This window comes from Rhamphochromis sp. 'chilingali' (assembly GCF_963969265.1).
Source record: "Rhamphochromis sp. 'chilingali' genome assembly, chromosome: 7".
NCBI classification, from domain to species: Eukaryota; Metazoa; Chordata; class Actinopteri; order Cichliformes; family Cichlidae; genus Rhamphochromis; species Rhamphochromis sp. 'chilingali'.
Window position 1 is genome coordinate 36,980,655 of NC_137934.1, and position 133,421 is coordinate 37,114,075.

The 133,421-nt window shown below is 41.5% G+C and overlaps 4 protein-coding genes across 7 annotated transcripts; 3 read left to right on the plus strand and 1 right to left on the minus strand.

Moving 5' to 3' along the window:
- Positions 1–5,346: 5,346 nt before the first annotated feature.
- ptprz1b (protein tyrosine phosphatase receptor type Z1b) lies at positions 5,347–78,759 on the plus strand. 3 transcript variants are annotated; one of them, XM_080886053.1, is made up of 33 exons: positions 5,347–5,682; positions 28,474–28,542; positions 56,410–56,589; positions 58,169–58,320; positions 58,408–58,503; positions 58,652–58,718; positions 60,027–60,184; positions 61,188–61,338; positions 62,216–62,400; positions 63,381–63,507; positions 63,715–63,767; positions 64,120–64,372; positions 64,517–64,593; positions 64,753–64,936; positions 65,278–65,481; positions 68,583–68,727; positions 68,818–68,906; positions 68,998–69,083; positions 70,068–70,088; positions 71,774–71,870; positions 71,966–72,048; positions 72,124–72,258; positions 72,579–72,710; positions 72,789–72,946; positions 73,042–73,177; positions 73,792–73,938; positions 74,039–74,132; positions 74,640–74,713; positions 74,803–74,931; positions 75,037–75,186; positions 75,271–75,413; positions 75,499–75,634; positions 76,396–78,759. In XM_080886053.1, exons 1-33 carry the CDS (start codon positions 5,619–5,621, stop codon positions 76,537–76,539), a joined length of 4,119 nt encoding a protein of 1,372 aa, XP_080742179.1. In that variant the 5' UTR covers positions 5,347–5,618; the 3' UTR covers positions 76,540–78,759. The 3 variants fall into 3 exon arrangements, with proteins under 3 accessions (XP_080742179.1, XP_080742177.1, XP_080742178.1); XM_080886051.1 differs by having other exon boundaries at positions 64,120–64,593; XM_080886052.1 differs by lacking the exon at positions 70,068–70,088 and having other exon boundaries at positions 64,120–64,593.
- On the plus strand, positions 65,569–68,519 carry LOC308399081 (uncharacterized protein). The gene has a single exon (XM_080886054.1). The coding sequence runs from the start codon at positions 66,126–66,128 to the stop codon at positions 67,668–67,670; it is 1,545 nt and encodes a 514-aa protein (XP_080742180.1). The 5' UTR covers positions 65,569–66,125; the 3' UTR covers positions 67,671–68,519.
- A 1,107-nt stretch (positions 78,760–79,866) lies between the features above and the next one.
- On the minus strand, positions 79,867–87,366 carry LOC308399986 (HMG box-containing protein 1-like; the record flags this gene model as incomplete). Of its 2 annotated transcripts, none has more annotated exons than XM_080887445.1 (13): positions 79,867–81,353; positions 81,431–81,572; positions 81,659–81,842; positions 81,956–82,074; positions 82,288–82,432; positions 82,513–82,669; positions 82,781–82,890; positions 82,978–83,089; positions 83,276–83,402; positions 85,491–85,695; positions 85,784–85,891; positions 86,231–86,332; positions 87,249–87,366. In XM_080887445.1, the coding sequence occupies 13 exons, from the start codon at positions 87,364–87,366 to the stop codon at positions 81,336–81,338; spliced, it is 1,647 nt and encodes a 548-aa protein (XP_080743571.1). In that variant the 3' UTR covers positions 79,867–81,335. The 2 variants fall into 2 exon arrangements, with proteins under 2 accessions (XP_080743571.1, XP_080743572.1); XM_080887446.1 differs by lacking the exon at positions 87,249–87,366 and adding an exon at positions 87,123–87,203.
- A 1,433-nt stretch (positions 87,367–88,799) lies between these two features.
- pik3cg (phosphatidylinositol-4,5-bisphosphate 3-kinase, catalytic subunit gamma) lies at positions 88,800–111,534 on the plus strand. Its single transcript, XM_080886937.1, has 24 exons — positions 88,800–88,964; positions 90,049–90,268; positions 90,354–90,525; positions 90,645–90,907; positions 94,147–94,233; positions 94,326–94,426; positions 94,555–94,724; positions 94,810–94,997; positions 96,969–97,076; positions 97,197–97,281; positions 97,366–97,795; positions 97,904–98,002; positions 98,084–98,219; positions 100,787–100,852; positions 100,985–101,128; positions 101,925–102,006; positions 106,014–106,117; positions 106,269–106,415; positions 106,499–106,589; positions 106,724–106,854; positions 108,766–108,877; positions 109,012–109,169; positions 109,295–109,376; positions 109,595–111,534. Exons 2-24 carry the CDS (start codon positions 90,056–90,058, stop codon positions 109,792–109,794), a joined length of 3,369 nt encoding a protein of 1,122 aa, XP_080743063.1. The 5' UTR covers positions 88,800–88,964; positions 90,049–90,055; the 3' UTR covers positions 109,795–111,534.
- Positions 111,535–133,421: the final 21,887 nt, after the last annotated feature.

The following is a 133,421-nucleotide window of genomic DNA, read 5'->3' on the forward strand; positions in this document are numbered from 1 at the left end:
TAGATCCAACACGGAGGGCTGGGTCTGCAATAAACTAAATGAAGCGCCATTCCTGAAACGTGTGTATGTTTTTGAAAAAGCGCTTCATATTTTATTTATTTATTTGTTACAAATTGTGATAATAAGCAAAAAAAAGACAAAATGTTATGAACCACTGAATAAAGATTAAATGGAGCAGGCACATTGCTGTGATCGTGATCTGTCCATATGAAGTTTTTGTTTCCAGAAGAATCTCTCCTACCCCACAATTAAGAGATGTGACTACACATCAAAAATACATCGGGCTATTATGAAAGTTTTAAAATGTTTAAAAGAGAAATAAAGCAGAGCTCAGAGGTTTGGAAGGTTTGTGCTTTCATGAATATTCATTTCCTCCTCTTTTTTGCTCTTAAATGACCTGGCTGTTTTTGACAGTTGTATCATTTTGTGTGTGTGTGTGTGTGTGTGTGTGTGTGTGTGTGTGTGTGTGTGTGTGTGTGTGTGTGTGTGTGCACACTCCACATACAATGTGGGTCATCTCTGGAATTTGAAGCTTAATTCTATGGGATCAACCACTTGGGTAATGTAGGCTCTCACCACTTTCATTTGACTCTGATAGATCTCAAAGTTATTTTCTCATTCTGTTTGAAAGTCTTGCTTTCATTTTTTTTTAAATGAACTGGTGAGGTGGTTGATCCATTGTGTCATTTCAAAGCTATTAAAAGCACTAAAGCATTTCCTCTTCCTCCTACTGCAATGTTGTCAGCAGCAGAAGCACCATCTGATCTGGCAACAGATTCTTTGCGGAGAGAACCAGAAATGTGAGCAGCGACCGTTAGATTGGAGCAGTGTGATGTATTATCCATTCACAGTTGTCAGGAATAATGCCACAAATAGAATTTAAAAAAAGCTGCACCAGTGGAAGAAGTACTTTTTCTATATTTTTAATGCATGCTTTAAATTGTATGAGCACCTGTTCCTTTGGGGTGACCATCAGTCTGCTGTCACCTGTCAGTCAGTGTCACTTCGGCCTGTATGTCAAGAAGAGGTTTACAGTACTTGTGACAAGACAGTTAGGTTTAAAGTCAGTTCTAAGAGCAGTTTAAAAGGGATTATCAGATATAATGTGCACGCTGTCTGTAAGCTAAACTTTAAAAATTTTATCCTTGCTTGTGATTTTTAAATATTGCAATGAAATACATCTTGCAACAGAAGAAGCCTCTTGGATGAGAGTTGAAACACCTTCAAGAACTTAAAAATGTCCAGTCGCTTTCTTTCAAAGCTCTTTAGACTAGCAGGACTTGGATGACTGAGAAACCTACAGAGACATTTCACTAAAGCTGTTTTCTCTTTGTTCTTTCTGTTTTAAATAGTCCTATTTAGCATTATTATCACTTTAACGCTCAAATCAATCTATTGACGTTAAAGGAGAGTCTTTATACTGTACTTTCTATTTTTTCACTGTATTCTTCTATGATAGATTTTATGATTGGGCAGATGTGATTTTGTCTCTAGGCCATTAATCTGTCCAAATATCCTTAATGAATCTTTCAGCTACCAGTCTGATTCTTGTTCTCCTGCTCTCACTGTGTGCCTCTATCTTTCTGTGACTCATAGAAACTGTCATGTAAACACTTCATTCAAGCAAGGTTAATGAGACTATGATGTTAACATGAATTTGTGTGATATAAATGATCTGCACGTCTGGATTTGTTCAGCTAGTCCATTTATCAACATGTGCTAGGGGCCATCATATCAGAATATTTATGAGTGTTGTGAGATGGCATCTATTCCCCAGAGACAAATAAGAAATGAAGGAGCCGATAATGAGGTCTGAATATTGTAAAAACAGAATTACAGATAAGTAAGTCCTTTTTCTCCCCGCTCACGTGATAAATAGAGTGAGAGATGAGTCATTTGACTTCAAGATTGTTAGTGGAAACTTTAGTATTCCAGGACGGTAAATGTCAGATCACAGTCACACACTTGCTCGCATTCAGTTTCACTCTCAGATGAAAACACTTACACTCAGGTGCTGCTAATATAAATCGATGACCGTGGAAAGAAAAGAAAAAGAAACCCCTTTCTCTCCTGACACTGACTGATAGGTCAGCTTGCCTTTTAATCGCAGAGAACACGGAAGCTTGGCTCACGAATTCTCAACACAATGTACTGTACAGTGTTTGAGCAACCACCTACTGTATAATGTGCAGCCCAATGTTTTCAGCACTTACAGTAAGCATTACATCACTCACTCCACGGCGGAGGCATCTCTTTCTTTCACCCACAAACACAAACGAACACATCGAGCAGTATTTGCCAAACCAGTGGTGTCCAGGATGCTGACCTCCCGTTGCCACCAGTCAACCAGTCAATATCATTGTCAGTCTGGAAATGACATCCACTGTCATGGTAACAGAAGTTTTAGCATTTCCACACTCATTTAAATAACATTTGTTGACACTATATGCACATGTGTAAATGTGAAAGAAGCCACATGAATGCTGCAAAGATTTTTTTATTTCTATGTGTTTTAAAACACTCAGTCAGCTGCCTCTCCATGCAGTCCACTGTCCTGGACAGCAGCTGGCAAGAAGAGTACTGACTCTGCTCGTGTTTGGTGTATCAGTGCATGAAAATTCAGAACAGGGTACAAGGGTTTTTGTCAAACTGGTTTATTTATGTTAAAAACTACTTGAGTAGTCATCCACAGTTAGAAGTATATGAGGCAAAGATGAATGGAGGGCAGCTGCGGCGTGAATCTTTTCTTAAAGTGTCATTAAATCAGTGATTAGAGGCGCCGCTGATAACGTGGCGCAAATCTTCTCTGTGGGTAACCTAAATGAGCTCCTGTCAGGTTATTGACCTTGTTCCAGTCGTGATGTGAATGCACAGTGAGAGTGAGGAAAGAGAGCAAACACGTAATCCATAATCCATAGCTGCCTGTGTGCACTGGAAACAGAATCAGCTTTACTCAGTAACAGGATGTGAGAAAGCTCTGGATGCTTTTGCAGGAGGCCTTCATCAGGCTGCAACTGTCAGAGGAGACCGTGTGTGGGTCTGACATGTTTGTTATCAGATGATTTGATTCATTTACCCCTCTTTTCTTACACTCATGTTACAGGCTTTGACTATAAAAGGTAATGTTTGTGCGGTTTGAATGAGACTCGGTGAGAGAAGATTCCCTCTGAAGCTTAACTTTTCTATTCGTGTGAGTAATTACACAAACTGAGGGTCCAATCAGCATGTTTTCCACAGACAACACTCCCGTTCTTTCACAAACATGCATGCACCTTTACTCTTATGTGCCGGCAGCACGGACGCCAGAGGGGATATTGTAACAAGCATCCGAAAAAATGTTGGTCCAACAAGTGAGATGAGGCTCCGGCCTGAGTTAAGGGGGGGATTAGCTCTCTTAATTTATGCTAATGAATGCACACAGAGCAACAAGAGCTGTGTGTTATTGTGTCTCACAGACACACAAAAACTCCTGAATCCATCAGTCCACAACCAACTACAGCCAAAACTCTCTACCATCACCCTGTTTCCTCTGTGGGACTGCGCTGGCTCGGCTGCTTCCACATTCTTGTTTTTGTTATTTGTTTCTGCTTCAGCTCAGCAGACTGTCGTCATTTCTCTGCTTAGCTGCGCAAATTCAAGTTGGTTTTTTGTTGTTGTTGTTTTTTTAAAGGTCACCACCTGATGTCCGTCTGTGACATTAGAGCTATTTGAAGTAACCTGCTTTTGTTTTTGGTTGATATTTCTGTGACATCACAGCTGTCTAAATTGCCTGTGGGGACGCTTAGCCCATGAAAAGCCATGCTCATTTCCTATCAATGGGTTTCCTATCACAAACACACACCACAACCTTTCGACTATTTTTGTAATAATGAAGGCTGGAGGGAAGTCCCACAAACAGACACGAGAACAAAAAGGATTGAAATAAAAATGAGCCTTTAATGGCTGTGAGAAACATCCAGGAGCAACAAAGTCTAATAACTGAAGAAACCATAAATCCAAAAAGTAAACAGAATGGAGCAAAGGGATGAATCCTAAAGGAATGATGTTCAGCACACAAGGGAGCATGCACAGATAAACCAAACCGAGACAGGAAACCTCACAACATTCAATCACCCAAACAGAAATCTAGACTTAATAATAAATACAGTTCCAAAACACCACAAAATCTGTGGGCCAGGAAAACTTTTGGCACTCGTGGTATGTTGTGTAAATCATATAGGTTTGATCCTGGAGAAAAGAAGGCTGGATGCAGCCCAAATACCCATACTGTGTACCAGTGGCTAAAGCCCAGATGTAGCCCACATCTCCAGGTTTCATTGGGTCACAAAAACTGTGCAAAAGCCGCCATCCCTAATTTCTTTATATTTTGCTTCCAAGGATCCAGACTGTCTTGGAATTTTTTAAAGCAGCCTTGAGTGGCAGTTTTTCAGATTTCTAAAGAACTTTCAAAGATTTTCTTTGGACATTGTCTGCTTTTTCATTCACTGCAGTCTTGTATGTGACCATTTTTAGTATAATTTCTTTCTTGTTTGTTAAACTACTTAACACTTACCTATGAATCAGTAATGCATTGAAAGGGTCGTAACTGAAGGGATGAACAACTTTTGTGTCTGCACAAATTAGACACATAGTAAAGAACCAATTTTCCATTTCTTTCACCAAATCTATGAAAAATAACAAAGATGACAGAGTTTGACAGGGATAAAGTATTATTTTTGCATGAACAAGGTGATTCCTAAAGAGATATTAGCCAAAAACTTGGTTTAACATGGCATGGTGTGCAGTGTGTCATTACAAAATTTCTTGACGTGTGGAGGACATGAACCGTACCTGAAAATTATAAGAAAGTTCGCATAAGAGAGTCGAGGCTGTGTCACCAAATATTGACTTTTGAGCTTGTGAGAATTGTACAAACTCGGTTTTTGTTATATATGCAGTATTTGACTGAATATTTCAGTAAATCACTGCAGCTATTTCCATTTTTAGCCAAATATGAAGAAATGAGGCTCAAGAATTTTGCACAATATTGTGTAAGGGATGAAAAAAATCAATAAAGTGAGCTATGCAGTGAGAAATGAGTGTGTCACTATACAGCACTGTAACATTAGAGAGCACAGGTACAGTTACTGCATATCCTTGTCATTCCCACAGTGCCACATATTACCAAGATCTCATTGGGTAGATAGGAGGAATACTGTATTATGTGTTGTACTGCCGCCCTGGGATATAAGAGCCTGATCACAGTCGCATGCCACACACACACACACACACACACACACATAATGTCCCTACTACCATAAGGAATTTCGCAGGAGCGAAACAGTGATTTCCATTAATGGCAGTGGGCGGCGCGCGCGCACAGCTCGTCTCTTACTGCGATGTACATGCGCGTCCGTAATCGTCCAACCAGCCAGCGAGCCCGCACTCCTCAAATCAGACCCAGCCGAACCAACCCGAGCCGAACTACAACGATCCGAATCGACATCCCCGCCAGCGCAGTCCAAGGCTGGAGAGACGGAATGATGACCTCTTAACGCATCTTTTACGCACTCGACCCGCTGTCCGTCCCTTAAAAGCTCACATTCCGCCTGTTTGCGCTTGATTCGCGTGCTGAGATCATGGACACAGCACTTCTAAGGACCCATATTATCTTCTCTCTGCTTCTCCTTTTCATCCAAATAGGTAAGAAACTGAGGAGGAAAATGATAAGAATCCCAATTTAAGTGATTGTGGTGGCTGACAAGTGATGCCGTGAATGTTTCTGAACGCCGTTTAAAGACCGAGCGGTGGGTCCGTGTTATTCCCCCGGAATATTCGGCACACTTTCAGCCCGTGTTTCCAAATGTGCAATCGGTGGAAAAGACAGAAGGATTACACATGTTGCCGCTGGCTTCTCGGGGTTTCAGGATTGTTGTTTCAGAGGAAGCGTGCGCAGTGCATGCAGCGGTTTCCCTGATCATGCTTTAGACGTGTTGAAGCGTTTTCAAAGACAAGTTGAAGAGTGAATGAAATGTGATGCTCGCTGTGAGCGCGCTCGGTGTTTGATGTTTTATTTGGTGAACGCTCGCGGTCTTCTAAACGCATCTGAGAAGATAAATATTAATCAACATTTTCAGTGACATGACGGGATTCCACTGGGCTTTCTCTGAGTCACAAACATGTAGATACAATCTACATTTTCATTTAAATTGGAAGACGCGGGAATCCATATGAAAGCTTAATGTTTAGCACATTGTGGTTTAAGTACGGTTCTATATAATGTTTGAAAGTACTTTTTGGTTTGGCTGCTGAATTCACGCCTTTAACATTTACTCACCTCAGTTATTATTTTTTGACCTTGTTGGCTCATTTTAACCTCACCTTAATAGCTTGTTGATGCCAAATCACAGATACTCATTCGTGTATTGAAATTGGTACAGATTTGCGTAACAGGTGGGGAAGAAACTGTGAATTCTGTGTATCCTGACTGCAAACACATTACCAACGACTAATAACTGGAATACATAAGCATCCGATCTGTTCAGATTTCATCAAAACCAGATTAGTGGCAGTTCCAAGATCTAGCCCCCTCATGGAGCAAAGCCAAGTTACATGAATTAAAGCGAACAGTGTAGCTTTAGATGGTAACTTTCGTTCACTGTGAAATATATTATAGTAGTAAATTGATGCTGAAATATAACCAATATGGCATATCTAAGTGTTATCATAAAACCTGAGGCAAACAGTAAAATTGAAGTGGCCCCAGGAGGGCTTTTCCTGGCACAGAGTCAGGAATTTTTCAACAAAAGTTCAAAAGTGAAGAATGAAATGAAGACGTTTCTAAATTTGCTGAGGTGCTCTTTGAACTACTTAGAGGGACGCCTGCCAATCTCAACTAGCTTCTGTCTGAAGCTGGTTGAAAAACGTTGATTTTGACCTCATAACAAACAGTCAGTTGTTCAAGGTTGAGTCTTAATGAGGTTATCCAACTGATTTTTATTAAATCGGCTGTTCAAAAGGCAGAATCCCATGACGGTCCAGTTATTAAGCCGAGATCAGACGGTTTCAAACGTTTTCACGTCCCGAAACACAAACCTGTCTGCTCCCATTTGATGAGATTTTCTCTGATGACATCCTTTCTTTTTTTTCCTTCTTTTAATTTGATAAACTCTAAATTTGTACAGAAATAGATGCATCATGATAGATGGTACGAGGGAGGGAAGATACCTGAAATCTTCCTCTACTACATGGTTGATTGGTTGGATGGTTGAATTCAATAATAGCAGTGCAATTGCTATTGCTCTCATGTCAAGAAAAAAAGAAGAAGAAGAGGATCAGAATCTGCATAAATTCCACCGGCCTTTAACTCCTTCCACCACCTGCTGTCACCACAGGGTAAAGGCCATATCTTAATTAAATGGAGATGCTCGGAATAAAGAGATCTGTGCATCTGAGATTTGGTGTGATCGGCTGAGATCATTTTCTACTGAACTTTAGAGGAGTTCCTTTCTAAGAAAAGCCTTTGCACGGTCAAAGTTTGAGATGAAGTTGTTGGCGTCCACTTGTTGTTGATTCTCTTTGCAATTATCTGATGCAGTTTGGTCCATTGCTTTTTGAATGTTTATGTGAAAGCTTATGTTTTCAGATACATAGTGAGAGAAATATTGTCTCCCCTCTCTCGAGGAAGCACAGCGTCTCCCCCCACCATCTGTCTCCCAATATGCCTGGACACCACACAACATCACACACATTTTCTTGCTCAGCCTTGCTGTCACACTCCTCCGTGCAAACACACACACATACAAATAGCAGTGAACACAGTCCTTTTTGCTGCGCCTTATGCTTTTTAACAGCACAGTCTCCATACAGCGTACATCTGACTTCTCAGTGTGTATCACACCTGCTGCCTTTCATGCTCTATCTGCAGTTTAGCAGGAAGGAGAGGATGTGAGCTTGTGTTCCCTTTTGGATACAACATTTTGGCTTTGTACATATGAAGAACCAAGTGTTTGGAAACCCCCATAACATGGAGTTTTAGTATCCTGTGATCCTGCTGGTTAGAGATTTAAACCTAATCTGATTCAGCTCAGCATGGTGGTTGTCTCCTCTGGTGCTCTTACCACTTCACAGCACTCTGGGCTTCGCTCAGCTCACACGTTAAACTCAGCTTTCCAAACACAACACCTTGTAGCTGATGCTTTTTTCCCCAGCTTGGTTCTGCAGTTGGTTGCGCGGTACCACCAATCATTTTGTATTGAGTTTAGCTCTAGTGTTGAGCTTGGAAATAGTAGCAAAGGCACTGTGGCTGTAATAGATTTGGCAGTGCATGACAGATAGTTAGATGGAGTGAGACAGCAACAGGCTGCATGCTATTGATCAGTGTGTGTGTGTGTGTTTGATCTGTGAGTGTAGTGTGTACTAATCTCATCAAAATTCCTCTGATCATCAGATGAATTTCATGAAGCCCCCTGTGCAGAAAATCTGAGCATTACAGCACCATGCACTGTCATCTCTGAAGTGTTCAGCGAATTGTACGGTGTGCTTGTGAGATACCATCTGGCTGGCCAGTGCACTCTGGGAATTTGAACCAAAGGGGTTGCATCCGGTGACATAAGGATAGGATGCCTGATGGTGTAATAGTAATTGGCTACAAAATATTGGCACGTACATCCTGGCACCCCTAGTGAACTGAGCATGCTCCATTTGTAAACACATCAATTATATAAAAGAAGCAGTCGAATCAGTCAAATAGATGGTAATGCACAATAGACGTGTCTCTTCTGTAACAGTTAGATTTAAAATTTTTACTTTTAAATGAGATCTGTTGCCTTTTTTCCTTTTTTTTAATATACATTATAGAATATTTATTGCTATGGTGGTTGATGCTCATATTAGATATGGTCGAAGACTCTAATAAGAGGTTTATAGAGAATATAATACATAAACTGATACATACAGTGCATACGACTGTCCCTGTGTCCCCTCAGTTTGAATGAAGACACCACCTTGTCTCCAAACTGTTGCCAACTGCTCACTGAGCCATAAGGAAACTTGAAAAAGTGAGATCCAAACCAGAAACGGAGAATGTTTTCCTTCAATGTAAAAGCTGTGCCTTATCAGTGCAACCAACACGTTTCAGAAGGTGCAACAACCAATTGCTAACCAGCAGGACAATGCCCATTTTTCGCTGGTGACCGGAGTTTGCCAAGGGGTTGTGATCATTCTCTTGGGCTCTGTGACAAGTCTAAGAATTAAGAATGAATGAAAATTAGTTCTTTAAGCGAACTTTAAAATCAACCATATTGACATTAAATCTGTTACTTTATCAATCTTCGTAGGCAAATTGAACACCACGATAAGCTGTGCAGGTTCGTAGCTTAGCAAAGTCGTACTAAAACATTTGACAGATTTTCCAGCGCCGTGTAGCACATAAATCGTTTCGAGGTCAGTAAACACAACCAGAATTCATACATAAGGCACACGGGATTATAAGCTGCACTGTCGATTTTCAGAAAAATCAAAGGATTGATTTTAAGTGTGCCGTATTTTCCAAAAAACACGGCAATAACGACGGCCCGCTAGCATGTTCTACCAAAAATAGTGCTTTGTTGTGTATCTGACGGACGAAAGCCAAACCAGTTCCACACCACTGAAGTTGCAGCATTTTTACAAACCAATTCTGGTTCATCCGTTTCACTCAACGATCCGCTTTCGCCCTTCTCATTCTCCGTCGCCGCCATGCTTTTTCCACCATGTGCGTATGAAAACAAAGGCACTGCGCATTTACCCATATCACGATATTTCATTTTCTTATCGTTGCCCAACATTATACCGTGAATGGTATGATATGGCCCAGCCTTAAATTAAATCATGACAGACAGTGCACGTTTTCAGCTTTAATTTGAAGGGTTTTACAAAAGTAATGGATTCATTGTTAAGGATTGCAGCCATTCTTGTACACAGAGAGCCATTTGCAGAGGCTCAACAGTAATTGGACAAGCAAACATAATTTTAAATATAAAGATTATTTTTAATATGTGGGCCTAAATTCTATGCAGTGAGTGACTGCCTGAAGTCACATACACATAACATGCTTCCCTTGAGATGCTCTGCTGTGTCTTTACTACAGCTGCCTTCAGTTGCTGTTTTTTTTGTGGGTCTCTCTGCCTTTAGTTTTGTCTTCAGTAACTGAAGCATGCTCCCTTGGGTCAAGATCAGGTGACTGCTGTGGTCATTCAAGAATATCCCATTTCTTTGGCATGAAAAGTTTCTGGGTTGCTTTTGCATTATGTTTTGGGTCAGTATCCATTTTCACTGTGAAACATTGTCTGGTTAGTTTTGGAGATCAGTTTTGACTAAATCTGAACAGAAAGTACACCCTGTACACTTCACAGGCCATCCTTCTGCTCCTATCAGTAGTCATATCATATACACATTAGCCGAGCCATTCCTGCACGTGCCATAATACTGCTTTGGATCATGAGCTGTTCCTTTCCTTCCTTCATACCTTTCTCTTCCAAACATACTGGTTTAAGTTGCAAGTCTTAATTTTATCTCTCCAACGAACCAATTACAATGAGATACTTCCCTTCTGTTCTTGACAATGTGACATTGGAAATAACTCTGTGATCATCCACTTTGTCCTCTGTGGCATTAGGCCTTTTGGTGTTGCCCGTACATGCCTTCTTTTTAAGAATATAGAATACATTAGCCAACTTCTACATTTTTATTTTCTGCTCTCTCTTTGGTAGGTTTATTTTGTTTTTTTCAGCCTAATGATGGCCTCCCTCACTCACATGGACATATCTTTGAACTTCATTGTTCCAGCAAACAGTTACTGAATGCAGGTTCAGCACTTCGAGTCAACTAATACAACTACTACAGTGCTTTTGTAAAACCCTTGAATTAAAGCTGCACCCAAATCAAATCTTGAATGTTTGATTTAAAATTCACTGTGGTGATGAACAAAGAAATAATTACACACATTCAAAAAAAAAAAGAAATTTCACTGTCCAACAACTTACAGACCTAAATGAATAAAAATTTAAACTAATAAATGTATTTATGTTGATAATTTCATTTATTTGCACATACTATACTATAAGCTCTGCCTGATTTTACTTTCAGGTTCACTGCTTGTGCAGTGATGTCAATAGTGGGCAAAACTGAACTGAATTGAGCAGATCGACCTCTTAGATTGCTCTGTTGTCACTGATTACAGAGCCATTGTAGGGTCTTCACCTGACAAAATAATGTTAATATAATGTGGTGCTACATAAATGAAATTGAATCAAACTGAAAATTAAAAATGAACTTGGATATCCAATGTATCTATTTGAGGCAATGTTAAAGGATACCTCATAGAAAAATCAGGTCACTGCCTAATTTAAAAATCCAGAACCCTCTGAGCGTTTTAGTTGGTGTCAGCATCAACATAACATAGAAGTACTACATATTTCTATTTCGGAGCCCTGCTGTTTTGTACATAGGATTGCATTTAAGATAAAGTCTGTTTGTCAGTCTCCATCTACCTTTAACTCCATACTTAAGATGAGATTATGTGCGCACTAATTTACACACATGCACACACACATTCATACACACGTGTGCAGGCTGGTGGAGTCAAGCTTGGTCAACCAACGAAATAAAAATCTTCACTGAGGGAAATAAATCTTGTTAGAAAGATTTTCCAAAGCCTTCTTAACTGTCTGGCATTTGGGATTTAAAAAAAAGTGTATATATATATATATATATATATAAAATCTGATTTCTTTTTTTCTTGACAACACACTGGGGAGAGGATGATATTGCATTAAAAAAAAAGATTCATTCTGAAAGTTGAGGAATCTATTAACATTTCTGTGTTCTGCAGACTTTGTACAGCAAATCGTATTGAAAGCCAAACTTGAATGTTGAGTATACATGCAGAGGTAGGAAGAACTGTCCGTAGCCACTGCTGGGTTGGTGTTGCTAAAAACCACAGCTGTTGCACTGAATAAATGATTGGCTGCTTTCTACTTTGATAATTTTTCTTCCTGCCCTCTGTTTTTCCCCACTCACGCAGCTACTTTTCTGTCTGGCCCCTCCATCTAAAGCATTATACTCGTAAGTGCTCTTATTCTTTAATCCACTCAGACGCATTCTGCTGCGACTGTGACAGCGTTTGGTCATGGCTATTTTAGAGCTGGTCTGTGCCACGAGGACTGACGGATCTCTTTGATACTGAGCGGCCTGAACAGGAAACTCAGCTCAATGAATTGCTTATGTCAGTCAGAGCTTTCTTTTTTTTTTCACAAATTACTTTGGTTGCTGTTGTCAGTTGTGATTTAAAAATGCATAAAGTGTCAAAGATAAAAGGGCATCAAAACCTGCACAAAGAGGTAGTGGGAATGATTGAGGATAAAAAAAAAACAAAAAAAACCAACTTAGTTTCTATATTTTAAAACTAAACTTTAGTCAGTTTTCTCTCGCAGTTTAGTTTCGTTTTTAATCAGTGTTTAATTTTCAGTTGTCTCATTCCGATTCACTGTTTCAGTTGGTTATGTTCCTAATAAGGTCATGGTTTAGGCTTAAATGCATCTGTGGCGGCAAACATATACAGTGGGGCAAAAAAGTATTTAGTCAGCCACCGATTGTGCAAGTTCCCCCACCTAAAATGATGACAGGGGTCAGTAATTTGCACCAGAGGTACACTTCAACTGTGAGAGACAGAATGTGAAAAAAAAAATCCATGAATCCACATGGTAGGATTTGTAAAGAATTTATTCGTAAATCAGGGTGGAAAATAAGTATTTGGTCAATAACAAAAATACAACTCAATACTTTGTAACATAACCTTTGTTGGCAATAACAGAGGTCAAACGTTTACTATAGGTCTTTACCAGGTTTGCACACACAGTAGCTGGTATTTTGGCCCATTCCTCCATGCAGATCTTCTCGAGAGCAGTGATGTTTTGGGGCTGTCGCCGAGCAACATGGACTTTCAACTCCCGCCACAGATTTTCTATGGAGTTGAGGTCTGGAGACTGGCTAGGCCACTCCAGGACTTTCAAATGCTTCTTACGGAGCCACTCCTTTGTTGCCCGGGCGGTGTGTTTTGGATCATTGTCATGTTGGAAGACCCAGCCTCGTTTCATCTTCAAAGTTCTCACTGATGGAAGGAGGTTTTGGCTCAAAATCTCACGATACATGGCCCCATTCATTCTGTCCTTAACACGGATCAGTCGTCCTGTCCCCTTGGCAGAAAAACAGCCCCATAGCATGATGTTTCCACCCCCATGCTTCACAGTAGGTATGGTGTTCTTGGGATGCAACTCAGTATTCTTCTTCGTCCAAACACGACGAGTTGAGTTTATACCAAAAAGTTCTACTTTGGTTTCATCTGACCACATGACATTCTCCCAATCCTCTGCTGTATCACCCATGTGCTCTCTGGCAAACTTCAGACGGGCCTGGACATGCACTGGCTTCAGCAGCGGAACACGTCTGGCACTGCGGGATTTGATTCCCTGCCGTTGTAGTGTGTTACTGATGGTGACCTTTGTTACTTTGGTCCCAGCTCTCTGCAGGTCATTCACCAGGTCCCCCCGTGTGGTTCTGGGATCTTTGCTCACCGTTCTCATGATCATTTTGACCCCACGGGATGAGATCTTGCGTGGAGCCCCAGATCGAGGGAGATTATCAGTGGTCTTGTATGTCTTCCATTTTCTGATGATTGCTCCCACAGTTGATTTTTTCACACCAAGCTGCTTGCCTATTGTAGATTCACTCTTCCCAGTCTGGTGCAGGTCTACAATACTTTTCCTGGTGTCCTTCGAAAGCTCTTTGGTCTTGGCCATGGCGGAGTTTGGAGTCTGACTGTTTGAGGCTGTGGACAGGTGTCTTTTATACAGATGATGAGTTCAAACAGGTGCCATTCATACAGGTAACGAGTGGGGGACAGAAAAGCTTCTTACAGAAGACGTTACAGGTCTGTGAGAGCCAGAGATTTTCCTTGTTTGAGGTGACCAAATACTTATTTTCCACCCTAATTTACGAATAAATTCTTTACAAATCCTACCATGTGAATTCATGGATTTTTTTTTCACATTCTGTCTCTCACAGTTGAAGTGTACCTCTGGTGCAAATTACTGACCTCTGTCATCATTTTAAGTGGGGGAACTTGCACAATCGGTGGCTGACTAAATACTTTTTTGCCCCACTGTAGCTGGGAAGTCACCAACCTTCTGATTTGTAGCTGACCGGCTTCACTAATAAACTCCAGCCCCTTCCAAGAAGTATAACCTGTAGCGACCTTAGTGAAACTTAGTTTGCTGGGGAAGTGACTCTATGCAGAGGTGAAAGTCTTCTTTCACCAGATATCTTCAGTTGTCTGGTGTTATGGCAACTCTGACCTCAGCTAGTAATGCTACATTTCTCCGTGGCTTTGGCAGTGTTTGTAACGTGGTGGAGGATCAACATTTCATTAATGTTTCTATGAATTCTCTGAAAACCATGCAACACAATGCTGATAACATAAGACGAGTTCTGGTTACCAACTAGAAAAGCCTTCAGTGCTCTTCAGTTTTTCAATGATCTCCTCTTTTGCTACAACTGATACTGGCAACATCAGCACTACCTCTTTAGAACCTGGGATTGGATTCATCATGCCTGAAATACAACCATCCAGCTGCCTTGCACTGGCCCAGCAATGTGTGGTTAAATGTTTCTCTGAGAAATAAGATGCCCGGCTTTCTTGTGTGGTATCTAGATGCTAGGTGACTTGGAGAGTAAGAGAAGTTCAAACCCATGTTACTTTGTCACTTCACAGCAACTGGCCGTCACAGACTTGAAATGGTGGTAAATTTGTCTTCACCATTTAGTGCTTTAAGTCTGAAAATGTCCAGGAGCTGATAAGAGGATGAAGATAAGGATCAGAGGAGTTTGCATCTAAAAAGGCCAATGTCTGGATAAGAGGGGACAAAAGGTGAAAAGGAGAGGAAGAGAGTAACTAAGCCAGTGAAACCAGTGCTCAGATATACAATGCCAATGCCAATGCTCTCTCTGTGGTCTCTCCAGTTGAGAAAGTCTGTCTGAAGTTACAGCAGCTGACAATGGCCGTCTGTCTCTGTCTCTGCCCACATACAAAAGCTACTGTTGTTGTTTTTTTTTGGTTTTTTTAAGAGGCTGGCACAAGGACCAAGGCTTCTGGAGAGGGAGTACCTTTCTAGTATGTTTCTGTACTTCTGAACTCACACAATCACACTTTTAGGACAGTTCTTAGTTAGATAATTGAATAAAGTTAAGCTTTATGCTAAAGTGTAATTCAGACTTGACTTTTATTTAAATACCAATTTATATCTTTAGTTATGTGTGCTGCTGATAGACCTATAACTGCAAATACTTTTGTTTGGCATCTTAGACCTATATCAGAGGTTAGACTGACCATGACAGCACAGTATTGTTTTTTTTTTTTATTGACAACAAAAATTTCAGATGTAAAGAAAATGGAATAATGGATAAAATAATATGTGACACTGAAATTAATCAGTATATTAATTGTTTGTTGCACCCCTTTATTCCTCAGTTGCTTTAATTTGAGCTATATGATTTGGAACATACAAGGTCTTAAATAATCAAATCCAATTTGAGCCGACTGTTAATTTGATTTGGCGCCGTAAAAATAAAATTGAATTTAATTGAATAATGCAGAAAGGTGACAACCAGGACAGACCTACAACATCCAGAGCCTTAAGGAAGTCAGGGCACCCCAGGGCCCTGGCACTGAGCAAAAAAGTGGTTGTATTGAAAGTTAAAGGAGATTTAGCTTTTACTTTTTCAAGCACAAAATTCAGAGAGGGGAAGAGTAGAGGTTGAGTGAATTTGAGCAGAGCATTAAGTTTTTTTTTCTCCAGTGGGAACGTTCATTAAGTTGCTGCTGCTGTGACCAATGAGTTTTTTGAAAGTTGATTAACCCCCACCAGCCAGCCACCCCATTAGTCACACATGCTTGCGTGCACATAGAGATTCTTGAATCGAAAGATTTGGGTGAGCTCTTGGAGCAGTCTCCCCTATATTTGTGTGCTTGAACACTTTTTCAACAGCCCTTGAATACCTTTGTATACGTGCATAAATACAAATGTATATGTGTAGGGATTGTTTTTGAAGTCTGTAAGTGTATCCATGTGTTTTTGTGTTGCTATTCCAGCCTATGTGTGTTTGTGTGTGAGCGCTTTCTGCTAAACAGGAGAAGAATTGGGGGCGTGATCCTGCCCTGAAAAATAGAGAGGAGAGGGGATGGTTTTGTATCCATGGAGATAGAGAGAGTCAGAGTAGGAAGCCGACAGGAAGTCAGGGTGTTCAGCACGCCATCAGGGGCTCTTCCGTTGTCATGACGCTGTGAACTGTTGTCATGGGAACTCTGCTGATTGAGGCTGAATGCTTATGGAAAGCATGCTGAATAGACTCTACAATGAGTCTCGACACTTGTTGATAGGGAAGTTTTTCCACAATTACGCTTTAAGGAATCACCAGATGAACAAGACTGTGCGATGTTGTTGGTCTGTGTCGTAACATAACGTAAGATTTAACCAACCTAGAGCAGAAAATTCTCAGAGAAAACAAAACAGCCTTCAAGAAGCCATATGTTTTTTTCCTTGTGTCCTTTTTGTGCATTCAGATTTGTTAGCTTTCCTCGAGTAAACAAATCTTGCAGATCCTAGGAAATCTTCAAGATGATCTTTGTTTAAAACCACAAACAGATGTATCAGTGTGCAACGTGGCCCCACTAAACTACAGACTACTAATCGCATATTCCAAACACACACACACACACACACGCGCATATCCAAAGATGCTGTGTGGTATTTTCTCAGTTTGTGCCAAGCAGATGGAAATGGTACATCTCACTGCTCTAACGGGCAGATTAGTGAGACACACACACATGGACGCACAAAGCTCGCTGATGACTAAGGTGGACATGTACACAACAGTAACCACAACACATAACCAGTGGGAACACGGGAATTGGGTTGAAACATTAAGCACGGACACACACACACACACACACACACACACACACACACACACACACACACACACACACACACACACACACACACACACACAGATAAACAGTTGTGCGTGCCAACTGGCTGCTTTCCTTCAGTCCACTGCGCTCCTTCCTGCATACATATGTGTGTCCTAGATGTCGCCTCACATCACTCATTCGTTACTGGTAATACGTGTGTCATGGCTTATTTAATCTCCTTTGATAATTGTGTGTTCACCTCATTTGACTAAGAAAATGATCTGACACGTACTCACATGTGTATGTGTGCCAGAGAGAGAGAGCATATGCTTTCATGTGCTGCATTTATTCATAGGCTTTGGATAAGAAGGCTCCTGTCTGACCTGCTAGTTTGATTTTTATCTAGGAGAAAAAATTTGAGGTCAGTCCCCTGCAGGGCCTCTGCTACTCACAGTTCATCAGAAATATCCCAGCTGCAGGCTAAAAGTGGAGAGAACATGCTCATTCATCTTCTTAACATCTGGCTTTAACCCAAGGCTGGGATCTTTTTTTCAGAGTTTAACACTATAGCTTTATGAGCTTACCTCATTTAACTTAGAAGATTATACTGAAGCCCAATGAACAAGACAAGAGCTCTCTCAATCCTAATTTAATAGAACAGGAAGATAATAAAGTACTGTATATAAATAAATATACTGTATATCAAAGATGGATCCAGCCAGAGTGGTGATCCCCGCTGATTTGAAAGCTATTTCTCTTAATCTCAAGTTTGCCATTGAGGTCATTAGATTATTTTTTTTTTAACTAGATATGATCATATATGTCTGAGACAGTAGTGCTGGGGGGGTTATTAGCTAATGCTAGCCTGGCTTAGTTAGCAATAGTGATATTTAATTGGATGCACAATAATAAGTTTTAAAAAAAGAATTTTATTTTTGGGAATATCGTATAGTTGACTCCTTACAGTGTTTTTCAGCAGCTACAACTAAACGCCGAAAAGGATTAGAAAGCATCCACCTGTCGATCAAATTGGCTACACTCCTCCTGTGCCCATCTTCAATTCAATTCAATTCACTATATATCGCCAAATCACAACAACGGTCACCTCAAGGCGCTTTATATTGTAAGGTAGACCCTACAATAATACATACAGAGAAAAACCCAACAATCATATGACGCCCTATGAGCAAGCACTTTGGCGACAGTGGGAAGGAAAAACTGCCTTTTAACAGGAAGAAACCTCCGGCAGAACCAGGCTCAGGGAGGGGCGGGGCCATCTGAGCCTACATCTAAAATATTCCAGGAATTGTTTACAAAAAATCTTAACAGAATAACAGAAAAATACAGCAAGAGGACACCTGCTCATTAATTTTTACTGTTGTGGTAATTGCTGCTCTCTGGACACTGCCTACGTATGATATTGTCATTCAATTTATTGTGTGCAGTAAACAAGAATATTGCACAGGCGAAAGAAAATGTTTAACTCAATGCAACTCTGATTACATTACTAACTCCTGCTGCCAGTGTGGGGATTCCCTTATAGTACAGTCCGCACCCTGAAACACACTAAAGCTTTTGTCCCATGGAGACCCAGCAGCCACTTTTGAGTTGTCAGGCGGTGTGTAGATGAAACTGGTTAAAGCTGAGAAGAGTTTTAAATTACAGAACAAGCTTGGTTTTATTAGATTTTCATGGAGCCAAATGGCAGGAAAGGAATATGTGATACCTCATCTGGCTGGACATAGTCGGGTGTCAACGCTCTGTGTGTGTGTGTATGTGTGTCTGCATATGTGTCTTTTAACCCTCCCTTTCCCAGCTGTTCAAGACAGGGCCCCATATTTTCATGGTCACCTCTAAACCAGTCACATGCACACGCATACACACACTTTCTCACAAAGCTTATTTCTTTGCCTCTTTCAGAACAGCTGGAGTGCAAGACAGTCTACATGCTCTGTTACACACACACACAGAGTGCAATGATAGGCTTTTGTGATAAGGTTTTATATTGCGCTTTTAATGTCGTTGACTCTCTGCGGAACAATGTTTGGTTTGTTTAGCACACAGAAACAATATCCTCCATTTTATATGGAGCCTAATCTCTTAAACTCATAACCTGCACTGGTGGACTTTATTCTGAGGTTTCATTCTTTCAGGTGGACATAGATATATGTGAGACATCTTAAACACAGCAACACACAGAAAGACCAGAAAAGGTCCCAGAACTAGGCAAAACTGGGCAAAATCTGCATTTTATCTATAAGTAATTAAATTACTGGGATTTTATTAGATGGACAGTTTAATAAATGATGTTCATTGAACCATTTAATGGATATTTAATTAGACTTGTAAATAACAGGGTGCTTGTGGTACAACCAACATTTAAGCTGTCTCTTGTTTAAATCTTCGTTCTGTTTAACCATCCTGCTAATGGACCTGTGCATAGTTTCCAGTATGACACACAGGAAATCAGACCGAGGCTGATAGAGTACGATAAGGAAACAGACATAGTGAGACGGTGAGAGATGACATGCATACTAATTTAACCAGCTGATGGCTAACACAGCTGAGTGCTATATAAGTTATAAGATGGCCCCTGGTGGTATGTGCCTGTGTGCGTTTGTGTGTGTGTTTGGGCTTGTGTTTCTGACGCTGAGGTCAACAGGTGTCACGTTTTATGTGACGCGGATGTAGTGTGTTCATCAGAGATCCGTCAGGGCAGTTTTTGTCACTGCGTCCTTTCACTTAGCAGTGTTCAGTTTATGGTTGAATGCCTCAATTTGGCTTTGGATGTTGGTTTGACACTCAGGTCAAATTTAAGATGAATGTAAGATTAACAAAAAGAGGCGACTCTCCCCCTTTTTGTATAGTTTGTCTGTATTCAGGGGCCAGTCTAGTTTGTTATCTAGTGGTAAAACTAGATATTTAGATTTTGTTACCACTTCTATGTCCAACCCACAAACTTTCACAGGGTGGAGACGAGCTCTGAATTTTTGCAAATCTACTATTGTGTCCTTCTTCTTAGAGTTGTTCAGTATGATGTAGTTTATTAAATGAGCCAACAGTTACATCTCAGACTCTACAGGCCTCTGTTAACATCCTAAATGTTAAAGTTCTTGACAGAACAATTAGAAAAAGATGAAAAAATTAAAGCGTGTTTGGAAGGGTTGCCAGGAGAAAGCCTCTTCTCTTCAAAAACATAAAAGCGCGGCTTATGGTTTGTAAGGATGTATCTAGAGAAACCACAAGACCTTTGGAATAATGAGGTTTGGACACAAAGGGCCAGAGTTAATATGTTTGGCCATAATGGCTAACACCAAACACAGCATATCTGCAGAAACACTTCATAACAACTGTCAAGCACGGGGGTGGATGTGTGATGATTTGGGCATGTCGTGCAGCTACAGGACCTGGACATCTCACAGTCATTGAGTCAATCATAAACTTTTCTATGAGTTAAATGTGAGGTCATCTGTCAACAGCTAAACCTTGCTTGGGGTCATGCACGAGAACAATAATCTGAAGCAGTAAATTTACAACAGAATGGCTGAAAAATAAAAGAATAAAATGTTGCAATGACCCAATCAAAGTCCAGACTTTGACCTGACTTAACAAAGCTATGCTTAAACTGAAGCGAGAGAGCCCGACAAAGCCACGTGAGAATGATTATTTTGAGTTTTTATTTCCAGGCAGTTCTACAAGCTACTGCATTTTTTTAACAGTCTATTTCTGCATTTTGATTTAGTTTTTGTTAGATAAATAGTGACACAGTGGAATTCATCATGTTTTGTTGTTCACTAAAGCTTTGGATGTTTATTTAAAAAAGTCTTCATTTATCTTACAGCAGACAAATATGATGCCTCGCAGCTTGAAGGTTTGGAGTTTTCTTTCTGTGTGAAGTTTGCATGTTCTCGCTGTGCCAGTACATGCCAGCCTATTTGTGGAGCCTAAATTGGCTGCAGCGGTGGATGTGAGCAATAGCAGGCTGTCTCCTTGTGTTAGTCCTGTTATGGTTTGATGACCTGTCCAGGGTGTACCCCATCTCTTTCACAATGTCAGCTGGGATGAGCTTCAGCCCTCTGTAACCCTAGTTAGATAAGCAATGGTCTGAAAAAAAATCTATTTTAGTGGATGTCTCTTTAGGGTCCCCTTTCCTAAAAGCTCCCTGTCTGCTTACTGTAAGCCTTTGTTGGAATCATTTCAGAAAAACTAACAATCTAAGTATCATAGATTTCTGCTTGAAAATGGTCTCTGTACAAATTAGATCCATTTACATGTATTATTAACATTGTAACATTGTAACATCGTACATACAATTGAATTCACATATGATTTTTACCAGGCTTCAAAGTAAACCCCTTATAAATGAATACATTCACAGGACCTCACAGACACCTTTCCCTCTGTGGGTGAACACATGTGGGCTTCCTGTTGGAGTGCTGAGACTCATTTAAGAGGACAACAGTAATAACATCTACCATTAAAAATCAGTGTGTGTTGGTGTAAACATAGCAGCCTATTCCCTCATCTCAGGAGTCGGGCTAAATCTCCCCCAGGAGTCATGTAATCCAACACGGTGCTATTCATTAGTGTTCAGCTGGGACAGCTTCGCTTTTCCTTAATCTAATAACAGTGAGAAGGTTTCAATGAATCATTCCCGCAGCATCTCCATCCCCCCACCGCAGCCTTCACCAGAAGAAAACCAATGCTATTGCTGTATAAATCTAATAAAAACAACCAAAAAACAAGTGACATATCAGTTTAATTCAGTGAATGAGAAATCCAGTGATCCAAAACTAATGCAGGTTCACAAACTGCAACACTAAAATTCTTTGCCTAAACATCAATTCTTGATTTAATTTGGTAAGTTCACGTCCCTGCTCTGGGCAGAGGGGGATTGGTAACTAAAGAAGGAGAAAAGGTCACGGTCAAATATGTAGACTGAAACAGTAAATTTCAGCACTTCATCACCAAATCACGTCTGGAATGAATCAGTGTTGATGTAATGAAATTCGAGAGGTAGCACTAACCCGTCAGGGTGATGGGAGCAGGAGGTAACAGTTTCATGACCTTTGCCTTTGTGATCTTTGTCCCCTTTTCCATTTAAAAGTTGTTTTTTAAATTTTGTCTACAAGAAAAGTGGCACTGTAAATTAAAAATGCACCTACTACTAATACCTGCTATTTAATTTAAGAAACGTGGTTGTGTGATGCTATTTTATTATTATTTTTTTTTAAGGAAAATAGTTTTTCCCAACCAGCTGATACACATGTGAAAACGAAGGATCTTTTGTGCTTATATGCATGAGTGTTGCTCTGATAACAAATTATCCTCATTGACTGACACGTCAGTGTAGTCAGTGTCGTCAGTGTCGTCAGTGTCAAGTGCCTGTTCCACGCCTTTCAGTCAGGATTTCATTCATCTTAATTACTTTCATTTATCACAGGACATCAGTTACTTCTGGATGCCCTTGATGCAGGTATCAGATAGTAGCCGTGTGATTGTTTGACAGTGAAACATTGTTGGAGCGCTGCATGTCCTTTGACTTTCCTGTCTAAATAAAACACCGTTCATAGAAAGTCTTCTTTCTGCAGCAGTCTCTTAAAATTTTAATATCAGGAAATCTGATAAAGCAGATAAAGTGCAGATGGGTGGAATAATACAGTGATTCAGCTGTGAGCTTTATGCATGGCCAGCCTGTAGCAGTGAAAGCCCATCAGTCTCCACTATGCTCTTAAAGCAGAGAGCACCAGTGTCTTTTTGCTCCTGGCTTTTCACTGTCTCGTCATCTCTTCCCTCAAGTAGTGTCTAAAAACTGACTGACAGCCACAGACCAAATGTGGCTTTGTGGCTCTTGTGGCTAGCTCCTGCTGTAGCTATGAAACCTATCTGTGTGATCCAAAATGTCCACAAACCCCCCAATATATGCCTTATCTGCTAAAAGCTTCAACTTTACAGTTTTTGCACTGGAAAAACCCCCAAAAGTTTCCACATGTGTGCATTTCAGCATAACGTATTCATTACTGATAACAAAAGGTATTTTCGTTAGCAGTGCTGCATGTGTACTTATAACTTGCAGTGAAGACAGTAGTAACCCTGGACAATATGTGCATGTTGTGCAGAGAGTTGGGACTTGTGTGTAAATGGTGTTTTGTAAACTTTACATGAGGGGGGAAAGGAGGGGCAAGAGGTCTAGGCAGGGTGGCACATACCTCTTCAGTGAAGTAAGTAAGTATGAAAATCCTCTATATGTAAAAGGAGTCAATAAAATATCAGCAAAACACTTTAAAACTATTTATTATACCATTATCTCTTCTAAGGAAACTAAGAACATTTTTAGGTAGGTAGGTTTAGACAGTTAGTTTTTTCAAGTATTTAAGGACGTAAAAGTTGGAGTTGCTGAACAGAAAAAAAGTTTATTTTTAAGGATTCTTCACTAAACTGAGAAACACTTTTGAAAAAATCTCTTAGGATTCAACAAGCCACTGTTGTAAAGGAACATCATGAGCTCAGGCAGTATACCTGAAGCTGCTGGTTCCTGTTCATGGAGAGTTTTGTCTCTTTCTCTGCCAGCTCTTTTAAGAGAATGCTTGTCTTGGTTTCCTCCTTCTGGTCTTCCATCTACATTTGTCCTGCTGAGCAGTATTCTCTTAAAGGGCAGCACTCTGGAAAAGCACCTGTGAGAACCTTTTCATTGTCTAATTTTGAGAAATCTTTTCCTGCTTTACCAGCATCATTTCACATGCAGGGCACTGCCAGCATAACGTGCATCCACAAAGTAATCACAGCGCTTCACTTGTTCCACATTTTGTCATTTTTTCAGTCTTATTCCAAAATGAATTTTATATGAAAATTTCACCTCAAAATTCTACATACAATACCCCATAATGTCAAAATAAAAAAAGTTTGCTTGAAATTCTTACAACTATATATAAAAAAAACAAAAAACAAAACAAAAATGTAACGTAAGCATTCACAGTCTTTGCTTTAGACTTTGTTGAAGCACTCTTGGCAGCAATCACTGCCTCGAGACGTTTTGAGTATGGTACCACAAGCTTGGCACACCTATTTTCGGGCAGCTTCTCCCTTTTGTCTTTGCAGAACCTCTAAAGCTCCATCAGTGTCTCTTTTCCTGCAAAATATATGAATTTAGCCAAGATTAAGCCGCTCCACAATACAGCCAGTGTCCAGAAAAGTACAGTGCACTTACATTGTAAGATTGTGATTTTTCATCAAATTACCAAGAAAGTACTCAGCACTCACAGTACTTACGCAAATATAATTTGTGGATCCCTTTATGGAAAATACCTGAACTTTTGCAGTACTTAAACGTACTCATAATCTACCTAAACTACTTAGGCATTATTCAAAATTTGTTACAATCAAGTTATTTTTTTGGTTTCTTTAAAAAACTTGATTTGTTACCCATTATTCCAGTATGCCTACCTTTAAGTATTAGTAGATACTGTAATTTTAAATAAAATACATACAGAAATTTCCTTTAATTACTTGGGAATTACACTCTTAGTCACAGGCTGTATTATGAAGTGAAAAACGTGCTAAGTTTGCTGTGTTCATTCGTGAATTCCTGTCACTTGAGTTAGAGAAGACTTGATACAGTTATTATTAAGTTTCTCCTGAAAGTTACTGTATTTTCTGTCCCATAGTAAACTAAGGTTTTGTCTTTTGATTAAGCAGAAAACCGTTTTTATTGTGAGAAAGGACATGAATTCATAACTGCACAGCGGGTCATGGATGTCTAATCAAGTGTCGTCTCAGTGATCACATGGGAAGGAAATACTGCTGAGATGCATTTATTCTGCATTTTCATTCAATTCTGAATATTTGTTTTCCACGCATTGCCCATGGCAGTTCTCCGGTTCTCCTGTTTTTCTCCAAAGAAATACTTCAAATCCCTTTTCAGATGGAAATTTAATTCTAGAAAAAAAACCCTTGAAAATCCAAGTTTACCAAAGAGCATTACCAAATTAGATTGCGCATAGTGTGACGTTAATGAAGTCATTATTAAAGCTCCAGCTGACTCCATTCATTTCTCCTCAGTGCTTTTCTTCGCTCCTTGTAGACACATAATACACATCTAAAGTTATTGTGACTACATGGACCATAATAATTCACAGATACAGATCTGGTTGTAGTTTTCTTCACTTGACCATACACCTAAATACACATCATTTCTCATTCTTGCAGTACAGGCAATATGCAGGGTAATACACGCATTAACTACATACATTTCCAAATGTAGTGGATTCATCGGTGACTGTGGGACTGGATTCATGTAAAAGCGATGAAGCACAGTAAAGGAAGTGCGGATTCATGTTTTTTTGTTTGTTTTTGTGGATTGAAGCATAAGTCACTGTTCAGATATTTCCAGAACCCTTTTTCCCTCAAAATGTTTTCTGTTTTTAACTCTTCAGCCAGCTAGTTAGCAGTGAGCTGTCTGTAAACTCCAAAAAGAGAGAGAAGAAAGCAACGATTCTTTTATTTTTTCCCCTTAATTCACTTATGGGGTAAAAACGCGGAAGAAGCAACAATGAGTCAGACAAGTGTAAAATACATTACATCCCCCTGTGGCTGATTCTCTGTCAGCATTTGTTGAATATTCATTAGGAAGGAGTTTTAACAGATGATACAGCGTGGCAGCGTTGCATTAAATATATTTGGTGTTTGAACAACACAAGTGCATATGTCACATGTGCAGTAATTTACCCAGTGTTTCTATCCTGCTGCTTTATGCAGTAAACAATGGGATTATTCTTGAGCCGCACGGACAGATTTAACGTTGTGGATATGATGGTTGTTGTCCGTGACCTAAATCTGACTCTGCGCAGGGCTTTCATCTTCCTGGAGGACAGGTTTTCTGTATTTTTGCACACAGTAAAAGATCAAAGAAAGAGAAGATGGTTTCTTATAGTCCTCTTATTTTTTATTTATTCATGTTGTTTTTGACACAAACCTTTCAGATTCTATGTTGCAGTCTGGACTGTCATGGAGCCCCCTGCTGCTCTCTTTGTGGGGTTCAGTGTAGCAACAGGCTTGTTGGACCACACGTAAAGATAGACATCTTTGCAGTTTTGATTAACAGAAATGCGAAGATTTTTTTTTATAATGTTGTTGACATTATTATCCAGCTGAGATTACCCTTGTGCCATGAATAGAAATGATTAGGAAATACACTTGATAGTACTCACTCAGCTCTCCTAAAAACCAACCAACCAAGTTAAGAAAATAAATTCACATGCAGTCGATTCTTTCATTAAATACCTTTCATTACCGAACCCTGTTTGAAGTAGGAAGGAAAACTAAAGCAGAGAAAAAGATTGGTATGCAGAATGTGAAAATAGAAAGCAAGAGTCTGAACTAGATTTAGCACAAGGAAGAGAGCGTTGTGCGTTTTTATGTTGTTACACTGTGATAATAGAAGAGAGGGTGGTTATGGAAGGGCACAAAGCTGTTAGCAAATGTACAGCTAGTGGAATTATTAGCTATGCAAGCAGCACTTCCACAGATACACTGAAGCTGCGACACCATTCATCATCGTGTCCTCATCTGTCCCAGAGTGAAAGTTACTGCCGTGATAGATAGCTCTATGAATGTGTGTTTGTGTGTGCGTGTATGCTAACAGAATTACAGTTACTTCCTGCGCTCTACAAAGTCATCTCTTGTTTAGTGATACTCTTTTATTTCATTTGCATCACATACTTAGTTAAAAAGATGGAAAATGTTATTTAGATTTGCTATCATTCGTTACATTTGCCAAGAAAAGTTGTAATATGTACATTGTTGCAATTTATCACCTGCACCCTTTTCTTTTATCTTTGTTGGACTTGTAAAGCTGTGTTTAACATGGGTGTATACACATAAATGGCAACCAACAGAGTCCAAATGAAGAACGGCTGTTAAGAAAGACAGATTTACTTTTACTGCCAAGACTGTTTCTTTACGGCGACAATTCAATTTTAGCTGGTGCGGAAACTGAACTGTTTAATTTTCAGTTATTACAACTTACAATGTTTCATTCATCATCAAAGCAGGCAAATTTACACGGATTCATTTGCAAAAACACAGGTAACTAAAGTCGGCCTGTACATGCGAATATATATTTCTCACTGTGCCATGATTATTCTGTTTAGATTTTAACAAAAATTATAAAAGAAGTGATTGAATTTTATTATTTTAGTTTAATAATTTCATAAATACTACCAAAGCATGGTGTTATTGTGCAATCGTATCATAATCATAATAAACATCCAAATTATCATAAATTATTGTTGTCAGGTTGCTGATCCCTGTGTCAGAGAATAGTTTAACAGTCAGAGGAGCATGATGAGCTCAAGTGGCAGAAAATGGGAAGAAGGAATTATTTCATTAATTAAACCCATCCAGCAAAGACAGATTGTTACTCAAGGCTACACACAGGTCATTTTGATGAAAAATAGAGATGTTTTGATTCAGTATAGAATTCATTTGTTGGTTTGTTTAATTAAGACATCAAAAGGCTCTGGACTGGACTACCCAGGATATAGAATATGTTTATTGTAAACCACCTAACCTGCATTCATTGCAAACATAAATTAAAAACATGTCTATTTATATTCCTGGTTATGAATTGTAACTTTGAAACTATTGTATTTCATGGGAAGTACAGTGTGAGGTGGGATGTTGTCACTTTGGAAAAAATGGTAAATGATCTGTATAGCGCTTTTCTAGTCCCTAAGGACCCCAAAGTCCTTTACACAACCAGTCATCCACCCATTCACACACTGGTGATGGCAGCTACATTATAGCCACAGCCACCCTGGGGCGCACTGACAGAGGCGAGGCTGCCGGACACTGGCGCTACCGGGCCCTCTGACCACCACCAGTAGGCAACGGGTGAAGTGTCTTGCCCAAGGACACAACAACCGAGACTGTCCAAGCCGGGGCTCGAACCGGCAACCTTCCGATTACAAGGCAAACTCCCAACTCTTGAGCCACGATCGCCCCAGAACTATATATCACATTACGTTCAATACATTGCAAATTTGTAATGATGAAATCTGTCACGTGTGGGCCTTAAAAGGTAGTTTCTGGTGTGAGTGGCATTTCAAACACCTTGACCACGATTTTATTTTGCCCTTCAAAAGTGAAAAATAGTCATTTCATATATTGACATAGCTCTGCGGAAGAGAAAACATTTCTGTCAGTGTCAGAATTCTGGGAAAATAAAATCCAAAACACACCCCAATTTTTTTCAGTGGCCCTATAAATGTATAGGGCCACTGAATAAATCAGTATATAACACCAGTTGGAAAAATGGAATAATTCAAAGTTGTGGCTGTTTCAGTGTTACTTAGAGAATCTTACCTTTGCCGTGTGCTTAAATGAAACTAGTTTTTTTCTAATAGGCAGCTTGGTGAATGAACTGAAGTGAACCCAAGAAAAAGTCATTGATCACGTCATACTTAATAATCTCTCTCTGTCCCTGATAGTTGTGGAAGCTGAACCATTGGCCCAAGGCTTGAGGAGGCTCACCGAAGATGTCGACTGGTCATACTCAGGTCTGTGTGAGCTTTTTGTGGCTTTTCTTATTTCCTTTTCTGACCTTTTTTGGCATTAAGAGGAAATTTCAGATGAGAATCATCAGAAATCTGATCTGCTGTCAGTTACACGGCGCAATAAATGGCAAATCAAATCTCAGGTCTATTTTTAAGGCAGTGTTGTAATATCTTTGAAATATATTTTACATCGCTAATATGAAGAACGATAAAGGAGAAGTGAAAGACAAGCAGGAAAAGAAGGAGAGCGCACTGCAAACTTGCAAACAGTGACAGAAGGTTTCAGCCAGAAATCCCAGAGGATTTCAAAATCACTCAGACGCTTCCTGAAACAGACAGCTACACCAGACTGGTCAATGTCAGTCTGGACCGTCTGAACATCACATCAAGCAAAGGAATTATGTGTTACTATCTCCCACGAGAGAGCCTTGATCTACCTCAGACCATATGGTTGGATGATAAAGGCTAACTCAGCACGAAGCTCCTCCCGAGCTAAGCCGTGGGTCTAACAGAAACGAAGAGTGGACGCAGACAGACAGCGATGGTCCCAGAGGGAGAGATTAGCTGTTCAAGGGGAACCGGGAGGAGCGAACAGGCTTAGCAGGCCATCAGGGGGTTAAATGCAGAGCTATTAGACTTATTAACCTGCACTTCTAAGTAGCATGTTGGTGATAATAAGCACGTCATTTGAAGCTCATACAAGAGAAATGGTTAGTTTTAGGCTTACAGGGATCATAGACAGTATAAATCAATAACTGGCAAATCAGCAACATATTCTGTCTGGTTTATTGATCCGACTCCTGATGAGTACACAGAATATAATGTGCAGCTATGAGTATTTGTTAGAAATGTTTATTGATGGGCATACTGAGCAGACAGAAACATTTTTTCTGTAGAAGACAGATGGCAATGCTGTTCTCCTGCACACCAAATCCACTGTTCGGGTTTCTGTTCTTTGAATCCCTGTGTTTCAGCTCCTTAAAAGGGAAGCTTACCATTGCAGAGATTCGCAGTTAACGTCACCGCAAAGCAAAAGATTAATGTTCCTCTTGGTCTTCATTCCTTTACCTGAATTTCTGCAAATTACCATGACAGTGTCTCCAGCTCTCACACAATTTAGCATGTGAAAGTAATCATTCGCAATCTGCTTTACCGGTGGATGAATTGTCACCGTATTCCCGAAACAGATATCGTTAGCCTGTGAAAATGAAATGTCGCGGCTGTTTGTTCCAAAGTACAATTCATCCACGTCCTTGCTAACTGGGTGAAATATGAAACATGTTAAAAACAATGAAGCAAAAAGGATAAAACGGGATCGAATCGGCCGTCACAGAAGAATTTAATTAATTAATGAACCGATAAATCACTTCTCGTGCATTTTTGAAGGAGGAGTTACATACATGCGCACACACACAAAATTCGCATACAGCTGTGTTATTTTTTGTTTCTGAGACTCGCTGTAGTTCTATTTGTCAAACAGCATGAATGTCAACATATTCATATGTATTTTCATCTCTGTTTTTTTCTTCCTCCCCCTTGTCAAATCTGTACAATCAATTCCTCGACAGACACACACATACGCCCTCTTTGTCAATGTGGAAAAGGGTTTTTTGTGTAAATGGTTAGAAACAATGACAAATGTCTACAATAGACATGGTTCTTTCTTTCATTCTTTCATTCATTCAAATGTCATTATCACAAATAAAGGTAAGTCAGTGGCAGTTCATTTAGATTCATTCTATCTGTGTGTGTGCGCGCAGTCTTGTTTTCCTGACCAGCTCTGTTTCTTGCCTTGTGCTGTGCACTGAGCCATGAGTAAAAGCATTAACATGTGAAAGAAATACACTTCATTGTGAAGCACTGTGCACTGTGTTTTAGTTAGGTCAGGAGTGGGGGTGGGGGGTGCGGGCTCAAAAGGAAATAAAAGAAAGTGTGTGTGTGTGTGTGTGTGTGTGTGGGGGGGGGTGTTAGAGAGTTGGAGAAGGTTTCAAATTAGGTTACATCCAGATCACAATACCCTTTTTGAGATGCTTACCTCAGACGTACTATGGTTTGAGTCCTAATAATGTTTAAAAGTAAAGAACTGAAACACAATTCCTGCTTAGGAATTTGTGGCGGCCTGCCTTTTTAAAGAAGTGATAGTTTATACGTTTTAGTCCAAAGCAAGAGTGGTTGGTCTGTGTTTTGTCGTCTGTACAAGGGATAGTTTTTCAAATCATCGTCATCATCGTTGGCAAAAGCTCGGAAAAGCTTGAGAAAGTAAATAGTGAGAGATACTCAGGAGACTGAAAAGATTCGGCATGAGCCCCCGCATCCTCAGGACCTTCTATCGCTGTGCCATTGAGAGCATCCTCACTGGATGCATCACCACCTGGTATGGCAACAGCACCGCCTACAACTGCAAAGCTCTCCAGCGAGTAGTGCGGTGCTCTGAACGGATAATTGGAGGTGAGCTTCCCTCCCTCCAAGACATCTACAGGAAGCGGTGCCTGAGGAAAGCGGGGAGGATCATCAAGGACTCCAGTCACCCCAGCCATAAACTGTTCAGACTACTTCCATCAGGAAGGAGGTTCTGCAGCATCCGGTCCCGAACCAGCAGACTGAGAGACAGCTTCTTCCACCAGGCCATCAGACTGATGAACACGTCATAGACACCTCAGCTTCACTACTGGAACTTTAACATTATGCACTCCATACTGTACAGTAATGCCACTGTTTTGCACATGTCTCAACTCTGTATATTTTTATATATTTTATTTATTGTTTACTCTATTTAATTTGTAAAATACAGTGGGGCAAAAAAGTATTTAGTCAGCCACCGATTGTGCAAGTTCCCCCACCTAAAATGATGACAGAGGTCAGTAATTTGCACCAGAGGTACACTTCAACTATGAGAGACAGAATGTGAAAAAAAAAATCCATGAATCCACATGGTAGGATATGTAAAGAATTTATTCGTAAATCAGGGTGGAAAATAAGTATTTGGTCAATAACAAAAATACAACTCAATACTTTGTAACATAACCTTTGTTGGCAATAACAGAGGTCAAACGTTTACTATAGGTCTTTACCAGGTTTGCACACACAGTAGCTGGTATTTTGGCCCATTCCTCCATGCAGATCTTCTCGAGAGCAGTGATGTTTTGGGGCTGTCGCCGAGCAACACGGACTTTCAACTCCCGCCACAGATTTTCTATGGGGTTGAGGTCTGGAGACTGGCTAGGCCACTCCAGGACTTTCAAATGCTTCTTACGGAGCCACTCCTTTGTTGCCCGGGCGGTGTGTTTTGGATCATTGTCATGTTGGAAGACCCAGCCTCGTTTCATCTTCAAAGTTCTCACTGATGGAAGGAGGTTTTGGCTCAAAATCTCACGATACATGGCCCCATTCATTCTGTCCTTAACACGGATCAGTCGTCCTGTCCCCTTGGCAGAAAAACAGCCCCATAGCATGATGTTTCCACCCCCATGCTTCACAGTAGGTATGGTGTTCTTGGGATGCAACTCAGTATTCTTCTTCCTCCAAACACGACGAGTTGAGTTTATACCAAAAAGTTCTACTTTGGTTTCATCTGACCACATGACATTCTCCCAATCCTCTGCTGTATCATCCATGTGCTCTCTGGCAAACTTCAGACGGGCCTGGACATGCACTGGCTTCAGCAGCGGAACACGTCTGGCACTGCGGGATTTGATTCCCTGCCGTTGTAGTGTGTTACTGATGGTGACCTTTGTTACTTTGGTCCCAGCTCTCTGCAGGTCATTCACCAGGTCCCCCCGTGTGGTTCTGGGATCTTTGCTCACCGTTCTCATGATCATTTTGACCCCACGGGATGAGATCTTGCGTGGAGCCCCAGATCGAGGGAGATTATCAGTGGTCTTGTATGTCTTCCATTTTCTGATGATTGCTCCCACAGTTGATTTTTTCACACCAAGCTGCTTGCCTATTGTAGATTCACTCTTCCCAGTCTGGTGCAGGTCTACAATACTTTTCCTGGTGTCCTTCGAAAGCTCTTTGGTCTTGGCCATGGCGGAGTTTGGAGTCTGACTGTTTGAGGCTGTGGACAGGTGTCTTTTATACAGATGATGAGTTCAAACAGGTGCCATTCATACAGGTGGGGGACAGAAAAGCTTCTTACAGAAGACGTTACAGGTCTGTGAGAGCCAGAGATTTTCCTTGTTTGAGGTGACCAAATACTTATTTTCCACCCTGATTTACGAATAAATTCTTTACAAATCCTACCATGTGAAGTCAAGAATTTTTTTTTCACATTCTGTCTCTCACAGTTGCAGTGTACCTCTGGTGCAAATTACTGACCTCTGTCATCATTTTAAGTGGGGGAACTTGCACAACCGGTGGCTGACTAAATACTTTTTTGCCCCACTGTATGTGTGTACACACACACACACACACACACACACACACACACACACACACACACACACACACACACACACACGTAGAAAAATATTTAGTATACACATCCAGAAATGCATATACTATTATATATTGTACATATATTTATTAGTTTCAGATGTAGCCATTCTTGTATTTTGCTTGTTTACATTATTGTATTTTGCACAACTCTGTTGCTTGTGAAGCTCGCACACAAGAATTTCACTCACATGTGCTGTACCAATGTACCTGCACATGTGATGTGACAATAAAAGTGATTTGATTTGATTTGATTTGATTTGATTAAATGTATTACATACAGCATGTGGCTGCACCATTCACAGTTTGTTTTTTTGTTTGTTTTTTTTAAGTTGCTGATTCATCTACTTGAGAAATAAATTAGACTGCTCAAAAGAGTTAAAGGAACACTTTAAAAACACATCGAATCTCAATAAGAAAAAAACATGTGGATATGTATACTGATATAGACTCGGTAATGTGTGAGGAATGGAACGATGTCACACTTTTGATGGATTTCATTGGATCAGGTAACTGTGGGGCCATTTAGTGGTATCAGTTCCTTCGTCCTCCAGAAACTGCCTGCACACTCTGGCATACTCATACATGAGGCCATATTTGTGTGCAAAGTGTATCAGTGTTAGTCCTTCCTCCTCTTCCTCCTCATCGCCTTCTCCTCTGTGTTGTCCTCATCATTACTGTGCTTTGCCTTCAGGGTGTCCATTGGATCCTTCTGCCTGGAAGACACCCCTTAGGGCCCCATCTGTTATGTGTATGTGTGGATGTAAGAGTGGCCTGATAACCCAGAGTTTCCCCTGCTTTTGCCTGTTATATTCATATCCTTATAGAGGAAATAGACATACAATAGCACTATTTATTAATGGATATCAAAAATAAGTCAGTGGTTTCTATTTGCTTTAAGTTACTTACCTCAGAACCACATAAAAATGAGCCCTCGTAATAGATGTGATCACTGTTATATAAGACAGTATTTTCACTGAAGCAGTAACAACATGATGCTTTGGCCTTATGACAAAGAGAAAAAGAATTTAATTGAATGGAAATGCTGAATGTTTTTTGTCCTCCCCCCCCCCCCCCCCCCCCAGTATCTGTATCTGAGCTTCTCTGTGTGTCTCTCTGCCTCTTCCCTCTTCTTGATCCAACTAAGTCATAGCCGAAGGCAATGCAGGCTTCAATACTCCCCTCATTGTCTGGGGAAGACACACACAAACGCACACACATGTACATGCATGCATTTGCAGATTTTAAATATGAATACCTCTGTCCTTATGCATTTGTAAAATTCCCCCCTAAAGTTTTCATTTTATCTGATTGGAAGGAGAAGCAGACTATGAATCAACCCATATATTTTCACATTTAGATTCAGATCACACATTTGGTTAAACTGTGCAGTGGTTTCCAAGAAAACATCCTGTATCTACGCTGCAGTTGAACAGAGCACTGCTCTTCATGCAGCAGAATCATTAGGACTAAAAAGAGAGACTGCGTAATAGCTTAATTTTGGCAAATCTCAGAGGAGTTTGTGATTTGCTCTGTGTGTGGGTTTATAGTCTGTGAATATTCAGACAGTGTGGATTTCGGCATGGATGGAGGGGAAATATTGCACTTGTACTATTAGGCGAGTGAGGAAGTGAGGAATGTCTCTGACTCAGAAATCTTAATTTTAACCATAGCACTATTTTGTGGACAGTCACAGTATTGTGATCTCAGTTAGCAGCTGCACAGCTTCTCCTCTGATCCATTGTACACACAGGCTGATTGATATCCATGGATGAGGCAGAAGGAAAAAGAAAGACGAGGTCTGACATTTTTCAATCCGACAAGTTGAAACAAATTAAGCTAACTCATTTTCATCTTAGAAGTTTGCAGTTAACACATGCACATCTAAAGAGGTTACATCCCGAAACAAAAGATGCAAAAGTGACTTGATATCATGTTGAACTGTCTGGTTACACTCATCTAAAACCAGAACCAAAGAGTAAATCATGACTGCAGGTTGATTCAGTTGGGAGAATATTAAATGAGAAAAGCAGTGAATAATTTATGAGAAAATTTAGGACTCTGTACGTGTATTTTATAATGGTAGAGAATGCCTGAGAGCATCCGTGCTTGTTGAATTATCTTCTTTTATATAAACAAAAACCTAACCCAAATCTCTTTAGAAGAATTGGTCGAAAACATTCTACAGAATAAAGAAAATGATCATATTTGATTCTCATATTACGCATGGCCAAAATTTCCAAGTAATGAGGTCACCATTAATTCCTCTTAGCCAAAGGCTCAGGCTTCAGACTGCGCTAAACACTCATTTTATGATGAGAGCACGGAAAATCCACCCACCCGCTGTTACAATCTTTTGTTTATGAGGGGCAGCCAATCCGAAGAAAGTTGCATTGAAGCTAAAGTATTTATTTCAACCAATGAAATAGAGAGGTGCATAATGGGAAGGCAACGTAGTTCAGCTATACAATGTTCTTCATGTAGGAACAGGAAGGAGCACAGTATGAATAAAAATGCAATCACTCATTCATTTCAATGATATCACATAATGTTAATTCAGACAAAGGAGGCACCAACAAAATTTTTGCATTTCCAGTCATATCATGCAAACAGAGTTCTTAGTTGTTCACATTAGAGAAAATAAATCGACTGGTCGCTATAGAGCACTCAAAGTGCTATTTTATTATTATTATTTTTTTACTACAGCCTCATTGTGATAGAAAGGTGTCAGAATCCACCGTGCATCACAGTTGTTGTTGTTTGCTGTTTTGGCAGGAAAAGGGGGAGGTAGTCATTTGGCAGGTAGTCATGCCTGATTGGTCCATGTGTGTACTGTATGTGTATACACGTTCAGTATTTAGTAGGAGAAGCAAGCACAGGTATGTAACAAATAAACAAAGGAAGGAATAAGAGCTCGGCAGATCTTGACAGCATTCGTTATTCTTCTGTTTACTGGATGTGAAATGACAGAAATTTGTTTTATGTGGACTTTATTGTGTCATTCTTTTAGTTTTACAACTTGAAGCTTTACCTTCATAGTTCACACTTGTCCTTTTTTGCAATGCTGTTTCCAGATGCAGTCTATGACAAGCAAACAAGCAAACCAAAAGCTGGATCACACTTTACATCGCTCTGTCTGCAGTAAACAGCAGGCAGTTCTAAACTTTTGTCGACATCACCTGAGGTGCACGTGAGACTCTGCCCGTAATCGTCAAACTCCCTGCCACAAAGCCTGTTTGAAGTCCGATTGCACCGATTTGTGCTGATGTGATAGCGCATGTCCTCTCACAGCTTGTGAGCGACTGCTCTGTGCTCTCCCTCTCGAATGCTCTAGTCAGGCAGCATGATTTCCACTAGTACCTGATGCAAACTATCCCCTGCTGTGTGCAATGTCTCAGCCTGATTCTGCTGCTGTTTCCAGAACAGTGAGTGTTTATCAGCTACAGGATTTCTTGGCCACTAAAGCAGAGAGGGGAATGTTGGACTCTGTGTCTGCTGGATGTGTTAATCGGATGTTTGATGACTTATTCGGCCCCACCTTACCTTATCAGGTAAGGTGGGGATATAGTCACTGTTGTGTCATCTGCATGATCCATTGACCTTAAGCAGTGGTGGGCAAATCATTTCATTTTCAAGGCTGTTCCATTAAGCTTATAAAGAGATAAAATAAATATATTAAGCAGAAAATAGTTTAGTAATTGTTTTCTTCTGCTTATTTCTGCCTTCTTTAAATGGAACACAAATTAAGACAAATCTTGTTTTTAAATCTACGGGCTAGACAGTTTTCATATTTATTTGACTTGTATAGTGACTACAGAGCCCCTCTGATGACATGGTCCAAAAAATAAATAAATTGTGGCCACAAAATACTACTTCGTGGGCACCAAATGGATATAACGTGCCCGCGAAATACTTATTTGTGCCCACGAAATACTATTTTGAGGGCACGAAATAGGCATAACGTGTAATGCTAATTAGTGGGCATGAAACACTTGACCGATAACCGTGATCCTTCCCAGGCCCTTGCAGTTGGTTGACAATAAAATCTATCCTGGCATCCAGGTCGTGCTTTAGTTTGTAAAGTAACTGGGCTCTCAATATCCTGTTTAAATGTCTCTCCGTAAAAATGGTTCTTTGCATTGCCAGGCTTTTCAAAATGCATTTGTAGCTCTTTCCCAGCCTAAAATAAAACTCAATCATACTGTCTCTGTCCATGGTGTATAGGTTTAGCCTACTCTTATGCTTATGTCTCTACGCAGCTGTCCAGGAATTGTATCAATATGATGTGTGCACGTTATCTATTTCGTTGCCACAAATGCGTAATTCGTTGCCACATTCGTTGCCCTCGAAATAGTATTTCGCGGCCACAAATAAGTATTTTGTGGGCACGTTATACTATTTCGAGGGCACAAAGTAGTATTTTGTGGCCACAATTTATTTATTTTTTGGACCATGTCATCAGAGGGGCTCCGTAAGTGCCAGACCTAGCATAGGTCTTTCCTTTGTATCTTACATAATGGGGTGAAGATGTTTTAGCATTGTAGAGCGAAACCTATTCCCCAAGGTGCTTAGTAAGAGTGGAGAAAAGTAACTCTGTGACACACCAGACTCAGTCGTTTTGACTGTCTGATGACAAATCAACACTGAAACTGTTCGGGATTAAAACGGCCACTGCTGTATTTGTGATTTGTGAACACACTTTTTAATCCCATAAAGATAACTGGCACTTCTCACATTTAAATAACTACCACTGAAAAGTGGTAGTTATTTAAATGTGAGAAGTGCCAGTTATCTTCCTTTTGCGTTTGCAATTATTTTGAACGACATTGTCTTTAATTAGTTATTTATCATTTGTTGCTTATTACACTGACACTAGTGACACTGACTGCTAGGGTAAGTGTAGCACTGGTAGCATGAGGAGATACCTGGACCATACAGAGGTTGTACAGGTAGTCCAGCTCTTCCAGAGTGGCACATCAATATATGTCATTGCCAGAAGGTTTGTTGTGTCTCCCAGGAAATAGACCGCTACTCTAGGAAAGCTAGACAGACCCATAGAAGGTCCTCAACCTATCTGCAGGACTGATATCTGCTCATTTTTTTCAAGGAGGAAGAGAATGAGCCCCGTCAGAGCTACAAAATTACCTTCAACAGGCCCCTGGCCACTTCATGAGGGAGGCCTGATGGTCCTCTAGTGTGCTTGCTGCCTGGCACCGTGGAACCCGATTGGCATCTGCCATAGAATATCAGAACTGGCAGGTTCCTCATTGGCACCTTGTGCTTTTCACAGAACATCATTTTTTCATTTTCATTTTTGAGGTGTCTTTGAATTCTGCCCTCTGTAGGTTGGTCATTTATATTTCTAGTAAAAGGTGTGGCATCCTTTCATTCCTAGCACATGACCCAGTTCACATCAGTATAGACATCAGGCATGATTTTGTTTCCTCACTGAGATCTGATTTGTCGCTTTAATTATTCTCAGCCATCTTATTTACCGCTTTTATTTCTGATGAGTGAAAATTTTAGAAACAAGCTTTCAGATCCCGGTTTAAAAGCTCTCATTGTGCCATTTCCACTGTGACATGAAGAAAACATTAAATCCTTGTTATTTAAGTATCTCTCAGGCAGCTAGCAGTGCATTGCACCCTTCCTTCATGCGTTTGTTGTTTCTTTTTCCCTTTACATGCTTGTGTTCACCACCCACTATGTTCTCAACAGCTCTCTTAGTCACCAAATACTTTACGCCGGCTGCTCTTCTGCTCCAGTTGTTGCTCAGCCTGTGTGGCTGCTCTTGGAGCCTTGTGGGAGACATGAGGTAATGATGCAGAGGTGTGCTTCTTTATTCACAAATACACAATATGCACTCCCTATTTTCTCTCCTTTTCACTTGCTCTCACCAGTATGTGGTTGGGTTAATGAGTTCTTTGCTTGGGTTTTCCCCCCCTGCGCACTGGCAGCACTACACAGCCTTGACGGGAGATGTTATGAGGTGACTTCAGCATTTAAAAATGTTCAAACGCCACACTTCACGCTTATGTGTACCCGCATGGCCAGTCTAGTCTTTTTTGCCTAGCAGTCACAGGTCAACAGGTGGGATTCTAAAAGATACAAGCTCGTGTCGGCAGTAGGAATAATTTTAGTGGTCAAAGTGAATCTCGTTTTCTGTAAGAAATACAGATATTTTTATTTGAAAACTTCAGATAAATAGTAAATTCATTCAGAGAGCCAGTCTACCAGTTGGTGTTTAATATTTATGCAAGCGGCGGTTTGAAGACTTTCTCACGTTCACCACTTTATCGAGTCATCGAGATAACGTAAAGTTCATATGGGAACTCTGATTCACTCCCCCCACCCGCTTGCTTTCTTTTTGAATTTTCTGACGGGTCTGTTTGTCAGATATGCTGGCTGCTCATGTGTGTGACAATCTGTCTTTGTAGTCGATCTTGTTGAATGAGTGATGTGCGATTGTGTGTGTGTGTGTGTGTGTGTGTGTGTGTGTGTGTAGTCTATTCTCTGTCATTCAGAAAGGATTCATTTAGTGGCTCAGATCTTGTCAGCTACAGACTCGCTTCTTTGTGTCAGTCAGTCTGTGTGAGTCTGTATGTGCTCGCAAATGAATAAAAATTGCTCTCACACAAAGGTATGATTCTTATTTGTGTGCTCAGCTTTTAATCAGTGATACTGCTAGCTGAGATGCTAATCGAAACACCTGACTCCAGCTGAGACAGAAGAATGGCTCTCTAATTGTAAAATCCACCACTGAATATTGAGGTTTACGAGAACAAGGTTATTTATTTGTAGTGCATAAAAGTGCTTAACTGTTAACCCTACATAACAGTTGCAGTGCGATAGCAGTGATCTGTGCTCGCTGTTATCTGCTCTTTATACAGGGCTCTAGACAAACTTTTTGCCATGGGCGTACCGGTACGCCTAACTTTAAAAAGTTAGGCGTAATTATTTTCTAATAATTTATATAATTTAATGTGTTTTTCTGGATACACTGTGCTTTTTCAGCATTCAAAGATTGATGACACCGTGTCAGAGCACTGGCTATGAATTTCAGAAGGATCAGGCCTTAACTTAACAGAAAAGTTAGCAATAGTTCTTTTCCTATTACAGCTACATCCACTTCTGTCGTGCCTAGGCTGCTCACTAGGGCTGGGTATCATCACTGATTTCTATAATCCATTCGATTCCGGTTTTCAAAGTCCCGATTCGATTCAACTTAGCCTCAGACAGTCAGAAATATTATAATTCTGATCATTTATCAGTACTGATACACATGAGACTTCTTCAGAATTGTGAAAATCACAGCAGATGCCTTTGTGTGAAAGTAACTGAGAATAAAACACAGAAAAACATGAAGGAGATTTTCCCTGGTCTGGCTTTTTATAGCAGATAACCTTAAAAATATTCTACAATGTTCTGCATATAAAGTTTAAATTTCTTCAGTATTGGACAACAGAAAAAATTGGCTTTCTTGTCCGAGGTCATTTAAGTGAAAAAAAGAAAAGAAAAAGTGTAATACAGAATAACCTATGTCATATTGAAGGGTTAATTAACGGGAATAGTAGCCTCTGTCGTTTGTGTGTGGCTTGATTACATTAGCATCCCTGTGATAAGGGCCTGCTCTGTCAAAACAAAAGGCCAAAAACATAAAAAATGCAGCAGGTCATTAACCAGCTTCACAGGTTTTACCTCTTAATCAAAGAGAGAGATGTGTGGAGTGTGGAGCTTCATCACTAATTAGTCTCTCACAGGACAAATAGATACATTTAGCTGGCTAGGATACTGGCAACGGTACTACTGGTAGCGTACACTCACCTTATTTGTCCCCAGTAGGAATCATTTATGATAATTAGGAATTTCCCAGATTCCAGTGTGTCGATTCAGTTCCAAGCTTTAAATGGGACACGCCCCCTAGGATGGTTGATAATGACCTGACCTGAGCTAATGATGATGATTCTGATGACTTCTAGATACAGACATGTATTGTTAGGCTCATTTGTCCTAAAGAAATAGACTTTACATGTGATAAACAATTTGCATACATTCTTGTGTATGAGAGTCTATTTGCCACTTCAAAGAAAGTTTGACTAACGGGGGAGGGGAGAGAGCAGCGACATGTGAAGACGTGTTTTTGCGAGCTCTGCTTAGATTGACCATTTGCGTAATTTTCCCGCTCCCCTTCTAGTACATCCCGGCGCGAACCCGTCTCACAAGTGCCTAATCTTTCGAATCAGTTGTATTTTGTAGTCTAAAGCTGTTCAACATGCCTAAATCGCTCAAGCAGAAGCCGGGGCCTGATGCCTCGGACTTGCCTGGTGCGGATCCGGCCGCGGGGGTGGGGGCCGGGCCGGATCTCGACACAATCATGGCTGCCATAAAGCAAACGGAGCAGAATGTGCTAGCCAAGATCGACTCGTCTGTGATGGCAGCTGCAGGTGAACTACACAAGAAAATAGACGACTTGGCGGGTGATTTAAGGTCAGAGGTCCTGAGTGTGCGCGCAGAGTTTGCGAAGGCTATCGAAGACATGCAGAAAGAAAACGCCACGCTCTCGACCCGCACTGATGATCTTGAGGAGGAAGCTAATGGCCAGGCTAACCGTGTTGTAGCACTGGAAGCTAAAGTTGATGCGCTATCTGCCCAAGTCGTCCGGTTGGCAGACAAGGCCGATGATTTGGAGTCCCGGCAACGTCGTGATAACTGCAGACTAATTGGAGTGGAAGAGGGATTCGGAAATATTCGACCGGAGAAAGCCGTGGCTGAATTGTTGAAGGAAGCGCTCGCCCTCGACTATACGCCGACGCTCGATCGGGCGCATAGGAGCCTGCAGCCGAGGCCAAAGGATGGAGATGCCCCGAGACCGATAATCGTCAAGTTCCACTATTTTCAGGAGAAAGTGGATGTTCTTCGAAAGGCCATGGGGGCAGGTCCCATTACCCGTAATGGGAAGCGTTTCTACATCTACCCAGATTTCTCGGCCACCGTTAGAAAGAAGAGATCGGCCTTTACCGAGGTGAGAAGATTGCTTCGCCGGTGTACGGGGGTGAAATATGGTCTCCTGTATCCAGCTACATTGAAAATCACGACCCCGGCTGGCGAACAGATGTCTTTCGAAGATCCGATCAAGGCAAGGCACTACGTCGAGACCAATCTGCGCCCACGGGAGACGGAGGGAGAGTGACAGTTAATTCACGGACCACAACAAGTATCACACGCTGCGTGCTACCATTGAGGTAGTCTGCACAGGCTGTGCATTGACTGGTGAACGTCGCCACGCTACGGTTGGATGCCCTTTATGATTGGACAAGGTATAGCTATAAGATGTTGAGGATTTCTGTGGATGTCATGTGGCCTGGGGAATATTTTATTTCAGAATATCTTCGGTATCCTCATTGGTCTTAGTTCCAGCCCGACACCATAACCCCAACAGTGCTTTTATTTTGCTTTTTGATGTATTCTGATTAATTAATCCCCTTTTTCTTATCACCAGTGTCATTATTTTTATTGGGTTTTACCCCTTTCTTGTGGGATTATTTTCCAACCGTGAGTGTTCAGAGCCGTACCGGCCTGTAAGTGGATGGGTGCCGACATGCATGCGGCAATAATGATGCTGAGTCAAGGGTCCTATTATACTTTGTTCTGTCTTTGCTGAGTTCATGTAAGAGTTTAAGCTAGTGTAAACGTGTTATATGCCTAGGAGAGAGAGGAGTGTTTTCAGGGCAGTCTCAGGTTTGTGGAAGACCAGCCCAGGGGTCCAGGATGGTGAGAGGTTTATCTATGTTTATCTGTTTGTTTTTGTTAGTTTTGCTTTGGGTTTATCTGTGGTTTATGTTGTGGCTCAAACAGGCACTGAAACACTGAGATATAACCAACGTGCAGGATCAGTCTATTATCGATTGTGGCACTATGACTCTGGATAATGTGAATAATCAACAGAAATCGGTCTCATTCATTAGCTGGAACGTCAAAGGGCTGAATAATTTGGTTAAAAGAAGCAAGGTATTTAGTCATTTGAAATCGCTCAAACCTGACGTGATGTTTCTACAGGAGACACACTTAAATACTAACTCCCAAAAAAGACTAGGTTGTAAGTGGATTGGACAAATATATCATTCACGTTTTAACTACAAAGCCAGGGGAACAGCAATCTTAATTAGGAAGGGGGTTCCATTTGAACACTCTGAAGTGATATCAGATCCTAATGGCAGATATGTTGTTGTAGTGGGCAAGCTGTTTAACACACCACTAATACTGGCTAATATTTATGGACCTAACTGGGACAACGCACAGTTCTTTCTTAATTTTTTTTCGACTCTCCCGGACCTTGTCTCCTATAAACTGATTCTAGGTGGAGACTTTAATTGTGTCCTTTCTCCCCAGCTGGACCGATCAAGCGTAAGGTCGAGCAACACCCTCTCGTCAGCAGCAGTGGCTATTAATTCCCTACTTCGTTCTTACGGCTTATCAGACCCTTGGCGTGCAACAAACCCATCTACGAAGCAATTTTCCTTTTTTTCCCCTGTACATCATAGTTACTCCAGGATTGATTACTTCATTGTCGATAACCAGCTACTTCCCTTAATTTCCAGCACCAAATACCACAGTATAGTGCTGTCAGATCATAGCCCTGTGCAGATGGGTCTGGTTTTTCCAGGTAATGTGGCGCCCCAACGAACGTGGCGGCTAGACCCCCTATTACTTTTATGTGAACGCTTTAAAACGTTTCTCAGCAATCAGATTGACTTCTTTCTAGAAATTAATGACACTCAGGATGTGTCGAGGGGAGTCTTGTGGGAGTCTATGAAAGCCTATATTAGGGGCCAAGTTATTTCTTATGTGGCACACAGAGACAAGGAGCGCTCTAAATAACTTAAAGAACTGGCTGACAAGATTGCGGATATGGATAGGCGTTACGCTCTTTCACCTACGCCAGATCTTTTTAAGGAGAAATTACTGTTGCAAACTGAATTTGACACGCTTATGACATGGAGAGCCGAAAGAAATATTTTTAAATCCAGGCAGGTATATTATGAGCATGGAGATAAAGCGGGGAGGCTCCTTGCACTTCAGCTCAAACAGCGGTCAGCTGAGCGCGTGATTTCGGGAATTGAAATAGGTGCTGATTCGATATCTCACGACCCCCGAGTCATTAATGACCAGTTCAAATATTTCTACTCTACCCTATATCAATCAGAGGTGGGCAGTAATTCATCCGAGATCTACTCGTTTCTTGACTCGCTGGATCTTCCCAAGCTCTCTCCGGACGCTCAGTCGCCTTTGGAACAGCCGTTGTCGATTGAAGAGATAACGAACGCTATTAAATTATCTCAGACTGGAAGGTCGCCAGGTCCGGACGGTTTCCCCATGGAGTTTTACAAGGAATTCTCTTCGAAGCTCACACCTATTTTAGAATCAGTTTATGCTGAATCTTTTGCTACTGGCAATCTGCCGCAGACGCTTACCCAGGCCACGATCTCAGTCTTACTAAAGAAAGATAAAGATCCTGTACAGTGTAGCTCATACAGGCCAATAAGTCTTTTGTGCTGTGACTATAAGATTTTAACCAAAACTCTTGCACTACGGTTGGACCCTATTATTTCCACCATTATTAATGAGGACCAAACGGGCTTCATTCCCGGACGGCAGTCATTTTTTAATGTGAGACGACTGTTTAATGTGGTATTCTCCCCCCATTCGACAATACAACCGGAAGTTATTCTGAGCCTTGACGCTGAAAAGGCGTTTGATAGAATCGAATGGTCCTACCTTTTCACAGTTCTGGAGAAATTCGGCATGGGACCTACTTTTTGTAGATGGATTAAAGTCCTATATTCAACGCCTATGGCTGCAGTCAGGACAAATGGTCTGATTTCGGAATATTTTTCGCTCTACAGGGGGACGAGGCAGGGCTGTTGCCTGTCACCCTTCCTGTTTGACATTGCGATCGAACCGCTGGCAATTGCTATCAGATCTGATGAGAGGATTAAAGGTATATCCAGGGGTGAGGTAACTCATAAAACTCTGCTTTATGCTGATGATCTCCTTTTGCAGATATCAGACCCAATTGGGAGTATGCCCCACCTTTTCCGCTGGCTGCGGGAGTTCAGCAACATATCGGGGTATAAGGTTAATTTATCAAAATCTTTACTGTTTCCATTGAACAATCTGGCAAAACAGACCACTTATGACGATTTGCCTTTTAAAATTGAAAATGACAAATTCACATATTTGGGACTGGAAATAGCTGGCTCGATTAAGACTATTTTCCAGTATAACTACAGGTCTATTCTGGACAGTACTAAATCTGATCTGGGTAGGTGGTCAAAACTTCCACTTTCGCTGGCAGGACGGATAAATGTGGTGAAGATGACTGTAATGCCCAGGTTTCTTTATCTATTCCAAATGATCCCCATCTTTCTCCCCAAATCCTATTTTGCCCAGCTGGATCGCTTTGTCTCTTTGTTCATATGGAACAAAAAACCTGCACGCATAAGGAGAGCGAGCCTGGAGAGAGCTAAAGCTGATGGTGGTTTGGGCTTACCTAATTTCTTATTCTATTATTGGGCTGCTAACATTGTCAAGCTGACATATTGGATAACCATGTTTGCGGATGGGGAGGGTCCAGTCTGGGCTGATATGGAACTGAGAGCTACACTCCCAATCTCTCCGATTTCGATCTTAACTGCCCCTCTCCCACTGAATGTCAAAGCATCTGGGCTGAACTCCAATTTGGTGGTTCAAAATTCAATTAAGATCTGGGGTCAATTCAGGAAACATTTTAACTTGACAAATACTTGTAGCTTTTCTCCGATAATGTTCAACCATCTTTTTACACCATCTCAAATAGATCATTCATTTGCAGTCTGGCACAGAAACGGTCTGGTTTTCTTTCAAGATCTCTTCACTGAGGATGGCTTTGTCTCATTTAAACATTTGTGTGAAGACCATAACTTACCAAAGTCTCACTACTTCAGATACCTTCAGGCTCGGAGTTTTGCTTCTAAATTTCTCCCAGGGTACCCGTCTCTGCCCTCTAAGGACCTACTGTATCTAGTTCTTAATGTGAGTCAGCCCACTAAAAGAGCAATATCGAAGATTTATGCATTGATTCTTGAAAGCTGCCCTCATACATGGGACAAACCTAAGGCGGCGTGGGAAGGGGAGGTTGGAGAACTCATCTCAGAAGACATCTGGAAGAAAGCCATACAGCGTATACATACGTCTTCTCTCTGTATTAGACATGGCCTGATTCAATTTAAGGTCGTCCACAGGCTCCACTATTCTAATGACAGACTGTCTAAACTGTACCCTGATGTTGCACCGAATTGTCCTAGATGTGATTACTCTCCTGTTTCTTTGGGGCACATGTTTTGGTCATGTCCCTCCCTGTATGGTTTCTGGACATCAATTTTTCAATCACTGTCAGCTATATCGGGTGAAACACTGCGGCCTGACTCTTTGATAGCTATCTTCGGTGTACCTCGGGAAGAGCTGAGACTCTCTCCCCTCCACAAAAACGCAATAGCCTTTGCCTCGTTGCATGCCCGCCGTCTGATACTGCTGAGCTGGAAGGCGTCGAACCCTCCTTCCTACGTCCATTGGATTAGAGAGGTGATGTTGGGATTAGCTCTGGAAAAAATTAGGTATACCGTGCGCGGCTTGGAGAGTAAATATGACAAAACCTGGTCACGGTTCATAACTCATGTCAAGAGTCTGTCTTTTGCCTGATTTATTGTTCTTTACTTGTTGGTAATTTATGCTCTTGCTCTCTTCTCGGACTGCTGTCCATAGTCTCCTCAATGCCCGTACTTTGACTGTTGGGATTTCTTTAATCCCTTTTTCTTCTTTGTTTCTTCTCTCATGTGCCGGGGTCCGGCTGTTGGTGCTATAATGACTGTCACAGATTGGTTTGAGTGTTTCTCCCCCCTTTTTTTTTTTTTTTTTTTTTTTGTGTTGTGTGTATTGTGCTTCCTGGTTGTGGGGATGCCACCTGGATGGGGGTGGGGGGTAGGGTTCGCAACTTTTGTAAGAAATTCTGGACTGTTTTGTTGGAAAACTATAAATAAAGTTGTAAAAAAAAAAAAAAAAAAAAAAAGAAAGTTTGACTAACAACAGCTAACAGCAGCAAAAACAGAAGTTCTTACCTTAACCTCCTACGACCTGGCGTCCACATATGTGGACATCACATTTTGGGTTATTTAGACCAAAATACTCAATTTTGCTCTACAAGGGCCTGATATCCACTTACGAGGACATAATACTGCTACTGTTCTATCAAAATTTTAAATGAATATCCTCATATGTGGCTCTTATTTTTCTTAGAAACAAAAATTAGATAAAAACAAAATCTGGTAATTCTTTGTTTTTACATTCATCAGGTCCCAATCAGCTCAAATATCCATCCATCCATCCATCTTCATCCGCTTTGTCCGGGGCCGGGTCGCGGGGGCAGCAGCCTAAGCAAAGAGGCCCAGACCTCCCTCTCCCCAGCCACCTCCTCCAGCTTATCCGGGGGAATACCAAGGCGTTCCCAGGCCAGCCGAGAGATATAATCTCTCCAGCGTGTCCTGGGTCTGCCCCGGGGCCTCCTCCCGGTGGGACATGCCTGGAACACCTCACCCAGGAGGCGCCCAGGGGGCATCCTTGTCAGATGCCCGAACCACCTCAGCTGGCTCCTTTCGATGTGGAGCAGCAGCTGCTCTACTCTGAGCCCCTCCCGGATGGCCGAACTTCTCACCCTATCTCTAAGGGAGAGGCCAGCCACCCTTCGGAGGAAGCTCATTTCTGCCGCTTGTATCCGCGATCTCGTTCTTTCGGTCACTACCCACAGCTCGTGGCCATAGGTGAGGGTAGGGACGTAGATCGACCGGTAAATTGAGAGCTTCGCTTTTACACTCAGCTCCCTCTTCACCACGACGGACCGGTGCAGCGTCCGCATTACTGCAGCTGCAGCCCCAATCCGTCTGTCGATCTCCGGCTCCCTTCTCCCATCACTCGCGAACAAGACCCCGAGATACTTGAACTCCTCCACTTGGGGCAGGAACTCATCCCCGACCCGGAGTGGGCACTCCACCCTTTTCCGGCTGAGAACCATGGCCTCAGATTTGGAGGTGCTGATCCTCATTCCCGCTGCTTCACACTCGGCTGCGAACCGTTCCAGTGCGAGCTGGAGGCCCTCACCCGATGAAGCCAACAGAACCACATCATCTGCAAAAATCAGAGATGAGATTCTGAGGCCACCAAAGCGAAAGCCCTCCGCTACTTGGCTGTGCCTAGAAATCCTGTCCATAAAAATTATGAACAGAACCGGAGACAAAGGGCAGCCCTGGCGGAGCCCATCACCCACCGGGAACGAGTCCAACTTATTGCCGGCGATGCGAACCAAGCTCTTGCAACGGTTGTATAGGGATCGAATGGCCCGTAGCAATGGGCCAGACACCCCATATTTCCGCAACACCTCCCACAGGACACCCCGAGGGACACGGTCGAATGCCTTCTCCAAGTCCACAAAACACATGTAGACTGGTTGGGCAAACTCCCATGCACCCTCAAGTATCCTGGAGAGGATAAAGAGCTGGTCCAGTGTTCCGCGACCAGGACGAAAACCGCATTGTTCCTCCTGTATCCGAGGTTCGACTAATGGACGAACTCTCCTTTCCAGCACCCTGGCATAGACTTTCCCAGGGAGGCTGAGGAGTGTGAGCCCCCTGTAGTTGGAACACACCCTCCGGTCCCCTTTCTTAAAGATGGGGACCACCACCCCGGTCTGCCAGTCCACAGGTACTGCCCCTGATCTCCACGCAACATTGCAGAGGCGTGTCAACCAGGACAGCCCTACAACGTCCAGAGCCTTCAGGAACTCGGGGCGGACCTCATCAACACCAGGGGCTCTGCCACCAAGGAGTTGTTTAACTGCCTTAGTGACCTCGCCCCCGGAAATTGGCGGGTCATTCCCCTCATCCCCAGACTCTGCTTCCTCCTCGGAAGACGTGTCAGTGGGATTAAGGAGGTCCTCGAAGTATTCCTTCCACCGCCTGACAATTTTCTCAGTCGACGTCAGCAGCGCTCCGCCAGCACTATACACAGTGCAGGTAGAGCACCGCTTTCCCCTCCTGAGACGTCTGACGGTTTGCCAGAATCTCTTCGAGGCAGTCTGAAAGTCTTTTTAAATGGCCTCTCCGAACTCCTCCCACACCCGAGTTTTTGCTTCAGCCACTGCCCGAGCCGCATTCCGCTTGGCCTGTCGATACCTGTCGGCTGCCTCCGGAGTCCCACAGGCTAACCAAGCCCGATAGGACTCCTTCTTCAGCCTGGTGGCTCCCTTCACCTCTGGTGTCCACCATTTGGTTCCGGGATTACCACCATGGCAGGCACCAACCACCTTGCGGCCGCAGCTCAATGCAGCAGCTTTGGCAATGGAGACGCTGAACATGGTCCATTCGGACTCAATGTCCCCAGTCTCCCTCGGAATGCTGTTGAAGCTCTGCCGGAGGTGTGCGTTGAAGATCTCGCGGACTGGGGCCTCTGCTAGACGTTCCCAGCACACCCTCACTACGCGTTTAGGTGCACCAGGTCTGTCCAGCGTCCTCCCCCGCCACCTGATCCAACTCACCACCAGGTGGTGATCAGTTGACAGCTCAGCCCCTCTCTTTACCCGAGTGTCCAGAACATATGGTCGCAGGTCTGCTGATACGATTACAAAATCGATCATCGACCTACGGCCTAGAGCGTCCTGGTGCCACGTGCACTTATGGACACTCTTATGTTCGAACAGGGTGTTCGTTATGGCCAAACTGTGATTAGCACAGAAGTCCAATAACAGAGCACCGCTCGGGTTCAGATCAGGGAGGCCGTTCCTCCCAATCACGCCCCTCCAGGTCTCGCTGTTGTTACCCACGTGAGCATTGAAGTCTCCCAGCAGGACAACAGAGTCTCCAGGTGGAGCACCCTCCAGCACCCCCCCCCCCCCCCCCCCCCCGGGACTCTAAGAAGGCTGGGTACTCTGAACTGCCACTCGGCGCATAAGCGCAGATGACAGTCAGGACCCGTTCCCCGACCCTAAGGCGCAGGGAACAAACCCTCTCGTCCACCGGGAAAAACCCCAACGTACCGGCAGCAAGCCGAGGGGATATTAGGATACCCACCCCAGCCCGCCGCCTCTCACCAGGGGCAACTCCAGACTGAGACAGAGTCCAGCCCCTCTCCAGGAGACTGGTTCCAGAGCCCAAGCCATGTGTAGAGGTGAGCCCGACTATATCTAGCCGGTACCTCTCAACCTCACGCACTAACTCAGGCTCCTTCCCCACCAGAGAGGTGACATTCCATGTCCCTATTGCCAGTCTTGGCAGCCGGGGGTCAGTCCGCCAGGGCCTCCGCTCCTGGCCGCCACCCGGCACACAATGCACCCGACCCCACCCCCTGCGGGTGGTGGGCCTGCGGGAGGATGGGCCCATGTCTCCTCTTCGGGCTGGACTAAGGCCCGGCCACCAGACGCTCGCCCTCGGGCACCCTCCCCGGGCCTGGCTCCAGGGCGGGGCCCCGGTAACCCTGTCCCGGGCAGGGTAAACTGTTCCCTCGGTGTCCTTTTCATAAGGGTCTTAGCTCAAATATCAAAGAGAAATTAAAAATGCATGCTGTGGAAGAGTTCGGGCCTTAGGAGGTTAAAAACAGTTCAGGACATCCTCAACATCGGACCTCAGTATTGTTGTCATCTGACATAAGTGAACATCACTTAACACATTGGGTTACTTTCAAGTTTTAATCTTCTCTAGCATCTAAACAGCAACAGACTTCCTACACTCACTACAGACAAACAACAACCATAGTTGTTTTTCCTACAGTGGCTAACGTAGCTAGGATTTTGCATTGAATTGGGAGGGTTACGGAAAACTCAGATGACTACAACGTAGTAATATTAATGTAAGTTAATCAAGGAGGGAAGTTTCATTGCCAAAATTATGCTGATTTCCAGCTTCATGTTATAGTTTTACATTAGTCTCAGTCCAAAATAATCTTTATTTGGCCTCGGTTTAGTCATTTTATCTACTCCCTGCCCCCATACTAATCTAATCCGACTTTCTTCTCATTGGTTGCCTCTTACAAACAGAAGATTTTAACAGCAGGGTGGATGGGGGTCATAGAGAAAAAACACATATGCTGACCTCATTGTTAGAAACTTTGGGCATGTTTGATATGAGGTAATAAACAGTAAACTGACAGTACAATAGATCGATTTCACAGCTTTACAGCTTTTGTTAAAATTGCTCATTCATCTCTGTCATTTTCTAGAGAGAATGATTAAAAAAAACCCTGCCAAAAAAGATAAACAACCCAGCGGGTAATGAAAGCAATAAGAACGTGTTTAAGTACATAAAATGTTACATCCAGGGCCTTTGAGAAATAGTGGGCTCTCAGTGCATGAAATGAGGTTAAGCTGTTTAACTGGTGTTTTATCTATGTCAGCCAGACGATAATGCAGATTCGAAATAGGCAGTGCGAGTTAAACTAAACCAGAGGCCGTTTTTCGGTATTTAATATTTGATACATATCCAGTTATCTTTGCCGCCAGTGATGCAAACAGGAGCAGACACTCACTAAAAAAGTCAAGCCCTACATTATTCAGAGTAATAATCCCGCATGTTTTCCGAACACTTCGCTCACTCGGCAGTGCAGAACCTTTGACAGACAGTGAAATCAGCTCTCTGTGTGTTTATGCTGTCCATGGGAGCTTAATTGGTGTAAGCGTGGGCGAGGGGAGACAGACACACACACACTACACAAACATGCCATACGTCTATGTGCACACTGCTGTCCTCATTTTGTCTCATTCTGTGCTTCTCTGTTCCTCCCACTTGTCTTGCATATCATCCTCTCTCTGCTCCTCTTTCTGTTCTTACTTTAGCTTCCTTGCCCTCTGCTGCTGTATCTCCTTTTCTTCTTTCTGCCATCTATCCACTCTCCTCCTCTCCTGTGTTTTCTCTCCTCCCCTGAGTGAGAGGTGAGCTCAAATGACTGGGGATAAAAAGGAGCAGCAGCATCAGGTGTAAATGGTTTCTGTCTTGACCACTTTAACAGCTGACTGCTCTTTTGGCTGAAAAATAACTTTTATTTATGATTTCTTTCCTTTCTATCTGTCTTTTGTGGTGCTTTAGTTCAGAGATGACTAAATGACAATTCTAATAATTAATTACAAATTGCTTATTTCGAAGCAAATGAATCAGTTTTAGCAGCTTAAAACCTGTTGTTCTCTTTATGAACAACAACGACAAACTAAAAAGGAAAATGTACCACACAATGCAAAACAACAGTTATACAGTATTATAATTTTTGTGTTTTGTCATGGGTCATGAGTTTTCAACCAGCTGTGCATCCATCAGGTTGGTTTTTAAAGATGCTAGAATTTGGGACATGTTTTGTACCTGGAGCATGTTCACTACTGTGTGTGTGTGTGTGTGTGTGTGTGTGTGTGTGTGTGTGTGTGTGTGTGTGTGTGTGTGTGTGTGTGTGTTGCCATTTACTATTAGCTGAAAATAGTGTGAGGTGATGGAAACATTGCTTTAGTAGAAGAAGCAATAAAATGGTTGGATGTAAAACACTTCACTACAAATAAAACTGTATTATTGGCAAATTCCAGACAAAGCAGCAAAAATAAATATTCCTCCTCAGCGTTACATGGATTAGCATTATTGTGAGCTCATTTTAAACACTTTACATTCTGCTTACAATCAGCTCAGAAACACAGGCCTACATTTTGATTTACCGAAGTATATTAAATATATTTATTTAAAAACAGGTGAATTAAAGGCTTGAGCCTTTGACTTTCAATATCTACAGTAGGATTTGTATTAGAAAAACAGCTGGTTAAACTTGATGCTAATCTGAAAGCGTTTGTGGAATCTGTTTGACACAGGAGGAGTTACCTTCTCCTTCATTGAAGCTTTCTTTACTAACATGGTAAACAAGTTACATATGTTACACATGTTGGCTGTGATGGTCAACAGGAGAAACTCCATTCAACTCAAGTGCAGTGAAAGCAATGTAAGCTTGTCTACTATGCTAGTCTCCCATCCATCACCTGTGATGGAAATAGATGTGTGAGAAGACTTCTGACACAATACTGAGATGAAAGGAGAAAGACCCTGACAGAACACTACTGTTTTATACATATTTCAGACCTGGTTATGTGTGTATGCCGGCGATATGAATGAGGCCCCAGAGGTTTAAAATATGGGTAACTAAAGTTTTTTTTTTTTTATATAAGATCAAGGATCTGTCCATGTCAAACAAACTGTTGGCTTTCAGTTGTGTTTAGTCATATTTATTCCTGTTTAAAAAATCCATCAGTGAATAAATACTTAGGTCAAATATTTTTGCTCTACAACACCTCGGTAAGAAATAATAAAAACACTGTATTACTGAGCACAGGAAACTTATTAGAGCTTCAATTTAAATTGAATATAAGGACTTGTGCCACTCTGCTTTGACCTTTTAACTAGAGCACTCCACTTTGATTGCCTGCAGTCAGTGAAGTAAAGTAGGATTTGAGGTTTTGGTGACAGATACTGTGTGTTCAAATCTTAGCCAATGTAAATGCTTAAAATATGCTTAAATCACAGTTGCACTTTAAAGAGTCTTTAAGGGACAGTCCAATATTTCTTTTGGAAAGAATGATACCACTGTTTTATCTTAGCTTCACCAGCAAACACTGAAAAATCATCCCATTTACTGCTTGTTTAAACTTGGCAAACAGCTATACATTTATATTGTGCTTGTTATTCAAGCACTTTACAATTTGATTGTCATACACCCATTAGCACACACACCAAGACTGTGAACCAGGTTATAAGGTGACACCACTGGCAGCCACTAAGTGCGCTCCCTTTAGCTGATTTTAATACACTGGTAGAATGGCTGGAGAATGCGATAATTCCTCAGTGGAGCTGGAGGTAGCTCTGAGGTTTTCAGTCTCCACAGTCTCTTGGTGTAGCATTATACTCGGATACTGAAGGTCATATGTCAATCTATACTTGATGCAGAGATAGATGCTGTTGTGTGTTGGGTTTCTGAGTGGTCAGTGCACAAACAAATTGGGTCACAAATCTCAGCTTGTAAAAAATGGGTTGTTGATTGGTGACTGAATCCCCTTCAGTGGTTTGAAAAATTCAATTTTGTATTATATTGGAAAACAGCAGAGTGAATGTCGCTTCAGCTGTGTCCCCGGGCGACAGCATTAGAGGAAAAAGTAACACAACTGCTTATCGTACATGTGGCATCTTTGGATAGAAAAAAAGCACCTGCCTTCACCCTCCGTATTCAGCTGTTGAAAGAGGGCACAGCGAAACAAGGATCACAGCGATCGATTTCGATCAACGCTCTCTCCGTCACACACATGCTCACACACGCAAGCAGGAATGTAAAGCCAATAGCTGTTTGGTCATGTGTGACAAGTTACAGTTAAACCATCTGCTCTGACCTCGTTAGACTTATTGTCTTTACTGTATACTATACTATACTAAGTATACACATGCTAATGATTATATTTTAGAAAAGAAGCGTCTAGTTATGCAATTTCATTATGCAGAAATGTTAATTCTCACAATAGGTCTTTGCTCAATTGTTATTGGTAAAGATGCATATTTGATGCATTCATCTTTTTTTTTTTTAAATGGATCAGATTGAAAAGAATGAAGTAAAGTCCCAGTTGTTATTGTAAAACCTATGTAAAATATGATATTTACAGTACTATCTTTTATGGTATTTATCAGCGTTGCAGAAAGCTCAGTAAGTTTAGTCAGCATAATAAATGCATTTAACGAGCGTTTCCCTAGATATGCCTGGAGGAACTGAGTAAATGTCATGGATTTGGATGCACAATAAATTAAAACATTTATTTATGCAGAAACATGTACTTGTGTGTGCCTGAATGCATGACTAGTAATATATAAGTTGCACATAACAAGTAATGTTTTAACCACTTGCACATATATCTTGTTAATAAATACAAAGGTGCAGTTCAGACATGAACAAAATTAAATAAATGTTGAATATGAAGCAAATGTAGCCAAAGCAGAAAACAGTCATTATACAGGTGGATTTAAATGCGGAGTATGTGTCATGCAGTAGATAAATTCAGAAAATCATCATATACGTACATTCTGACAGGGTCTCATAAATAATAATTCACAGCACAAAGACATTTGAGCTGGTGAAAATTAGCATAAAACTCCTTCCCTCAAAAAAGAGGAATGCTGCTTTTGGTTTACCTCATTGGGATTATTCATGTTGCATTTTTCACTACAAATGTGTTTTTGTTTAGTTTTTATTTTTAATCTTTATATGTGAAAAATACAGTCTTGTTTAAAAAAAGACATCTCTTCAACCACAGCACATCAATATTAAAATATAGAGTAATTAAAATGCTAGCATAAAGTTTGACTGATGCCAATTGGTTACTGTTGAGTTTGACCGTCTGCTCTGAACTGACTAAAAATTGAAACTGACACAATACATTCTAATTGAATGGACCACTAAACTGTACTGTACACATTACATTACTGTGCAATATACTGAACTGTACATTAAAGGGAAGATTTCTTTTTAGCACAAAGCAGAAGTGGTTTCTTTCTTCTGGGTCCACACATTCAGTGATTAAACTTGTAAGTGGCCTTGTGCCTACTCACAGAACAGGAGTTACATTTAGTAACAACTGTTATTAACTACTGTTTTTGTACAGTTGTTATTCTAGCACTCATTTAAATTGTAATGATCAGCCAAAAATGAAAAATAATACCTTTAACAGTGGTATGAGACCGTTCTCATTCTCAACGCATAACATTACCAACGATTTGTCACGTCTCGAGGCATCCCATAGAAACGTGAAAGGTAACCTGTCGCATCCCTATGAGGAGCACCGGATTGTGGATGGAATCCAACAGAATGACACTTCTGGCGGTAACACATGTTCCAGCTGTTTATTCCAGCCCTAACCCAACCATAACCTTATCCCTAACCTTAACCACAATCTTAATCGTATTAGATAGTGTTTTCCAAAGCGATTATTGATGAGAAAATAAATATACATCTGTAGATTCATTCCAAATGGTTCTCGTGTTTCCGAACACGTAACATACAGACAGGTTGGATGGCCGAAAGTGTAACATATCGACATTTGTCACATGGCGTCGTATGTTACGTTATGGGATAAGAACGTGTTGGTGATATCAGATGATTTGTTTTTTGTCTTTTTTTAGTATTACTTTTTACCTTTATGATATATGAGACCTTGTTGAGTATTTTTACCTTTTAGTTTTGTGACACCACAATGTACAGGTGTAATCCTTGCCTTTCGTGTGAATATTGTCTGGTGGTAACAGTTGTACTTTAATAGCTTTTATGAGCACTAATCCACTTTCTCCATACTGTATACAGGTACCCTAAACCAGCGCAAGTGGGGTAAGAAGTATCCATCCTGTAACAGTCCCAGACAGTCTCCTGTGGACATCGACGAGACATTTACCCAGGTTAGGCTGCAGTACCAGAATCTACAGCTAGAGGGCTGGAACAGCTTGACAGCAGAGTCTACCACCATTCACAACAACGGGAAGACTGGTATGTTGATAGCCCTCTACTGTCCCTTGTGTGCTTTTGTTTGTGTTTGACCCTAATACGTATAATTTCCAGCATCTATCTTTTTACCTTAACCAGTGCTGTTTCTTAATTTTCTTTAAAAAAATATTCTGTCCTGTCCAACGACAAGCCAGTTCATCTCTACTGAACTATTTCACCAGCTTATTAAAGTATTAAAGTAGCGAGCACATGAGGTAGAGATACAATATATGGTCAGTTCAATTTACGGCAATGATTTTGACATACTCGTGGAGCTCGAAATTACAACATCTTAATCTCTGGCTGTGGAAATAAGCTTAACTTTCTAAATACCACAAAAAAAATGATTCACAGTTCTGAGGTTAATGAAGGAGAGCGCAGCTAGGATTTAAAGGAGAACAAGTCAAAGGAAGATGAAGAGAAAGAGACTAAGTAATTGAGAGCGATGCAACTAGAGGGACAGCAGCAGAGGGAGACCGTGTGGAGAAAGAAAGATCGATGCCAAGAGGCAGAGATGAAACTGAGCAAAAGAAAAGAGGCGACAAAAGAGCAAAGGGAAAACGTATAGAGAGGGAAGGCATGAAATGAGGACGATGTGAAGAGACAGGCAGGAGAGGCATCATGTGGAGTGATGTCTGGTCTGATAAACAAATGAAAGCTGGCTGAGCTATCATCACCCTCTTTCCAATACTGCCTGGGCTGTGGGAGTGTGTGCTTCTGTGTGCGCTCTGTATATGTTAATGGTTCCAAAATTAATCCTTTCTTGCTCTGTCTGAGAGGAAATTGCATATTAAACAGATATTCCATTGCTGGCAGGATTTTCATGAGAGAAATGTATAGCCTACAGAGTCTCATTAAAATGTTTTATTATGTTGTGAGATATTTTTCAGCAAAGTAGAAAGTGATATACCAATTGATCTGGTGATCACCAGTATTCAGCTGATGGGCCATGACAGGAACCTAACCAATCAGCCTCAGATGTATCAGATTTTGATCTCATAAGCCCGTGCTTGTGATTGTTCTGCTTGGTAGCAGTATGCTGTGTGAGCACCTAAACCAGTATAACACTGGCATATTGATTCTTCTCTGAGACCGTAATGCTAATGCTAACACTGTAACTAAGTAGGTTCGAGCCCAGCCTTGTGGTGCTTATGACAAAAAAATTGTTATTGTTTTTTTAAATTGTTGCTGCTCTAGCGCAGCTGAAACTGATTAACAATTCCCTCTCCCACTTAACTAACCAGATCAATATGCTAGAGGTTTAACTGGCTTGATGCTAAACTCGGATTAAAAAGTGTTTCTTTAATTAATTAATTTTTTTAGAAGATAATTTTGAAGGGGTGATTGTGCCAAATTTGATCACATGAAGTTTTTAATTTTTATGAGGTGAGAAGTATGTTTCAGAATTAAAAGTTACTACTGTCTAATCTGTTGCTTAGGCTGTCAAACATTAAAGACATACTTTGAAGTTAGGAGAGACTGAATACATATAAGTAATGAGTCCTGCCTAAACAAGATTGATGATCGGCCTTTTTGGCTTCTGTGAAACTCTTTTAAACTTGTGTTCTATTGTGCATTTTAGTGGCAATCGATGTGGATGGGGAGTTCTTTGTGAGTGGCGGAGGGCTGAGGTCCAGGTTTCGTGTTGGCAGAATCACCTTCCACTGGGGTCGCTGCAATGCAACATCAGATGGGTCTGAACACAGTCTGAATGGAATGAAATACCCTCTGGAGGTAAAGGACAGTGGTGCACAGCATCAGTTTGGCTTTTTTAACCAATAACCTTACACCGTGATAACTTTTGTGTCTCTTATGGATCAGATGCAGATCTATTGTTACAATTCAGAGGAGTTCCAAAGTCTGGATGAAGCTATAGAGAAAGAAGGAAGGGTGGCTGCCTTAGCTGTGCTATTTGAGGTAGGCTGATCTGATAACTGACCTGATCACCTGATAACTAAAGTGTCATTATTAGGGTCCAATCGGTTTCTCCTCAGATACTGTAAATGTAATATTGTCATTGTTTGTCTATGTGATCCTCAATAATAGCTTGTGCTTTTGTCTGCAGATTAGCTTGGATGATAATGAGAACTTAATTCCTGTTGTGGAAGCCATTAACACTGTCAGCAGGTTTGGTAGGTTGAAGCTACAGGACAGTGCATTGCAGCTTGTGAACAATGAACATTAAATATCAAGCTATCAAATCGAGAGATAAACAAAAGCGTATGTTTTAGCAAATATAACCCAAAACACGTAATCAGGGAAAGCAGGCCTAATTTCAATTTTTCACTTAAAGGTACAGTAAATATTTTCTTTTGAGCTCAGATAGAATGTTGTACTCAATATACATCAAATAGTGTGAAATTACTTCTTACAGCAAGTTTTGTGTTCTCAAAAAGAATTAATCCATTAAAAGTACATAGGAAGCAGCGCTGCTAGACATCACTGTTCTGCCTTATCATGTTTTATATGTGTGACTAGAGACTGTCCACATATGTAGTATGTCTTATAAATTAAATTTAAAGATCACAAAACTCTTGTGACCATTTAACATATTTTCAAATCAATTAAATTTTATTTATACAGCGCCAAATTACAACAACAGTCGTCTCAAGGCGCTTTATATTGTAAGGTAGACCCTACAATATTTTCATCATCTTTTTCTCATCATGTCTTTCTTTATCTGCCTACTCCACCACTGCTGTTTTTCCCCTCTTATTTCTTAATTTCTACCTCAATCTTCTTTCTCCTCACCAGAAGCATCACCTCCTAGGCTGAAGTCAGGGCTCTAATACATGAAAACATGCATAGAAATGCTCATTTACTCCCAGTATTATTGCTATTAATTATGAGACTGCTTAGACTCCATTCCGTCTCCAGACCAACTCAAAACAAGCCAGATAAGCAGTAACAACAACTAGTTATTAGCTAAAGTTATGCATTAGGCTCGAGCATAATAAAAATCACACTTCCCCTCTGATAAACATTAACCCCAGGTAAATTACATTCTCAAACTGTATAAGAGTTTATTTGTTAAGTGTCCAAATCTAACAATGTTGGATCCGCTTTAAAGAAAGTTTCACTGATAACAGCAACTGACCCAGGCTAACAGCAGCTAACAGCAGCAAAAACAACAGTGCTTACCAACAGAAAAGTTCAGAATATCAACAACTCACCTTAGTGCAGCTGTTATTAAACAGAAGTGAGCTTCATTGACTCATCGACTCGTATGGGACTTCTTTTGCAAACCTTCACAGCCTCAGAATGACTGCAGTCATACATACAGCTGAGGTAAACAGTGCACGACAACCAGAATGAATCTGAGAAAAATTATGAAGGAGTGCTATAAATGACCAGAGAACAACATTTAGGGATATTTTTAAAATGTTAAAGATGTTCTTGCAGCTTGTAGAAAAGATTTGCTATTTGTTGTTTTTTGCAAGGTAAGAGTGGGTCAGTGGAGGCATTCACCTTGAGGTCCTTGCTGCCAAATAACACAGACAAATACTACATCTACAACGGCTCACTGACTTCCCCCCCATGCACTGAAATGGTGGAATGGATTGTCTTTAAGCATGTTGTGCCCATATCGGAAACACAGGTAAGTACACTGAATCACACACACGCTTACCCCCAAAACTGGCCAAATGTAACACTGAATTATTTATTCAAAAGAAAAAAAAAAATACTACATAGAATAAAACCATTCAAATATACATTACAGCATTATTTATATAATCATGAAAATGCTGATGCTTCTACGTGTTTAAATTTTGGGACCTTTGGTATTTAATTAAGTCAGAAGTAAAGACTCCTACAAACAGCTACAAGCAAGAAATTCAGCTACTGTTATTTATTTTATCACCTGATCAGGTTTGAGATTCGCATACAGAGACAGGTCTGTGTCAGCCTGTCATTTATATATATATCTCATTATCTTGTATTGGCGTCCCCTCCAGCACTTGGTGCCCTATGCACAGCACATGATGTGCATGAACAAAACAGCAGAACTGCCTGCAGTTGTGTCTGGTTGTTGTGTGAGGTTGGCATCAGGTCAATTGTCTTTGACATCTCTGCACAAAATAAAACAAAATGCTGCATTGAAGCGATGCAGTGTGACACATTAAGTCAAACTGCACAGAGCAGGGTTTTGTAGCAGGGTAATCCGGTAAACATGGCATCACGGGCTGACGCAGCAGCATTACTACATTTTGATTCTGGACTGACGACGCTTAAGGACCCCTGACTTGACGAATTGATCCGTGTAATAATCATCACTTTTGCAGCAGAGTAATGGAGAGGGAATGAGGCCTTGCGAATGGTTGCGTGTGTATTGTACATGAATATTTGTGTGTGTTTTGTGAGTGCATGCATGATTGAAACAGTGTGGCAAGGCATGACACAGGCATATTCATGCTAACCAAAAATAGAGCAGCGCTGCCTCTCTGCCTCAGCCTGGCACCAACACAAGCCACTTTAACACACACAGAGAAACACTCAGAAGCATCACTTTTGGTTTATTTCAGCAGCCTGATAGAGATTAGCAGGAAGATGTGCAACATTTTCTCTTTGTTTACCTCTGTGTGTTTTCTGTCTGCCACCAGCTTGAGGTGTTTTGTGAAGTGATGACTATGGAGCAGGCTGGTTATGTGATGCTGACGGATTACCTGCAGAACAACTTCAGAGAGCAGCAGCAGCAGTTTATGGGTCAGGTGTTTGCCTCTTACACTGGAGTCGAGGAGGTGCTCACACCCAGTATGTCATCACAGTCTAAAGGAAAAGTTTGCCATCCATTTATCCATCATATGTGTTTTTACTGACCTTTTTACAAGTTTTTTTTATGATTATTTACTGTGCACACTAATAGTCGCATTTACCAGCGTCTCCAAAAGTAAGACATTGAGATACAATGCTATTCACCCCCATCCCAATACAGCATGCTATAATTTTAAATTGTGAAAAAAAACATCCTTATTAGGTTTTAAAGAGTTTGACTCAGAGTCTCTGAAGCTTTTCACCAATCTAATTTATACCAAATTTTGCGTGCGTGGAGGAGAAAATTGGATCACCGCTCAGGGATCAGTATAAGTATTGCATTATTAATCTTATGTTTTTTCACTCCACTAAAAATATTGCCCATCTTCTGCATCCACTATGGTTGTAATGTGGTCCTTCAAGGCTAGCCTGATTATGATCATCAAAAGATACAATTCACCGCACTCTCCATTTTCATAAAGGGGACCTTGAAATAAAGTGGGTCTTTTGGGTTGCCAAGCAGCTCGACTTTGTAATTCAGTGGCCCTGCTTCTCTCAGTGCAGGCAATTTATTTTGCAGCTCTTTTTGAAATTGAAATAACGTTTTCAGAAATTCAGAAAGGCTTTTTTTTGTCCCTGTAACAAATTCATCCACCCATGCACACACGCATACACTCAGCCTCCCAGTTTCAGCAGCTGATTAATATCAAGTTGCCTCAGAAACTCAGAACTCAATGTGGGGAACGTTTATGTGTGCTCATACTTGATGTTTACTTGCAGTTGCTGCTATCATCTCTTTATTTCTCATTCTTTTTTTAAAAAAGTTTCTTGCATGCTATTCATGTTAGTAACCTGTCTTTCTGTGCACTGCCTCCAGCTTGCAGCTCTGAGCCACAGAATGTTCAGGCTGATGCTCAGAACGACACCACCATCATGGTGACCTGGGAGCGTCCCCGTGCAGTGTATGACACAACCATCGACTGGTACACTGTCACATACCAGAAGCTGCAGGGCCAAGACCAGCGCAAGCAGGAGTACAGGACCGACGGAGACCAGGATGTGGTATGCAAGATCTTTTTATATCTCTCCACAAAATGCTGAAAAACAGCGCCTGGATGTGTAATTTCATGTTGTTTTGTACTATTATCTACTGTCCACACAGCAATATTAAACTGATAAATAGGTAACCGATAGAAATTACAGTAATTTCCTGTACTTTTGGTGAAAATCAAGCATTCCTACCATCTGCTCTTCCTCTCCATGTATCTCTCACATAGTTCAGCTGCTGCTGTTGGTGGTGACAGTCAGTTTTTGCCTGTCAGTGAGTCACTGAACATCCCTTATTGTGACTAACAATATCCATGTATTTGTATTTCAGAGTACAAGATTTTCAGATTTCGGAGATTTTCATTTCCAGTCTTTATTTTATTATTTTTTTTATTGTCGACTTGTAGTTTCATATTTGTTTTAGTGTGATAGTGGTGGTGAATTTAACTTCCTTATACTTAAAGACATCCAGGAGTCATGTGTCATCCATGTGGGTAATTCTGAGAGAGAGTACATGAAAAAAGATGAGTGACTGTGTGTAGAAAGAAGCAAGTGAACAGGCAGATAAATGCAAATAGATACTTAGTAACTGTTAAGAGGGTTAAGTATATCTTTAAGATACTAAAAGTGTCATTGTGACTGCAGATTCATTGTAAAAAGACATTCGGTTCGACTCAAGAGGATTCGCATTGAATTCACTTAGAGCAGGGGTGGGGGAACTCCAGGCCTCAAGGGCCGGTGTCAGGTATTAGATGTGTCCTTGATCCAATACAGCTGATTTAAATGGCTAAATTACCTCCTCAAAGGCTGTGTCCAAATTCAGGGGTAGCATGCTTCGAAGGACCCAACCTATCCACTCCACGTAGGGTAGGGTCCTTCGAAGCATGCTACCCCTGAATTTGGACACAGCCAACATGTCTTGAAGTTCTCCAGAGGCCTGGTAATGAGGGTCCATTTGAAAGGATCTAACATAAGTCTAACATGTAAATTTGCAGGGTGCCATCATCTCCAACCTGCTGGCCAACAGCAGCTATGTGGTCCAGGTGGTGGCTGTTTGCACCAATGGACTCAGAGGACGATGGAGCGACCAGATAATCGTGGACATGCCATTGGAAGACCCAGGTACAAAGACACACAAGCATGCTCCTGGTGAGAGCACATTTTTACATGCTAACTCTTTCTTTCTTTCTTTCTTTCTTTCTTTCTTTCTTTCTTTCTTTCTTTCTTTCTTTCTTTCTTCCTTCCCTCCTTCCTTCCTTCCTTCCTTCCTTCCTTCCTTCCTTCCTTCCTTCCTTCCTTTCTTCCTTCCTTCCTTCCTTCTTGTTTTAGAAAGCGATTCTGACCCTGAAGCTGTCACAAAGGATTTGGAAGGAAACAGGGAGGTAAGCTTGTCTGAGCTATCTGTGTTTTCACTTGACCACATAATTGAGCTGAATTTTGTGCAATTATTTTGCAGTGCTGACTTTTGACCTGTCGGCAATAAAATCAGTGCATCTAATTATTATGCAGATTAATGTAATTATGTTTGTAGAGGCTGTGAGAGCTTTATAAAAGGTTGTGAGGGACTTTTTGAGGGACATGTTGAGTTGGGATTACCAGAAAAAACAGTAATCCTACTGTAATTTTTCACTCTTTTCAGGAGGAAGAGGTGAAATTGTGAAACATTTTTTTGTTTCTAATTTCCTATAAACACAGTATACACATGACATACCTGTTTTTTATTCCTCTTTTAAGCTTTCGTCCATAGTCAGATGGGAGAAGCCAGTGAAGCAGAATCCGATGCATTTAGCTTCAGAGGACAACAGCCCAGTGGAGGCGATTCCACTGGAGCAGACCAGAGTTTACCAGAACCAACCTTCATATCATGAGAACCAGCCCACAGACCGAACCCAAGCCAGCCAGAACATTCCAGTCCAAGAAGGCACCACTCCAACCCCGAAGACACCCACCGAGGCCCCAGTTTCTCAGAATGTCAGAAAGAAACAGGGTAAAAAATCACATGATGTGGATCAGAACTGGATTGAAGGTGACCAGATGATGAACCAGCCTTTCACTAATGCAGGCTTTGAGGGCAATAGCGCAATATGGGTTACCACTGAGCTAACTGAACAACCAGGCTTCCTATTTCCAGTTGTTCGGACAACCTCTCTGCCAGCAATTCGCCGGCAAATCACAGAAGAGGCATCGCTGTCAGTGCTGCCACATGAGGTAGTTGCTCATACCGCAATTTACTTTGATTTTTTCACTTTAAAACTTTTAATTTGAACAAACATAAAGACTCACTGTTACTTGCAGCAACATTTTTTTTCATTCAACCTAATTCAGTTCTTCATCTGTTCTTTTATCCACTGTATCTTTTGCTCGCAGACAAGAGATCAAGGCCCACCACAGCAAGCCAGTGGAAATAGCCTCCCTTCTGCTTCACCAGAGCTCTACACAACTCCTATGGAGGATATCCACATCACAGATGTCTTCTATGAAGACACAGTCAACAACTCTCCACAGGAAATCATCACCTCCCCTCCAACGACGCCTGCCTCTGCAGTGCCAGGTCAGATCAGAGAATAAGTGCTTTTCTTGTTTCTTTCTGTTTGTTTCTGCTATTGCAGCTTGTCACGCAGAGCGAGGAGGGAGTTTAATCTAACAGGTACAAACAGAAGATTAAGTCCGCTGGGCACTTGCCAAGTGGTGTAAATCTTTTACTGTTTAGTTTCAGTTTGAAACTGTTTGTCTACATTTAAAATGAACTAAACCTGAAATTATAATCACTGTAGAACATTTAGACCTTCTGGAACATCGTTTCGGCACAACGTGTCTTATGAGACATATTGAGAATGAGACAGGTTCAGTTTACACCATCTTTTCTTATTTATCATTTTGTCCGTTATATAGTGGACGAAGCCTTCCCGCCGCCCTCTGAAGATGACGATGCCCCTGTAAATGAGCCCCTGCCAAAAACGCTACCCTCCTCATCTCTCTGGATCACAGAAAAGACGGCGACCCCCAGCAACACACTTGCCGATTCAGTTTACAAGTCCTTCACTACCTCCTCTCTCCTCAGAGTGCTGATGCATACGACTCAGCCCATGTTCAATGGTGAGATGTAACAACTTCTCTAGGAATCAATCAAACACACCATTAGACAAAATAAAACACCAAAACTGATCTCCAGGTCTTAATAAAAGCAGTTGTGAATTGTCATATTGATGAATTTTAATGCATAGGAACATGATTAAGTTCTTCTGTGGTGGAAAGCTGGATTTAAGTGTGGTGGTTGTTTGCTTTTCTCCTCTAATGGCCTGTGGCTGTGTAGCTAATCACTGCTGCGCTCTCTGATCAGTTGTTTAGTGACATGATGTGGATAATGTGGTGGTGGTAATTATGATGGCCAGGAAAATTATGTTGGCTTTGATGATTAGAGTGATGATCAGCAGCTTCCTTTCTTGCTTTGGTTTTTGGTCCGGAAATTAAATATGTTTGACTCTTGCAAATCTTTCAGCACATACCTCAAGAAGGTCAAGTTTTTTCCTTGCTCAATGTAATCTACTTGAATCCACTCGAGCTTGGTGATTATCGTCTGCTTTGGGACTCCTTCTCTGTGTCTGAATTCTTTCTGCGCCTCAACAGCGCACTCTGGTGGTTGTTCTTTTCCTCTGTCCTGTTTAAAGAATGAAGGCTTTGCTTCATCTCCAGGGTGCCTCATCTGCTAGTACCCTTTATGGAGAATTTTCGCACACTCAATGAAGAACAGTTCTTTCCTTTGCTTCCATCTTTGCTGGCTTGAGAAACACAAAATGAAAGGAGATATTTCTGTAAGCTTTCTGTCTTGGATTTTTTTTTTTTTGACTTTGCAATATTTTGCAGCAAATACAGCCACGTCGACGGTTGAAGACTCGACCATTGATGCCTCGTCTGGCTTCAAAAACACTCAAAAGGGAATTATCATCAACCCTGCACTTGCAACAGTCTCTGAATGGGCATTTTCTGCTGAAGGAGATTTATCCAGTGTAATCCCTCCATTACAGACACCCTTCAGCAAAGACCCTGCCATCTTCCATCTTTTTCCTGCCCTCCATGAAAACAGGAAAAGTGGTGTTATCGTTCATCATAATGACAAGTCCTCTGAAGAGCCCACTTTTGTTCCTTTGCAGACTGATGTAGAAAACCCTCAATTCTCTACCACGTCTTCACATGATCAATTATTTGCCACTTATTCCCTTCCTAATTCTGGTTGGAGTACCATAAACCCATCAAAAACAAACACTGCTGATGGAGAAAAAAACAAGTCTCCTCATTCTCAAAGTGATAGCAAGATAGGAGAAATGGAAGCCAGGGCGGATAAACAAATTGATAACTACAATGTCAGTGCAATAACATTTTTCTTTAATTCCAAAAGTCTGGATTTGTCAGAAAGTTCAGCAGAAGACAGTGGATCAGGCTCTGGCCTTGGCAGCAATGGCTTCAATGAGGAAATCAATGAAGCTGCTGCAGTAAAAACTGAATTTTCAGTGTTTGACATTTCAACTATTAGCTTCGAGGACAAAAGTAGATCAGCAGTAACTAAGATGGTCACTGATAATGACAGATCAGTGATCAATGAAAGAGATGTAACAAAAAGCAAAAACTATGAGAATGAAAAAGAGTCAAAGAATGAGATACGGGAGAATGAAAGCGAGCTAAACAGAAAGGAAGGAGAAAATATAAGAGAAAGGGGAGTAAGAAATGAGAGTTTAAGAAATATTGAGGAGATGCTGAAAGAAAAAAAGATAGTGGTAAGTGTATTAGGAACGACAATATATGGTGATAGCGGAAGTGGAGCTGAGGATGTCAGTGGCTCTGGGGAGCATGATGGGCTTGACTTTAGAGAAAATCTAAAGGTACTTAATAACAGTAAAAAGGGTTTTAGAACTGTAGGTGACAATAATGCCAAAGGTCTTAAAGGCAATTTTTCAAAAAGTGAAAAAGCAGAGTCCATACTATTTGACCACAGTGAAGAACAAGGCCATGGTGACAGAATTTATAAACACAATCAAAACAAAAGCCTTATAGGTCCATTTTTAGGGGTTGAATCTACTTTTGAGAATAAAGAATACTTAAAAGGAGGTACTAAAGAGGACAAAGAAGGCATAGCTGAAGACAGTGTGCACGAGTTCTCCAGTGTAGATGGGTTATTGTTTGATGGTGCAAGTAACCCTGAGTTGGGACCTCTTGTTCCTCTGGTCAGACTGACGGACACCGACAAGGCAACGGAGGAGCAACTGGAAGGTAAATACTGTAGTATTTGACACAGCCCTGGCTGTTTGTTATGGAATGTGACATGCATACAAGTCCAATTTCAGCTAACTAGGTTTGAGGTCTCCAAAAGTTGATTCATCTGGACGTAGCGTTTTCAGTGGGAGAAACGTTTCGTCACTCATCCAAGTAACTTCTTCAGTCTCAGCTGACTGCAGGTTTCCCCAACCTTATAAACAGTATATTTGCATAATGACTGAAACCAGCCCACTGAAGGAACGATGGGCTGGGAGGTCAGCCCATTGTTTGAGGTTTGAGGTGGTGGACTTCTCTTAATTTAACCTTGATCAGAGTCAATAATCAAGTAGAATACAGAAGCAATATTACTGGTGGAGACACGGACAGTTAAATCTGGATCAACTGACTATGCGTTATGTGGTAAGATTGCAGACAGCACATTACAATGTTTGACAACTGGTTCTGGCTTGGTCTGAATCTTTAGCAGGTGAAGATCCAGAGCTTTTTCTCAGGAGTTCGAGGAGAAAATTGCACTTCTCTGTGGCAAGACAGGAAATCTGATTGATAGTATATTCAGCTCTCTTAATACATCCATGGTAGGAAACAGTTTGAAAACATGCTAGATATGTCATCTTAGAAGATGATAACAGACTTCTGATGGTAGGAAAAGCACTGGTGATTTGAGACAAGCTTTGTTAACAGCTCCTCTTAAATGGAATATAGTCAATCCCACCTTTATAAGTATGATTACTTATGTCCAAAAGTGGGCATTAGATCCACACTTAATTCCAGACCAGTTGTTTTTCACAGGAACCTTTGGGGAACAGTTTGAAATTCTTATGTAAAGTTTTTTTGTGCTCTTAACTGTTGCTCTGTGTTGTAAATAATAGCAATTTAAATTCATAGTTCATTCTTGACTTTCAAACTTGTCTTCTACTCTCTTACAGAGCGAAGCAACAGCAGCCACGAGTCTCGGGTCGGACTTGTTGAGGGTGTGGACAGAGAGAAGAGGACAGTCATTCCTCTGGCTGTCGTATCCACTCTCACCATCCTTTGTCTGCTGGTACTAGTGGGAATACTCATCTACTGGAGGTACGTGCCAACTTAAACATACTGTGCCTGTCTGTATAGTTTGCACCCTTGCACTTTACTTCAGATTTTATGTCTGTGTGTATGTCACAGAAACTGTTTCCAGGCAGCTAATTTCTACCCAGATGACACATCGCCTAAAGTTGTATCTGCTCCATCTACACCCCTGCTGTTGGCCACAGGTGACATGCTCAAAGGATCCCCTAGTAGTCTTATTGTAACTGTTAGGCTGAGGTGACCAGGATGTAGTTAATATTCAGTCTTGTGTTCCAGATGGTCACGAGCCGCTGACAGTGAAGCAGTTTGTGAAGCATGTCATGGAGCTCCAGACCACCAACACTTTCTCCAAGGAATTTGAGGTCGGTGACATTTCCAGTCACAGTGTTTGAGTTCAGAAGAAGATATTTTTGTTTTTAAAAAAAACCTAGTGAGTTACAGTATGTTTGCGCTTTTAGGAGACTTACAAAAATTTTCTTGTTTTTGGATTTGTACAAAAACGTAACCAGCATATAAATAGATCACCTAGCTCTGGTCCCTGTGTATAAGTATTTCATTTGTCATAGCCCCTTAATGCTCTTCCATATCTCTATTAACATCACGTTCTTTAGGCAGATCATTTAGCATGGCGTTGATGTGTAACGCCCATGTGCAACATCAACATGCAGGAAGGTTTTGGTACTAACCATGACCGTGCAGCTTTCTTCTCACACCAGACTCTAAATTTAAACCTGTTGACCTGAAAACTGGACTTTACAACTGAAAGACAGGTTGTCAATGCTAGGCCAGCTACTTGCAAACTACCTGTTGACTTTCAGGCTTTTAAAATCTCCATTTTAGCTTGTTTAGAATGTGAAGAAAGAGATATTAGTCTTATGTGGAGTATTGACATATCTGAATGTTGGTTAATGGTTTGAGAGAAACACATGGATTAATTTCAACAGGTACATTTGCATGGCATTAGTCACCCCTGTTTCCTAGCATGAACCTCCTAAGAAACACACACAGATAGGATTAGATAAAGTTTACTTCTCCCTTATTACTGCCAGGGGGACTTACATTTGCTTACTTTCTCTATATCATTACATTAAAACTAGCCTGATTTATAATTATACTTGTAAAATAACAAAACATGGTTTACATAGTAGCAGGTTTAAAGTCCACAGCTCAGATGGGAGCTGTGGACTTTAAACACACCTCTCTGTGTGTATCTGAACCCCTATATCCTGTACCTGCACTGACTCCCTGTCTGTCTGTCTGTCTGTCCATCATCTTGGTCCCCTATCCCACTCTCCTCTCATCTCCACCATCGCCGTGCTTTCTGCATCCTCACCACCCTCCATTAGATTGTCAAAGAGTCCTATGAGGTAAGACACCAACCATCCCTCTCCTGTTGCAGAGCTGTTGTTGTTTTCTTGGCCTGATTTTTACAAGTGTAACTGCAACTGTAAAAAATCTAAAATTTACATTTTAAAATTTAGCGTTCCATATTGATGTTTTAATTGGGAAGAAAATGTATTTTTCTTTTACTGCACTCGCCATGTTTTACACACAATAATATGGTCGCCTGTGCGAGTTAAACACACTTCTAATAAAAGCAATGGAAGTCAGTAAAAATGGCAGAAATACAGAGAAATATAAGAGTAACTTTGATTACCCATCCGCCAGTTCTAGCAACCTGTGTCCTTTGACTGTATGGGTACAATGCACAGAGAAAGAAACAGGCAAATAAAATATATTCACCAAAAACTGAAGGATAGACTTGTTCGAAGGACTACTAGCACACTTAACCAGACAGTAATCCATGTTGTTTGTTAGATGGCTGCATTCAATCACTCCAAAGGCACAAACACAGAAAGGAATGCTACGTCCATGTCTCAAGCTAGCTAAGGTGTGGCCTAGCAGTTGGCTAATGGCTATAGCCACCTATGTTTAAACCTTGAAAAAGTTTAACAAGGTGAACTGCAAATTAATTCTGGTACAATTCATACAAGAGTTTCATACAATTCAATACAGGTGACCGGGCGTTTGTGGTTGTAGCGCCGAAAATGTGGAATGATTTACCTCTCCACATTAGAGAGGCCCCGACCGTCAATCTTTACAAATCCCATCTTCAACACGTTTTTACTCACTTTTAACACCGCATGAGAGTTACCTGTTTATCTACTTACTCATCGGTTACCAGGTATTTTTTATTTGTTATTGATGTTATGTGTTACTGTGTAATATTTTTTTATCATTGTAAATTACTTTGGCCAACATTTTGTTTTTTTTTATTAAATGTGCTATATAAATAAAAATAAAGTAAAAGTACAATTCATAAAGTCATAAAAGGTGTAGCAGCTATAGAGACCAAAATTATTTTGTCTGCCAAGATGTAAACATGCTTAATTTTAAGTGGCCACTCCAGGAAGCTCTTCGAGGTTGCTGCTTGTTGGGACTGGCTGTTAATAGTCGCCTTTCTCTCCCAGAGCTTGCAATATGAGGCTTAAATATGGGGTCATCATCACAGAATGAAAACATTTGTATTATGGCGACTTGTCCAATCCCATGGGGTGATTTTATTTCTTGTTCTCTTAAATCTATACACAGCTCCTCCTCTCATTTGATTACATTTTATTTGTATGGCAGCAAGTCACGACAAGAGGTGCTCAAGGTGCTTTGTATTATAAGACCCTACAGCAACCCCAACAATCAGAAGACCCTGTATGCGCAAGCACTTGGAAGCAGTGAGAAGGAAAAACTCCCTTTTAATAAGAAGAAATCTCCAGCAACACCAGGCTCAGGGAGGGGCGGCCATCTGCTATTGGGTGCGATGGGAGGGAGACGGGACAAAAGGCACACTGTAGAGAGACAGAAATTGATTTGATATGATTCAGTTGTGCTTATTTCTTGTTATTTCCTATAGTAGCTTCTCTATATACCTGACCTTCACATTGTAATGTGGCAAATGAAGAGAACGCAAACCTCCCTGCTTGTAAGAAAAACAGCCTCATTGTGTTCATCTGAGTAATTACTGTCATTCTTATTAGTATTGGATTGTGTGTTTCAGGAGGTGCAGGCATGCACAGTGGACATGGGCATTACTACAGACAGCTCTAACCACCCTGACAACAAAAACAAGAACCGATACATCAACATACTGGCCTGTATGTCATCCTTCACTGTTCACTGCATCGCTGTTCAACTTTTAACTGTGTAAGCCAGCAGGAATGTTGCTAATGACTCTTTTTACTTGTCTCAGACGACCACAGTAGAGTTAAGCTCTCTAACAGTTTGGACAGAGATGGGACATGCGGGGACTACATCAACGCTAACTTTGTTGATGTAAGTAAAGGTCCTTTTACGTGTACACACCTTACATCCAGGCTGCCGCAAACCAACTGATGTTTCCTTTTGCAGGGTTATGAGCGGACGAGGGCATACATTGCAGCTCAGGGGCCTCTAAAATCAGGCAGGGAGGACTTTTGGAGGATGATCTGGCAGCAGAATATTGGAGTTATTGTCATGATCACCAATCTGAAGGAGAAGGGACGGGTAGGAGCTCAAACACAAGCCTCACCGCAGACATAAGTGCAGTTTTATCTGATATCATTCACACTGACCCCAGGCAGCTGATTTCTTTTTAGTTTGTGTCTTCCATCTCTTGTCATGAGCAGACACCAGCTGATTCACTTCAGGTATTTCATTTAGTTTCACTGCAGTCTGACAGCTGAAAAACTGCAGAATGGACACTAGTGCAATCTGGCTTTGTTATACACTTGAGGACTTTCCTTTTGACATGTTTTCCTTGCGGTTTCAGATGTATTAGGCCTAAAATTAAACTACATCCACAGAATTTTTCTCCCTTTCTACAGACAAAATGTGATCAGTACTGGCCAGAGGAGAACCAGGAAGAGTATGGGTCTTATCAGGTGACACTGAAAAACACCAAGACACTTGCTTACTACACACTCCGGACGTTCACTGTCAGGGATACTGCAAATAAGGTAAGCCCTTCTCTCTATGCAGCGATAGTCCAAAGTGGCTTTGTGGTTAGGTTTCTCATACCCACTTCGATCCTCTAGGTATCTCAAAGGAGAGTTGAACACACAGTCCTCCATTATCATTACACCCAGTGGCCGGACATGGGCGTCCCAGAATACACTCTGCCCGTCCTCTCCTTCATCAGAGCGTCCTCCAGGGCCCGCACGCAGGAGATGGGACCTGTGTTGGTACATTGCAGGTAGAGTGTGTGTGGAATGATTTATTGCTCTTTAAGACTTACCACAATTTGATGGTGTGTGTACTGCTAACATGTGATGCATGTGTCTGTCACAGCGCCGGTGTGGGAAGGACAGGAACCTACATTGTGATAGACAGCATGCTGCAGCAGATCCAGGATCAAGGGACAGTGAACGTTCTTGGCTTCCTGAAACATGTCCGCACACAGAGGAATTTCCTTGTTCAGACAGAGGTAAGAGGGTGATACAGCTGTGGGAATTCACCTTTCCTTTTGTGGGGGCAATCCCAGAAATGTAATATCAATTTAAACATTTGCAAAGAAGGAAATAGTGGCTAGATTAAGGGTAATTTTAGCCGGTGTAATGAGGTCTGTACGGACTTACTCAACAACCACGTCACTGTGCAGATGGAGGCATTTGTCGATCTGTGTGTAAGCTCACTGCATGCTCCTTTTTCTTTTGGAGGATGAAGACGGAACGAGAAAAATATAGCCCCACACATTATTATTATTATTATATTAATACGCCGTATTCTCTTACAGCACATTTTTTGACAAACTGGGACTTGATTTCTGCTGCTGAGCTTTTTCAGTATAATTTTTGTACTTTTCGCGCCTCGAAGCCTCAAAGTCATTACTAGTTCCATTTTATTCAAGCACAGGCAAACTAGGCCACTTATATAAAGACAGTCTAGATGACTAAACAGCAGCAAGGGCCAGAGGAAACACATTCATATCAGATTTCTTTCTTGTAAAAATGTAACTCGTGGCATTTAAAAGTGTTTCACTAGTGTTCACAAAGACATACCTTACTAAAACCAGGAAGTCATTTTTTTGCTGTCTTCTAGGAGCAGTACATATTCATCCACGATGCCCTGGTTGAAGCTATTTTGAGCCGGGACACCTTGGTGACCTCTGACCTCCTTCACAATTACGTCTCTGACCTGCTGACCCCTGGTGCCACAGGCAGGACACGTATGGATAAACAATTCAAGGTACAGCATGCTTCCTTTTTCGCCCACCAACTTGTAATGAATCATTTGTGATGTTCCTGCCATGTGAATGTAACCAAATGTTTTTATTTTTGTGTTTCAGTTAATTAGTCAGCGTCAGGCGAAGCACGCAGACTACAGCACTGCCCTGAAAGATGGCAACGCTGAGAGGAACAGAGCCAGAGCTCTAATGCCTGGTAAGCAGATCTGGATTACTCACTGGGCAAAACCGGCAACTCCCAGCAATATGTTGCAGATAATTTCTGGAAATTTCAGTCCATACATAGCACACAATAAACCAGAAAGAAAGGCAGAGTTCAGAGTTCAAATATGACATGATATTTCGATGCAAATTATAACGTGATGTTTAGAATCCCCATAGTTAATCACTGTATGCCTGTATTGTCAGTGCAAACAGTGGCATTAAGAAAGAGTTTTGAATAGCTCTATACAAAGTTATGACTTTGACCTTTAGATCAATGCGTTGACCTAGAAGAAGAGGTCAGAGGTTAAATGTGATATTTCGGTTCAAGATTATGACGACAAGTTACCTGATGCCTCATCATTTCTTCCACAGCTTGCTCAATAATCCCTTATGGTTACTTTAATTAACTATAATGATGAACTTAAATGCAGGATTATTGTTTTTTGTCTTATTTTGGGGGCATTTTCTCTCTAACCTGGTTCTTCATGTCTCTGTGAAGTGGAGAGATCAAGAGTCACTCTGACTGCTTCAGAATCAAACTCCACAGGCTACATCAATGCATCCTACGTGATGGTAAGACCACTGGAAATTGCAAATGTTTTCCAGTCTCGAAAACCTCGAAATCAGCTGGTGGATAAATATTGCTGCTCGTATTTTCACAGGGACATCACTACACTAAGGAGTTCATAGTGAGCCAGACTCCTCTGAGCAGCACGGTGGCAGATTTCTGGAGAATGATCTGGGAACACAATGCACAGATTGTAGTCTGTCTGCCAGACTCAAACAGCCAGGTATAAAACACACACATACTCCATGTAGAACTTATAGATACCTATACATATAGATATATCTATATAAAACTACACACACATAAACATGTTTCCTGTTTATCTCAGAGAGACGAAGAGTGTCGTGCGTACTGGCCCAGTAAAGACCAGCCCCTGAGCATTGATGGCTTCACTGTGTCATACTCCAGGGAGGAGCACATGTGTCTGTCTAATGATGAGAGACTTTTAGTGCAGGACTTCACAGTCCAGTCTCCACAGGTAACACGCGATAAAAGAGAATATTTTACATCAATCAAAATGTTTTAATACAGTCTGAGACTTTAAAACTGTTTTTGCATCTAGAACAATTATGTGCTGGAAGTGCGTCAGTACAGCACCACCTGCTGGCCCAACCCAGACAGTCCGATCCGAAACAGCTTTGATCTCATTAACAGAGTCAGAGAACAGAGCACGCACACACAGGGACCGGTGATCGTACATGATCCGTGAGTATGAGTCAGACTCCTTTTAAGGACATAAAACTGTTTAAATCCGTCTAATGTTCTTAATGGTTTTTTTGTGGATGTGTAGTTTGGGAGGTGCTACGTCAGGACTGTTTTGTGCCCTCACGACCCTGTCCAATCAGCTAGAGGAGGAGGGATCAGTAGATGTCTACCAAGTGGCACGGATGACCAACCTCATGAGGCCTGGGGTATTTAATGATATAGTAAGTACTGGAATGTTTCCTTTTAATTCTCATCTACCAGCATAATTTAGAAAAAATAAATAAAATCAAATACATTGCACCAAATCACAACAACAGTCCTGTCAAGGTGCTTTATATTGTGAGGTAAAGACTCTACCGTAATACAGAGAAAACTCCAACAATCAGAGAACCTCTTATGAGTAAGCACTTTGGCAAAAGCAGGAAGGAAAAACACACTTTTAACAGGAAGAAACTTGCGGTCACCGGACCAGGCCGTAACTATATGCATTATCAAAAAGGAACGTTTTAAGCCTAATAAAAAAGTAGGGAGGGTGTTCGTCTGGCCAAACTGGAAGCTGGTTCACAGAAACAGGGGCCTGAAAGCTGAAGACTCTGCCTCCCATTCTACTTTTAAATACCCAAGTAAGCCCACAGTCTGAGAGCTAAGTGCTCTATTAGGGTGATGTGATGCTATGGGGTCTTTAAAATAAGAGAGGACCTAATTATTCAAGAGTTTGTATATGATGGGAAGGAATTCAAATTTGATTCTGGAGTTAACAGGAAGTGTGCTCTCTCTTTCTCGTCCCTGTCAGTACTCTTACTGCAGCATTTTGGATCAACTGAAGGTTTCGGGGGGGGGGGGGGGGGGGGGGGGTTGTTTTGTTTATTTAGGACAATCTGATAATAATGAATCACAACTGTCCAGCCTAGAAGTAATAAATGGATGAGACAGGTAACAAGTGCAAGCTTTTACCAGTGTTCTGCCTCTTTACTCCCTACAGGAGCAGTACCAGTATCTGTACAGAGCGGTGTTGAGCCTGGTGAGCAGTCAGGAGGACCAGAGAGCTCTGCAGAATCCAGAGACCAACGGATCTGTACCGCTGGGCCAGACCAACATCGCAGAAAGCCTGGAGTCGCTCATGTAGACATCCACACAAAAATGCGCATGAAAGAGAAAATAAATCACACGAGCGCACATTTGAGATTACGAGGAGAAAAGAGTAGGTCTGCTGATCATGCTAATACTTTCATTTACCACAAATTCAAAAATCATTATTTATAAGATCATTTTTCAAAACAGAACAATCTAATGAAATGACATTTAATCTAAAAGACCTCTGGTCTAAAGTCTTTTCCCTTTCAATCACTTATTATGAAGAAAATTCTTACTCTGCCCGACAAGCGATGATGAAACACCTGAAAGTGTCCCTTTTGTTATGTTAGCATGCACAGCAGACAAGGCTACCAGATGAGAGAAAAAGGTACCCTTCTGCTTCTAAGGGACCCTTTATAAGTGAACAACAAACAAAACCCTGCATCATTTATAACAATACATTATTATTTTATTTTTAATCATCATTTAAAGCATGTTGGAATTAGGGGTGGCACGGTGGTTAGCACTGTTGCATCACAGTAAGAAGGTCCTGAGTTCAAATCCATCAGGCCGGGGTCTTTCTGTGTGGAGTTTGCATGGCCTCTCCGGGTACTTTGGCTTCCTCCCACAGTCCAAAGACATGCAGTTAGTGGGGTAAGGCTAATTGGAAACTCTAAATTGCCCATAGGTGTGAATGGTTGTCTGTGTTAGCCCTGCGACACACTGGTGACCTGTCAGGGTGTGCCCTGCCTCTCGCCCTAAGACAGCTGGGACAGGCTCCAACTCCCCTGCGACCCTGAAAGGATAAGTGGAAGAGAATGGATGGATAGTTGGAATTAGGTGATAGTGGTAAGAAAGTCTCCATGTCTGTACCTGACACTGGTCAGCATGAAGTTTTTTTGTTTATTTCTAATGACAGATCCCTTATAATTAAATTCAATCTGTCTATTAATGTTTCTTTTATCTATTGTTTCTTTCATTTTATTAGTATATTCTTTTATTACTGTCATAGGTTACACCTTCCTTCTAAGAGAAAATAAATCAATAATAGAGAAATGCACAGGCAAAATGGAATTGTAGAAATGCCGATAAATATAGATAAAGTGCAAATTCTTACTTTATTGTTAAAAAGGGAAACAATGCAAGACAACCCTTCGTTTCCCTGCAAAATATCAAATGCACTGCACATTAACCAGCACATTGTGGGGCTTAAACTACCACGTATCCTTAATTAGAATCATGTTCTTACTAGCCAAACCTCTCCGAGGCCTCACTGGTGAGAACTGAAGCAACTGCTCGTTTTTTTTTTTTAACGTTTACGTCACCTTGCAACTGGCTCCATGGTCCGTGGTACCCAGTGCCTTTTGTACGTCACGTTATTGTACTTTTAAAAACCTGTTTGTGTGACTAATATGCCAAAATCCTGGTGAGGTATTTTTATCTATTTTCTTAAAGGTGATTCCCTGTGTTGGTGATCTCGTTAAAAAAATGCCATCAGTTTCAGCTGTTTTGTTTAAAAAAGGAAAAAAGAAACAAAAAAGATCAAATCTGGGATTTAAAGTGATGTGCGGCTCAAAATCCATTTGAAAATAAATCTTAAGAGATGACATTTCTTATTTTCTTATAGATGTAGGCAGAGATAAGATTTTTTTTTCTTTTTTTGCCATCACGTTGTAAAAATTTACTGCTGTGAAACGAGACAAGGGAGGAATTAATAGAAACTGCCCATATTCTTGATATTTTGGGAGGCTTAACGTTCTGTTAATACTCAGCGGCACAGGCTGGCAATGAAATTCTTGGTAGCGCTTGCTGTGACTGTTTCCATTTTTCTAAAAGGGTCCAAGTATTTTCTATTGCATCAGACACATTTAGCCAACCTGTGAATCTCTTTCTGGTGTAAATCACAGAGACCGCAGCTGAACACGCTCAGAGCAGTCCTAACTGGAATAAAAAGTCTTTATGTGTAAAGATCCCAGAATACTTTAAAGGCCAAATTACTGTATGTTTATACTGTACCTCTACATATTTTCTATTTTACTACAAAAAGTGATTTTCTAGTCCTTTCCACACACACACGCACACACATACATATATATAACTGTGTGGATTCTATTTGATAATTTTAGCCTGGAAAAATTGATCATGTTTATAGTTTTAATGAAATGGCATCTCTTTTTATCTCTATAATTACAGTAGCAGCTTAATGTCTACACCTTTATCTCCAGCTATGAACTGGTGCTGTATGTATAATGCAACAAGATTAAAGATTTGTTCAAACCTTTATTGTAGACATCTTCTCGTCTTTTCAAATTATCATTATTGGACTCAAAGAGAAGTAAAGACATGGAGCATTACATGTTTATCACACTTTTATTTTGACTATAATACACTGTATTGCATTGTCTCCCCTGATGGACCTGTACATGACATGATGGCAAAGACAAAAAGTCAAATAATCCAAAGCACAACCACGAAAAGTTACCAAAGATAAGTCAAAACCAAAAATATAGATTTCTATATGATCATATTAATGTTTATCTTTACACATTATACTGTAGCAGTCACAAAAAAATAGTAGATAAAGTGTATATAGTGCATTAAGAATAAACCTCGTTGTGCAGTGGGAGTTAAGAGTGCCCACCCTTCCTGCACTCTGCCTGGATAGCAAATCTACACAAACCCACTCTCTCATAATAATTGTGTGACATCTCTAAATCCTCACACAGCTGAGTTCCCATACACCTGTTGAATTCCAAACATTTCTAGCAGTGGGTGTGTTTACATGCACACGGGGAATATCTCCTGTTTTTTTATTAAGGTATGACGATTCAGCCCCGGGTCGCGCTTTTCAGGCAGAAGGTTTTCCGAACTGAGACGCGTTTCACTTTCAGTTATTTAGTAAGAGGAACAGTACTGTTAGTTTTTTTTTAATGCTTATGACTGTATACCAGAATTCTTCTTAGTGCCTTTGGCAAGCATTCCCTACTATCAGTGAGGCCTCAGGGCTGCTTTATTTCCTTTCCCATTTTCATCTTTGAGATTCTAAATTTTACAGTGTAAACAATTTTACATTTACAATGTAAATGTAAAATGTCCTTCCTTCTTTACTCTTTACAATGTGCATGTAAACACATTCACAAAGTTGTTTATTTTTGCCAAAAACAAAACATCCTGAATAAAATACACCACAAAACCTCATCATCGTACATTTCCCTGTTTCTGATCACATCGACTGCTCATGATGATTTCTTGGCATTTAGCTTCACCGAATGTTCACAGTAGCGGTTAATCAATGGGCACGTCATAATGTATGTATATATATATATATATATATATATATATATATATATATATATATATATATATATATATATTGTATTACTAATTTATTTTTATTATTTTATTTATTTATTTTACACGAAGTCAAGCCACCAGTAGTCACAGGTAAAGTTAAACTTTAAGCAGTGGGATTATTTACTGTCCAAGTAATTGTCATTTAATTCAAAGTACAATTAGAGTGTGGTTCTACTTCCTTAAATACATTTCTTATTTCAAAATAAAAGCTTTGGGCAAGTGAGGGATTCAAGGAGTTCAGGGAAGCTTTAACCCTGTAGAGTTTTAAGCCTCGTCTTCATGTAAAGCAACTTGTTTCTGGTTGTTGGTGGACCAGCGCACAGATGACCCTCTTTAGATGACCTAGAGTTACTGCACCACCACATTTCAATGGTTTTCTTTACCTCCATTGTTGGCCACTAGAATTGTTAACCTCAAAGATGAAAGAGCTTTAACTTGGGTTGACATTTAATGGTTATTTTTCCCTTCATCACTTCAACTTGATGAATTCAAATGATATTATGCAGTCTCTTGGTTTGTCACGCGATCACAAGGGTGACGTGATGCACAGTCCTCCAAATGACACGGCAGGTTTAGGTCACTAACGCCAAATGTAAACACATTTGTTTACATAACAACTCCACGAGGAACCCTTACTGAGAAAAACTGAAGCACTACTGGAGACTCACTAAAATACAGCAAATTATTATTATTGCTGCTAAAAAAGGCCACATTTAATTTGTGGGGAGGTGAATAAAACCCAGGCCCCTGTTTAAGAGTTTGTGGTGTTTCATTATTAAATGCTACGTGATAAATGAAAGCAAAGTTAACATATGTAGTCTTGTGCAATAACACTGAGTCCAAATACAAGTAATACAGACAATAAAATAAATTGTATATTTCTTATTGTACAATATAGAATTTTGGAAAAATAGCTACATTCTCTACTTTGGCTAAAAGCACCACAACTTCCACCTGTTTCAAGCATAGTGTGAGAAACTGAAGATCATCAGAATCTCTTCTTTTTTTGTGGATATTATCACATTGATGTAAGAATCACGTGTAGAGACGAACTTTGCTCATTGGAGCTAAAATCCGTTCATCTCTTTGGAAAAATATCCGGTCCCCGGCAGGAGACACTACGGGTGTCCCGCAGCATTTCAAAAAAAAGGCGATGTTTGACACCTCTGCTAATTCCTATTAAGAAATAATGATTTATAGCACTTCAAGATTTTATAAGTAGCACCTTTGAAAGGCAAGAAAAAGGAAAGTGATGTTTGTTGAGAGCAGCCCAAGGTGTTCACCAGGGGCAGCTGTTTGTTTGTTTTTGTTTTTTTGCATTACTATAACAGGATTCAGGGATTTAGGAGATCAAGACAAAACAAATATAGAACTAAAGCGTAATATTCGGTTATGCATAGCTCTTTTTTTTAATGTGCGTATGTGAGTGCGTGTGTGTGTGTGTGTGTGTACACAACAGGCTCTGTCAGTTGTCCTCTTTTCTTTTCTGTAGCCTTAATTTCCTTGACAGCCCTGCAAGACAAAGAGGCAGGATGAAGCAGAAATACAAAACAGTGGGTGAAGCTGTGCAGGCGCATGTGTGTACTCACAGAGTTGGTTCGTTTCCGTTTCCAGCAGTCTGGGTTGAGTCTTTTCTGCTCGTCTGCGAGTGCTTTGGCCTGCAGGGTGAACACGCGACGCTCCTCACTTCGCATTTTCTTCCACCGCTCACCGAGGAGGACGCTGATGGCTCTGATGGCAGACGCACACATTTACTAACACACACACCTGATTACTCCTACACAACACCCACGCTAACAACCATGGCATGCACCCACCTGTTGTCTTTGCCCGGGTACATTTGCGTGTATTCCACTCTGAACTTCTTGGCAAACAGCATGAATGCATTCATTGGCCGCTTGCACTTAGTGGGTGTGGCGCTGCTGCCTCCTTGTGTACTGAGCAGCTGGTTTTTGGGGGGCTTTTGCTTAGTGGCGTGGGAATGACTGGGACTGTGCACATCTGTGGGTTCAAAACAGGGTTCACATGAATTTTTTTTTCAGGGATTTTTGCATCTTGCAAACTGAACGGTATCAGTGAGTAAGTAATAATTCAGGAGATTTGAAGTGCAGGACCTTGAAGCACGTCTCTGTCTGGAGAAACAGCTCCCCCACTGGACTGGGAAGCACGCCGCCTTCTCGCCATACTGCTCAATACGTAAACCGCCGAGGAGTCCAGAGGAGTGAAATCATAACTAAGTATGAGACAAACAGAGGTTGATTTGAAACTAAGTGGTGTTTATTTTAGGCTTAGCTGGTTCAAACAAGACTATTTTCCCTCTTTTTTTCACCCCAAACCACAGCCTCTATATGGGCATTTGATTACTGTTTTAAGACCTTTCCCTTAGTACTGAGTCATTTTCGCATAACACTGTATTTAAGCATGACACTGCAAACATCTGCTTTACCTTTTAAATGTGTCAAAGACTGGAGAATCCTCTGTGTGCTTGGCGTCTCTGTGTCCTGGAGGCAGGCAAACATCTCCCACTTCCATTTCATAACATGGTATCCCATAATGCACCACAGTCAAGCTGGGGTAAAAGGATGACCAGCCTGACGACAGAAAGGAGGATGAAATGTCTGCAGAGTCATTGATGCTGTTTAGTCTCTTTAAACCTTGACCACACTTGTACCTTTGTTTTTGACATAGAAGGGGTGATCCAGTTGGCAGCGGGCAGTCAGGGGGATATATCCAAATGTGCCGGGGTCAAAGGTCAGTTGTAGAACAGCCTGACCAGACAACACAATCTCTGCATGCTCCACCAGCTGCAGACCCTCAGAGCCATAACTCTGCAGAAGAACAAGTGGTATTTTTACCTCACTGTGTGATGTCTTTTGGTGGATCCCTGCTTGTTTTTTTTATGCATTTTCTCCCAGCAGTCTGCTGCTTGCTTAACGTACCTTCAGAAATCTAGACTGCTCCTCATCAGCAGAGTCTTCCTCAGCAGACTCCAAGTCCTCAGCTTCTCGCCACTCTATATTTGAGCTGCTGTGGAAATGCAGACGAGTTCCTGGTGACAGAGAGGAGCAGTGAGCTACTGTGAAATGAAAGAACACAATCAGTCCATCTTGACTGAGTGTGTAAGTGTTGTACATACCCTTGAAAAAACAGTGCCAGGCAGTGGGTGGGCAGGAAAAACTCCAGCCCATGTCTTCATCATCAGACAGAGAAGATCTGGTGGACACTGCAGAGCCACATTCACTGCTTGTCTGTGGAAAGATACAGAAGCATCATCAGGATCAATGCATGCTGTAAGAAGCCAGAAAAGCTCTGGAGGTTTCACCAAAAAAACCACTACTGTATTAAACGTATACAATTATAAAAGCAGTGGTGTAAGTGAGTTTTCATAATTGACTGTGGGTGGTATTGAAGCACAGGAAATAAGAAGGCTCTACCCTGCAGCGCTGACGCTCCCTGCCGTGACCTCTGAGGGACGACAGGGGGCTGCTGGGGAGAGGAGGAGGAGGCCGAGCGTAGGAATGTAGATCACTGCTGCTGCTCGGGATGCAGACTGAAGAAGAACTGCAAAAAGAGAGGTGTGACTGTAAATGCTCAGAATGTCCACTTACGTGTTGCTAAAAGAGGGCTCAAGGACACAAAGAATTGTGTAATAAAGATGATGTTCTGAAGCTCGCTGTTGTCACTCAGATGTGGTGCTAAAGTTTTTCTACTTGTCAACACGAGCTGTAATTTTTGGTATGTTTAATGTCAGCAACTCGTGTGCACAAGTAGAAATATTAGGCATAGACTATATAACATCCCCTCTTTGAAGCTGAAGTGTCTTAGAAAGACTGCCTCGTTTTGGGAAAAGTCATGTGACCAAACAAGAAACTATAGAAAAAAACCAAGATAAGTGTTTGATGAGGTTATAACAATGAAAAAAGTAAGTCCAATTATATTTTAAATGTTTCACTAATACATGTGCAGTACCAGATTTCCCCAGGAGATGGCGCTAGTTTTGTTTCCATGTTCTCTGGTTAAAAACAATAAACCATTCTCTGTTGCTTCACTTGCTGCTTCAGTACTTTTCACGTGTGGAAAAGAGATTTTTGAAATGTGATTTGTTTAAATTTGGAGGAGAAAACAACCAAAAGAGAATAAAGCCTGTTTCTGACACACTTTTTCGTTGTAATGAAGTATATACATCTATGTTTAAGGTACAGTCTGTAAACTGTTGAAGTTATTTCATAGAAAAAAAATGTTGTATTCATAAATATACACTGATTAATGTGTAATCATATCTTAAAAAAACCGATGTCTTCTCATAAACTTAATACATCGTTAGCTTCATAGCATAATTGCCTAAGTCATTTGACTAAGTCAATGACTTAGGCAATTATGCTATGAAGCTAACGACATTACAAATACAAAGGAGAACACAGCACTTGTTGCCCTGCCATACAGTGGTGGAGAAAGACATCGTGCTTCTGCCTTACTGTTTTATGTATGCTAGAGAACGGCCACATATGTTGCATGCCTTATAAGTTACTTTTAATTTAAAGATCACAAGTTTCTCTTTCAAACTATATATATGATATTTTAACAATTGTACATTATTCTCTTTCCTCCCTTATTTCCACCTCATCAGAAGAAGCGGCTTGAGGTGGTCATGTCAAGGCTCTAACATTTTAATAAACATTTTTGTGTGTGTTAGATATGTGACCTTCTTGTTTCCATACAACTAACAATGAGCCGGCAAGACAACAACCACAGCTGGTTATGTGGTAACATTATTCCATGTAATGTTAGGCTCAAGTGACCTGACATCTTTCCCTCTGATAAACTTTTTTAAAATTACATTCCCACATTATTTGAGGCTCTGTACAGCTATTATCGGACAGAATTGAGCTTCTCAGACTCACTGACTCGCATCAGACTCTTTCCTCAAGGTTTTACAGCCTCCTGCAGAGTACACAGATGTGGACACTAGCTGAGGTAAACAGCAGACTGACCTACACTCACTACTGATGAACGGCAGCCAGAGTTGATTGCCACACAGGGGCCACTGTAGTTAGGATAACAAAACTCATCTGACTGCAATGTGCAATATACTGACATCTAGTGGTCATATTTTACATACTTTACCTTTAAAGGGGATAATATATTGTTACAGTGGTGGGTTGTCATATTAATATAGCTCCGGCGTTTCAAATAGTTATGTCAGCAAATGTGCAAGTAATGTCTGTGAGTGAAAAGCTCACACTTGAGACAACTCTACACTTGGTTTCAGACATTTTTTCTACTATTGGCCCTGTATGATGTGAGGGAGACCAGAAATGTCTAATATTGTCATCTACAGAGGGACTTATATTTATGTGTTAAATATACACTATAGGTGCATCATAACCATGAACCCTTCTGAAACACTATCCCATAACTTACACCATAACCTGGAAAGAACATAGACTCTACGTAGATTCAGCACAGATGTATCACAGGTAACCCTCTAATGTGTTTGAAAGTTGAGAAATATTGATCTCGGGTCACTAAATGTCACGGTGCTGTGAGTCACTTCACTTTGTTTACAAGACAAATTAAGACTATACACACTTCCAGTTATTTGTACCTTCAGTAAAGTATTCAAGCTTTGTTTAAGAGGCATGCATCTACCTGCTGTCAGGAGGCTCCTGTAGCAGTGGACTCTGAGGTCCAGTGGCAATGTGTGCTAGCTGTGTCAGCCAGCGTGTGTCCGGAGGCTCTGGTCTGTGTGTCTGTGTGTTTCGTTCCTGGTGTGACACACCCAACTCCACCTGGTACACAGGTGGTGATGTTGATTCCGTCTCCTCTCGAACCTCCTGTAGATCTGGGAGGTCATCTAGGAGAAGTAAACAGACATTAGAAACAGTTAAATTCCTTTTGATAAGAGCTGAAGCCTGCAAGCTGCTTCCTCGTGTCTTATATACCATATTCCATGTAACTGTCACTGGTGGGGAATCCGGGCAAGGAGGGGAAGTGTTCGTCACAGCGCAGCGAATCATGCGATTGGTCTCCATCTGCATCCATCATCATTTCTGAAGGTTACAGCAGAGTCACCACATGCTTTAACGGTTTGACGGGGCTTTAAATAATTTAGTTTAGTCCAACTTCATTATACATATACAGCACCAAATCACAATAACAATCCCCTCAAGCTATTTTATATCACAAGGTAAAGATCCTATAATAATATAAAAAACCAAGCACTTGGTGACAGTGGGAAAGACAAACTGCCTTTTAACAGGAAGAAACCTCCAGCAGAACCAGGGTAAGAGACATTTAGATCTTGACCTTCTTTTTTTTTGGTGAGGCTTTCTGACGGCTTCATCATAGCACAGAAGCATGTTTAACAAACTGCTGTAATCAGTGGTTACCTGTGTCCTCAGCCTGAGGCTCGGGCTCCGGCACTTGGTGACATTTAGAGTGACCTGACAGCACAGTTGGAGTCACCACCTCCCACACCATGATGTCAGGCACTAAAACATACAGAGTGATTTACATGAGTCTCAGATACATGACCCAGAATTAAGGCTAATCTATACACTTGAATCAGCATTAGCCATGTTCCCAATCCCCATGGGTCAGCCGCAGGCACGCACACACACAGAAACATAATCCCTAACTGAGCTGTAATGTATAGGCTATAAATGGTTGCGGTGGCATAGGGGACAGTAGCCTGGCTGCTATTCCCCTCTCATAAACAGGTTTACTATAGACACATTAGACCCGTTCCACTTCACTACCAGAGGGACTAAAGACGAGAACTACCGCAGACCCCGAAGAGAACTTTTATCTATTTTATAATTTCATAATCATGTGACGTCTTGTTTATAAACTTCGTTCCTGGACGCATGCGCACAAAAAGCCCATTCATTCAATACGGAGAAAGGGAGCGATAATAAGAGTTGAAGAAAGTCGTCAAAACGAATAAAAAGCAAAGAAATGAAATCACCCAAAGCTAACGCAACAGCGTTACGTCACGGACTGCCCGTTTTGAAACGCGTCACTCGAGCATTTTGTATCGAAACTAGCTGTCGATAAAATTGTGTTTGTACTTCGACAAGAAAGTGGCCAAAAACATCTCGGGTTTTATTAAAACGCACCGAATACATTCTCAAAACATGTTCGGGGTGAAAATGCCATTAAATGGATGAAAATGGACGAGCTACACGGTTGCGCAAAAGACATTACAACAAAACAACAAACGTCAACAAAGAAGCTTTACGGGGCGAGCGGCGCAAATGTATTTTACGACAAAAAACGCACGGTGTCAGCTTCACGCTGTTGCTCCGACGCCTAGTTCAATGAGAAACAAATCAAGTTGTGGAGTCGCTTTTTCATTTCAACGCTTTTAAACCTATAAACTATTTCAATGAACTTTCCTTAACTCACCAAAACAGTCTCCCTGTACGGAAAAGTGGGTAGGTATAAACACAGTTTCACAAGCTGTGCTATTGGTCACAATCGACGTCAATCCGCAACTTCTCTTGCGCTCATTGGTCAATTCCATTCCAGCTGGTTTTGTACATTGTGATCCCCGCAAAAAAAAAAAGTTTGTTAAAAATGTATCGTGTGTGTCTACTTTTCATTTTTATTTATTTTCTTTTCTTTTATTACATGTGAAGCTAAATAGAAAGTCATTTCCATTAGCGCAATTTTACAATAGCACTCTAAAATGAAACAGGAGTCGTATGCTTGACTCAAGCGTCTTTTTGTAAAATAACTACGAACATCGGCGGTCAAACAGCCTTCAGCTCAGTTCTCAGATCCAGCGCAACAAAAACACTGGGGGGGCGCCATGTTGCCTGGTTAGGGTTTCTGTCCCACACACCCGTTTTTTTATTTGTTTGTTTTTTCACCAAAGTTTGCAACTTCTGTGTGAAGCGATTAAATAGGTCTTTACTGTAATTATAGATGTCTATGTAAAGCCGAACATATGGATTTCAGAATTTGCTGTGTGATATTCTCCGTTTTGGCGACTGTTTTTACAAATCAAATATGGGCAACCAATGTTATCATTATGTGAAATGAGCGAATACACATCAGCGTACTAGTTTGAGCAAGACCCAGAAACATTAAACTCATCAAACCAGTTGAGCTTTAGGAGCATAACTTTGAGAGCACTACATGCAGAACTCAGCAAAAACAGTGAGGCGACCACGTCGTTAGTAAAACACGTGGAAAGTACATGTTTAAACAAATGTATTTATTTTTTAAAAAAAGTATTGCGTGACTGCAGCTGGCACTAGGTATTTGATATGCAATTTTGTCAGTCACTACCCTCTAGTGGTTATGGTTACGGAGACTTATAGCAAGCCCGATAGATTAAGTTAGATCTAGTTACATATGCACATTTCCAGCAACTATTTCACAATAAATTAATAAAACACCAACATAAATGGAGCAACAACGACAGTGGGTAGCTCAACATATTTTATTCGTAAAATTCGGATCTTGTTATTTTTGCCCTTATTCCTTCACAAATGTATTACTTAAACCTCTCACGAGCGCATGTATTGGTAGTAATGTAGTTTCCTACTGTAGCCGCCAGAGGGCAGTGAACAACGGCAGTTCTACGGCATCGGATCAGGCATGATGCTGATGCCAGAAAGCACTAACTTAATTAGGGAACTATGCAAGTATGTATAATAATAAAAATAATAAATATACATAATAATATTGCTTTTATAGCTCTTACATGCTCCCTCTAAACATCCCTTCACTTTAGTTTGCCCTTAATATTTAAATGCTTTACCCTTTTTTGCTTTTACGTATTTTGCAGAAAGCGTGTTCAGCTTGGTGGGGCCATGTCACTGACTGTAAATATTATACATAATAACTTTCTGCACTGGTCTATGAGAGCATGGTGTCGCGTAATGGTATTTTATTTTGGAGAGAAGCCGGAAGTGTCGGTGTGACTCTGACTGGGCAAAAGTTGGCCAGAGAGTTTGACAAAGTTTCTGAGTAGAAGCGGCGCGTTTCCTTAACCACAAACTGTGCACATTAGCTTGAAAGTATCATTTACTCTATTCCGTGGTCTCTTCTTTCCGCATAAATGCCGAAACTTTTGTCCAAAGCTCCGGATTTCGTTGCCATCTTCGTTCATTGGTGAGTTTTTATAAATTTTATTTTACAGAATTACCGCCTCTCCTTTCGATTATTGCGGCAGCTGTACCGTTACACCCACAGGCTAACCCTGCTCGGCTGTGGTCATGTTAAATACAGGCTGAACTATCCCCACCAGTAGATGCCCCACGGTCACTTTTCAAGTGTTTTTAAATGTTTATGACACAGTCGTCAAAACAGCAGACTGTCACTAAAGCCACTTGTAATCACATCCATGTTGTTTTGAGTTTTGCTTCCTGCTTTTCAAAGCTTCCTCTGCTGATGTGACAGAAGCAGAAGGGAAACCCCGGCCATTTAATCCTGAACACGTCAGCCAGTGAAGATGATTTGAAAGAAAAGATGAAAAAGTATTTAGTTATTAGTGAGGTATATGAGTAATACCGTCTTGGTAAATCTTTACTTTCCCAAAAGCAGTGCCAGTACATGCAGTCGCCCTCAGTGTGTTTATTTTCTGTGTCTGATTCTGAAGTGTAGTTAGAGGTAACATTTAGATTGCAAAGTGTATTATTCTTGTATAGGTCTAATTATAGAGAGCTGTGTGTGTGTGTGTGTGTGTGTGTGTGTGAGAGAGAGAGAGAGGGGGGGGGGGGGGGTGTCAGTAAAACATTGAAGGTCTGTGGGCTGATTGCTGCATCTGCCTCTGCACTGACTGACTGAATTTTTCTGATACCAACTTTTAGGAAGTATGCCAATCTAAAACTGGATCTTAAAAAAAGAGAAGTAAACTGAATTTATGATGTGAATAAATGGAAAATAAGTTTAAAAAAAGAAATCTGAAGTCTTTCTTAATCTGGGTAAATTTGCTGACACAACATTTTGCTGACACGAGGAGGCGTTGCTGGACGATGCTTGATACCGGGATGGCTCTGAGTCGTCTATCTTCGAAGATGCTTTGGTATTTTATATTTTCACCAGCCAATCATGGCCTGTCTCAGTTTCCAGCATCAGCAGGAAACACAGCATGTTTCCAATTTCAGAGTTTATTGAAGGGAAGGGCTCGTCACAAATTAATGACACCAGCGCGTTGGATTTTTTTTCCTATTTCCATATACTCATCCTCCTCAAGCTAGGCGATGGACAGGCAGCAGATCCAGGTGAGCGACGAAGAGTGTCAAGTACCACGAGAAGAGAGCCGAAGGAGGAGGAGAAAGAAAGCCATAACCTCGTCCTGCTCCACCTCCATGGATCAGATCTCTGTCGAGTTTGTGCTGCCCACAGCTGCGCGGGGTGGAAGTGGCCCCGACACTCTGCAGCTGGACGTGGCTGGGAACTGGACTGTCGAACAGGTCCGGCTCGTTCACTCCTTTTCTTCTCAGACCCGCGTACCGTCTGCTGTAGATGTTAAAAATCCTCACTGCGCCTCGTTTGCAGGTGAAAGCCCAGGTATGGATGAAGGCAGTGACTTCGAACCTGTGCCCTGAGTTCTACCAGCGCTTCTCTCCTGACCATTGCATCCTGTTGTACCAGAAGAAGGGCAACGTTTGCGAGATCTATGACAAGCACCAGGTCTTCCAGACGCTAGACTGCATTCGCTACTGGAGAGGTACCACGACCCACTTCTACCTGCAATCAGAGTCTGAGCTGGTCTTTAGCTGTGATGTAAAAATCATGTTTTGTTAAATCATGTTAAATTGTTTTTTGTTTGTTTGTTTGTTTCAAAAGCTCTGAAGAAGGATGTGGGGCGGATTCAGCTAGTGCCCCGCCCACAGCCCTCACAGGAGTCTGTGGAGTACCAGCGCTACCTGAACTACCTGATTGGCTACGACGTAACCGACGTCAGCAACGTCCACGACGACGAGCTGGAGTTCACACGCAGGAAGCTGCTGACCCCACGACGCATAGAGCTGTCGGAACGCGACCCAAAGCTCTACTCCATGGACCCCTGGGTGACACGCAAGCCTCTGCCCGAGCACCTGCTCTCCAAGGTGTGTGTATGTGTGTGTGTGTGTTTATAATAGTATAACACAGTTAGCACTGTTAGCTTTAATTACTGCAGTTCAAAATGACTTATATGTATATGCAAGGTTTGACCCAGAACTCCAAGCCCTGCAGACTTAAATGAAAACCTCTGTAAAATGATGTAGATGTTTTCCTATAATTATAAAGTAGAAAAGAAAAACGGGCTAGGTTATTTAAAAAAAATGGACCAACCTTTGCTACAGCTTCTGCTTCAGTCATAATAATTCATTTTGAAACCTAAAAAAAGTATTAGCTCCACACTTCATCTGCCTGTTCTCTCTTCTTCTTGAGTTATAAAGTCTGTGCTTGCGCTGATGACTGATACAGCTTTAGTCACACATAAAAGTGTGACTTGGAGTAGTAAGTTCACTAAAGAGCCACTTTCTTCACCAGCTTGAGCTTACAGGATAGACGGGGATGTCTGTTGCTACAGAAACCACCTCCTCTAGCCTTGTATACACCTATTTGCCTCCTAGTTGTATGATTGTAATGACAGGTGATTGGATCCTGGAGCGTATTACTACCAGTGTGAAACCCCAGGCTCTTCATTCAAAGTTCTTTCAAAAAAACTGACTGTGGAGTGATTTGCTTGGAGAACAGGGCAGAGAATGAGAGCAGCGAGTTTTGCCTTTGAATGAGATGAGGAAAATAGTGCATCAAGAAAACTGCAGATCAACAGGCTGAACTTGAACTTTCAACTGTTTGATGAATTTCTCAGTTTAGTCTTAATTAGAAATTATGTTCCACTAAATGACTGACCCTCCAAAAGTTGATTCTGTTCATCTGGATGTAGCGTTTTCAGTGGGAGAAACGTTTCGTCACTTATCCAAGTGACTTCTTCAGTTCCAGTTTTATAGACAGTACATTTGCATAATGACAGAAACTAGCACCACTGAAGGAACAATGGGCTGGGAGGTCAGTTCCTTCATCATGATTATGCAAATTCTCATGACCATTGATCAAAGACCACTGATCAATGGCCATGAGTACCATTCACAGAGAGTTGGGGAATGGCTGCAATCACAGCATTGTAAGATGGCGAAAGAGGAGGGTCCTAAGGGTACTTAGGCCCCCTCCTCGATTCAGAGATGGTCTTTTTCTCTTTTCACCTAAATGGCCTCCTTGACTCCAAACCAGCATTCCTTCCTGTCCAGGATGTGTACATCCTTATCATTGAAAGAGTGTCCACTGGCCTGTAGGTGTCCATAGACTGCAGAGTCCTGGCCTGACGAGGTAGCTCTTCTGTGTTGTGCTGTTCGCTTTGCCAGAGGTTGTTTGGTTTCCCCGATGTATGCCCCAATGAGATGCGGTGTTTAGAAAAAATGCGTCTCAACTGTTCCAATACTCCTGACACGTACGGGATAACTACAGGTTTTCGCTTAGTCTACCGTTGTCCTTCTCTCCTGGATCAGCTGGAGCTTTCTTTTGGCGCCTTCCCAGCTTTGACAAAAGTCCAGCTGGGATAACCACATGTACTCGGGGCCTTCCTGATGTGATGTTTTTCTTCTTCTCTGGCCACTGTGTCTGTGGGGATGGTGTTGGCTCTGTGTTGTAGCGTCCTGATGACACCCAGTTTGTGCTCCAGTGGATGATGAGAGTCAAACCTTAAATACTGATCCGTATTGTAGGTTTACGGTACACGTCAGCTTTTAGATGTCCCCCATTACTGATGGAAATCTCACAGAAGGCTAACCTGACACTTTTCATATCCTCCCTGGTGAATTTGATGTGTCGGTCCACAGAGTTAATGTGATCCATGAATTGTGGTACGTCCTGAGATTTGATTTGCACCCAGGTGTCATCCACATACCTGAACCAATGACTTGGTGGTGTTCCAGAGTAGGATAGCAAAGCCCTCTTTTCCACTTCTTCCATGTACAAATTTTCCAGGATGGGTGAAACTGGGGAACCCATGGCACACCCATGTTTCTGCCTGTAGAACTGACCCTTGTATGTCAAATAGGTGAAATGAAGGCACAGTTCCAAAAGCAAACACACTTGGTCGATGCTGAGAGTGGTCCTGTTGCTGAGGTTGGGATCATCCTGTAATCGCTTACGAACTACCTCCAACGCTTCCATGACTGGAGTGCAAGTGAAGAGAGATGTAACGTCGTACGAGACCATGGTTTCAACTGCCTCCATCGTAACATCTCTCACCTTCTCAACAAAATCCAAGGTGTTCTGGTCGTGGTGTTCAGAGCTGCTTACCAGCGGGTTGAGGATCGAAGCCAGAAACTTAAAGATGTTATTGGTGACCGAGTTGATCATACAGACAATCGGTCTTAAAGGTGCACCCTGTTTATGTATCTTTGGTAAACCATACAGACTTGGTGTAGACTCCCCTGGGTACAGCCTGTGGTATGAGGTCTGGTCAATAGCATTGTCTCGTTCTAACTGCTTCTGACAGTCTATCACCCTCTTCCTGTAGCCACTGCCTGGGTCTTGTTTCAGGGGCTCATAAGTATTTTCATCATTTAGTAGTGACAAAATTTTCTCACGATAGTCTTTCTGGTTTAGCAAAACTGTGCACCTACTCCTGTCTGCCAGAAGGATGATAATGTTGTTGTCATTGTTGTTGTGAGTGCCTTCCTCTCCTCCATGGTGATGTTGGATGCTGGGAGCTTTGCATTGCTGCGACAGGCCGAAACCTTTGTCCGTAGTTGCTCTGCTTCCACTTCTGCAATATTGTTGTTTCTGTGGCTGTGATCAGTTCCACTAGCGGGATTTGTCTTGGCGTGACAGCAAAATTCAACCCTTTAGCAAGGATGTTTTTCTCTGTTTCGGTGAGCTGTCTGCCAGACAAATTCTTCACCCACTTGTCCTCGGTGTCGCATCCTTCTGTCTTCTGGCCGTTTTTGCATAATCATGATGAAGGAACTGACCTCCCAGCCCATTGTTCCTTCAGTGGGCTGGTTTCTGTCATTATGCAAATGTACTGTTTATAAGATTGGGGAAACCTGCAGTCAGCTCAGACTGAGGAAGTCACTTGGATGAGTGACAAAACGGTTCTCCCGCTGAAAACGCTACGTCCAGATGAATAGAATCAACTTTTGGAGATTTACTTACCTGGATGATTGAGAATGCATCAAAACGTAAATGACTGACCATTTGTCAACAAGCTGTTGGTCAAATGTTAGAGTAAATGTCTTAGTGTGTGTTTATTTAGACTTTCAAGTTGTTTTTTGTGTTCTGCTCCTCCTCTCAGATCAATAATGGCCACATTCTGGTGGTAATCCACATAGGGACAGCCAGCCAGACCATCAAAGTCTCCATTGATGACACACCAACACTGGTAGATGTGCAGTGATGAATTCCACTTATATCTTTACTGTTTCCTCTGCCTATTTCCTGTACAGTTTCCTGAAAGTTTGCCATCTTGTTTAGGTGTTGGCGAGCTTTTTTGCCAAGACATCAAATAAAAGAGCTTTGCTGGGCATCCCCGACAATGTGTGTGAGACTGACTTTGTGCTGCGGGTGTGTGGCAGGTAACCGTGCCATCGAGTTGGGCTTGAAAGCCGCTGATGGCTTAAACTGAGAACCAAGTTGAGAGAAACAGAGCAGCATTACTATTTTATTCGTTACATTAGAGAGTAAGCATGCCGCTGTCCCACAGGGAGGAGTACCTGTACGGAGAAAAGCCTCTGGAGAACTTTAACTGGATCCGTCAGTGCCTGAAGAATGGCGAGGAAATCCACCTGGTTCTGGAGATGCCTCCTGATCCCGATCTGGATCTGGTCCAGAAGGAAGACTGGGCCCAAGTTGATGACTGCACTGGAGTTGCAGGTAAACAGTTAAACTAAGCTGTTCAGTCATTTTCTTTCCACATGGCCAACCTTGTAACCCTAGTCTTTTGATTTTTCCCTCTCAGGCACCCATGAGCAGCTGACCATTGATGAGAAGGACCATGAACGGGTGTTCACCATCTCCATGTGGGACTGTAACAGGAAGTTCAGAGTGAAGGTGCTGGGTATTGACATCCCATCTCTCCCCAAAGTCCCGGAGTTTATTGTCTACATCGAGGCCAGCATCTTTCACGGGCAGCAGCTTTTAGCTCAGGTAATTGAGACAAAACTACACTTTTTCAAACGACAATTTAAGCCCAGCCATAAAACCAAGTTGATCCCTCTGCAGTCTCTAGATTAAATTACACTTTGTTTACCCTTTATTTTATCTTTAAATTGCATTAAACTTAAACTTAGACCACTGGCTTCCTACTGGTCTTCATCAAAGCTGAACCAAGTCATATTAACTTAACCTTTTGATCATTTTGTTGTGGCTTTGGAAGCATTTTTAGTGCATTTATCTGACAAATACTATTATGGCCTGTATTTGTATAGCGCTTTATTATGAGGTTAACTTCCTTAACTGACTGTGATCCAGTTTTGGTCCATGCAGATTCTCAAGCATCCAGGTCATGTCTTGACTTACCCAAACTGGCAGCGGGAGATAGCCTCCGCTTCTGCTGAAGGTTTCTTCCTGTTGAAAGGGAGTTTTTCCTTCCCAATGTCGCCAAGTGCGTCCTCATAGGGTCTCTAACTTACAATATTAGGCACCTTCAGGTGACTGTTGTGTTTATGTGTATGCTTCTTCCAATAATTAGCATATAAACAGAGGTTAAAATGAGACTAGCCAGGTAGGGTATACCTAAGATTGGGTGCTTCAGTGCACTCTCACTACTGGTAGCATGAGCATTGCTAACGTTCACTTCCTCTGTCCTGTCTTTCATCTGTCACACTTTAATGTTTTTTTCTCACCCAGAGAAAAAAAATACAGCAACTGCATATTTAGCTAGCAGATAGTTTGTGTTACAAACTACATAAAACAGTTTTGTGTTGAATTTGAAAATACAACGGCTGCACTGAGGTACCACTGAGCTCCCCGGGTGCTGAATTGCTGCCCACTGCTTCACTGAGTGAATGAGTTAAATATAACTATACAAGCCTTTCAGTCCGTGGAAATGGAAAACTCACTTAACTGTGGACAGTGACATTGGTGTTCCAGCACTTTTCCATTCCATGGCAAGCTTGAGCCTTGGTTGTTTCTGAGCATTCAAACCAGTTTTCTACCCTCTGAGGGTGACTGTTTGGGTCTTCTTCTAGACCTTGGTAAAACGGTAAGACATCCAACTAACATGTACTTACATTAACAGTTGTTTAAACTGCTGATCCTGGAATCTGCAGTTTAAACATAATGGCCCATTATGCTTCCTGAACAGCTTTGGCAGAGCTCTGACCTCAGCCTCTTCAAAATTAAATGGTAAATGGCCTGTATTTATATAGCGCTTTACTAGTCCCTAAGGACCCCAAAGCGCTTTACATATCCAGTCATCCACCCATTCACGGCAAGCTACATTGTAGCCACAGCCACCCTGGGGCGCACTGACAGAGGCGAGGCTGCCGGACACTGGCGCCACCGGGCCCTCTGACCACCACCAGTAGGCAACGGGTGAAGTGTCTTGCCCAAGGACACAACGACCGAGACTGTCCAAGCCGGGGCTCGAACCGGCAACCTTCCAATTACAAGGCGAACTCCCAACTCTTGAGCTACGATCGCCCGTGGATTATGCTTAAATGCTGGGTCTGTGCCAGGAAACCAACCAATTTAAATGAACTACCAATTCTGCCAAGAAGAATAGGCAAATATACAGCGAGATTTATTGTTGGCTACTAATAGCACCTGGTTCAGGTGCAACTTGCTAAGGGACATTTAACCCAATATTAGTGGCAGCAGCATGTATATTTTAGACCCTTTATGTATACTTAAATAGTGGATTAAAAAATATCTAAAGGAATTTCAAATTTGTGCACTCACTTCTTGTTTTTGAACTAAAGATGTATGCCACCTTAGAAAAAGAACAGTTCAAAGAAAGCATTGGAAGCTCCAAATTACCCTCACATTCATGCCCATGATGACTTCTGCCCACAAATGTATAAGCAGCATGAAAATATATGAAATAGATGGGTTTGAAAAAGGCTGGAGGGTGATAAAAGCAGTGTTTTATTTATTTATTTTTTTTACATTTTTAAGGAGAGAACCACCTCTAAAACCTTCAGTGAAGAAGTGCTGTGGAACTGCTGGCTGGAGTTTAACATTAAGATCAAGGATCTGCCTAAGGGGGCATGCCTTAACCTCCAGGTAATCTAAGAAATTTCTTTCTGGTGCTGTTATCATTCTCTGTTTGTTGGTAGAATAAATAATCATTAAGCTGTAACTATTGTACTTTTGTTACATAATGGTTCTACGTTTCCCACCCAGGTGATCTGTGGGAAGCAACCCCAGATCCCAAATTCCAAAGGAAGCTCTTATCAAGAGAGTACAGCGGGAAGCAGCTGTCTTGATGGTAAAGTCCTCTCCCTTTCTGTTCTTTCGCATGTTGAAAATCTACAGAGCAATGCTTTATTCTGTGTGTTCACCCGGCTTTCAGGAAAGACCAAGAGTCGTCTCCTGTACTACGTGAACCTGCTCCTGATCGATCACCGCTCCTTGCTCCGCCAGGGGGAGTTTATCCTCCACATGTGGAAAATGCCAGAAAAGAGCGAGGAAAGCAGCAGTAGCATCAACGCGGACAAGCTCACCTCAGCCACGAACCCAGACAAGGCCTCTTCCATGGCCATTGCCATTTTGCTGGACAAATACTGCTACCCTGTGGTACTACCCAAGAGCCGGGATGTGGGCCGGGACTGGGCTGTTGGGGGTGAGGACGCAGAGGGAGGGGAGCGGGGTCAGAGAGAGATGCCAAACCACTTGAAAAAGCAGTTTGAGGCCATTGTAGGTACCGATCCCCTACATCCCCTCAGCCCTGAGGACAAAGAGCTGCTGTGGCACTTTAGACACGAATGTATGCGTGACCCCAGGTACTGATTTATTTCTTTATTTGTCCTTTTAAATTAAAACGACAATAAAGTAATGTTTTGCCCCAAAGTACTGAAAATATAATTTTATAACAAATGCCTTGCCCTTAGAGCCTACCCAAAGCTGCTGGGCTCAGTCAGATGGGGGAAACAGGAAGATGTTTTGGCGACGCATCGACTGCTGGAGCGCAGCAGCGCATGGGACACCAGGTACAAGAGCGTTTCAAACTGCCACTGTACTGTGTTTAGGATCAATGTCGTATCACCTTTCACCATAACATTGCTTTGCAGTGGTCTGGATGTTGGCCTGGCCATGCAGCTGCTTGACTGCCACTACTCAGATGCACAGGTTCGCTCAATGGCTGTCAGGAAGCTGGAGACGCTGGAGGATGATGATGTGCTCCGATATCTTCTCCAGCTTGTACAGGTACACCCTGTCTTTTTTCCTTTTATTTTAATATAAATAATATTTGGTTAATCTGAGTAAGAACCACTTCAGTCACAGAATTAGCCATCAGCTCTTTTCTAGGACCTTCCTACCTTTCTATACATGTGCATTCAGAGCTAAAGATGGAGGGAGGGTGTAAGGTCTCAGCACAGAGGAATCTGTGCCATGAAGCATCAGGGCACTCCTGAAGCCAAAAATGGGTCCAGTTTGACACTAGTGAGGTGTACCTAATAAAGTGGCGCCCTATGTGAGAGTCTCCAATTGTAATCGAAGAAGGCTGTAAAAGTATCTGCTGAGTCATCGACTGACGTGGGCCAGCATTAAAATCAGCTGTTATCTGCCGCTAACATTTGCATACCTAACATGTACTCGCTGTACTTGCACAGAACTTTTCTTTCCTCCATCTACAACCAGGAAACAGATGGTACATTTTGTATCCTGCTGTATTCTTTTGGCAGCTGAAACCACATTTGCTTACAAAACAATCAATCTAATGCATTTTTTAAAATGTTGCTGAATGCTAAAGTTGATCTTTTACAGTTTCTGTGTTGATGTGTCGATAATGTGAGACTGTTTGCACTTTAGAGTTGGACATTCGTTTCCTGTGTCAGATTCAGGCTCTGGTATCTATGTGACGCTGGTTAGCATAGCCTAGCGCAGACATGCTACACTTTAATCCTACGCTGGCAGTTTGTTTGGTGAACAAAAACACACACTGCCTGCTTTACATTGCTGCTGCCAAGTTTTGTGTTGTTGTGAGTTTATGATGCGGTGCTGATGAGCACACACTCTGCTGCTGTTACAGTTGTTTATTGTTGATTTCAAATGTGTAACCACTAACATTTGACTGGTCGGATAAATATTAGCTCGAGAGGACCAAGCCTCTTTTGCATTTACACTCTCACTCTGTCTGATTCACTGTTTCATGCTGTGAGTTTAGTTGACTCTGCAGTCAGCTTTGCATGAGCGATACTGTATCAGTCGTCAGCCGTGGCCAACAAAAGAGCCTTTTAGGAGAAAGACATCTTCCTAAATGCAGTTATGACATCTCACTGATCTGTGGAATATATTATACCATCAAAATTCTCCAGAACATGCATGTGTCAAAGTCTTTGTAGGGTGAACGTGAAAGAATACACATTACATACACTGTTTCCATGATGCTTCACAATATGCTAAAAAAAAAGGGATTCAGTCCTTTTTAAACCACTCGCTGCCTCTTTTTCTAAACATTTAAATAGCAGTTATGTTGGAGCACAGTTACTTCTGTGTTTTCATTGCACTTGCTTTACTGCCAGTCCATGCTGCTTCCCAACACACTGTAGCCTCTGTTAAAAGGCAGTTCTTCTGGTATAAATGTGTGCACACAGCCTGCTAACTTCACCTGGCAGATGATCAAATCAAATCAAAATTTATTTATATAGCACATATTAAAACAACAGTGTTGACCATAGTGCTTCACAGTCAGTAAAAGCATGAGACAATTAAAACAAACAATAAAACAGGGCAACAAAAAATAGGTAACAACACAACAGCCAACTAGTTAGAATCAAAAGCCAAAGTAAAAAGATAAGTTTTAAGACGTCTAGGTGCCACGGTTACAAAGGCCCGGTCACCTCTCGACTTCATTCGAGACCTAGGTTGTGCTAGGAGCCTGTGATTGGATGATCTAAGTGCTCTGTTGGGATTGTATAAGTGGAGTAGTTCAGAAAGATAGCTGGGCGCTAAATTATTCAGAATTTTAAAAGTGAATAAAAGAATTTTAAAATCTATGCGATATTTAACAGGGAGCCAATGTAATTTGGCTAAAATTATGCGTTCATATATTCTCGTACCTGTTAAAAGACGCGCCGGTAACTGAAGCCGGTAAAGAGAAGAGTGTTGGAGGCCCGAGTAGAGGGAGTTACAGTAGTCCAATCTGGATGTGATAAATGCGTGGATAAGCTTTTCAAGGTCCTTTAAAGGAAGGAACGGCTTTGCTTTGGATATCTGACGCAACTGGCAAAAGCTGTTTTTTACCACAGTGGAGACGTGTTTCTCAAGTTTAAAAGAGCCATCCAGGAACACTCCAAGGTTTCTTACAGCGAGCGAGAGATGCTAGCGAGAGGGCCAAGGGCATCAGCTAACTGGTCTAGCGGAGTGTGACTACCAAAGACTACCAAAGATTTCGGTCTTATTCTCGTTCAATGTAAGAAAATTATGTGATAACCAAATTTTAACTTCATGCAAACAGTTGAACAGAGGTTGCAAAGAAGCGGACACGTTGGATTTCAAAGGTGAATAAATCTGGATATCGTCAGCATAACAGTGAAAGGAGATGTTGTATTTTCTAAAAATTAATCCCAACGGCAACATGTACAAAGAGAAGAGAGCGTGATGTTGTTAGAAAGCCCACCACCACGTGCTTTGGAGTAGGAAGAATGTTTCATTTTCCTTTTTGTGCATTGCACAACACCAGAGGTCACACAGGCTTGTTGTAGACACACATTGTGCTATCATCAGAAATCATGTTAGCTGCTTTGTTTATGTGTTTGTGTGTCCTGCAGGCAGTCAAGTTTGAGCCCTACCATGACAGCGCTCTAGTCAGGTTCCTGCTGAAGAGAGCTCTGAGGGTAAGCAGACATGTGTCTGCCTGTGTTATGTCATTTCAGCTCTGTGTGTGTGTGTGTGTGTGTTTTACTAGCACAATAACTGCAGTCAAAAAAATGTCAAGTTAAACAACACCTTTTGTTTTTCTTTTGCAGAGTAAGCGTATCGGTCATTTTCTCTTCTGGTTCCTGCGGAGTGAAATCGCTCAGTCCAAGCACTACCAGCAGAGGTACGCTGTCCTCCTGGAGGCCTACCTCAGAGGCTGTGGTGAAAATATGCTGCAGGACTTCCGGAAGCAGGTGACACGCCCTATTTATAGATGTTTCCACAATTGTATAGTACTGTGAAAATGTGATACGCATGGTCTGAAGGGCAGGCTGTGAAGACGCCATTCTTAAAGAAGGGAAAATTAGGGGCAACCATCAATAACTTTGACAGCAAATTTAAATGTAGTTTTAGTCATAATTAGAGTAGACTTAACACGGTTTTCAAAGCTTTTTAATTTTCCTTGATGTCACATGTGAAATGTTTCCATATGTCTGCTCATCTCTTCCTCCCAAGCGTTGAGATTTTGTGACGTTTTCATGAGACACAGTGTGAACCAGCTGTACTGATCCTGGGGGCACATCAAATGAGCATGTCTAACCTCACTGCACGTGGTGATTACTTCTGATTGGATCACTTCCAAACTTGTCCCGCCTTTCTAGACAACTTAATAGTTCTGATTGGAATTTTCCGTTCAGAATTATTTCATCTCGTTTTTATTCGCTGGTTTCTGTCCTCGTGCATTCACTTTTATTTAGATATCATTTTTCTTTTCATCAGAGGAAAAGAAGTCATTGATGAAAATTGTGACAAAAAATTGTTGGTCAGCAAAATCAACACTGGTGGCAGCATGTCTTACGGAGTCCAAATTTGGGATAATCTTTACAGAGAATGGAACAAAAAGCAGCTGACCAAAGAAGAGCTTTGCCGAAGACTTCTTAATGAAATGACGAGAAAGCTGCCTAGAAAGGTTCAGGCTGTGTTGAAGAAGAAGGTGTTTGGGGGGTTGGGTTTGAACACATCTTTGACAGAAAGTCCTGATGCTTGCAGGTGGATATGACAGAGGCTCTGCAGAAAGTCACCCGTGAGATCAAGACCATGTCTGCAGACAAGTATGATGTTACGCCACAAGGTGAGGAGCAGAAACAGAAGCACTGATATGAGCCTATATCGTGTAGCATGAACGTGCATTATTTGCTTATTTTTTTTAAAGTAATTTAGTGGTACTCCTTTGTGGATGCCCCTGTCACCTCACAGTAAGAGAGCTGGTAGTTCAAACCTGCCGGCCTTTCTGTGTGGAGTTTGCACGTGCTCAGAGCACTCTGGTTTCCCCCTACAGTCCAAAGACATGCCTGTTAGGTTAACTGGCGACAGTAAACTGCGTTTAGGCGTGAAGAGATCGGGCACTAAGAGAAATCAGTCTGTAATCCTACAAAAAAAATCTGTGAAAAGAAAATGTTTTATTGTTCTTCTGCTTCTTTTATCTGGAAATGTGCAACCTAATCCCGGTCCAGACTGCAAATGCTTAAGTACTCCTTGTGATTTCAAAACTCGAACAGGTCTTGGTATCACTCATTTAAATGTCAGAAGTCTTCTTCCCAAACTTGAGTTTGTGAAATTTTGGATGAAAGAGTTAGATACTGATATTCTTATATTATCAGAAACCTGGCTTACTAAATCAATTACTGACAAAGACATTGCAATAACGGGCTATAATATTTTCCGTTGCGACCGCCCCAGAAAGGGTGGCGGTGTTGCAATTTATGTAAAAAGCAAATTCCATGTTACTGTCGATTCATCGGTATCTGTTTGTAAGCAGTTTGAACTTCTTGCCCTCAAACTCCAACTTTTCAAGGGCTATTTTATTACCATTGTGGGCTGTTATAGACCCCCCTCAGCTAGTAGTGAGGCTTTAGTTTCACTTAGTAAAAAATCTACTTTAAATTTTAATGAAATTGTGCTGGCCGGAGATTTCAACTGGGACTGGTTGTCCTCTGCCTCAGACAGTTTTAAATCCATGTGTGATTCATATAATCTCACACAACTAATTTACAGCACAACTCGTCCAAATCTTAAATGCCCAGAAAAGTCATCACTTATTGATTTATTTTTAACTAATATGCCGTATAAATATTCTCACACTGGGGTTTTCGCAAATGATATCAGTGACCACTGTGTGGTAGCTGTAGTCAGGCAATCGAAGCTCCCAAAATCAAGGCCACAGATAGCTTTTAAACGAGATTTTAAGCATTTCTGTGAGCAAGCTTTCTTTCATGATTTATGGGACTATAACTGGAGTAGAATTTACCTGATAACTGATCTTGAGCTGGCATGGAATTATTTTTATGATACTTTTATCAAAATTATAAATAAACATGCCCCTATCCGCAAATTTAGAGTAAAATGCAGAAACAACCCTTGGTTTTCTCTTCAGCTCTCTAGTCTACTCAAAAAAAGGGATGCTGCCTGGGCTAAGGCCAGAAAAACTAAATCTGAAGCGGATTGGCTGATTTTTAGACAGCTCAGAAACCGTTCAACTTCCTTAATTAAAAAGGCCAAATCAGAATTCTATCTTTCAAAAACTACTAAACATTTGAACGATCCTAAAAAATTCTGGAAAATAATAAAATCTTCTTATGGGGACATAACTACAAACGAGATGCCAACTTTTGTTGTAAAAGACTCCTGCACTTTAACAGAGAAATGCGACATTCTAAACTGCTTTAATGAGCATATTGTTTCTTCAGGATCTCTATTTGAATCTTTATATCCAGATTTAAAACAGCTTAATCAACAAGAGGCTCTCTCTGCAACCGCTCAAACTGAATCTGTGGTCCAACCCTTCAGTTTTTCTCCACTAAATGTTTTTAAGGTCCATAGGGCTTTAAATCTGTTGGATCTAAATAAATCTGCAGGACCAGATCAACTTGATCCCTATTTTCTTAAGTTGGCTGCAGATTTTATAGCAGAACCGATAACTTACATTTTTAATCTTAGCCTCTCGAACAGTGAGATCCCTGTAATATGGAAATCTGCCTATGTTCTCCCTTTGCTGAAAGGAGGTGATCCTTCAGATGTTAATAATTACAGGCCCATATCTAAATTGTGTGTTCTAGCAAAAGTTCTAGAAAAGTTCATTAGTGAACAACTGAAAGACTTTTTGGACAAAAATTCAGTTCTTTCCCAACATCAGTCAGGATTCAGAAAACAACACAGCACAATAACTGCTGCTATTAAAGTGGTTAATGACATTGTTGATTCAATGGACTGCAAAAAATACTGTGCTGCTCTTTTTCTTGACTTGTCAAAGGCTTTTGATACAGTTGACCATGCTATTTTATTAAATAGTCTAAACAATATTGGTCTATCTGTAAATGCTGTAAGTTGGTTTTCAAATTACTTGTCAGCAAGAAAACAGTGTGTCCGTGCTGCTGGGTCTTCTTCCTCTTTTCTCCCAGTATCCAAAGGAGTTCCACAGGGTTCCATATTAGGACCATTGCTATTTTCTCTTTACATAAACAACCTTTGTGATAATTTGTCAAACGCAGCATTTCATCTTTATGCAGATGATACAATCATTTATTGTTCATCCCCTTCAGTAGCACAAACTCTGCAATTTCTGCAGTCTGCCTTTGATGTCGTTCAGTCCCATTTAACTCAACTTAAGTTGGTGTTAAATCCAGAGAAATCCAAGTTCATGTTATTCTCAAATGGCAAAGAGTTGTTAGCTACGTCTCCTAAGATTAAAACAATTCAAGGATCTGAAATTGAAATGGTCACATCTTACAAGTATCTAGGGATCATTATAGATCAGAATTTGTCATTTAAGACTCACATTCAAAGGCTTGTGTCGAAGTTAAAATTAAAACTAGGTTACTTTTTAGAAACCAATCCTGTTTCTCCCTCCAAGTGAGAAAACATTTGATTCGTGCAACCTTTTTACCTTTATTGGATTATGGTGACCTGCTTTTTATGAATGCACCTGCCCACTACCTAAAGAGGTTGGATACTGTGGACCATTGTGCTTTACGTTTTATTACTGGCTATGGAAATCGTGTACATCATTGTTCTTTGTATGCTGCTGCTAAATGTCCATCTTTGCATATTCGCAGACTCTCCCATTGGTTGATTTTTATCTATAAATCTCTCCTTGGGCTGGTTCCATCTTATTTATGTGTTTATATGTGTAAAAACCACAACCAATACAACCTTCGTTCGAACAAAATCATACAATTGATTGTCCCAAAAATCAGAACAGAATTGGGGAAAAGGGCTTTTAAATACGCTGCCCCTGCTTCCTGGAATAATCTGCAGAAGGAACTGAAGTTATCAGAATTGGTTACCTTGGGAGAGTTTAAGTCTGTCTTAAAGGAACGAGAGAACAGCTCTTTTACTCAGTGTGATTATTTTTAATGTACTCTTAATTTGATCTGTTATTGTATATTTTACACATGTTTGTATGGGATATTGTATTTGTTTTAAATGTTAGATACCTATGTGGTATGTGACTTTTGTTGCTATGATGCCAGGTCTCTCTTGGAAATGAGATTTTTAATCTCAATGAGATTTTTTACCTGGATAAATAAAGGATTAATAATAATAAAAAATGGTTGTCTCTCTGTGTTAGCCCAGGGTGTAAGCTCAGTTTTTGTCTTATGACAGCTGGAATAGGCTCCAGTGCCCTTGCAAACCCCAAAGTGGATATGTGGAAGAAGATGGATAGATGGTTTCAGTTTTAAATACAAACCCTCCAAGGCTTTGGTCCTGCTTATACAGTGAACCTGCTGACTTTTTCTTCCACACTGGTTTTATTTATTCTGTTATCAACAGAATATCACACTTTTGAGGTTTGCACCCCAAACCTTTGCTTTAAATGTCTACGGTTACCTTTCTTTGCTAAACATTCTTCACTAGTTTATTCTGGGTTGTACTTTCTGTGGTTAACACCAGCATTTGTATCTAAGCATGTGTAAAGCATGTCTGTTGTATGAATACATGGTTGCATGTATGTACTGTATGGTCAGATGTGTATTTATTTTTTATTTTTTGATGTGTCGATATTACTCTGACTATTCTAAACCTTCTAATTTGCACTAAGACTTGAAAAGACGTGTAAAGAAAGAAGTGTGTGTTTTTCAGTGGTGTTTCAGTTGCGTCAGAAGTTGGAGAATCTGCAGTCCTCTGGTCTGCCAGAGAGCTTCAGAGTTCCTTATGATCCAGGACTAAGAGCTGGAGCCCTGCTGGTGAGGAGCAAACACATCAACACGACCCTGCAATAAACACTGAAATTAGAACAACTTTCAGCTCTCATGAGTGCTTATTTCTGGGCAGAGACGTCAGAATTGTATCTATAAATGACTGAATTTTTGATGAAAACAATTTATCTTTATGTAGATTGAGCAGTGCAAAGTGATGGCGTCTAAGAAGAAGCCGCTGTGGCTGCAGTTCAAACGGGCCGACTCCACCACTCTCTCCAAAGACCCCATAGGCATCATCTTCAAAGACGGTGATGATCTCAGACAGGATATGCTCATCCTGCAGGTGTGTAGCAGCTCAGCCTTAGACAGGACTGAGAGAGTTATGAGAAGAAAAGTTCTGTAGCACTCCGTCTGTCTTCTTTGCAGATTCTGCTGATCATGGAGTCAATCTGGGAGACTGAATCGCTGGATCTCTGTCTTTTACCGTACGGCTGCATCTCCACTGGAAATAAGATAGGTCGGTTATTCCCTGCAGAGATACAGAAAACATATTAGATCCTGTGTCCCTCATTTATAACAACCAAGGCTGATCATGTGAGCCTGACAAATCCAAAATAGCGTGTCATCGCTGTCTTTATTGCATCACTGTAGGCATGATTGAGATTGTTAAGGACGCCACCACCATCGCCAACATCCAGCAGAGTGTTGTGGGAAGCACCGGCGCATTTAAAGATGAAATCCTCTACCAGTGGCTCCGGGACAAGTGTGTCAGTGAGGACAAGGTACGTACTGTATCACTGACAGCTTATGATGGTTTTACGCTTGAGCGGGGGTAGCACGAAGACAGTCTGCGGGCAGTCGTGGACAGCCTGACTACCTACAGAGAGTGTTTGTTGTCAGATGGGGTCAGTGTCAAAAATATGCAGTACAACCGGTCTGCGGGCTGCACTTGTTTGTCCTGTGGTCAATCAGCTGCGGTGAAGAGCGAAGTCCTAACACGCAAAGAGCTGAAGGTAAACCAAGTGCTAAACAATGAAGTTTCCACTGCTGTCACTGTGTTTTTCATGCTGTATTTTCCATCTTTGATGATTTTTCATGCTGCTCGCGTTCCTGGTCATCACTGCTCAGTGATGTGCAGCTGGGATTTTTTTTTTTTAAGCAATTTATTGCTTAAAAAATCACACGGATGATGTAGAAGTCTCAAATAAAACAAATGGCATTACAAAGCTGTCATCTAGTTTTTTTTAAATCCATTGGTGGACTTTTTTATGCCCTACTTCCATTTTCGCAAAGCAATCCAGCTGACCGGATTGAAGTCTTTGTCAGGCTGATTCTGGTCCCTGTCCCCCATATTTGATACCTCCGCTCCAATTCATCATTATACTTGATTACATGTCGCTGATCAGCAAAGCTTTAGTTACAAGCCTTGCACGCAATGCATGCATTAAGTAACTGTGTTGATAAGACCAGTTTTGCAGACTTTATTAGATCAGAGGAAATGAGGAAGAGAGAGGAAGGAAGCAACCGTCAGAGTTTTTCCTGTCGCTATGGCACCCACGTGCGCTACTTTTAGCACAGACACCTGCACTCCCACAGTCTGCGCTTTTTCCTCTGCGTGGTTTTTTTAAACCGAGTTATGTTTCCAGTAACTACAAGGTCAAAGTTTCTTAAAGGGGACCTGTTACTCCTTTTGTCACTTTTGGCATTAACTCTGTTACAATAATTGATTCTCATATTAAATATGGCCAGAGTTTCAAATAAAGGGGTCAATATAACGTAAGTACAAGTCTTCCCAAATCGAATCTTCCCTAATCTAGCTCAGTTAGCATTGACTTCTTCTGCTTCTTGGGTGCTTTTGTTTATCAGCAGTGACTCACACACATACCATCAATTTAACCTGCCACCGTATAATTATGGCTGTTCTCTTTCCAAAACAGTATTGTTGTGTGTGTGAGTGAGTGTGCTCACTTGGCTTTTAATAGTGCAGCGTCTGTTGGGCGAGAGTGTAACTGAGGTTATTTGTTAAAGCTACAATTTACAGATGTGTCCAAAATGCATCACATGCAGGCAGTCAGAAAGCTACACTTCTGAAGCAAGGACTGATGCGAAGATACACTCACTGTGTGTGTGTGTGTGTGTGTGTGTGTGTGTGTGTGTGTGTGTGTGTGTGTGTGTGTGTGTGTGTGTGTGTGTGTGTGTGTGTGTGTGTGTTTGTGCCTCTGCATGTTCCCAGTGGGCAGATTCTGTGTTGGAGCTTTCATAACAACTGCTCATGCAAACTAGAGACTGTGTGACGCAAGTCATTTGTTCAAGAAAACTGAAGATGAAAATTAATAAATTTGACACAGAATTTAGAAAACATAGTATGTAATAGTCTATCTTTGATACACTTTTAGGCTGTAAGAGTGATGGTGTTTCATTTTTTCCACACCCCTTTCAAAGACCTCTTTGAGATTTAAGACTTGGTTTAAAGGGTTAAGATAAAGTTAGGCTTAGGTCAGTGTAAGGGCTTTAGCCATTGCATTAGTCGTGATGATTAAACTTGGGTCTTCATGAGGAGCTGAATGTCCTTGTGCATGTTTTTAACAGCTACACTATTAGTGTGAAGCTCACTTATCAAAGCTGGATGGGTTACAGCCCGGATGTTGTCGTATACAAGTACATGATTAAAAACTCTGTTGTCTGTGTTGTAGTTCCAGCAGGCTGTGGAGAGGTTCCTGTACTCCTGTGGTGGATACTGTGTGGCTACATACGTCCTGGGTATTGGGGATCGCCATAACGACAACATCATGATCACTGAATCTGGTAATCTTACATCTGCGTTTTCACGTCACTGTCAGACAAAATACAGATTAAATAATTACAAAAATGGGATATTTTTAGAAAGAAATTAAACTCAAGTGGCACCACACTAACAGACCTCCTTTGTGTTTCTGCAGGGAATCTCTTCCACATCGACTTTGGTCACATCCTGGGGAATTACAAGAGTTTCATGGGAATCAGTAAGGAGTGGGTTCCCTTTGTGCTCACACCAGACTTCCTGTATGTTATGGGAACTTCGGGAAAGAAAAGTAGCCCCCACTTCCAGAAGTTCCAGGTGCTTTTTTTCATGTCAATACAATATAGATGCAGGAACACACACGTCCCATTCTTAAATTCATGCAGATTCATGCAAACACCAGTTAGTCACATTTGTCTATATGAACATCCTCTGTGTTTCAGGACGTGTGCGTGAAGGCTTACCTCGCCCTTCGGCATCACACCAACCTGCTCATCATTCTTTTCTCCATGATGCTTATGACTGGTACAATCTCCTCCTGATACCACAACACCCAGTTATTAAAACAATAATAATAGTGTCATTTTCACAGGTTGGTCCAGTTGTACCCAATTTGAGTATGACTGGCTCACCGGTGACAAGTAGTTTTAAACAGATTTTCAATCTTTTTAGATATTGATACCAAAGTGAAGTGAAACTAAGACATGCTCATGCTTTGACACTTATTTTTGGTTCATTAACAGGGATGCCTCAGCTGACTAGTAAGGAGGACATCGAGTACATCCGCGAGGCCCTGACTGTTGGCCGCAGTGAAGATGAGGCACAGCGCCACCTGCTGGACCAGATAGAGATCTGCAGGGAGAAAGGCTGGATGGTTCAGATTAACTGGTTTGTTCATCTGGTCCTGGGAATCAAGCAGGGTGTGGAGAAACGGTCCACTTAGGACTTACTAAGATGTATTCCATGAAAAAAAAAAAAAAAGTCAATGACTGAAGAGTCATTGACTTTAAAATCTGAAGACAATCTAGAAGGATTTAAAATGTTTGCACACAATGTATTTTTGAAAGTGGTGTTTTAGGCATCTAGAGACTGGTCGGTGACCATTAGACAGCCACTGGTCACGAGGGAAAACCGTGTTCTCAACAAGTTTTTGAGAGTGGTTTAAAGAGATATACGGTTCTGCAACAAAAACCTCTTTCTGGTTGCTTTTTCAAGGAAGATGTTAACTTGTCTGCAAACACTTGAAAACTGCTCACCCAGCTGTAGTGAAACTGTTAAAAGTGCAACACAAACCAGAAACGGAACACATTTGCCCTCAAAGTAAAAGTTGGGCCTTTTGAAATGTGTTGGTTCCAGTGGTAAGGCAGAACTTTTACTTTGAAGGTGAACCTTCTCTGTTTCCTGTTTGTGGTGCGCTTTTTCAAGTCAAGGCTGCTTGCAAACAAATTGCTGTCTTCCATGCAAGCTATGGGAGACTGTGGCAATCTAATAGTGACCAAAACAATCACAAGGACGATTTGTGGTGCAGCGCTGATGTCACCTGGCAACCTTCCCCAACTTCCAGGAACCACTTGCCAAGTGGTTGCCAAATACACAGTTTTGCCTAGCAACTAGAGGTTGCCAGGGGAGATGGCCTGATCAGTCTCTAGGCCTGTGTGAATGAGCTGAGACCATCTGAAATGAGATATTTCGCTAAATAATGGGATGTCACTGTCTATAAAACGTCACTAACTTAAATTTTATCTGCTGAGCCATTCCTGCAAAGCTTTGCGCTAAAGGTTATATGCTATGATTCAGACCAAGGGGAGAGATAAACCAAATACAGGTATGACTGTTTTCACTGCACAATGGACCATGTCAAACATCAAATGTGTCATTTTTAGATGCAAAATAGGAGTGACCTAAGACTTAAAAGCACTGAATCTGTCTGCTTTAGTGACACCACTTAATGCAGTAGTTAAAAAGAAAGCTTTTAAAACAGAAGCAAACAGTAAAAAACGGATCTTTGCAATGTTTACGTTCATCCTTAAAAAATGTTTTAAATGTGGTCAGAGTATTTTAGTAGTGTTTCAGTGTCCAGGTAATTAAATGTTTAATATATATATTTGACTAGTATGCAAGAGTTTATTGAAATGGTTAGATTCTCCTTTTCAGAGATTGCAAATAATATAACACATCCAACTTTGTGCTTGATGAGAGGCTTATTATTTATACGTGAAAGTGGTTTTTATTTGCGCTGCCCATTAAGGAAAAACTGTTTGATGTCTTTAAAACTGGAATTTCCAACTTCTAATTATGTAATGACTTAAAAACATGTTTCAGTCTGTTTTATGGCTGTTTGCTGTCTTAAAGTTTAAAATAACAGCCATGTACAGAGATAAGTTGCAGCTTACTGTATGAATATGTACTTTTGTCTTTCCACAGTTTTTCTGAAATAAACAGGAAGTGGGATTGTGTTGTCTTTCCATATCAGTAGTATCCATGTATCTATGTTGGAGATAAAAGCTAAAAGAAAGTTAAATGCAGTAGTTTGACAATCAGTGTTTTTTTAAAGTTTGCATTAAAACATTATTGGAAAGATGGAAAACTTTCTTCTTCTTCTTTTTTTTTTGTAGCAGAAAGAACGTTTTATAATCAAGCCTTTTTGTGCGTGTAATTGCCTGTAGACGTTGATTCCGGACAATAAAAGGACTGAAACGTGTTTGTGCTGTTCAATGTAAGTCATGTCCTTTCACAGTAATACTCACTACAGCCAAGAAGTGTGCTAAAGAGCATCTCTGAATGCACAACATGTCATGTCAAACCTTGATGGAGATGGATTACAGCAGCAGGGGAACCTACCAGGTGCTACTCCTATCAGCTAAGAACAGGAAACAGAGTCTAGAGTTTGTACAGTTTCACCAAAATTGGAGAAAAGAAGACAGGGAAATGTTGCCTGGTCTGAGTTTCAATTGGTGCCTCAACATTTGGATGAAAGGGTGAGAATTTGGCAATATACATCAGTGCATGGATCTGTGTTGCCTTGTGTCAACGATTCAGGCTGGTAGTGGTAATAGAGTAATGGTGTAGGGGATATATTTTTAGCAAACTTTGGGCCCCTTAATACCGACTAAGGTACACTCGGGCAGGCTTTTAAACAATGCTATCTATTGATGGCTGCTTTGAGTAGGATAACACACCATGTCAAAACTCTCAAACTGGTTTCTGGATTATGTCAAGACGTTTACTGAATTCAAATAGCTTCCATCATGCCCATGGATAAAAATCTCTGTGAAGTATTTCCAGCACCTTGTTGAATCCATGCCATGAAGAATTGCAGCAGTTCTGGCGGTCCAACTTAGTATGAGCAAGATGTGCCTAATAAAGTGTCTGGTGAGTGTACTTCAATGATGGAAGTCCACTTTTACCACAAGATGGCGCAAGACCACAAGCTTGTCTCTATATTTACACGTCCCAAAGCTTGACAAAATAGAAACCAGTCTCATCCTTTCCTCTGCTCCTCTTTTTTCCCTGTATTTTTCCCTGTTCAGCTCCCCTTTTCCTTCCTGATAGTTATCCCATGTATTCTGTTCCTCCTCACCTTATCTCCTTTGTCTTCCCCAACAAAATTTCAGCAGAGTCGTGGGAGTAAGCGCACTGCACGAAGAACACATCTCTTTCAGTCTTTATGGCAGTACGCTTATGCCTTGTGATGTACAGTGTTGAGGTTCTAAATGGATTAGACAGATGAGCCTCCTCCTTTTGACTTTTTTCTATGTAATGTAATTTGTAAGGTTTTTAGTGTGCCTACGAACTGTATCGAAGCAAGACAATAATGGTGCTCACTGAATAGAGTGTTTTTTTTCTTATGCATTCTTGCAGATAGACATAAATCGTCAATGCTTTTATGTGCAACGTCTCCTCCATCCTTCTCTTTTGGACAACAAAAATATATTTTACACAGTGCTGTGCATAAGTATTGAGCCAGCCCTCATTTCTTTGTAGAAGAAGTGGTGGGCCTGCAAACTATTTACAGCAGATGGACAATATATGAAAGTCATCTCCTTAAGAAACAGGAAAACAAAATCCAGCAAAGACCTGATACAGGACCTAAGAGATGCATCTGACCCTTCAATTGATCTATTTACTGTTTATTGAAGCCTCATCAGAAATTGTGGCTGTCAGTAAACAGTTCTTAAGCAGAGGAAAAAGGGAAGAAAAGTCTGAGGTATGTCAAATTATACTTATATTGATTCTGTTCATCTGGACGTAGTGTTTTCAGTGGGAGAAACGTTTTGTCACTCATCCAAGTGACTTCTTCAGCTGACTGCAGGTTTCCCCAACCTTATAAACAGTACATTTGCATAATGACAGAAACTAGCACCACTGAAGGAACAATGGGCTGTGAGGTCAGTTTTTTGGTCATTAATATGCTAATTGTCATGACCAATGATCAACAACCAATGTTGACCAAAGACATATCCAAGAACTGGACTGAAAATCTGTGACAACAGGTCTTACGAAGTGATGAATTTGAAAGTTGTGCTCCAAATCGTTGTCTATAAGTATGGAGGAGGTCAAGGAGGGAGGTATAACAGTGAGTGTCCAGAGCCATCTGTAAAGCATGGTGGAGGGTCTGTCATGGTTTGGGGTTGCATTGCAGCCAATCTTGATGAAAATCTTGATGGACCCAGAAAAGTACCATCAGAGTTTGGTCCACCATGCATTACCACTGGGAAAGTATCTGACTGGCAATGGGTTCATTTATCAGCATGACAGTGATCCCAAACTGCAAATGCAGTAACAGCATACTTGTACAAAAATTCACACAGTGAAACACTGTCATGGATTTCCTCCCTCAAGCTTGGACCTCAAGATTATTGAAGCAGTATGCGATCATCTTGACAGAGAACAGATCAAAATGCACCTAACATCCAAAGAAGAGCATTGAACAACCTTCAAGAAGCTTTGAGAAGTATTCTGGGCGATCGTGGCTGAAGAGTTGGGAGTTCACCTTGTAATCAGATGGTTGCCGGTTCGAGCCCCAACTTGGACAGTCTCGGTCGTTGTGTCCTTGGGCAAGACACTTCACCCGTTGCCTACTGGTGGTGGTCAGAGGGCCCGGTGGTGCCAGTGTCTGGCAGCCTTGCCTCTGTCAGTGCGCCCCAGGGCAGCTGTGGCTACAATGTAGCTGCCATCACCAGTGTGTGAATGGGTGGATGACTGAATGTGTAACGCGCTTTTGGGTCCTTTTACTACTACTAGGGAGTAGTAAAAGCGCTATACAAATACAGGCCATTTACCATTTATTCCTGAAGGCTGCTTTTTTTTTTTTTTTACCTTATATACTGTTTCCATTCATGTTTGCACATTTCAAGAAACCTTCAGAGTGTGCCAGTATAATCCTACTTAAATGTTCAGATTGCCGGTACATTTAAATAATTAACATTCAGTCTTGAGCTGTAGTATTTAAGAGCTGTAGCCCAGTTGGTCCTGATTTTCTATCAAAATTGCAAGAGAAAAACATCTTTTTATTTAACTGGATGGCTGTTATGTAACAAATGACTTAAAAAGTCCAAATTCGACTGTGTATGCAGCTCACCTGTTTGTCTGTTGGCTAAACAGAATTCTGAATAATTCTGAATAAATAATAATTCTGGGAACCCTCACTTTGATTCTCTTGCTGTAGGTAAACCTACAAAGTTGCAGGTATTTAACAAACTCACAGGACTGCTGCAAACAGCTGGAACTTAAGCTTTCCTATGTTTTGTGAAACATTGATTACATTTGTTTTTAGTAACTCTGATTAAAAACATATAACCCATCTGTGGTCTGCTGGCTTGTGTCCAAAGATGGTCCTCATAGTTGAAGCACTGATGACAGGACTCACAAACACTGTAGTGTTTCACCAGAAATGGTAACAAAACCTAAATGTGTGTATTTTTTTCTATGATAAAGAAATCAGTGCAGCAAATTTTAGTTTCATAGTAAATATGTAGGGGAAAAAAACAGAAAACCATTTAATTTGATGAGAGAGTCATAAAGTTACCAAAGAACCAGATCCAAGTCAGCAAAAATTCTCTATATTATGTTAAATATAGAGGGATAATATAGATGGATATATAAACCCCTCGTAACAACAGCGAATGCACTTTTGAGAGTATAGTGGTGCAAAAACGATAGGTACAGATCCACAGAGAGGTGAAAGAAGCAGTATGGTTAGATGAGTCATCCTTTGTCATATTCTCAACAAGTGAGGAAATGCATGTTTGGCATCCACCAGGATAACAGCATAGGCCTGAGTGCTTGATCTGAACAGTGAAACAATGCAGTGACTCTGCTGCTTAAGCTTGAATCCATTGAATCCATCCACTGCAAATCAGCGTGCTTTAAATATACAGTATCGTGCTTTCTAACAAACCGAGAGCGAGTCAAATTTACTGATGAGCACACTATTATGGTGATCACATCACAGAGGCTTTGCCTCACATAAATGCTGCGAGTTGTAGAACAGTCAGAAGTATTTCAACAGGGCATATTTCTGCTTCTGAAACAGCAACTAAATGATTTTCAGTAGCTTTTTTTCCAGGGTAAATGTGCACTGTAGCTTTTACAAAATAACTCCCTCGGCTGTGACAGGGCTGTGAGGTTGGTGTGGGAGGGAACTGGAAGAAACTGGAGTGAACTGGAGCATCTAGAATCGATTCCCTCTCTTTCTTTATTATCTCTTGTTCCTCTCCAGGAAGACATGAACCAGATCAGACAACGGGGGAAATCACTCCATTGTCTGTATGCGTGTGTGCGTGCACATGCTTGCGTGCCATCACGTACTGTGTGCATGAATGTGTGTGATCCTGTATAATCTTTGTGAGGAACAGTGGGAGTTTAGGAGCATCGGGTGAGGGTATGACCTGGTTATATTAGGGTTAGGACCTGGTTTGAGGTTAATTAGAAATAATTAGTGTGTGTAGGGCTGTGTAGAACCAAAGGTTAAAGACTGCAAAGGCACTAAAATAATTGTGTGTGTGTGACTTGTGCATGCACATGTGCACATATCTGTGTATGCACAACTATGTTAATGTAAATGCTGTTAAACCGTATGTGCATGTATATGCCTATGATGTGTGGGTGTGATTCACTCTGTTTGTGGTGGGTGTTTTGAAGTGGCTTGAAGGGCATAAATATAGATTTGATGCTTTCTCTCTGAATTCGCAGTGTGAGTGTGAAGAGTACATGTTAGCTGTCGAAGATGTCTCCATTCATGCGCTTACTTTTGATCTTTTTTGCCACTGTAGTGTACATTTTTGAAAAATTAGATGTGAAATGAAATTTCATGATAGGTAAACAAAATAATTACCAAACCATTTGTAATATTACTGCATTTTACACATGTATTTCTTGGGGATACTGGCAGAAGAATCTTCCAGACCAACCGAATCAAGAAATCGCTTAAATAGGGGCAAGGTTTAAATAGCAGTTTGCTGATCTGGACCATTCTGGTGTGTGCTAACACAATACCACAATCTTACCAGGAGAGGAGATCCCAGGAAATTCCCCTTAAGAGAAACTGCAAAAAATTCAAGAGCTACATTTCAGACTCTTCAGGCCTCAGCATGTTAAAGATCATGACAATCAAAGAAAGACTAGGAAAGCCTCTTTTCTCTGGAAAAAGAGAAGTTGTATCTTAACAAACCACAAGAACTCTGGAGCAATGTCATTTGAACAGATTGGAGATTGGTTGGCCATAATGCACAGTGCCACGTTTGGCAAAACCAAAATACAGCCTAACAGCACAAATACTTGATTAAAAATGTCAAGCGTGGTGGTGAAGAGGTCATGATTTGGGCTTGATTTGTGGCCACAGGAGCTGGGTACTTTACAGTCACTGAGTCGACAGTTAACTTCTTTGGATAACAAAGAATTCTTGAGTCAAATGTGAGGCTGATAAACCTTGGACAATGATCCCAAGCACAGCAGAAAATCTGCAACAGAAATGCCGAAAAAGAAAAGAAATAGCTCAAAGTTCAGACCTCAACCTGACTGAAATATTATAGATATTATAACAAAATGACAACTGAACTAAAGCAATGTTGTAAAGAACAGTAGGCCAAAATATTATATATTACATATATTAGCTTCACACCCTGTACCTGTATACTTTACATTGCTTCGCCAAATGGTCAACCACATAACCACAGTCTGTAGTCTGAACATGACCTTTTACCGGTTTCCACGATTACAACACCTAGCCGTTAAAATTACAGCCTTTAATATTTAACGCCCTGAACATATCTGTACCCTCTGTAACTGGAGAATGAACGTGGAGTTGTGTCTGAGTACACACACGTGTGTGTCAGTGTGCCACATCAGATACTTTTACTGACAGAATACGAGGGTGCATGAAAGTGTGTGTTAGTGCGTGCATGCATGTGTGTGTGCAACCTGATGCTGCTTCTCGCACTCTATCTGTATTTAGCATCAGTTACCATCGGGTAGAACAATTAGTCACTGAGGAGAGAGGCCAAGCAGGAGGAAGTTTAATGTGTAACACACAAACCTGTAGCTAATTAGATCATTTATTTAATTAATTACTTTCCAAGAGAAGAAATAGAGAAGCAGTAAGGTCGAAATATATGCTTTTACTGATATGCAAATCCCATTTTAACCGTGGTGATTAAAACAGATACTTTGGTCCCATTTATTTAGCTGAATCACAGCTAAATAGTTTGACAGGAATAAAAATTATTTTTGCACTAACAAGGTGGTTCTGCACATCACAGTGTGCAGTATGTTCTTTTTTCTGAGAAAACTGGATAACTGGAGGACAAAAAAAGAAGTGACAGCCCCCCGCCCCCCAAAAAAACCTCCACAGCAGTGAGTATAAGACCTGACGCACAACATGAGAGATGCAGAGAAGACCTGAGAAAAAGCTGAAAGTCAAAGACATAGGTGTAGCTAGTCATTTTGATTTTAATCGAATGAAGAAATTGTAAAAATGGCCATAAAATCCAAATTGGAAAAAGTAGCTACTAAACAGGACCCACTCAAAATCAGGCCAGCAAAGAAAAACACAGCTAATGTTAACATAACATAACTGACGTCCCCTAGCGACACACAAGAGTATATATTGATATAGGAGACACATAAAAAGGGGAAAACTAACACAAACAACAACCAAAAAGCCCTAACGTAGCATAACAATTTTTTTTACAAACCAACATTTATCATATTTATCATATTTATATAATCACATTTGCCATGACCCTCTCAACCAGCCAACCAGTCCTCTTGAGCTTAGGGAAACACAAGTAGCATTTGAGCCAATGGTGTTGAATTTGATGGAACTGTGAATGCAGATCAAATTTTAGATCTGTAAATCACACTGCACACTGTGCACACACCGGAAATTGAGTAGAAGCATACCTGGAGAGAGAAAACACAACATGCAATGCTATCAGTCATGGATTGGCCTCCCCAGAACCTTAACATACCAAGGAACAAATATCCAAAGAAGAGCTTTGAATGTCCTTCAAGAAGGACATGGAGAGCCATATCTGAAGGCTTCTACTTTCACTGGTTTTTTTTCGCCCTTCCTGACACAACTCCAGAAATAGTTGTGCCTTCTCCCAGGATCAAACTAGAGAACTACTGTTTGTTAGGTGAATTTATAAACCACTACACTATGGAGCCAGTCAAAGAAATGACTAAAAAACTGGCCTAAGAGAGATGTGTAAATGTGGCCATTGCAAATATTTAAACATACTGACTTTCAACCTCATTAAAACTGTACAAAAATTTTAAAAAGATCAAAATCAGGCCACTTCTATAAAATTGTTGCGACTCATAAACAAGTACCACAAGTGATAACACCTGACTCATCTCCATGTCACGATTAAAATGACAAAAGGGAATTAAATGTCGCAAAGGACTCTTTTACACTTCAACCTAGTGCACATATAAAGGTATAGGGCTGTTTTTCACAATCTTGCTTGAACATATATTCTTTATTCTTGCTCTATAATTAGCTAGTAATATCTGGACTTGTTATTGCCCTGTTGAAGGTGCACCTAAAGTCCGTATGTGCTGCTCCTAATGCGAACTGTCACTATCGCGCTCTCTGCTCCTTGTATAATTTTAATTTGTCCCAGGATGCCTCTCTCAGGTCTTAAGTCCTTTAAGACACCACAGGTTTGCAGCTAAATCTAAACAGAAGGCACAGTAATTACTGCACATTTGATGCCCCAATAATCTCCGCTCAAGTATGCGGGGCTATAAACACCCAATCAGCCAGCTGGTCTCTTACCCATGAGCCTGGTGTACAGTGCATTAAGCAAGTGTACACAATAAGCTGAGCTACAGAGTTTCTGTCGCCCTGCCAGCCAGTTGGAGAGGAGCATTATCCCATCAGAGCTAAGCTTCATCAGAGCTTAGGATTGTACTACTGAGTCAGAGTGTTGCTGTTCTTCCTCTTACCTGCTGCTCTCTGCAAAACAGCATGGTTAACTGACTGGCTGACTGGGAACTTATGGGAAACGAGTCTCTGCTTCAGTAACAGAGTTGGTGAAATGGCCTTCCGCAGATCTCCCTCCTCTACCTGTGCAGGTGAGTGCTGCAGACACAGATAGAAAGGCCTTGTCTCTTTCCTTTGTGTGGCCTGTGTGGCCTGTCCCTCCTGTATCTTCACCTAACAAAAGACAGGACCACTGTAGAGTAACCCACCTTTTGTACCTTCCCTGTTCCCCCAGTGTGTGTGTTTGTGTGATTGTGTCAGCAGGCCACGTGGGGCAGCCATCAACAGGCAGCTCTTTACAGCAGGCAGGGTATATGGTTGCATGTGAGTTTAATACAGATATGCAGTCAGGCCCCTCTTGAGCCTCTTGCTGTTCTCAGCTTGTCTCAGAGAGGAAATCCTTTGTCATATTTGAACAGAATTAATCAGTTTTGAGAGATGACTGTTTCTCAGACATGTGCTCTCTCGAGGTAAGCCTCAGGCAGAGCAGTAATCCCAATTTATTTACATGGCTGACTGCTGCTGTGATTCACTGTTAGTCAGGCGAGGAGCCTCCTGGGCCTAAGGTGAAATTTTATTTTTGGGTTTAAACAGCAGGATACTGGCAAGGCAACATTCTCAGAAACTCAGAAAGACATAGGTTAAAAGAAACCGTCCTTTTATGCCCCACCACCCCCACCTGGAGGCTTTCTCTCCCAAAGTCAATAAGAGAATAATGACTGATAATTTATAACTGTCTTTGATCTACTGCCCATGCTACCTTCTTTTTCATTTAATAGTGTGTACAGTATATGTGCATAAAAATACAGACACATGAATGAATCTGAAAGACACAAGCAGAAATCTGTAGTTTTTCTTGGGGGAAAGACATGGTGTGACATAAGGTATTGCCGTTGGTAACTGCAATACCTTATGGTAACTGTGAAGCATGGTGGCTTTGGCCTGCTTTGTTACCTCAAAGCCTGGATGCCTCTAATTGCTGGGAGAAAGCCATTTACCCATATTGTCCATAACAGAGAAAGTCCTTTAGCCAACATTTTGCAAGACTTGTACTGAATAATTTGTTTAATTATTAAGTTATTCAGGTAACATATTGGTACATTAAAAAACTAGTTCTATATGATATTAGACACAAAATACCTTTTACTTCACAGAAAAGTGCCTTCTCGTGGATTAAACATTACCATTATGTAGGCTGGACCATGACTGGTCTTCAAACCATTAACTAAGACTGATATACAAAACCCATCAAGAAATGTGAAATTCATTTTTCATCAAAGGGGACTTTGATATGTGACAAAAATTCTTGTGCAATTCAGCCCAGCTCAGTGCTCAGCTAATGGTGGAAGTCTCCAGCGCTGTAACACAATCATTTTTCCCTCTAATTAGTAGTTAATAACATAAAACCAAATAAGACACTGTTCAGGCAGAGGTGTCCGTGCAATCAGGCAACTAGAGCTGAGGCAGCATGTACTAAAAGCATCAGCATTAAGTCTATGTGCCGTGCTGCTGCCCATTAGCTGTTCTCTGAAAGGTGCCCTTTGTCTCTGCCATTAGAAATCAGTGTGAAAATAGAGAGAGAGTTTATCTTACACAATCATTCTGAGAAACAGACGCTGGATGAAACTGCAAGAGCTTCTGGTATAAAGCAACAAGGAAAGTGAGGAAGCTTTTTTATGTCAGGCACCTCAAAAGAGATACAGCGTCCCAATTTAGAATAATATGTCTCATGGGACACTCCTTGCAGTGCAATCTCTGAACACAAAATACAGAATAAACGTTTTGTATTCACATATTTTCCAATAAATTTTCAGAGTACAGAGATTAAGCTATCACTTTTTCAGATTTGGACCCCCGCATGCTCCCTCTAAGACCCCCTGCTGCTCCCGAGAAACCATTTCATGAACAGTTTGTCATTTGCAAAAAATATATTTAATTACCTGCTGTGTTCTTTTAAGTTGGACTGCCTGTTGGTGTGTATGGCATCAGGGCCATAGGGGACACCTCGGGTAGCAGGGATAACCACAAAGGTGGTTTGGAGTGTATTGAATGGTATTTATTAGAGCCCGAATGAATGATTTTGGCATCTTTTATGGTTTTGGGGGGATACAATATTAGCTTATTAGCAGATATTTGTTGTATAAATGCACAGATACTGTTTGTCCACACACTGAGTTATACTGAGCAGAGAAAATGATGGGGTCATTATGTCACAAGCTAGTTCGCAACTTAATGTAAAGACCGCACTTGACTCATCACCTGCGCGGCTGTGATGCTACTCTGCGATGTGCCGCAGAGAGTGCTGCAAGCAAGGAGTTGGAGCTGCTCTCCTGCTCAAACTGTGTGATGACCATTGTTTGATGACACTTTCGGAATAACCCCTGGCATGTTTTTCTGCATTATGTTGTGTAATGTTGAACAAGCTGATATCTGTGTTAGGCCAATATCAGATGATAATATTGTCAGGCTGTCCTGTGAAGATATGTTTATGTTCTGTGGACTGAATCTGTCAGTACAGTAGTTTTGCAGCTGTGTAAAACTGTTGCAGGTGTTTATTAAAGGTCATGTATGAAGATGGGCGTGGTCTGGCTCAGGACTACTACTATATCGCTGGTACACATTCTTTTTAATTACCTCTGCCAAAGAGGTCATGTTTTTTTAAGCATTTGCATATCATACTGTCTGTAAACATGGCAGCTCACAAAGATTTAAATGAATTCTGATGGCTTACATCCAACAAGATCTCCGAGGTCAACCCAATGATTTATTGGTTGAAAATTGACAAAAAAAAAAAAAGAGATTTTTACAAGTATTGTGTGTATTGTCAACACATAGAAAATACCATTTAAAGATTTCAAATAACATATTTCACCTCTGACCTCTCCTTCAATGTCAATAGATTGATCCGAAGGTCAAAGTGATAAGAATGCTTCATGGAGCTGTTTATTAAAACTATGTTTCCACCTGCTATTATTTATACTGACAACATACACTCAACAAAAATATAAACGCAACACTTTTGTTTTTGCTCCCATTCCCCATGGGATGGACGTAGAGACCTAAAATTCATTCCAGATACACAATATAACCATCCCTCCCAAACAGTGGTCACAAATCAGTCCAAATGTGTGGTAGTGGGCACATCTGCTATATTGAGATAATCCATCCCACCTCACAGGTGTGCCACATCAGGATGCTGATCTGACATCATGAGTAGTGCACAGGTGTACCTCAGACTGCCCACAACAAAAGGCCACCCTGGAATGTGCAGTTTTGTCTCACAGCAAAATGCCACAGATGCCACAAGCAATGAGGGAGCGTGCAATTGGCATGCTGACAGCAGGAATGTCAACCAGATCTGTCGCCCGTGCATTGAATGTTCATTTCTCAACCATAAGCCGTCTCCACAGGCGTTTCAGAGAATATGGCAGCACATCCAACCGGCCTCACAACCGCAGACCTCGTGTAACCACACCAGCCCAGGACCTCCACATCCAGCAGGTTCACCTCCAAGATCGTCTGAGACCAGCCACCCAGACAGCTGCTGGAACAATTGGTTTGCACAACCAAACAATTTCTGCACAAACTGTCAGAAACCGTCTCAGGGACGCTCAACTGCATGCCCGTCGTCCTCATCGGGGTCTTGACCTGACTCCAGCTCGTCGCCGTAACAGACTTGTGTGGGCAAATGCTCACATTCGATGGCGTCTGGCACGTTGGAGAGGTGTGCGCTTCACGGATGAATCATGGTTCACATTGTTCAGGGCAAATGGCAGCTGAGAATGTCCCAGTTCTTGCATGCCCAGCATACTCACCGGACATGTCACCCATTGAGCATGTTCGGGATGTGCTTGACCGGCGTATACGACAGCGTGTACCAGTTCCCATGAATATCCAACTACCTCGCACAGCCATTGAAGTGGAGTGGACCAACATTCCACAGGCCACAATTGACAATCTGATAGACTCCATGCGACGATGTGTTGCACTGCATGAGGCAAATGGTGGTCACACCAGATACTGACCGGTTCTGGGTCCCCAGACCCCCAATAGAACAAAAAACTGTAAACTTCCAGGGTGGCCTTTTGTTGTGGGCAGTCTGAGGTACACCTGTGGACTACTCATGGTGTCAGATCAGCATCCTGATGTGGCACACCTGTGAGGTGGGATGGATTATCTCAATATAGCAGATGTGCCCACTACCACACATTTGGACTGATTTGTGACCACTGTTTGGGAGGGATGGTTATATTGTGTATCTGGAATGAATTTTAGGTCTCTACGTCCATCCCATGGGGAATGGGAGCAAAAACAAAAGTGTTGCGTTTATATTTTTGTTCAGTGTATATGCATATAGGGAATGATATAGGGTGATTCTAAATGTCACTAAATGTCACTACTTTGGACCTCTGACCTCGTCTTCAAAGTCAAATAAGGTTAAAAATTCAGAAATTTTCCATTTATCTTTAAAACGATGCTGAAAATTCTACTGTCTTTGTTCGTATTGTATTGTATGTAGGAAATGATGCAGTTATGTGGGGGTTTTGACTATCACATTATAGTTTGCATCCAAATATCATCTCACATTTAACCTCAGATCTCACTTTTACATTTCACATCTGCCTTTCTTTTAATTGTTAAGAGAAATTATTAAGAGAAAGAGAATGAACTGCCTTGTTACAGTATTTAGAAATATACTGTAGTATGATATTATATAATAACCTAAAAATATTCTTTACAAATAAACACCTATTATCCGTGACCTACTCCTACATAATGTTTGTGTAATCAAAGAAAACAGATGTTATACTACCCTTAACTCATTTTTGCTGCACTACAACTTTTTTGGTCATCTGTGTTTGAAGCTTGTGAGCTTTGTGTCTCTTCTTGTGCCCTTATGTTTCTTCCTGCTATTCCCTGAGTAAGAGTATTCTTTTAAACACTTTCATTTAATCTAATTTTGACTGTACATATTTGTTCTGAGCGTTTTTACTTTTTTGGGGCGTGTGGTGTTCATCAAAGTAAAGGTAAAATTTGAAGATGGGTGTAGTTGGAGAACTTGCTAAGATGATCTCAAGTTCATGTTTTATTTGACAATTTAGACACACTAAGTAGGGCTTTACATAAATATATAGTTTATGGGGATATTCTCAATAATTTCCCCCTCCTACCAGATTTAAATTGGCGACCTTCCAGTGACAGGCCTGCCTCTTGCACCTCCAGGCTACTGTGATGCTATATACAGTGGGGCAAAAAAGTATTTAGTCAGCCACCGATTGTGCAAGTTCCCCCACTTAAAATGATGACAGAGGTCAGTAATTTGCACCAGAGGTACACTTCAACTGTGAGAGACAGAATGTGAAAAAAAAATCCATAAATCCACATGGTAGGATTTGTAAAGAATTTATTCGTAAATCAGGGTGGAAAATAAGTATTTGGTCACCTCAAACAAGGAAGATCTCTGGCTCTCACAGACCTGTAACGTCTTCTGTAAGAAGCTTTTCTGTCCCCCACTCGTTACCTGTATGAATGGCACCTGTGTGAACTCATCATCTGTATAAAAGACACCTGTCCACAGCCTCAAACAGTCAGACTCCAAACGCCGCCATGGCCAAGACCAAAGAGCTTTCGAAGGACACCAGGAAAAGTATTGTAGACCTGCACCAGACAGGGAAGAGTGAATCTACAATAGGCAAGCAGCTTGGTGTGAAAAAATCAACTGTGGGAGCAATCATCAGAAAATGGAAGACATACAAGACCACTGATAATCTCCCTCGATCTGGGGCTCCACGCAAGATCTCATCCCGTGGGGTCAAAATGATCATGAGAACGGTGAGCAAAGATCCCAGAACCACACGGGGGGACCTGGTGAATGACCTGCAGAGAGCTGGGACCAAAGTAACAAAGGTCACCATCAGTAACACACTACAACGGCAGGGAATCAAATCCCGCAGTGCCAGACGTGTTCCGCTGCTGAAGCCAGTGCATGTCCAGGCCCGTCTGAAGTTTGCCAGAGAGCACATGGATGATACAGCAGAGGATTGGGAGAATGTCATGTGGTCAGATGAAACCAAAGTAGAACTTTTTGGTATAAACTCAACTCGTCGTGTTTGGAGGAAGAAGAATACTGAGTTGCATCCCAAGAACACCATACCTACTGTGAAGCATGGGGGTGGAAACATCATGCTATGGGGCTGTTTTTCTGCCAAGGGGACAGGACGACTGATCCGTGTTAAGGACAGAATGAATGGGGCCATGTATCGTGAGATTCTGAGCCAAAACCTCCTTCCATCAGTGAGAACTTTGAAGATGAAACGAGGCTGGGTCTTCCAACATGACAATGATCCAAAACACACCGCCCGGGCAACAAAGGAGTGGCTCCGTAAGAAGCATTTGAAAGTCCTGGAGTGGCCTAGCCAGTCTCCAGACCTCAACCCCATAGAAAATCTGTGGCGGGAGTTGAAAGTCCATGTTGCTCGGCGACAGCCCCAAAACATCACTGCTCTCGAGAAGATCTGCATGGAGGAATGGGCCAAAATACCAGCTACTGTGTGTGCAAACCTGGTAAAGACCTATAGTAAACGTTTGACCTCTGTTATTGCCAACAAAGGTTATGTTACAAAGTATTGAGTTGTATTTTTGTTATTGACCAAATACTTATTTTCCACCCTGATTTACGAATAAATTCTTTACAAATCCTACCATGTGGATTCATGGATTTTTTTTTCACATTCTGTCTCTCACAGTTGAAGTGTACCTCTGGTGCAAATTACTGACCTCTGTCATCATTTTAGGTGGGGGAACTTGCACAATCGGTGGCTGACTAAATACTTTTTTGCCCCACTGTATATATATATATATATATATATATATATAAAAAAAAAACACCCAGCACGCCCCTGCGGGCGGTTTATCCTTCAAGCTCGGGTCCTCTACCAGAGGCCTGGGAGCTTGAGGGTCCTGCGCAGTATCTTAGCTGTTCCCAGGACTGCGCTCTTCTGGACAGAGATCTCCGATGTTGTTCCTGGGATCTGCTGGAGCCACTCGCCTAGCTTGGGAGTCACCGCACCTAGTGCTCCGATTACCACGGGGACCACTGTTACCTTCACCCTCCACATCCTCTCGAGCTCTTCTCTGAGCCCTTGGTATTTCTCCAGCTTCTCGTGTTCCTTCTTCCTGATATTGCTGTCATTCGGAACCGCTACATCGATCACTACAGCCGTCTTCTTCTGTTTGTCTACCACCACTATGTCCGGTTGGTTAGCCACCACCATTTTGTCCGTCTGTATCTGGAAGTCCCACAGGATCTTAGCTCGGTCATTCTCCACCACCCTTGGGGGCATCTCCCATTTTGACCTCGGGACTTCCAGGTTATACTCGGCACAGATGTTCCTGTACACTATGCCGGCCACTTGGTTATGGCGTTCCATGTATGCCTTGCCTGCTAGCATCTTGCACCCTGCTGTTATGTGCTGGATTGTCTCTGGGGCATCTTTACACAGCCTGCACCTGGGGTCTTGCCTGGTGTGATAGACCCCAGCCTCTATGGATCTTGTGCTCAGAGCTTGTTCTTGTGCTGCCATGATTAGTGCCTCTGTGCTGTCTTTCAGTCCAGCTTTGTCCAGCCACTGGTAGGATTTCTGGATATCAGCCACCTCCTCTATCTGCCGGTGGTACATACCGTGCAGGGGTCTGTCCTTCCATGATGGTTCCTTGTCTCCCTCCTCTTTCTTGGGTTTCTGCTGCCTGAGGTATTCACTGAGCACTCGGTCAGTTGGGGCCATCTTCCTAATGTATTCTTGGATGTTCGTTGTCTCATCCTGGACTGTGGTGCTGACACTCACCAGTCCCCGGCCCCCTTCCTTCCGCTTAGCGTACAGCCTCAGGGTGCTGGATTTGGGGTGAAACCCTCCATGCATGGTAAGGAGCTTTCTTGTCTTTATGTTAGTGGCTTCTATCTCCTCCTTTGGCCAGCCTATTACCCCAGCAGGGTACCTGATCACGGGCAGGGCGTATGTGTTGATGGCCCGGATCTTGTTCTTACCATTCAGCTGACTCCTCAGGACTTGCCTGACCCTCTGCAGGTACTTGGTGGTTGCAGCTTTTCTAGTGGCCTCTTCATGGTTCCCATTCGCCTGTGGGATCCCCAAGTACTTGTAACTGTCCTCTATGTCTGCAATGTTGCCTTCTGGTAGTTCAATCCCCTCAGTTCTGACTACCTTCCCTCTCTTTGTTACCATCCGACTACACTTCTCCAGTCCGAACGACATTCCAATGTCATTGCTGTATAGCCTGGTAGTGTGGATCAGTGAATCGATGTCTCGTTCACTCTTGGCATACAGCTTGATGTCATCCATGTACAGGAGGTGGCTGACAACTGCTCCGTTCTGTAGTCGGTATCCGTAGCCAGTCTTGTTAATGATCTCACTGAGGGGGTTCAGGCCTATGCAGAACAGCAGTGGGGACAGAGCATCTCCTTGGTAGATCCCGCACTTGATGGTGACTTGTGCTATGGGCTTGGAGTTGGCCTCTAGTGTTGTACGCCACATCCCCATTGAGTTCCTGATGAAGGCTCTTAGGGTCCCATTGATCTTGTACAATTCTAGGCATTCCAGTATCCAGCTGTGGGGCATTGAGTCATAGGCCTTCTTGTAATCAATCCAGGCAGTGCACAGGTTGGTCAGTCTGGTCTTGCAGTCTCGGCTGATTGTTCTGTCTACCAGTAGCTGGTGTTTTGCGCCTCTGGTATTCTTGCCAATTCCTTTCTGTGTCCCGCTCATGTATTGACCCATGTGCCTGTTCATCTTAGCCGATATGATGCCTGACAGGAGCTTCCATGTAGTACTGAGGCAGGTTATTGGTCGGTAGTTGGAGGGGACCGGTCCCTTCTTGGGGTCCTTGGGGATCAGGACCGTCCGGCCTTCAGTTAGCCATTCCGGGTGTCTCTCGTTAACTAGCAGCTGGTTCATTTGTGCTGCCAGACGCTCGTGGAGTGCAGTCAGCTTCTTCAGCCAGTAGGCGTGAACCATGTCGGGCCCTGGTGCTGTCCAACTCTTCATACTGGAGACCCTTTCTTGGATATCTGCCACTGTGATGGTTACTGGACCCTGTTCAGGGAGGTCGCTGTGGTCAGCCCTCAGATCCTCTAGCCACTGAGCATTGCCGTTATGGGTTGCATCCTTCTCCCATATGCTCTTCCAGTATTGCTCCGTCTCCAGCCTTGGTGGTGCTGTTCTCTTATTGTTCCCTTGCCACTGAGAGTACACCTTTGCTGGTTCTGTGGAGAACAGCTGGTTTATTCTCCTGCCTTCTATCTCTCTGGTGTACCTCCTCAAGCGGCTGGCCAAGGCTGTGAGTCTTTGCTTGGCAGTTTCCAAGGCCTCAGGTATGGCCAGCTTGCTGTATTTCTTAGGCACCTTATTTGTCGCACCTTTCTGCAACTCCGTTAGTTGGCTAACCTCCCTCCGTGCTACTTTGATCTTGCCCTCTAGCCTCCTTCTCCATGGAGGGTACTGCCCCTTGTCGCTGTTCAACTTGTAGCCAAGCATCTCACTGATCACTGTTATATATATATATATATATATATATATATAAAATTGTGTGCTTGAAATCCTAAAAACATTTTACCCCTCTTGACCTCACGGATAGATCTCATTGTCATACCATATTTTTTAGCATGGTGCAACTATTTGGATGACCAAGAGAAAGAGCTGTCCGTGGTACTGAAATGAGAGCACAGCACGTGGCCTGGTGCGTTACTATGGCTACAGCTGTCTGTATCCCTAAAATAACCATACACACACACAGAGAGTAACCTTATTACAAAAAAATGGCAATCTGTTCAGTTCCTGATAGCACAGTGGTCACACTGATAAAAGCGGACAAATATCGTTTTTGTCACTAATGCTCTCAAACTCCCTCCGAGGTACCATTTGGAAAATCAGCACTCAGTGCTATGCAACAAGTAACCTGCTGTTTTTTTCTTCCTTCGTGCCCTTAATGCAGGATAAAAATGAAGTCTACACGTTTACAGTATTTTTTTTGTTTCTTGTATTTTTTTTTCTTTGTGTTACAATGTGTCCTTTGTGCTCTGAGGCAAATTGAGAAGTTGGCACTTTGTAGGCTTGTCTTTTGTAAAGTGCTTTGAGACAAACTTTGTGATTGACTGACACATGCATCAATTTGCACAGTGGGAAACAAAGCTCCACCAGGCCACTTTGCATATTTGCAGCTCCAAATACAGAGAAAACTGGCTGAAAATGTTGAACGCAAGACTGCCAAACCTGTGTGACACACTGACCTGGGGATAAAATAGTGTATATACCCATTTTCAAAAGGACAGATGGCAGCATGTTTATTGGTGGGTCACCTTACTTTTTGAAGCTGAGTATATATTATGTTGCATTATGGAGAAGAAATGCAGTAAACAAAAGCTTAAGATAGTGAAGAATGGTGGAACAAAACAGTTCTGGGATATAAATGACCTTACTGAGAGTTAGAGATGATACCTTCCATTCTCTTCTGCTTACCCAATTCAGTGTCACTGGAGTGCTGGAGCCTATCCCGACTGTCACAGGGTGAGAAGACAGGGTACAACCTGGACAGGATGCTAGAATTTCACAGGAGAAAATACTAGAATTATTTATGTATTTAATATACACCAAGCAAATGTTTCGAATGTTTTAAACTTTTTAAACAGATACAGTGCATCCAGAAAGTATTCACATCCTTTGCTCAGCACCTTGTTGAAGCACCTCTGATAGTAACTACAGACTCTTTTTCATTAGGATGCTACAAGCTTGGCACACCTATTTTTGGGAATTCTCTCCCATTCTTTTTTTGCAGAACCTTTCAAGCTCATCAGGTAGGATAGGAAGTGTCGGTGCCATTTCTCAAGAGAGGTTCAAGTCTCAGCTCTGGCTTGACTGGTCAAGGACATTCACAGAATGATTTTAAAGCCACTCCTTTATCTTGGCTGTCCAGAGTGCTCAGGAGCAGGTTTTCATCAAGGATGTCTTTGTACATCGCTGCATCCATCTTTCCCCAACCGTAACCAGCCTCCCAGCTGCCTCCCAGCTGCTGAAAAACATCCCCACAGCATTAAACTGCCACCACCATGCTTCACTCTAGGGATAGTATCGGCTAGGTGATGAGTGGTGCTGGTTTCCTCCTGACATGAAGCTTGGTATTCCTTTTTTTTTTTTATCAGATCGGAGAATTCTGTTTCCCATGGTCTAAGAGTCCTTCAGGGGGCTTTGTCAAACTCCAGGCATACTGTCATGTACCTTTTTCAAAGGCGTGGCTTTCTTCTGGCCACTCTACCATACGGGCCTGATTGGTGGAGTGCTGCAGAAATGATTGTCCTTTTGAGAGATCCTCCTTTCTCCACAGAGTAAAACTAGAACTCTGGATCGCTCACTTCTTCCCTTTATGGATGTTGGAGCCGACTGTGCTCATTGGGACCTTAAATACAGGAGAATTTTTCTATACCCTTGCCCTGATCTGTGCCTCGATACAATCCTGTCTAGAGGTCTACAGGCAGTTTCTTGGATTTTTGGTTTGTGCTTTGACATGAACTGTACATGACTGAATCTTGTATAGACAGGTGTGTCCCTTTCCAAGCCATGTCCAATCAACTTAACACAAGTGGACTCAAGTTGTAGAAACATCAGAGAGATGATCAGTGGAAACAGGATGCACCTATGCTCAGTTTGGAGTGTACCTGTTATATTGTTATATTTGCTTTTTTAATACATTTTCAAGAATTTCTCTTTGTCATTATGGGGGATTTTGTGTAGAATTTTGAGGTGAAAAATGAATGAAATCTATACAAGAATAAGGCTGTAACATGACAAAATGTTGAAGAAAAGAAGTGCTGTGAATACTGTATCTGTATGTAAATGTACAAAATATGTAGACCAAGGAAAAGCTTTCAGGCACTGGAACCTTTCTAGTTTCTGTTTGTAGTACACCTGTCGTCCCAGTTTTATTGACTGGGCTTGTATGAGCAGTCTTTGGTTACATGCAGGTAAACAGTCCAGGTGGAGAGTAAAAGAGCGATTTCATTTCAAACACATCTGCTGTCATGTGATGGTAGACACTAACTTTAAAAACTGTACAAACGATTAGTTTTGAACTGGATAGCCATTATCTGCTATCCACAGATCCTGGCTAAGTGAACAGACCAGCAGGTGTGTTCCACAATAGTCTGCAGCTTAGCATTAAAACATAAGTCAGACAGAAACAATTGGACAATGGTCGCACAGCCTGACTGGTGACCTGTCCAGGTTGTACCCTGCCTCTCACCCTAAGACAGCTAGAATTGGTCTAGTTTGCTTCAAATGTAACTAAATTTGTTGTTAAGTTCTTAGGAAGTTTGCAGGTTAACATGTTTAATCTTAATTGTGGTCAGTTTGGGGTTTTACGGAGAGATTATGTGTTGAACTATGTCTTGATGGGGAAACAGCAATTTCCTGAGACCTGGAAGCCAGTAACTTCAGAAACTCACTGCACCTTGTTACTCAAGTCACACAGTGAGTGTGACTTTACATGAAATCACACACATGAGACTTGTGTTTCATAATAGACAGATTTTTCTACATATACATAAATTACAGCTAGCTCATTGTTGTTTCTTCAGTAATTGTATTAAATAAAACTGATATGTGAACAATATCAGTTCACAAACAGTTGAATAATCTGCAGCTGTGTTTAATTTCCAAAATAAATGTCTTGCAGAGTCATGGCCTAATGGTGCAGGCTTCAAGCGAGTGGCCACAGTACTCAGCGAATCTTCCTCAATCCATAGTGATGCGCTGTGCTACCTGAACAAGGACATGTCCGGGATTGGACTGGAACCCATGTCCTACAGCACCCTGGAGCCTGGACCTTATAGAGAAGAACCATGGGCTGAGGAATCACAAAGTCTGCTACAGGTAACTACAGGACCAGAGAAAATGTGCATGTGTGGGGAACTATAATAACATGCTTAAAAAGCTATAATATTTTTTGGGGAACCAGTCTAATGTTTTTTTCCCCCTTTCATTCTTTCGTTACCAACTTCCTCAAGTAAGCCAATCACGTAATATTTCCTGTGAGCTCATGTGTTTCATTGCATTGCATCATTGTATGATTTATCATGTCTCATTAAAATGACCCCAGATAAGACTGTGATAATGATGAAGGAGGCCAGTCTCTGAGGTTTAATGATGTTTGTTCCTGTACTCTTTCAAAATAAAAGTCGCATCTGAGATATTTGAACAGCCTAGAATCACCTCGGACTGACTTTGAGAAGAAGTTTAAAATGATTGTAAGAGTAAGGAAAAGACTTGAGCTCAATCTGTGTGTGTGTGTGAGTGTGTGTGTGTGTGTGCGGGTGGGGGGGGGGGGGGGGGGGGGTTCTACAATACACCCTTTATAATGCATCAAAACACAGTTAACAGAACATGTATATACTGATGCAACACAAAATGTGCTCACTTCTCTTTCTTTTCTTTGCATACCGTTTCCTTACACTTGTACGTTAGTCCCTCCATCACACAAGTACAAGCGCACAAAAAGAAAGAAAAATCGTTCAAAATTTAAATTGGAAAAACTGGCATGCTGTGAAAAGCACAGATATGCTGCTGGGGCACAAAAGCACTGTTTCAAAAAACATTTTGTTGCTTTAATGATGTGAAAACACAGGTCTCCCTGCAAGTTACATCACCGAAGTGTGGAAACAGCCAATGCTGCTCCCTCTCTCCACGCTGCAAAAAGTGTCCATCCTAACCATCTTACCCAAAACTAAAAATGAAAAGTAACAAACACTTTGGGGAGTCCTATATTTTACTGTAAATAAACTTGGTCTTTTTTTCAGGTGGTTGAATGTCATATACACTAAAAAAAAAAAGAAAAAGAAAAATCTACCCAAAATGCTGATTTTAACTAATAATGTAAAATGTCCACGTAATTTTGTTAGGTACAATAGGTACAATGTAAAATGTAATTTTACATTCAGGTTAAAGATTAAGTATGTAAATAAATTAATCTTTGAATATAGCGACATGTATACTCAAAAAAGGAAAAAAATATTCAAATTA

Excerpts from the sequence above, each read along its gene's own strand:
- ptprz1b (XM_080886051.1), top strand. The coding sequence starts at position 5,619 with ATGGACACAGCACTTCTAAGGACCCATATTATCTTCTCTCTGCTTCTC. Across the intron at positions 70,089-71,773 it reads TTGTCAAAGAGTCCTATGAG|GAGGTGCAGGCATGCACAGT; the intron begins GTAAGACACCAA and ends TGTGTGTTTCAG. Across the intron at positions 75,414-75,498 it reads CCGGTGATCGTACATGATCC|TTTGGGAGGTGCTACGTCAG; the intron begins GTGAGTATGAGT and ends GTGGATGTGTAG.
- pik3cg (XM_080886937.1), top strand. The coding sequence starts at position 90,056 with ATGGACAGGCAGCAGATCCAGGTGAGCGACGAAGAGTGTCAAGTACCA. Across the intron at positions 97,282-97,365 it reads GGGAAGCAGCTGTCTTGATG|GAAAGACCAAGAGTCGTCTC; the intron begins GTAAAGTCCTCT and ends CCCGGCTTTCAG. Across the intron at positions 101,129-101,924 it reads TGCAGGACTTCCGGAAGCAG|GTGGATATGACAGAGGCTCT; the intron begins GTGACACGCCCT and ends TGATGCTTGCAG.
- LOC308399081 (XM_080886054.1), top strand. The coding sequence starts at position 66,126 with ATGAAGAACAGTTCTTTCCTTTGCTTCCATCTTTGCTGGCTTGAGAAA.